Genomic DNA, 142,283 nt, shown 5'->3' with positions numbered 1-142,283 from the left:
CCACCACCAGCACACACATACACACTATTACCTCATTCACACCAACGCAACTCCGGTTCAAGCTCCGTGCTAGAGCTTTTCAGGTTCAGAACCGGTTCTTCGGTTTAGCTCCGGCTCTTTTCACAACGCCATGAGTCCGACTGGTGCTGCGTCATTGCGTCATCGTTTGCGTCATGACGTAACCGTTTGCGTGCCTGCTTCCTAAAGCCAAACCGAGCGGAAACCCCTCACAGCTGACACCGACAACAACAACAATGGCCGATTGTGCTCCAGCTTCCTCTGTACCTCTTCAGAAGACCAGATTCCCCGTAGGTAGCTGGTCTCTTCAGTGGACCACTGCTGCTTGTTAAGTTTCTTCATTGTTGTGTACAAACTGGATAAAAGGCCGGCTTTTTGTTGTTGTTCAGGAGTTGATCCCGCCCCTGCCCCTGCCCCCGCCTCGACGTAAGCGTGACGTATGCGGTGCTTTTGCTCTGGCCGGACAATTTTTTGGTGCTCGAAATGAACCGGATTCCGGAACTAAGAAGGCTGCTCCGCTGCGGTGTGAAGAGGAAAACCCGGTGCTTTTCCAGCTCCAGCTCCGAACCGGCCCTGAAACACCGTTGGTGTGAATGAGGTATATGGCAGATGCAAGTATCAGCGAGAGCAGCAGCGCATTTACAACTTGGAGATAACCACTATTTTCTCAATTTGTGGGGATAAAGGACGCAAAAAATATTACGGTCAAATGTAAACTGCGAGCAGGACAGAAAGCATTGTCCACATCGAATAACAGCAATGCCAATCTCCTGAAGCACCTAACTAATGTAGCTACATGTGGGAATTTTCTTTTATCTTACTGTGCCACAGAACAACACAAAAACTTGTATTTGTTTGTTCTTATTTTTAAAAGTAAAGTAAAGTAACTTGTTACTAGTTACTTTTATAATTTAGTAACTAATTAAGTAACTAGTTACTTTTTGAGAGCAGTAACTATAACTATGACTAGTTACTTTTTTTAAGTAACTTGCCCCAACACTGAGTATGAGGCATGGCTACAATGGGTGAACTGTTTGGTATTTTAAGCAAAAAATGTCACAGACATGTTTTCTATAGGTATGGCCCTACAATATATTTTTCCAATATAGCATAATAGGTCCACTTTAAGATAGACCATTGCCTCACTAACTACTAAGGTCTTTGACCACAATCTGAAACAGAAACAATTGTCCTCTATGCTCCGCAGGATAATGATATTACATGTTACCGTATTTATCATGAGCTTTTATAGGCGCTCAAAGAAACTTTACAAAGATAAAGGTCAAAATAAAATAAAATGATTGTCAAGCCCCTTGATGCAAATGCGTTATTTGTGATATTGGGCTATATGAATAGTATGTGATCAATTGGCATTTATTAGTTATTATTTTTGCAATGTCTGATTAAAGTATATGGCTGGTTAAAATAATGTTCTTGTATATTGTTCTTGCTGTTATAGACATGTGCAGAACAAAAACAACAATAACTGCATCTTCTTAGTTTTGTGTATATTTCAAAGCATGTTACAACATGTCCACTGAGCCATAGAGCTAAATTGTCATCCTATTTAACAATTAAAAGCTATTGAAAAAGCATCAAGGGCCACATTGTTACGCTGTTTGAGTCTGAGTTTAACTCTCTATATTAAAATCCTTATTAACTTTGGTTTCCATCTTTCCCTTTGTAAATTAAATTGTACTTATTGTATGTCTGGTGTCACGTAAAGTCAAGCACTGTTGTAATAAGCCATTGTTACCTCTAGCTTGCAAACCCAACAAGTCCTCCAACTCATACGACCAAATGGGCCGATTGTTCAGGCCCTTATTACGACCAAATATGTAATTTGTTTAAGCGCTTAATACATCCTATAATTACGTTTTAAAGTTTTTATCCCTCTAGTGCGCCCGTTGAATGCTAACGTTACAGATGGTCGTTTATTCACAAATAACCCTCTCTGTAAAATCCTAAATTGTAGGATAGTTTGGCCATTAAAAATGCTTTTTGATTAGATTTCTAGCGAGAAGTGTATATTGTACTTTTAGAATCCACATCCAGTCGATATGTAGGATCTATAGTTTGATAGATATTACGAAGATGATTTGAGGTATGCGGCAGCCTCCATGTAAAGTTACGGGTTGAAAACAGTATTTCCGGTCTCGACGTTTTCATAATAAAATCAATGATCAAATGATTTAACAGATATCTGCAGTACTCATCAACAAAAAAGCATCAGTTTATCCTTGTTAATTATATGACATTTACTGGTTTAAATTGTGTACAATGCTTTTGTGTTTTTCCCATAGGTTTTTCTCTTTCGATTTTGAGAGACACCTTTCTTTTTTCAGAGGTTTTGATAGGCTAAAAAATTGATTTTTTTAGCCGCAATGCATGTCGGGATATGTTGTTTATGGGATATGAAATCGGAATACATTTTCTTTTAAATAAAATAATACTTTATTCCGAGTGTTCTTGCTTTTCTCTTTGGAAGTCATCACATAACGGCATTGTAATACAACTTTCGGCTGCCATAGATATTTATTTATGGAGCCCTGATCAGAAGACCTTTTGACAAACTGTAAGAAATGCCATCAAAACTGAATATATGACGTGGACCATAAATATATTAGCAATTAAACAACATCTTCCATTTATTTTCACACAATACGTCTCCTTGCAGTATCAACACTAATTCGGCTGACTTTTATATTTCATCCAATTGGTAGATAGGCTATATTTACACCATAACGGTTTAAAGATATTATTTACTACCTAACTCCAACTCCTCATGCAGTTGACTGTTACAGGTTTATACAGGTTCATGGTACAATGCTTAAGCTTCAAATTGAGAGACTAAAACTGTATTTTCCTTTCCCGTTCTGTTTTAATTTCACAATAAAGTTCATAGTCATATTATGTTTGATACTATTATGTTTTATTAACTACACCACTGGTTTGTTAACCTGCACCGCCTAGTGGTTAAAGCACCTTATTGAATTTTGTTGTTGAATAAGTTTTATTAGCCTACATACAAAATTGGGGGGAAGTAGAAGGCATAATAGAAATATAAAATATAAAATATCAAGAAGATACTGTAGTGATCTCTACAATAAAACAGTTTAGTGCAGGACGTCCAAAGATATTAACAGGAGGATGTGCAAAACAGACAAACTAATAAGGCTTTATTTAAACATTAAAGAATACTTTAAGTTAAGGTCTTCTTTTGAATAAGAAAAAAACATCGGGGTTATCGACAGATAAATATGAAGTCTGACAAAGTACTTAACGTCTAATATATTGTATAGTTTATTTTGGCAATTGACACCTTCCCTGAATTTGACTCATGTCTAACTAAAGTCTGATTTAAGGGTTGTTTATATTACACATCATTAATCAGAATCTGCAAAGTAACTAAAATAAATGTAGTGGAGTAAAAATACCAGGTTAACCTCTGAATTGTAGTGGAGTAGAACAAAGTAGTACATGCTGCTGTAACAAAATGTTTTGCCAACTTGGGATCAATAAAGTATATCTTATCTTATCTTATCTTAAGATGATCTATGGCTACTGCCATATTTGCAAAATTTGCCTCTGAACCTTGACAAGTGCATGTTTCAGGCTTATCAATGAACAACAGGAGGGGTCACAGACATAAGACCAGCTGTTCAATAAAGCTCTTCTGACCTTAGCTGTCATGTGGGTATATTAATTCACCCATTTATTAATTATATGTTTTAAACTTGATAACACCACTGTGTTTCGTATCTCCTAAACCTCCAGGGTGTACACAGTTTAATACTGGCAACTCCTAATTGTGGGAAATATGAAAACGTCTTATAAAGAGACGTGCCATAGAACATGTTGCGAAACACACAATAGCTAGCATGTGTAGTTCTGAGTGGGGGGGGGGGGCTGGACCCAGGGGCTGGAACTGGGGGCTGGACCCGTCGAAGTCCAGTTTTGGAAAGTCTGCCGTGGTTCCATTCCATTTCATAGAGCTGTTTGACGCTCAGCATAACCTTGTCGCACTGCCACTCCATATCACTGTGTAATCATTTGACAGTGAGGGGAATATATCCGGTTTTATTATGAAAACTTCGAGACCGGAAAAGCTGTTTTCACCCACGCTAACTTTACATGGAAGCTGCATACACGTTATCCTGGCGAGACCTCAAATCATCTTCATAGTAGCCTATCTATCAAGCTATAGATCCTACACATCGACTGGACGTGGATTCTAAGAGTACAATATACACTTCTCGCTAGAGATCGAATCAAAAAGCATTTTAATGGCTTAACTATTCCACAATTTAGGATTTCCCAGAGAGGGTTATTTGTGAATAAACGTCCCTCCGGAGCATTTGCAATGAACGGGCCAGGAGCATGTGTTTCTTACACGACCACTAGAGCACCTACACAACATACACTTAAAACGTGTCTCTGGGTCGTAATAAGGGCATGAACAATCGGCCCATATGCTCGTTTTTTGTAGGAGGACAGGCTGTGCAAACCATAACTCACCGACAGTGTAGACTCTACACTGTAGAGTTACGCCAAATAGAACTTAAGCAGTGTTAGAGCTTTGGCAAGCTGCAATGCAATGTTTAAATAAAGCTGCATTGGCAGCGTTTGTTTTTTGGGAAGAAGTGCTGCAAAGATATGAGCTACTCTAGTTAACTTTTGCAGGCTAATTGCGACCAGATAATATGTCATAAGGTATTGCAATAAGTGTACATCTTTCACTCAAGTTAGAATTTTTTTTTAACATTTTTCAGTTTCTCCTTCCTAAAATTCTGCTTCTGTTCTCGTCCACTGCACTTTAATCCCATTCAAATACCTATTCTGTGTCAGTTAATAGTGACATCCCAACTACTGGAATAGTGACATTTTCAACCTTGTATCTAGACATTGAGCTGCTGTCAAACACAGACAGCAGACAGGAGAAGGAAGAAACCAATAATAATGATGATGATGGTAATAGCATAGGCAAATAAAAGAGCTCCTGAACATTGTTTGATGTGTGTGTGTAAGCATCAAACAGAGCTGCTGATGAGTGGGTTGATATGAGGCTGAGGCTTTTTCCCTCTGTAGTTCAGAGGCTGCTGCAGTATGCCAACCCCCCAGTAGAACACCGCCTAATTACAAGCACTATCAAGGCAGACCGTGCGCCTGTGTGTGTACGTACATGTTGGTCTTTAAGTGTCTGTGTATGAGTGTGTGTGTGTCAACAGCAGAGAGTCGGTGTGTGCAAGTAATTACTCCCCACCAATAAAACAGGTCGTCTAGAGGCTTCATTAAAGGAGAAGGGTAGACTAATGGGGTGGTGTGAGGAACACCCACCACTTTAAACAGGACTGCTACTGAAGCCTTGGTACTGAACATGTGTGTTTCTCTGCTGTGTATCATGACTAGCTATTGTAGCTAGTTTAGCTTCTCTTCTTTTGCTTTTGTGTTATCTTTTGTGTTATCTCGATGTTGTATTTTAGTGTTGCCTCTGTGTTTAGTGTCCTGTCTGTCTGTAACTTTGTGTGGTAGTGTTACTACTGAACATGTCTCTCTTGAAAATGAGACCTTGTGTCTCAATGAGATTTTACACTTGTATAAATAAAGGCTAAAAAAAAAAAAAAATCTTCTGATGGGTTGGTTAGCATAGATTTTACATCCAAATCGACATTGCTGATATTTAAAAACATATCATTCATTTGATGCTTTCCCCCTTAGCATATTTGTTCAATTTTCCCTATTCACCAAAAGGCCAAAACCAGTATACTGTATCAGAACAGAAGCACTTGCCCAGGGCCGGCCCGTAGCACTGGCGTTATAGATGTTCGCCTAGGGCAGGGGTCGGCAACCCGCGGCCCTCGGGCCGCATGCGGCCCTTTAAGCCCTCTGCTCTGGCTCCCTTGAGTTTAGACAAAAATAAGAAGGAAATAAAATAAAAGTATTTGTAGGACTATTTATATTTTGTTGCATGGTTGAAAATGTTTCGTATCTTGTATTTTGAGGTGATACTGTGACACATAAATAACCTGACCCCCGGCTCGATGAGCGAACTATGGATAAATCAAAGAAAAGTACCGGATGAACACAGGATTTAATTCTGTGCGGACAGAGTTATATGCTTTCACAGCAAACGATGCTGGTTTACCGGTATGTTTGATATGTGGAGAGAAGTTGTCAAAGGTGCTGCAGCCTTTACGTGTCGAGGAACAACACGGGAGAGGAAGACAGCTGACGATCTTCAGTCATAATTCAATGGGGTATGTCATTTATTTCAGAAAACAGTTTTTGTTATATTCCATGGAATGCTCTTAACGTCCCGATAGCAATGAATATATTAAATGCTTTGACAATAAATACATAAACAAATTAATCTGTGGAAGCCGTAGCGCTGTAAAAAGCACGAGGGCTAAAATGATTGGATGGCCTACCTGCCTGTCAGCCTTCCATCTGTGCACAAACTTATCTCGTGCCCTCATTGGTCATGTGTGCGTTCGTGTGTGTTGGAGGAGGGACTCTGTGAGAAAGTCTGAAGGAAGAGGCATATTTGTTCCGGTTGTGTATTTTCAAATTCTAGCGCACTCGAGCTGGTTTCTCCATTCTTACCTACCTTTAACTTTTTTTAGGGTGCAGCTATATGTTTTATTTATTTCAAAGTGGGCCCATTTTAATAATATTTTTTTTCCCTTCAAATGTGCAGATGACTCCTCAAGTGCTGTGTTTAATTTATTTTAAAGTAGGCCTGTGTATTATTTCTAATTCTCCTTATAGGAGTTCTTTTTTCCTTATTAGAGGTTAACAGTTTTATATAATGTAATAAATAGCCTAATAAATGCACAAAAAAAATAGTTTTGTCTGATATAACAATAAATACAACTTTATTAGCTATCAAGCTATGAAATATGTTTTGCGGCTCCAGACAAAAAAATGTTTGGGAAAAAGGAGCAAAATGGCTCTTTTGGTCAAAAAGGTTGCAGACCCCTGGCCTAGGGCGTCAGATCTGGGGAGGCGCTGCGCTGGTAGAAAAACATTTTTGACCGTTGGTGCTCATCCTAATTTTCGGCCTTGATGGAACAACATTCATAATTAAGTAAATGTAACACCCTTTTTTGACCCCGGTTACACTTTTCATTTGCCCTGTACGATGGGCGCTGTAAGTGATGAAAATGGGGGATGTTGGCTTATCTGGCGCCCGCAGCTCACAGCCAAAGTGCGAGTGAGCTTCGGAGCGAATGAGGGAGAGAGGGAGGGTGCACCGGTACCGGCGCTGTTGTTATTAGAATCTGGTGCTAGCTGCTCTAAAGGATATTAGAAGAAGACGTTTCTACAATAATGTGGAGGGAGAGTCCTCTCCAGTTAGACTGAGAGGCTGATAACTACAGCTCAGTGAGGTAAAGGACTCTGAGTGTTTAGATAGTTAACTTTAGTTTAAGTTATGTCAGTGGGTCTCAAACGGTTTGGTCACAATTTATGTAAACAAATATTTCCAAGGCACTCCTTTATAATTATTGGGATCAAAAAGGTTTGAAATCATTTCAATGTACACTATAGGACAGTAAACCAAAAATATTGTTTTAAACTGGAGAGATTAAAAAAAATGCATGAATAAATAAATGTTAATTGGTCAAATAAGATATGAATGAACAACAAAAATAAAATAAGTTACATTTATTTGTTATTGGCTATGGTAGGTTATTGGTTATGTTCACATACTTATTTGATTAATAAAATGTAAACCAATCTTTTTCATATGGGTGTTTAGAGTTGTACCCCCTAGATCTAGTAGTAATTCTGCTTAAAGTGCACCAGATTGAAGCATTTTACTTTAAAGGTCACATGTCATGGCCATTTCCACTGATCATAATTCCATTGTTGAGGTATACTAAAATAGAAAAATACTGTGCAATTTTCCAAACTCACATTGGTTTCGCATACAGCATCTCTGTAAAGTATGTCGTCGTCGTCCCCCCCCCCCCCCCCCCCCCCCCCCCCCCCCCCCTCCGTGATTTCCTTGTTTAGCGATACACAGCCAAACACAGCCAAACTCAACCTGGACACACACAAAGTCACAGCCGAAATAAAAACAATAAGTGTGGCTTGATATTGACATGTGACCTTTAAAATGTTAAAAAAATCTTCCCGGGGGGGCATACCTCCGGACCCCCCTAGAGGATGTGACGTCCACCCCCCATTCTATTGTGTATTCCTACACAATAGAATACTCTATTGATCTTTATCTTTTCTATTGTACGATTCTCTGGCTGGGGCGCCAACTCAAATCTCGCCTAGGGCTGCAAATTGTCTAGAGCCGGCCCTGCACTTGCCTATTGTACAACTCGAACCGAAACCCACCCCCCTTACAAATGTCCAACTCTGAAATTGGGAAGCAGACTCTACCATCAAGCTCTGTGTTTTTATTCTAAACAAAACAATTAATTTGAAAGTGTTTGTGTACAATCATGTGCAACACGATGTATAGTATTCCTTGCAGCAGAGACTAATTTGGTCTTGTCCCTTGCTATGCTTCTTGGCTAGCAAGCTTCCCCCCAATCTGCCAATGGTGCTCTATGAAACAGCTATAAACACTTTTCCCTTATTGGACGATGTTATAGGAGCTAACAAATGCACATATACTTACATACAGTACAGTGCAAACCGACCATGGAGAACTGGCACTATCTCAAAGCAGTAATGTTGATATTGAAAAGCCCTCTTACCATAAACCTCTTCTTTGGAGATCTTTACCTTTATGAGTTTAATAATTGGTATAGGCTTTCCAAGGTGTCATGATCAATTACTATAACAAACTAAAATATACTGACTGACAGAGAGAGAGTTTATTTTTATATTAGTAATTTATTTGGATTAATGTATATTATTTAACAGTTCTAGCATTAAATGTCAGGTATGATTTGGGGGAAAAGATTAATAATTATGTTTGTTGAAGAAACACAATGTAATAAATGCAATATTGATGATCCATATGGAGAGATTACAGCCAAAAGTCTACCAGACTCCCTGAATTTCCTTACGCGTATCGCGGTCACGACACCATATTTGTGTAAAGACTATTGACTTTGTTGAACAACTGAGAAGTGATCATGTGTCCGTTGTCTGAAATTGTACAGCAATATACCTTTATATTTGTTCTATTTTGTTCATTAACTTTGAAATAGAAAAAGTATCCCAGTCTACATCCAGGTTTGGTGAAAAAATTGTAGTTTTCCATGTATCATGTCACCTTGAACCCCCAGAATAAAAACTATTTACACCACAGACACACATCTCAGTGTGTATACAGACAGCTCCAAGACACAGAGGCACCATACACCACAACATTCCCTTACCTTCCTTTTCTTATTTCTGTGCAGATTAAACAAACACAGACATACAACCACCTCATAACACAATGATGTGGTGCCTCCAAGACCCACAAGCATTGCAGCCATGCATGCTTTCCTTTTTGTCTCAACTTAGACAAACAAAGACCGACCCAACTGGTATTTCCAGTGTCTGGTGACTTACCGTTCAGCAGTGCCCTGTTACTACCCACCATTATAATACAAAACCAAAAACATGCAATTACAGTATTGTATAAGACTATCTGTCAACGAGTATAAGGCTTCTATGTTAGTGCACATGGGTATGTGCTATGTTCAGCAAGTGTGCGTGTGTTTGTGTGTGTGTCTATGTGTGTTAGAACGACCTAACTGCAATTTTGTCTGATGTGTTTGGACTGTAGGGAAAAGACCACCCTCTCTCTCTCTCTTCTAACCAATATATTATTTCCTAACATGTGCACTTGAGTCGCAGTTCTTTATCCACCAGGCACTTAATTACACTTTAAATATCTGTTAGGGACGTCTGTGAGCTCTCAGTGCTATATTTCTTGCTGAAGCGCTCTGAGAGGAACTCAGCTGTGTGTGGTTTTCCGCAGATCTGCCATAATGCTTCTACCACTACGACGACCATAATAGAGTGGTGCAGAGATGATGCATTTTGTAGGCTGGATCGGAAGTTAGAATCGCTCGGGCCCCATTAGATTTAGAAATATTGAAAATAAGATATGTGACAAACACACATTTATGATACACATTTTGTTCAGCAGGATAATCTCCACATTTGAACACCACCTTCACGATTTTTGAAGCTTAAATACAATTGCCAGAGGTAAATAGTTAACGTTAGCCTATAAATAAGCATAGCTGCGCATTACCACCGCTAAGCTAAAAGCGACTAATATTTGGCTTAATGACGTTTGGTAGTCTCAATTAGTCACTTCTTAACAAACTATGTTTTTCTGACAAATAGAAGCTTTTGACATTCATGGGTTAGGTATTTACTGACATATTTTATGTTGTAGAATTAAACCTGAAAATCTCTTCAGCTTGAGTTAACCACATACCTTATTTCAGGCCTCTAAACACAACCATGTTTAAAAAACATATGATTCAGAGACGTTAGAACCGGAAGTGCCAAAAAGCGAACTCATTTGGACTCATCCCGCCACCACTCTATAGGGAGATATATTAAATATCTACTTACAAACTGTCATGATGGAAAACTCAGATGAAAATTAGCAACCAAGCTGGGCACTTCACAGTCATACTTATTATACTATATAAATGAATACATTTCAACTTCAAAATGACATTTTAGCAAATTTCCTGCAGAATACAATCCAACAGTCACCTGAAATCATTTTAAACTCATGAGGATGGTTGTGTGTACATTTAAACTGAATATAGCTAAGGGCAATTGGCTTGAATGAAACAGTACCTATGGGAGGCTAATCAAACAAGGCCTGCAAAAAAAACAATTCTACTTATCTAAAAACCAAAAAGCTTCCCTTATTTCTTCTAGTCAGAGCGGAGCACGACTCCTGACATTTCCCTGTGTGTGATTTTTTATTTGTGCTGTTGTATTTGTTGTAAAGTGTTTTTATTGTAAAGTGTTTTTATTGTATGTACAGCACCTTGGCTCGACCAAAAATCGTTTTTAAAATGTGATATATAAATAAAACTTGATTTGATTTATTTTATCTGTATCAGCTCACTCCAGCTGTCTTCCTATAAAATTGTGGTGGCAACTCTCAGACACCACCCTCAAGAAGACAAAAAGCGGGAAATGGTAGGTGCATAAGCTAGAGGACCTATTCGTGTTGCTTGTACACCTACAGCTATGAATCCACCGACATGTGACTGACGTTGTGAAGGCTAGTAGATTCGCCAGGCTTTCAATCTTTGTGCTAAGCTAGGCTAACCACCAGGCATATTTCTTTACAGGGCATTCATCCTCTCATTTAACATTGCAAAACTTGTGTGGTTGTTCAGGGAAAATGTTTTTGTCTTCATGGATGGTGTGTGTTGCAGAACATTGGTGTCAACCAGAATTAACAAAGAAGAGATAAGAGTGTGATCAAACCTCTCCTGTGGTTAGAGACCACATATCCTGCTGCAGCGGAGCTAATTAAACCTGCATGTGGTCTCGCACACAAATTCTCTGAAATGAGTGTAGAAACTTGAAATGTAATACCTAAATGCACATGTGCAAAGACACACACATATGGGGCCTTTCTCTCTTCCGCTTAACCAAAATCATTCTGGTGAGGTGTGAATATTCACTGTGAAGCCTGAGCCCTAACTACGATCGGTACCCGACCGCAAGCTCACCACCATACAGAGTGAAATACACAGGTTTTAAACAAGCTTCGGAAAGAATAACGGCAATCTGAAATACCTACCAGTAACTGCCACATGACAGCTAACGAAGAACCATGAGCTGCATGCCTGGCGTACAATTGGAGTAAAAATTCTAATCAAATCCCTCTTCTAAAGATTTCGACTTATAGTTAAGACTAAATCCTGGTTAAGAAACTAAGTAATTAATGAAGCATCTATGAACTCCTTTAGTAAAAAGTGTCAGGAATGATGAGGATGGCTATTAAAAGGTTTATGAGTTTGCAGAGAGGTATTCTCTAAATGCTGAATGAATGTGTGAGAGTGAAACACTACAGATCAGATGGTGCATCAAGAGGAGGATGTTTTGAAGAGGCCCTATTGTGCTTTTCTCTTTCATGTAGTGAACACAAATAAAGACCTTTGTGAACATTAAAGCATGGAAACATGTCACAGTGAGGCACAAAATATGAACCTGAAAATTAGCAGAATAAGGCCCCTTTAATGTTTGTGGTCCATCTTATAACTCTAACGTGAAGCTATAACACTCTAACACCAGAAACGGATGTGATTAGAACACTGACATACATGTATTTGGCTACTTGAAAAATGTGACAGTGTTTGCTGGTTTACAGGTTTACAGGTTTGCATACCAACCACTACTTAAAGCAAATACAGACATTGCTGAAATCTGAACCTTTTCCCACTAAATAGATTAAGTATTAAAATAACCAGCATGTTATAAAATCAACGTAAGCAAATAAATAAAATAATACTTTTTTTTTTTTTTTCAATCAGCCAGCTTCTATAAGAATCGATCAGGTATCATGAGAACTGAGAAGGTTAGAGAACGTTTGGATTCAACCCAATGAACCCAATGAGCATATGTTCAACAGAAGTGTGTGTGCATGCAATGGGGCATTTCAAGTTATTTATGTGGTGTGTGTGGTTTGTGCGTGCGTGCGTGCGTGGGTGCGTGCGTGCGTGCGTGCGTGCGTGCGTGCGTGCGTGCGTGCGTGCGTGGAGCCATGCTGACATTGCTGACTGGAGAAAGAGTGATAACAAAGACTGCGCAGCAGCAGCAGCAGCAGCAGCAGCAGCAGCAGCAGCAGCAGCAGCAGCAGCAGCAGCAGCAGCAGCAGCAGCAGCAGCAGCAGCAGCAGCAGCAGCAGCAGCAGCAGCAGTTCAGTCCATATAGGAACTTGGCTTGGGAACCGGTTCAAGTCCTGGTACGACCAAGCCGAGGTGCTCCTGAGCAAGGCACCGAAACCTACATTCTCCCCGGGAGCTGAACATAATAGGTGCCCAATGCTCCTAATACTCGGATGGGTTAAATGCAGAGGATCTCAGAAGCTATCAGAATATTTAACTCCTTAACAATAAGAGTCTGAGCACTCAAACTGGCACTTATCTTCTTTTTTTAATATTATAATGTATTATCATTTTTGTATTTAACTTGATCTTTTACGGATATGTTAACTTTAACTTCTTATGTTTCGATAGCATCTAATTATATATTTTGGTATCTGTTAATTAATTGTTTCTTTTATTTCATTCCTAAACTGTCACAAACCCAATTTTCCTGGGGATAAATAACACTTCCTGATTCTGGAACTTCCTTTATTTGGGACCTGTAGCTTTATATTCAGAAATGCTGCTTTGGTGCCAGTAAAACTGCAGAAAACTCTCTTTTTATAATTGCAAAATATCAATGTTGTAGATAATGGCATGAATGATCCTGAAAGTTCACTCACTGAAGACTCCGGCCCAGGAATGCTTCAGTAGTGTGTGGTGAAAAATATAAATATTCCAGGTCTGAGAATGCCGGAGAGAAGTAAGGACAATGTTGGTGCAACAGGGATTTCAGAGTGGGAGTACAGTGGCCAACCTGTTCTGCAGCCAGGACAGACTATTTGGACAGCTGGCACAGTTTAAGGAGAGATGTTAGAGTGTGACTGAGTTTGTGGTTCAGAGTTGCACATGAAAATCCTGAGCCTAGCAATCTCAGTCTGTGTCTGTCCGGATCTGCATTTGTTTGTAGCTCCTCATTCTGTCTCTTTCCCATTCTCCTGTCTTTTCCATGCACTCTCCCCTTATCTTTGCCAATAAAAACACTGCGATGTAAGCATTCACTCTGCAACTCCTGTCCCTCAATAAAAAGGGAGCCTGAGTTTCTGGCAGGCCATTCCAACAGCAATCCTGTGGCTTTGGCATTTTCAGAAAGAGAGAGTGAACGATGGTGGGAAAGAAGGATGGGGAGAAACAGTCTAGGATCTTAGAGTTTATCCAAATGCTTCCAAGTGAGGTTCAGCTCCAGAACATTTCAACTCAACCTCATAATCACCTCTTTAACAGACTCTGGACAGTCTTCCACAATGCTCTCCAACTCCCCTGGCCGGCCTGGTATGATTGAAAGCAGGCTCAGAAACTCTGTGTGTGTTTACTTTGTGTTTACTGCCAGCACCAGGATTCTCAAGAGTTCTGTAGAAGTCTATCTGTCTGTCTTATTGTTGATCAAATAAAACAGAGTGATGAACTGATTAACACCCTCATGATCAGACTTCAAGCTTAATGCAGTTATGTTGCTAGAAACCAGAGGTGGAAAAAATACACATCATGTACGAGTGACTACAGAGTAAAATTAGCAATACTACAGTGTACAAATACTCTGTTGCACGTAAAAGTCCTGCATTTAATATCTTAATTATGAAAGACGTTCAAGTATTAGCATCAACATATACTTAAAGGACCAAAAGTAAATGCTTTTGGCCCATTTTGAAATCATATATATTAAATTACTGGATTATGATTAGTCGTGTCCCTGACAATTTAGCTTTGCAGATAGGATACTCGCATCAAAATACGTATGCACGTGTTTAGGGAATCAAACACAAACCACAACGTTCCTGTTTCAAATCTGGCCTGGCAGTGTGTTGCATCTCTTCTGATTTCCTGTCATCTTTTCATAATCTCTTTCTAAGAAAAGGCATAGAAATGACCTCCATAACGTTCATTTAAATAAACTGGACAATTGGTAGAAAAAGAGGTTGTACAATATTGATCTTTGCTGTTGATTCATTAACCATTGTAATTTGAAGTCTTCTAACAGAACAAAACTGGTCAGTTGTCTCCCAAAAAACCCATAATAAAGCCAACCAAAAATATTTCATTAATGTTAGGATAGGATCGTGTTCAAAAGAAACCAACGTAACTGTTTGGGAACGTGTTTCTTTTTTTGTCCATCTGAGCTTATCTGAACCGCTGTCGTTTTTTTCTTTTCTTTTCTGGTCTCTCCACAAATGGAAGTTGAAGATTTTGACATGACAAAAAACAACAACTTAAAAAATGTCCAAAGTCATTTGGAAGGCAACAAATAGATCAAAATTGTTGATTTTGACAGAATAACATGAGAATAAACTCCAGCGCCATAGGATCAAAGAACTGTAAAAAGAAAACCACTGTCTACTACAACAAACTTCCATACAGACTGCCAACCATCACTCGCCCTCACATCATTGTGAGATTCTTGGACTAAAGAACAAAAGGGGGGGATTCCAAAAGACCCTGCGTATCTAAGTTGTTGAATAAACTTTTTTTCAATGAAAATCTACAATGATTCAACCTAACAGTTAGAGGTGGATTTCCCGTGTACAAATGTAAGTGAGATCAGGTGTATAAATGTTTTATTTTAACCTTTTTGTGGTGATAGTTCTTTCTAACGGTTTTCTACGTTTTCTTTGTGGAATAGTTGGTGTTTTTATCTATTTGTTTTGTTTCAGTGGATGACTAACAGGAGGAACAGTCATTTCCTTTTTGGTTTGGATGAATCAATGGAACCTTTAAAAAAATGTGTACAAATGTGTTCTTTGTAAGATCACTTTACCTCAGTAAACCATCTTCCTTAACTCTATAATCCCAAATCTCTAACTAGGCATTTTGATTAATGGGGCTAGTTGGGAGAGCTTCCCAGCCTGGAAGTAAGATGTTCCAGAAAGCTGCTCTCCTTGGCTTTCTGCCTTTATTAACTTGCAGCACTCACATATAATTCTCTACCCAAGGAACATTTTCATCAGAACATTATAGTAGTATTCTTGTTGGCAACTTCCTTAAGCAATGGTTACAATAGTCATAACTGGTGGCAGTGTCAGATTAGTTTTCAGCATTCAGTTAAGACGCTCTCCAATACGATGCCTCTGTGTTTCTCTATGTTGAACTGTGCTGTATTTTCCAGATTCCATGTCAGCCTCCACTGTAACAGAGGTGCATCTCCAGCCAAACAGGCCCACAGCTATGCGTGGAATCCTCCCCCTCTTTCCAAACTCGGATTCCTGTTTTCCCCTCCATTCCCTATTCAGCTTACACTCACACATCACTTGACATTCTGCTCACTTAATGTGTTATAATCCTCCCTAATTACCTGGTTGAATATGTAAAATATGTCAAACAATCCTGATAACAACATAATCTTATATTTATTATAGCGCTTTTTCAATGACTCTCAAAGCGCTTTACAAATACACATTACAGATCATACATTATATTACATTACATTGCATTTAGCTGACACTTTTATCCAAAGCGACTTACAGGACAGGAAGACAACAGGTTACAGGCAACAGCTTACAGGTTACAGGGTTAAAGGTAACAGGGTGACATGTAACAGGGTTACAGGTAACAGGCAACAGGTTACAGTTTACAGATAACAGGGTTACAACCAACAGGCAACAGGGTTACAGGCAATAGGGTTACAGGCAACAGGTTACAGGGTTAAAGGTAACAGGGTTACAACCATCAGGTTACAAACAGGGCCGCCCTCCCTACACACAGAACAAGCACAGCGCGCGGCGCAATGATGCGCGCCACAGTTTCCCCACCGCGAGGGTCCAGCGCTAACAGTTCACAAGAGTGCTCTACTACCACTAGCACCCCGTCAATGCTCGCGACACGGGAGTGACGACTTGTGTAAAGACCCGGGGGCCTCATTACACAATTTTGCGTAGGGCCCCAAGTTGGCCAGGGGCAGCCCTGGTTACAGGCAACAGGCAAAAAAGGGTAAGCGTTAACAAGGCAACATGTAACAGGGTTACAGGCAACAGGGTTACAGGTAACAGGGTTACAGGGTTACAGGCAACAGGGTTACAGGGTTACAGGGTTACAGGCAACAGGGTGACAGGTAACAGGGTTACAGGCAACAGGGTTACAGGTAACAGGGTTACAGGGTTACAGGCAACAGGGTTACAGGGTTACAGGTAACAGGGTGACATGTAACAGGGTGACAGGTAACAGGGTGACATGTGACAGGTAACAGGGTGACAGGTAACAGGGTTACAGGTAACAAGGTGACAGGTAACAGGGTGACAGGTAACAGGGTGAAAGGTAACAGGGTGACAGGTAACAGGGTGACAGGTAACAAGGTGACAGGTAACAGGGTGACAGGTAACAGGGTTACAGGTAACAAGGTGACAGGTAACAGGGTGACAGGTAACAGGGTGACAGGTAACAGGGTGACAGGTAACAGGGTTACAGGTAACAGGGTAACAGGGTTACAGGTAACAAGGTAACAGGGTGACAGGTAACAGGGTTACAGGTAACAGGGTTACAGTTAACAATGTGAAAGGTAACAGGGTTACAGGTAACAGGGTAACAGGTAACAGGGTTACAGGTAACAGGGTTACAGGTAACAGGGTGACAGGTAACAAGGTAACAGGTAACAGGGTGACAGGTAACAGGGTGACAGGTAACAAGGTGACAGGTAACAGGGTGACAGGTAACAGGGTGACAGGTAACAAGGTGACAGGTAACAGGGTTACAGGTAACAGGGTGACAGGTAACAAGGTAACAGGGTGACAGGTAACAGGGTGACAGGTAACAAGGTGACAGGTAACAGGGTTACAGGTAACAGGGTGACAGGTAACAGGGTGACAGGTAACAGGGTTACAGGTAACAGGGCGACAGGTAACAAGGTGACAGGTAACAGGGTGACAGGCAACAGGGTGACATGTAACAGGGCTAGGACCAGAAGGCACATGGGGGAAGTGGAAACAGGTGAGGAAGGGGAGATAGTCATAATGTAGCCTGGTGACTGGGGCAGATGGAAAAGTGTGAGCACCTGCTGGACGGGCACAGAATGGCAGTGAAGGGGTTTGGGGAAGTCTCTCTCTCTCTGAGGTATTCCACAGGGAAACTTTCACAAGGGCTGGAAGAGGCCCAGGCCTTTACATGTCAGATTCTGAACAAATGCCAGCTTCCCCCTCCCCCCTTTCTCTCCCTCTCTCTCTCTTTCCCTCTGTTTCTCCGTCTCTCGCCCCCAGAGCCTGAAACTCTCTCTCCACTATCACTCCCTCGGTCCGCTCCAAGTCGGCACGGCGTGCCGGCAGGATGCTCAGCCAAGTGGGCTTCCTGAGTGAACGAGAGAGGAAGTACAGTAATAAGAATAAGGAAGGGGGTGTGGGTTTATAAATAACCCGCCTATATAAGCTGAGGCAGGAGCCCACTCTCCGTCTCAAACTCTCACTCTCTGTTCCAACACAGATCTGCAGCGGCCAGAAAGCGGCCTCCTCTTTCTCTTTCTCTTTCTTTCACACAGAGAACATCACAGCTTTTATGCCATGCACAGGAACATTGAGAAGGTTTTTCTAAGAACTTTAACAAAGAAATAAACCATGTGAGCTGAGAAGAGACACTTTATCCCAGAACAGCCTGCAATAATTTTGACAGAGGGAGAAAGTCCCGTCTGTTTCCAATAAGTAATCAAGGCTCCTAGCAGAGAGGCATTACTCCGATGAGGCCCGGACAGCTGATACTCTCTCACTGTAAGCCAGGCTGAGTTGATTGCACGCTGATATTAGATACAGCGCTGAACACTGTTCAGTATGAAGGCCTGTGTGTTTGAGGTGTTTTAGACAGGCGTAAAGACACTCAGATGTTGTAACAGAGTATGACTGCTTTCAGCATGTTTTGAACTCTTGGTCTAAGACTGGCATTGTATTTCATAGAAGAAAATTTGTTGTCTCGTTTTTGTTTGACATTAAACCCAAAACACAAGAGCCTTGTACTGTTTGCTCTTGTGATTATCTTATGTGACACAAGCCATGAGGTTTGTATTTGTTATGGAAGAACGTTCCCAGAGAACCTGACCCAGCACCATCACACCTAAAGGAGCCAATCCTGCACCTGTTGACATATCAAAGTATTTTAATCCCAAATCATTTAGCATGGTGAGAGACAATACAGTCCACTATGTAAATCTGACATGATGATAGGCTAAGATTTTAGAGAAGGGAGGTATACTTTTTTTAGTTGTAACTTACTGAGTCTAAAGTAACAAATCTGGACATGTTAAACATCAACTTAACATTCGAACTACTCAAAATAAACAGATAAACAGATAAGAATACTTTAATAAGCAAATGGTATAGGGCTTACATAACCAAATACCTTATTGTGTTTACTTTTATTTTTCCCTTTTATTGTGTTCCCTTAGCATACATTGCCCATTTACGTATAGGTTTGAGAGAATTTCAAATGAAATTGAAATTAAAACAAAAAAATTACTTTAAACCTGGGTAATACTTACACTTCAGGAATGGTAACATGTTGAATTTAAAGAATATATTCAGTACATTGCAGCGCACAGTATTTGAGGCAATCCTTAACAAGGATTCCCCTTAAAAAAATGACAAACCTCAATTGATGGACCTACTTCAGTCTTTCAAGAATCTCTATCTCTGCATGCTCTTTTTAAAGTAGGTTTTCTACTTTTGGGAGTGAGAGGGTGTTTCTCAATGTCGAGGAAGGCTCCTCCAGAGCCACTATTTCAAGGATGCTACGTCATCGAGTCCAGCCAAAGGACTGTTCCAATGTCCAGGATCCTTGGAATTCTACCGAGGCCGGCGCCCTTCGTTGCGGGAAATTTCGAGGCTGCACATGTGTATCCTCCGCGGTCTTAAAATCCCCACAATGCTTTGCGCACGGACCAATTTCCAAAATCGTTGGTGGAAATCGCACTCCATTTAAGGCGGGGCCTCGCTTATGACGCTCACCTGCACACCTGTTAGCCTGTTCCACCATTCTTCGTTTTCCGAGGCTAGGAAGGATTATTGCCTCGCTTCTGAAGGACCTGACTCGGAAGACATGTCCTACCAAGGAAGAGTCCTTGACATTGAGAAACCCCCAGAGAGTTTGTCTGGCATGCTTTGTGCGCAGGGAGTAAAGTTTGGATTCCTCTTAAGGTCACGTGTTTGCAGCCTTGTTTTGCCGTGATATGAATCTCAGCCTCAGTGACACAGAGCCAGATGAGCACATGTAGGAAGCTCTGAGGCTCGCCCAGCCAGGACTCACTTCCACATGGAAATGCACAGCATCATAATGTGACAACAGGCCAAAGCACACAGAATCACTCTCTCAAACACAGATGTACATGCATTTCCATAATACTTTCAGCATGTGGAGTACAGCTTTCTTCGCTAGCTTGGAGAGAACAAGACACAAACAGAGCAGGTCCTCTGTCTGCTGCTTACGTCTCAATTTCAGGATCAGATCGCCTTAATGTAGTGTGAGAAGTAACTGGGGGTGACGGAATAAACAGTACCGCCCAATGTGCTTTCAATTATAGCTGCAGCGCCATCGGCAAGGACGCAGGTGACTCCCAGCACACATGGGTGATTACTGAGCCATGAATCAGTGTGTTTGGAGAAGGAGAAGACAAGATGGAGATGCAATGGATGAATCTTTGGAGACGGCGGAGGAAATAGAGGAAGAAGACAAAGTTTCAGCGGAGAGCAGAGTGCCAGAGCTGGAGAGATGCTGCGCTTCATCTGGTGAACAACTGTAGAAGCATGCTGTCTTTATCAAAGTGAGAGTGGAGCGCTGGCAGGCAGTGGCAAGGAATTCTGGGAACAAGTGGCAGTTTCTGTTCTGAAAACTGAGAAATACACACAGGGAATCTCACTTTGTCCTGCCAAAGCTGTAACAACTGCTGGAAAGTAAAGAAAGACACATTGGGAGTATTATTTATCTGAAATAAAGATATCATCTCTGAATATGTGTTTTTTCTCTTATTTGATTGAAATTCAAAGTTAAAGTCAGCTTTAATGTCAATCTTACTCAGTTTGTGTTTACAGACAGAGAGATCGAAATGACGTTTCCAACAATCGCAAATGTAAAATTATACAGTATACAGATATGTATAACATAGGTATATCCTATATACACAATTAACACACACATTTTTACATGCACACATTAAGATAAAAAAAAAAACACAACAATCAATACAAAATAACAAAATAACAGTCACTTCAATATCAATATCTTTGGTGCAGAGAAATTGAACATAACATGAAGATCAGGACATGAGACACAACTCTGTGGTGGAGTTAACAAAATACATGTAGATGAATGGCTGTTAAGGGAAATACATTTAACCACACAGGAGGATGATAGCAGCATAATCTCTGCAAGTACAGAGATAAGCCTGGAGGAGAATTCAAAATACATCCTGACCCCTAAAAACATGCTTCCAGTATTTGTTCGTACTCTCATTGGGTTCATTTGGCAATTGCTACTTCTAATGAAGATATTGGAGTCCTGCATACTCGTTGCCCCATAACTGTAAAGTGTCTCCTCTTCCATAACCCATGCAATTTGCACAACAGCTATTTTGCACAATTATGATAATGATGTTCAATCAAATGCCATTATGTGTCTATATTATAGTTATATGTATTCCTGTAGCCTAGTGAGACTGTATATTGTACTCAATTTATTCAATATTTCGTTATGCTGTGTATTATTTAGATACTCTAGGAATACATTTATTTTCTATGGTAAAGTGTGTATATTTTTGCCCCTAATGTTTATTCTTTTGTATTATATTTGTATCTTATTGTATCTTTTAAACCTTTTTAACTTGTGTAATGCTTGACACTGCTGCTGGAAGAAAATACCTTCCCAATTTTGGGATAAATAAAGTATATATCTATCTATACCTAAGAATGTAAGATAAAAGCAGTAGACATGTCTTCAATCTCTGTGAATACATTTTAGTTTGATAGAAATCATCAGCACTGGTCTCTGAGATTTCTGAAAGTTGAGATTTCGAAAACGTGACCATACAGCTAATGCAGATGTTGCTGGTGCCAGGCTGCAGGCATGTAAGTTAATAACAAAACTAAAAAAACTAAACTCTTAATATGTCATAGTTTAAGCAAATATCCTCACATTCTTAAATGTACTTTCTTTTCAGCGACGTATACGATATTTCATCTTGTGCTGTTTCTGCATAGACACTGAGTGCTGATTGTTTTTCGGGGTTAAATGTTTGGCACAGGAACCCACAGTAATCATGCAGAATTTCAAACAGTGGTCGAGCATTCATTAATTCTCTCACAGAGAATAGACAAATAATAGCTGAGTGTATGAATTGCATGTAAATGTACACATAAACACAATCACAGACCTTAGTGTAAATAGCTTTTATAAGTAGGACTCCTAGAGGCAGTGGTGGTTCCGTTAAAAACTAAGTTGTATTTGGGTGAAATGACACTTTAAACAGTCCATATCAAGAACGTTGCGTTTCCAGACTTGTGCTTAATCCGTGCTAATGGCTGTGACAGAGTGTATTGGTTGATACCTGCTGTACATCGTCACACGCTTCATATTGTTACACAACTTAATTGGAATACATCCAAATCCCTTAATAACTGGCTTACAATCAGAAGCCATTCACCCTTTAATCAACATTTCAAATCAGTGTTCACCAGAGGGCAAAACAATGTAAAAGTACAGAATGTACACGACACACCTGGTCTTTTCTCTATGCCTGCTGGCTGTACATGTTCCATCATTCACAGAGGAACACCGCCAAACTGGTAATGTAGATTGCCCATTAAATGCTTGACATATTTCTGTTCATGAGTTATTATGGGATTAAGAGCAGCTAGTCACACACTGAAGACACTTGTTTTGAAGGACGAGACAGATAATGAAGACAGTGAGAGATTTGCAGGTCAGATGAGGTAAAAGTTTGTATTATCTGTGGATACTTGTATTGTTTGTCATGTATGTAAACTTTAATAATGATCAGGAGATAGGGCGGGTCGTACATCAGTCTCAATGTCTGCGGTTTAATCCCAAACTGCTCCATTTGCATGTCAAAGAGTCCTTGTGCAAGACTCTCATTTGGAACCTTGTGGTCTAAGGACTAGAAAGACGCTATATCAATACAAATAAAAAGTGTATTTACAATTGTGCAGTCAATTACAACCCCTCTGATACTATATGATGTGCACTCACTGGCAGGTCTTGATCACCAGCTGGACAAGCTTATGAAATAATAAGGGCCTCATAGTTAGTCCTGAAAAAGAGTTTATGTGCATCTCAGTATCATACAGCCAAAAAAGAAATGCAACTATTTTTTGAAAAGGCACCGGTACATCAAAAACATGCCCAAAAAAACGTAATGATACAGTATTATGTCTTCATCGGGTAATACTCAGTATGGGACCAAAAGGTCAATGATCACATAATGTGTGGAAATAATTGTATTTACTTACAAACCTCTGATAAATCAATTAATAGGATCCAATCTTATAACATATCCTTTGAAGATTGTTACATAATATATTATACAGACGATGAACCCATAAAGAGGGTCATAAAAAAGACAAAAGTATCAACAAGAGGAGGAAAGATCATAAAAAGTTAAAGTCCTTGATATGAGAGACATGCTGTTATTTGCACTTCTGTGACAGCTGTCCAGTAATAAAGCATTGTTTTCCAAAGCTGCACAACTATTTGTTTATCAAATCACAATAAGGCATAATGCAATATCAGTGTAGCCAGTTTGATGAGAATGTGTTCATCCAACCCTCTGATGTGGTTTTGAGATTTCTGGGCACAGTCCGCTGATTGGTCATGGGCACAGTAACAGCTAACAGCAACTCTCTGTTCACAGGTTCCACAGTGCCGGGCGTGTGCATGACATATGAATGGTGGACTGGGGGGGGGGAGGGGGGTATTATCATCTGGGTGATGCTCCAAGGAACTTTGAGAAGTAGATAGAGAAGAGGAAAGCCGTGGTGAAGCTGGCGCCTAGCGGCTGAAGACTGCAGCAGATTATACCCCTCCTCCTCCTCTTGTTGTTTTCACAATATGAAATGTTTTTTTCAACAACATTATGTTTGTTGTCATATGGTGCTTGATAATGAAGCCAAATGTTTTAGAACACGATATTATCGTAAAGACTGCGCGTAAAAGTGTGCGTACCTGTAGCATCTCTATTCCACTTTATGGAGAGCCTGAGCGTCCTTTTAGTATCGGTTTCGTTGCTCTTTTTCAACAAGGTGTTAATTGCCTGAGACTAATGTCTTTGGGTGCTGGAGCAGGGGCGGAATCTCTCTCTCTGCCCTGCCAGTTGTTGGGCAAGTTTGGCGGAGGGGCGGGTTCCCTGAGAAGGTTAAGTAGCTGCCCGCAGCGGAGTAGAGAGAGCATTCCGTATCAGTCCTCCTCTGACTCTCTCACCGCTCTCTGTCTCTGACTCGCAGGGAAACTCGGACTTTTATACCGAGGCTAAATTTAGGGGGCTGTCCGGTGCGCAGCGTCCCCATCCTGGACGCGCTTCCTTCCCCTCGCCTCGCATTGGTCTGATTTGTCTTGCGAACATTATTTATAAGAAAAGCTGCTGCTTCAAGACGCACCGCTGCACATGAGTGGAGAGCAGCTCACCGGACCGCAGGAGAAGCAACGAAGACGCGTTTACTGGAGACTCAGCGGACTCTGCTGATTTCTTTGAACAACAAAAAAATTAATATATAACGATTATTGACTTTCTACTTTTTTCAAACAACGTATGGAAATGGCCTTGCATGGGACCATTCTACCATCAATCTCCACATTTGCCAACCAAAAGGAGAAATGTTGGGAAGATGTAAGTTGCATTATTTATTTACACTTGTTTTCAGAAGAGATGAGAGATTATTTGAATACATAATTTAACACCATCATTGCATCACATCACAAATACATTCGTGGTGTTTGCTGGTGATTAAACATTTTTTAACTTTGGAATGCTGCTAAGTTTTAAGTCACTGCAAAGTTATGTTTTGATGTGTTTTGGTAGTACGCCTTCTTTCAGTGTGCATGTTGTGCTTCGTTTGAGCTATTTTATCAAGGTGACTTGTTTTATTATTTACTGATAAAAAGTTGTACATCCTGAAACAAACTAATACTCTCTTATTCTCGCTCCAGAGGTGGAAGAGTGACATGAGCGGAGTTTCGCTCAACATGGACAACAGCTGCCTCAGCATAAAAGACGAAGAGGACCTGGATAAATTCTTGGATATTGAGTTTATTCTGGCTAACACAGCAGAGTCCGGGCTGTCTGTATATCAGCAGCAGCAGCACACCGGGATGCCCCAGCAGCAGAACACCTACACCTCTGCCCCAGACATGAGCAGCCCTCCTCCTCCATACAACAGCCTGATGGCGGAGCTCCTTCGCTCCGATGTAGACACCAGCTTCCTCCCCGGGGACAGCCCCAGCATCCAGGGCAGATTCCTGATCAGCTCTGCGCCTTTCCCCAACACTCAGGACTTATTCCCCGAGCATCTGAACATTAAAGTGGAGCCCGACTCCATGGACACGTACGGACCTGCCATGGGTATGGTGCCTCAGAGCTGCACCAAAGTCAAGCTCGAGGGGAACGCCTCCTGCATGATGTCCTACGAGCAGCAGCCGCGGCTAGCCACCTCTCCGCAGGCCGCGCTGGGCAGCATGACGCCGCCTCTGAGCCCGGACGACCTGATGAGCTCCGAGAGCCACCAGACCCACATGTGCAACTCCACCTTCCCGCAGAGCTTCCACCCGCACCACCGCTGCGCGTCAGGGGGATTCCCTCACCCGCACAGAGGGATGCAGCTCCCTTTCCCCGTGGCGCACCACCACCCCCAGTTCCCCGGCATGTTCTGTGAGGACGCAGCTTTGGGCATGCAGCAGCAGCCGGCGGCCGGTCAGCGTGTCCTGCTCACTCCTCCGTCCTCCCCGTTGGAGATGATGGACACCAAGCCGAAGAGGGGTCGTCGGTCCTGGCCGAGGAAACGGACCGCGACACACACCTGCACTTTCGTCGGGTGTGGGAAGACCTACACCAAGAGCTCCCACCTGAAGGCGCACCTTAGGACGCACACAGGTAAGAGTGGCATGCTGGATCAGGTGGACCATTTATGTATCTATCCTCAATGTGAAGTCACTCATGATTTTCTTGCTTTTTGTGTTTAAAGGGGAGAAACCATATCACTGCAGCTGGGAGGGTTGCGGCTGGAAGTTCGCTCGTTCCGATGAGCTCACGCGTCACTTCCGGAAGCACACCGGACACCGCCCCTTCCAGTGTCACTTGTGTGAACGCGCATTCTCCAGGTCCGACCACCTCGCGCTGCACATGAAGAGGCACATGTGAGGAAACATATCACAGACAAGGACATCACCGCATCGAGACAGAGAAAATGAACTATGATGATCCTACAGAAGGATGATGTGCAAATATATCAACTATAGTGAAACCATGACAGCATTAACTGCCATACAGTACGATGAGGCCACTATTGACTACACTGTAACACCTATATGTATATTATAGGACTATTATAGTGATTTTTCTTAGGGGCAAAGGAACATAGAGATGCTCTCAAATTATATTTTGTGAAAAGATTTATTTAAATGTTATTTTTTGAGAGAAATGACTTACAAACCTCAAACCAAAGAGGAAATACAGCCAGATATGACAGAAACAGGTGCATTCTGCTTCTTTTTTTCTCCCTTTAAACTAGGTAGCTGGTACTACTTTTTTCTATGTTTATACAGACACATGTCAGGAACATGCCACTGAAGCAACTGGAAGCAGACAATCTTTCAAAGAGCAATAATCTTTTTTAGATTTCTACCTTAAGTGCCTTTATTACACTTCTCACGAGTGCCAGATTCTCCACTGGCTAAACGATGATTACAGTTTTATCATGGAAAAAGCCTCAAATGAATTAATGAAATGTAACTGTAGGTGTAAACAGCACTTGAATACGCCTTGAGACAATGTTTTTTTCTAAAACTGCCTTCCATGTTGTCCTCCTCCCAAAGGCCTGACTTCCTGTCTGTGATTGTGTCTGTTGTCTACTAGCTTTAAGATTCCTACAGAAGTGCATGACATCTCAACGCCACCTCACTGACAAAGGACAACACAGTCTCTGGCAAAGAGACCTGTTTGTTTGTGTCTTGAAGAACTGTTCAGAACTGAACTGCCTTGTAAATTGAATTTTTTACATTGTGTAAATAGTTTATTTTAATGTACAAATTAAACTAAATGAACATTCTTTCCGACTCCTTAGTTTGATTTGAAGAATAAAACATGATGTGATATAAATATACACATACGTTCGCAGTTTAAAGTGGACATATTATGCTAATTTTCAGGTTCATATTTGTATTTTGTGCCTCGACATGTTAACATGCTTTAATGCTGAGAAAGTTATTTATTTGTCTGATACTGCCTCTTTCCCCCCCTCGGTGTGTGATGTCATTACATCACAGAAGTAAACAAAGGAGTCCAATGGAGCCGTTTCAGGCAGACGGGGGTGTCGGAGAGAAACTCCTTCTGGAGGGAATTGTAGCCTTTGCAGACCATTGACATGCACAAAAACCTACATAACACACTACAGGAAAGGGACAACCCAAAAAACGCATAATAGACTACTGAAAATATACATTCCTCAAATATGTTCTATATAGCTGCCCATGGAAGAAAAAGTATGCATTAATTCACTGGGAAAATGTCTGTAAAAACCAGACTATAATTTTAGGGAGGATTACCTAAAGTGCCTCTGCCTTGGCATACCAGTCAAAGTATGAGGACCCACGATGAGAGCAGTTCAACCATTTATTTGCTTTGCAGTTGACAGGTTAAAGCAGGGTGATGTTGATGATGAGGATGCTTTTAAGGCTAGAATATAAACAACTATGGAAATCAAGAAGAGCTACAACACTCTGTTACAAACAAATCAAATATTGCTTTCGCAGGGTAAGCCTAAACCTGCTTTCTTAGCTTGGATTAAAGATTTATGAAATTATTTTCAATGTAAAATATGCCAAAATATTAAACTACCTTAGCATGCACAAGAAATATATCGCTACAAGACGAATATATATCGATTGCAATGCTGAAGGTATTTAGAAGCTGGCTAGTTCCGGCCCTGAGTCATTACATTTGCATAATTAAAAAAGTCTGCATATTGCATGAGAGTGCATCGGGGCCTACATGCACACCATAATGAGTGGGAGGGATGGCGAGGTGAAAAAAAGAATAATCATGAAGTATTTTTCAGACAGCTTAGTGATGACAGATATTAGTGTCATTGTTTTGAGAGCTACGGATTAAGAGATGTAACTTTGTAGTGGCCAACTTTCTGTCGGCTCCGCAATGTATTATTTCCCATGCCATCTTTTATTCCAAAGAGACATAAAACATACTGATTACTGTGAGCCAGCTAGTTTTTATTTACAGAGATAGCATCAGGGATGTGGGTTGAATTAGTGATAGAGAGCCACATTTGGAAATGATTGATGAAAATGACTGTTGCTTTTATTAGAGCACGAACAGAAGCAATGAAGGAGGGAAGAGTTTGATCAGGGCGGATTATCACCTCCATTTCTAACGTGGCTGCAGAGACTTCCATTAGTGATGACAACAGTGACATCAAAAGAAAGTCAGGTGGGTCAAGGAACATGACTGGCATGTTGTTCAGTTTGTAAATCAGATTTTCAGCAAATGTATTATCCCACACGGGGACATTCATTTGGTCCAGCGCTCCACATGTGAAGAAACCAAAAACTCCACAGTTAAAACAATAGAATAACACAACATAGAAACACAATGTATTCATAAAAAACAATCCAATTGGGAGTGAGGATAAATAAAGTAAAATAAAAAGTCAGTCAGTGAGCTAAGAGACTTGTAGATACAGCTTCATATTAAGAAGACCCTGATTATAATAAACTCCAAATAACCTTTTACAGAGGAGTTTACATTGTCCAGCTATCATTAGTATATTACTGTTGATTAACAAAATCAAAGGGCAATGTTAGTTCATGTATTTATGTTGCACACTTAAGAGTCAAGGCAATTGAAAGTGCTTTACATAAGCATTTGCATACAAGAATTAAATAAATCAAATAAACAAAACCAAAATGAAGACAATTCAAAAAAGGGATAGAAGGTAGTCAGACATTAACATTGTAAATACAGCTGATGCTGCGAGTGTTGAAGAAGTATAATCAGAAAATGTTAAACGACCTCTGGAAAACCATTTATTCCAGATCTACGGAGAGAAAAAAAAGTAAAGATGAACCGGATGATCTGAGAGCTCTGGGGGGCTTGGACAGGTCAGACAAGTATTTGTGTCCCAAACCATTTATAGCTTAGTATGTTTAAAGACACATATTTGTGATACTAGGAGCAATTGCAGAGCTCTGAGAATTAGGGTGGTGTCATTTCTTTGTCAGGACTCAGGCAGCAGCGCTCTGAATTACTTTCAATTCAATTCAATTCAAAGGCTTTATTCTCTTATATATGCACAGTAGATACAGTGTAGAAATGGCAATGGAAATGTTAGGTTCCAAATGCCTCCAACATTGGAAGCTAAAGAGAACAACAAACAATGAAACAAATAACAAAACAAATAATGTTTCAAACTACAATGCTTCAAGTTGACATCACTGACATCTTTTTTTTTTTTTTCTCCTTATTTAATTGGAGGACATGTTGACACATAGAGTTTCTGAAAGGAAATAGCTTATCATGAACCGCAGCACAGCCTCTCTGTTTGCCCTGTGCAGCAGCCAGAGGCCACACGTGTGGCCTCTGCTGAATGGTACTGTGCCAGCCCTGAGAAAATAGGAACACTCACCTCTAACTTTAGCACAATTACTCAAGTGAGAAATTAAACACTTTCATTTCACTTTTTCAGCTAGGTACAGGGTGGCTGAGGCGGAGGAGCGTGGGAAACTTTTTCACACGTTCTGTCTTTGACACTCCTTTGCACTCTGCTCTGATTGAATGACCTCCTGTTGTGGAGGTCCAAACGTTTCTGAACATACCAAATATGTAATACAAAAGTTGGAGGTAAAGTTTATAAACATTAAAATATTTAAGCATATTTATTGTTTTTGGGTTAGGGTTAGGCTTTTGGGTATTGTTCCTTTCTGTAGTGTGTAATATAAGTTTTTTTGCATGTAAATGATCTGTAAAGGCTAAAATAAAAAAAAATTCTAGATATACTGTATCTCTCTGGAATTTCTACCTTGAGATTGAGATAAAATAAAAAAAATGATTAAGACGTTATTATTTGGCTCACTTATTGCACTTGAACTCTTCCATTCACACTTCCACTGAAGTGTCCACTAGAGCTGAGCTCATAAACTCCCCCACCTTAAATCTATCTTAAACTCAATTCCCCGGAGTGAAACATTCTTCCCAACATGATGCATGAACACGTATCCACCCCCTCCTTCCTCAAAGCTAACATGTTCAGTTAGCGAGAAGCTGTAAACATGCTTACACACTCTTGTGCAACGGAATATCTCAGAGGAACTCCCCTCCAGAGTGTTTCAAAGAATATTCCTCTCCAACTCCAACACAACACACTAATAGAGCCAAGTGTGTGGAAAACAGATAACAGAGTGGAGGAGACTCGTGGTGTTCCTGTTAGAAGGGTCATAAGGCCACAGAGGATTTAGGCACTCCAAAGTTCTCTTTTTGAAACCAACTGATAGGCATTTTAGGACTCAAGCTGATCTTCCATAGGTTTTATAGATGGAATCCTATCTTGATTATTCTATGATGATAAGAATAACAAAGAGCTCAGTGATACTGTATCATGGCTGCTTATTCTATCACCGAATAGTAATTAAGGAGACTTGAAGTGGACATAGTGAAAACATTTATTAGAGAAATGTAAGCAAACATTAAACATTGAACAAAAATCTGAATTGATTTCCAGAGATTGCCCAGCGCTCTCTGAAAAGAAGTGGGAGTTATGGGAATTATATTCTAGGAAGAGGATGCCATCTACTGGGAAAGTAGCATCACTGTGAACCGCAGAACACCACTTCCTCACAAATACACCGATACAGCAATCTCTCAGTTAGGCAGTTGGTTTAAAAATAATTTCTTACAATTAAACAGTTTTCAATCTCATCTACTTATTTAAAATGCATTTTATAACAAAAATATACATTACAAATTTGATGCCAAAAAGCAAGCTAAAAAGGTTGTCTGCTGTATAACATAAATGTTTATTGTTAGACAACTCATTGTATAGATGTAAAACAATTGAACCCTACAGAAACAAAGCACTGCCTCAAAAAGTTGAGTCATGAATCTTAATCACCTTAATGCTTATTTAGCTATTATTTCAGACCAGGTGATTGGTTCGCAGAGTCTTGGACAATAATAAAAATCGAGATTGTGTTTCAATCATCTAACATAAAGGTTTGCGATTTTCTTGGTATTTTGATTGAGGCAGAGATCCTTTGAGGTCACTCCAATGCACATTAATTAAAAAAAAATTAACATTCAATTGGAGTTTCACAAACCCCTGTCAAGAAACATTATATTAAACGCCAGAAATGAGTTTATTTGGAGCGAGAGCAGATCAGGACATGTGGAAATAATGATTCAGCTGAGATTCAAGGCCGAACACATATTTTACTTAATTTCTACATCTGTTTGTCAGATCATCTATACTCCTCTGATTCTGTCATGCCTCCCTCTAAACTGATCTTATGCACCAGGTTCAGAACACCCTGTGTATGTGTATGGGTTTAGACCAAGTTTTTGGGCCAATTATGAGGATTAAATGAGTTTGCAGCCAAGGTTGTAATCTTGCGTGAAAGGTTTTTATCTGCACTCTTGGAACAAAACAATGTGATTCCCGGCCAACGAGGTGCTGGATGAAACGGATGAAATGTTGAAACTCAAATTTGCATGTTTCCTGTATCTCAAACAGATCTGTTATTTGGAAAGCCGATTTCTGTTTGGACAGCCTTATCACTTATCAGTCTTTCACAGACTTTGCAGAGAAAGGCAGGACTAAGAATCACCCTAGATGCTGCGTGAGGCTAAATGCTAACGTCCAATTGCTAACTCACAATGACTGAAAACAAAAAAAGGAGGCTATAATTACATATAAATAAATATCTATTTTTAAATCATATACAAGATTGTTTTCTGTATCCACAACTCAACATGACCTCTTGGTTGAATGTTATATAGATTGTTTGCTTAATTGTGTACAACTCTCCCTAAGTTGCTCAATTCTCTACAGCTAGCTTGAACAAGATTTAGACCCGATGAATTTCTAGCCAGCATTTTAGAAATACTGCGGTCATGGTCAACATCTCTGAAATTTCATTTATTTTATGTAAGTTTATGGAGTAGTTCTTTCAAAGAACATCCTCTGGATATTAGCGATGGCTTCTGAATCCAAAAAAAGAATACGGCCTACACGCATGTTTTTAGAGGATGAAAATGGTGAAGTACGATTGCTGATGAAGGTGAAAGGGAAAGAACATTTATTAGAGGAGCGAGAAAGAGAGATACAGAACTATTGTGAGGGCAAACCAACATTTATCCTGCAATTCTCTGTGACCCACATTCCTAGTTAAAAGCCAATAGGCTTTTCATTTCCTCTTCTCCATTACCATAGGGTAAACACAAACCTAGCAAGGAATTTCCTGTTATTCCATACGGAGACAGTTAGCATTCGCTAACATAGCAGATTGCTTAGGTTTCAGCTAATACGTCCAGAAATGGCCGCTGTGTTTGCACAGCATTCATTTCACACTACACAGCTGTGTCCATGAAATGTAGCTGAGTGTAATACACTGCACATGGGGCTGGGGGGGGGGGGGGGGGGGGGGGGGGTTATTACTGCAGGTTGTCTAAGCTCTTTGGAAGGCCTTGTCAGCGTCAGAGAAACAGCTTGTCTTGTTATATGTTAAAATCATAGAATGTTTGCTACTTTGAAGGTTATTTCAGTTTTTTTACAAGGTGCATTGATATGTTCAATCAATAAATTTTTATTTATATATCCCAATATCACAAATGTTACATTTGTCTCAGTGGACTTCACAGTTTGTACAGAATATCAGTATGACAATACGACACCCCTTAGACCCTCACATCGTACAATGAAAAACTTCCAGAGAAAAACCCACAGTTTAAAGGGGAAAATGGGAGAAACCTCAGGGAGAACAACAGAGGAGGTTGTTGTTGCTTTGAATCAGGCCCGGTTCCAGAAGAAAATGACTCAGGGTGCATCTGAGATTAGAGAGGGTGCAGTGGTAAAGTGCTATTTTTATAAGTGGGGAGTGGATTTTCTTTTTAATATTGAAGTTAAAATCATCAATCTGATGCACTTTGAGAGCAAAATTAAGAGATCTATGGATCTATGTGCTCTTTGCTTGGTTCATGCCTTCCCAGTCCCTTATCACGTACAAGAGCATGGCGCCAGTTGTTGTAGCCAGTTGTGGTGAAGGCATCTGATTTACTTGAACCGAAATGTCTACATGCATAGCAGACGATGGCATCTTTTTTACATGAATATTCCAGCCAATCTCTGTTTTGAAACCATGAGCTGCAAAATGAGCGACTTAACCCACTGTACAGGCGAGTTGGGTGCCTTTTTTATTGTACCTGGGCAGGCTCTGTTTTGCCGAGGTCCTCTGGCACTTGCAGGTCACTGAGGGGTGGCGGTGTTTGGGGCAAAGAAAGACGGCTGCTCCGCCTCCGTGGGCGAGGCGGTTAAAGCCGGCGAGTCGGGCGTTAGTGTCCACGACAGTGGCCGCATAATGTCGCCATGATCTGAACTGTTATTACCTGCAGTAGATGCAGTGTTACTGCTGGCGATAAGGGCTGGTTGTTTTAACCATTTTCTGATGTCCATCATTGACAGCTGTGTAAGCACCTTGCAGATGATGAACGTGCAGCGGCACAGGTCCCGCGCACCTGACATAATAACGTTACTTAACGTTTAAATTGACCAAATAAATGCAGCAGACAATGTTATTTAACCACAATTACAATGTATTTTATTCCAACTATATACTTCTTCTTCTGATTATTACAATTACTACTAATATTATTATTGTTATTATATATGTAATATTTTTGACTTTTCATTTTTCAAATGAGGGTGCATAACTACTGAACTGAGGGTACAATGGGTGCACCCTTATGCACCCCCGTAGAACCGGGCCTGCTTTGAATATACTTTCTTCAGGTAAAAAAAGTATGTACTTAAGCTGAGACATAGGAACATTGCTTGCATTTGGCTACCATTGGTCATGTTCTCAGAATTGTTCCTGGTTTGTTGGTGGTTTTAATGACATAAGAGTTTACATTCTAAATCTCTAATTTAGGGCAAGTTACACATGGGTTTCTTTGCAGAATTAAGCCTTGGAAACCAGTTCTGATGGTGTGGGAGTCTAATAATTGTTTCCTTAGCTGTTTCTTGTCAGGCAGGAAGTCTGTGATCCACCTGGGTGATATTGTTGTTCAGTAATGCATAGTCCCAAACAGACGCTCATTTAAATAAGAACAATCTGAGCTTCCGGGGCGCATGGAGCGCTGTGACTGAGCTGTTAGTATTGCCTGGCCGCTTATCCAGCCTTTTTGATTGGTCAACGCTTTGACAGACAGTCTGGGTATAATATGAACATGTCTACTCTTTTTAATCATTCTTGGCTACTCTGGAGGTTTGTTTCCAACCTTCTGATAATCTCGCTTGTGATTCTTTACCTGTCAATCATCCTTATATTGATATCCCTGTATTCAGATATTATCTTTGTGAGAACAACGTTATTATTACTCAGAGAAATGATGAAGAAAACTGCGAAGAAAAGACTCAAGTTGCAATAAACCGGAATTATCCTTTAAATGTGCTACTTTCTTTTAGCGTAGCTATCATCAGGACTGTGGTCAAGATCAAGTAAGGTCCCAGAAGGAAGTGCTGAGCAGGGAAAAGGCTGACTGAAGGTAGGAAACCTGTTTGACTGCACAGAGCAGAAAGACCAAAAGCTCTGTGTTCCTTGGAAAGCAAATACAGGGTGGGGAGTATAAACTTTACTAAAGAAAATAGGTCAACTGTGGGACACCACCACAAGTATGAAACAGCCTCTCTGACTGATGTGTTACTCCTCCGAACACTCTTTGTTTTTTGATATTTTTGTGCTGCAACATGGCAAAAATGTCAGTTGTATTAAATATGTCCTTCAACAGTTTTGAGGAGCCTTTTCCTTCAGGACAGTGGTGGAGCATGCACACTAGGAGGAATGTGAAACCAAAGCACCTAAAAAGTTTTTTTTGTACCGTTACATCTTACTGCCACAGTTAAGGCCTTTTGATGTGAAAAGTGACACTAATTTTATACAAAATTGGTCACCGTTACTATACTCACCCACTGAAATCAGTTACAGTATGTATTGTCTTTCCCCCTGTAAATGTCAGAGTGATGTCATGTGGTTTATCTCAGTTTGTGCTGTATGTCAGAAAGCCTGTGGTACAAACAAGGGGGTGAAGAGACAGCATTGTAGAAAACTCAAAATAATGAAATATTTTTTTTGTTGCTTTTTGAAGTTGTTTTTACAATTGCAGGATCTGAATCAAAATGATAGGGTTGCAGCCTTTGTGATAAATATCATATTCTCATGGTGATTGTGTTATTTGCATCCCTAAATGGAACCACACGCTGACGGACTTACACTTTGTAAACTCAACAGCTGTCTCTTGCGTCACAAAACAAAGCTCACATTTTAAATGTTAAATCATCAACTTGTTTTCTGTCAAAATAAAATAGTGGCATTTTGGGAAATGCATGATTCAGTCCTTTTTGGAGTTTAAGCAACACTAAAAGGATATTTAACCCTTGGCTGACTTGATATTTTTTCTCTTTTTTTATTAGCTTTTTGTAACTTCCAAAACGTTATGGATGTGCAATATTATAATATAATAGCACTCAACTGAAAATCCTTCTTGTCTCTTTAAAGATGAGCTCCACAAATCAAGCAGCAGTTCGTTCTCCTTTAACTGAAATGTTTATTCTAGTAAACAGCACAGACCATGTAGAGGGGATCACTGTTCAAAATATCTGTTTGCTCCTCCAAATGGTTCCTCATCAAGTTTACTTTTTCTTCTTCATCTTCACTTTTTACAGGACAAATATAACAGACATGGTACTATACAGACTGTATACACATCGTATGTATCTTAATAAAGACAGCCTTAAAGTAGTTTGCCTACACGGGAGGAAGGGCAGTTGAAGGCAAAGAAAACAAAATCCAACAAGCCTCAGAAAGAAGAAAACTTAAGTGAATCAAAGAGGTTCCCCCAAACGCATCAGTATGTCAGTAAGAGAGATTGAAAGGTTTCATTCCAAAAAGAAAATCCACCATTGATAAAGAAATAAAGTGAATCTTAAAAATGATTAAGATTGTATCCTTTTGTATTGACCTTGCTCTACAGAGCTGGGAGTGAGTGGTTGCTGGTGCATAAATAATCACATCAAAAACAAGTTTCACAGGATATACAAAAACAACAGTAAAAATAAACATTATCTATTGCACAATGGAGGTAACGGATGACATTAAAAGATGGTACAGGTGTGGAGTTCAGCTCTCTAAGCAGTACACTGCAGACAAGCCGGGGACAGGCCCCGGGGGGGGGGGGGGGGGGCACGGGGTCAAGTATCTATACGTCTTGGTACCCACTTATCTGTCTATAGCAGCAAACGGGGGAACTGTCATACTATTATCTGACTTCACATTTCTGGTGATAAGACTGTAACTTACTTTTTTTATCTAATACTACATTTCCTTTCACTCAATTTAAACATATTTTACATTTGTATATACTTTTCAGACCGTCCAGCACTTGGTCTGAGCGGGATTAACATCATGTATGACCTTGGAAACAGTCGTTTTTGGAGCCTTCAAATGTCTCAATGTGACTATAAGGACTAGACACACCAAGTCCAACTTTAAGGGGACATTTTGAACAAAAGTCTTGTTCTTTTCGAATGGGGCAAGCTGCATGTCACGTTGTTGTGAACATGTTAACCGAAAATGGAGAACTGACAATAAGCTAGCTTGGTAGCTAGCTACATTTTCTCTGAATTCACATTAAAAGTATTTGTTCCCAGAGAAAGTCAGTTCCACACATGTAGCTACCAAGCTAGCAGCACGTTACAGAACAAACGGACATGTTCTCAGAAGAGCTAGACAACAAGCTAGATTGGTTAGCTACCCGCTACTAGCACCTTTGCTTCAATGAGGACTGAACAGGTGGAAAGATGTTTGACATCGTATCGTAACATCTTCAACACAGTGTGACAAGGGCAAGGCAAAGATTTAAGATGTCAATCTGGAGGTGTACAGCTTAGAGAAGCTCCATGTACCATGAACACTGCTGTAACAGCTACAGTAAACTAAATATGTATGATATGTAAACAGGAAAAAACATGACATGGGAGAAGCAGTTCACATTTCCATCATGTCATCTTTTCTGTGAATTCACATTAGAAGCATTTTGAACCCCAGAAAGGCAGCTCTACACATGTAAAATATCTGGGGGACAGAAACAGTTTGATACTTCAGTCTCATGCTATTGTTCAGTGTGGTGACTGAGAAATGTAAGAAATGTCATATTCTCAATGCAAAGCCCCGCACCAACACAAAGTAAACTTCCATTTGAGTCGTTTTCATCACAATATGATTGTCCAATTATTATTTTTTGTTCTGGAGTTTCATCCCAAAATGAGCTTGTTAGCATTTTTGACCTAGCCCAAAGTAATATCGCATTGTGTCACAGTGCTGGATGGTGATCAGACAGAACCAACATTTAAAGTAAAATAAAATAATTTAGATGGGTCAAACATCTAAACAATAAACTGCAAGGGAAAGAAGTAATAAAAACAGGGTAAAATCAATCTTCATCCTTTGTGATGAATTCTTAAGGGTAAGTGGATAATTACTGAGAAGCACTATGCTCACTGCTGCCTCTGGTGGCAGGGGGCTTATTAAAACAAAAGTTAAAGACTTAAATGTTCGTATTTTGCCATTAATGATCAGACTTCCTGAGATTTTACAAAATATTTGTTTCATTTCCACCTTAAAAGTTGTTAAGGGGAGTTTCAAAATGCCTCCATTCCTCGTAACACATGTATTTGACATCAGACTGAAGTGTTTGAATTCCCTCAAAAGACATCCAGCACTGTATTTAAATATGATGAAAAGGGCCATAGGTTTAACCTGGGCTCAAAAAGGAACATTAAGAATGTCACCAGGCTATGCTATATCTAAGCAAAGAGAAACTCCAAAAGTAATGTTCAGACGGTATCGTCAGAATTTGACTGCAGGCGAAACACTGACTGAAGCTTATGATTGAGAATGACACACCAATACAGAATTGCATTTCTAAACATGATATTAGAAACACAGGGGCTCGAAGTGAAACAGAAAATAACTTCTGCTTTAAAGTCCACATGAAATCAAACGTACACAAACATCACTCACTACTTCAAGTAAAAGGGACAACTCATAGAAAAACAGTGGTTCAGTCCATGAGAAAAACATCAAACGATGACACATAAGAAATAGCACTTTTCAAATATTTAAAATTCCCAGCATTACGACACCTGATACTCCAACCCTTTCCAAACACTCTCCAGCTTCTGCTCACTGTCTGTAGAGCACTACAATATTCATTTAAGATGTTCCTTTAAAACAAAAACATGTCAAATAAAAGCCAGCTCCAAAAAACGGTTAAAATCCTCCTCCTATAAAAAGAAAAGAAACGTAGAAAAACGATTTGCCTCATCTCGCCTGTCATTAGTTGAATGTGTGACATCACAGCTGTGGAGGAGAGGCAGAGTTAGCTCAGTTTGTCTAAACACGCGGTACAACCTCACACTCGTGGATAAGGAAATATATCTGTACAAATGTGTTGCTGTCACTCAAAGGATGCTGACGTCTAAAGTTGTTTTCACAAGTCAGGTGTTTGTCACATTAGAGGGAGCCAGTGATTGATCTTTATCAGTTGTTTTTTCTTTTTCCTTTCATAATGTGAAATATATTGAACCTGAACTGGACCCGGGGCCACATTGACCCGCCCACTTTTTTGTTCTTTATGTATAGTCTATATTAGTTTATAGTAATTATATTAGGTGGTGGTTATTTTGTTAATTAAGCACAAATATGTTCTGGAATATGCACAATGTTAAACCAATGTGAAATAATAAGACTGAACACAAAGGCTGAGCAAAATGAGTAAAATCATATATCACGTGATGTTAGAACGATTATCTTAATATTTTCTTTGAGTTGACCAAACATTTTAACACTATGAGAATCCCAATAAATAAAAAGCCTAAGCGGGGAAATGCAAATGAAGAGGAGCTACTTAGTCTGCTAAATTCAGAAATTAAATTATTTACTGTAATATATTTTTTAAAACATTGACCCTAATTAAATGTATCATGTCAACAGTTTACACATCATTGTCTTAGGTTAGTTGGAAGTAATAATATTGAGTTTAAATAAGAAAGACTTTCAACTTAATGATTGCTATACTTAAATAATACATTATAGGTAATCTTTGAAATAATATATTTAATTGAAGTCAACTTTTCAATTCTTTAAATATCCAATATCTAACATATGACCCAACCCTACCTAACTACACCTTTTTACACATCATGGCAAGTGAATCCTTTAAAGGGCAAGTTTCATAATAGCTTCTCAAATTTTATAAATAATGAACCCTTAAAATATCACAGTGACATCATCGGGTTTTAGGGGGCTAAACATGAAGAAGTACCCATTGTAACTTGGGCGCCTTTACAGCACATTACCTCATAATGAGGTACAAACCAAAGTAGTGCTGTGAAATCACATGTGTATTTTGTTCCTCAGTGGGTGTGGCATATTCTTGAACATATATGTGATTAAATAAATAAAGCACAAACTAAGTGCCACACAGTGAACCTGGAGTCTTTGGGCCCTGAGGGACCTGCCTGCTTAGCCTGATGTTAATCCAACCTTGTCTGGAGGTCAAATCTTAGCAAAACGCAGTGGGGAGGAGTAAAAAAAACTCAACCAGTATCAACTTTTTCATCTCTTCACTGAGTATGGATTTGTGACAGCATTTCCTGAGAAAGAAAATTGGAGAATAGAGATTTGAGAATCTCTGAGGAGCGATAAATCCAGTCTTCTCTATAAACAAATACTTAAGCAACGCCTCATCCTGTAGCATTTTCCTACCACCAAAACACTTACGGACACAGGTAATACCATCAGTAGTGTGTGATATATCCATGTCGGCCCTTATATATCAGTAAAAAAAATCCCTTTGAAGAAATACCTGGGCGGTTTGAATTCAACTATTATTTTCGTCACAGCTGCTCATTGCTAGCAGCGTTGTTAGCATGTGAGTGGAGCTGGAAAACAACGCGTGGAATTCAAACAGTCGAGGTGCTCAGCCTGGATCCAGCCACTATAGTGCATAAACACAGTGCATCCGTTTGTTTCCTTCAGGCCACACCTTCCTCTTCCTCTCTTTCTTCTTCCTTTGTCTCTTCATGGCATTACAATATGGAGTTGTCGGCCCTCAGTTTTGTTGTCTTGGTTTTTAAATGTTAACGGCCTTTAAGTTCTCTGTTTAATTGGTTGAGTCATTGCGCATGGGGGAATGTAACTAGTGGAGATGCAGGACCTGTGTGTGTGTGTGTGTGTGTGTGTGTGTGTGTGTGTGTGTGTGTGTGTGTGTGTGTGTGTGTGTGTGTGTGTGTGTGTGTGTGTGTGTGTGTGTGTGTGTGTGTGTGGACCAGAGTTCGTATGAACATGAGTTATACCGGTGGTGTGCTTTGTGTCTGAGTATTTCGATATCAGTCATGTTTTTCTGCATGTCTCTTCACTATGTGTGTTTGGGGGGGGGGAGTTTGGGGGGGTTCCCAGGTCATGCATTGGACATCTCGGCCTTGCTGAGGGCGATGGCCAGCTCCAAGTCCTCCTGCTCCTGCAGCCTGAGCCTCTTCAGCCGCTCTCGCTCTGCCCGCTCACTCTCTCGCTTCGCCCACTCCAACTGCTGAGCCTCGTTCCCAAACTACACACAGGAAGACAAACCGTTTGAAAACGAGACAAACCTTAAAATAAGAAATATACATTTGTGAAAACGGCTAACCAGGTTGGCTAACAACAACTCAGAGAAAGCTACCTAGCATACAACAAAGGAACAAAGATAGAAAGACTGTCCTCCTATTTCTGAAAGTGAAATATATGGATGGATAGAGACATACAAATGTAATTTCCTTTTTCAGCTACACATGATAACATCCATAATATCACGTACTGCTCTTTAGATTATGTAGATTAATTGTCATCATGTTTAAGTACATTGTAATGTGTGTTCAGTCTCTTACCTTGGCTTTGTCAGGTCCTGTCAGAGAAGTGGATTACAGAACAGAGACATTATGTATTAGAATTCAAAGCACAACACACCAAGATTGTGAAGGGATTCCTGCGCAGTTTCTCTGTCTCTGTGTGTACTTACTTGGTTTTCTTGGGGGCAAAGGGATTAGGATTTTTTTATTTAACATAAATAATGATTTAGTTTAGTCAGTTTGTATCAGATGGTGAAGCAGATGCCTGCGCTGATATCAGGCAGCACAACAAATATGTAGAAGTATGCTTAAGAGGTGATAAAAAGCCAAACTTCACAAACATAAGACGTGCATATCGAGAAGTGACATCAGAGTTCATGAAGTAAACATCTAGCAACACAGATAGTGAATTTAGTAACATAAAGCAAGGCAGACAGACTCCAGAGCTGACAGTTGAGAGGGGATACTGCCGTCTCAGATTCATCCGAGTAGCACCATTCAGCCAGAATGCACTACCTTTATAGAGCTCTGCTTAATCCATCCTCACAAGTCTTTAGGAGCATGTTAAAGTCCCTACAGTATCAGACTATAAAATGTTCTTGTGTCTGTGCATAGCTGTGCGGCCATCTCTACTCAGTGACAGTTAAACAGCATCAACCATCTCAACGTACACAACTGGAGTTTGCAAAACCTGATGTTGAGTCTTTAGGGACATTACTTGTTGCCGAGGGTGCGGCGAAAGGGTCTTTGCCGCTGAACGGGTCTCCCACGCCCTTTTTCGTCTGAAACGGGTCGATGGCGTCACTGCCAAATGGCTGGAAAGGGTCACATGGTTTGGAAGGGTCAACTGCTCCAGACGTGCTCACTGGAGTACTTTTACCTGAAGACAAGAAGGACAATCATTGATACAATCAAAAAGAGAGCAGAGAGATTTCAGATAGGCACGGTTCTATATGTTTCCATCATCTCCACTCATGCTTTCAGAGTTAAACGGGCATATACAACAGCGTTGATGAAAACTCTTAAATGCTAAGGCTTTAACGATAATAACCAGAATTTGTATGCTTCCGCCAACAACTCAAGTTGCAGTTTACGTTAAACCCCCAGGAAGTGTGCCAGGCATTGAAGCAAATTTGCATAGTGGCCAAACGCTGGTACTACAGTTTCCATGTCAGTCTGACGTTTTCAGCTAAATTGAATACCCAGTACGTGCCAGGTACAAACACTGTAATAGTCCCTATTGGAATGATTACGTCTTGAAAGTAGCAAAATTCACTAAAAGCCAAATACCGGGTTTTTTCTCCTCTCCTTTCATTTGACTGTCCAGAGGCGGGGCTTAAGGAAACCGCAAGTGCTCGTGCTCAATGAGTCCAACTGCCCTGTAATCCACAATTCTTTCCTCGAGTCAAGCCATTTTGGCTTCATGCGCCACTGAGCAACTTTCATAGGAATGAGAAGCTCCTCCAACTCTGATTCCAGTTCCCTTTACACATCAAAGTCATTACTTGACATTAGTTTTTTGGCCAAAAATGTGTTTTGTGAGGTCACAGAGATAATGATCTTTGTTATCCAAATTCATATATATTAATCCAACACAGAAAGCCTTGTCATGGCAGTCGCCTGCGAAGAGGCATACAAAAAGGGAATAAGGAAAAACCGAAAAAGAAAGTTCTCTGATTGCAAATAAATATCTGCAGTGTGGTGAGGAAGACAAGAGAGCTGCAAAGAAAAACACTGAAGCAGACATGTCAAAGGCTTCAGGTCTCACGTATCTCAGGGGAAGATGTTCACTGCAGATTGCATGGGAAATTCTCTTAGTGAACTATGTTGATAACACAGGATCTGATTTGATCATTCAGGATTGAAACTCACAAAACTAAATGATGTAGTTCTCATGGGTCTGCCCACGCCCTGCAATAAATCCGCTGTCACCTCAGAGATAGCTACCAGCTCTGAAAGTTGTGTGAGTTTCACCTCCACACCACAGCAGTTCATAGCAAGTGCCAATACAAATCTTTCTGCAAGTTACCACATACAGTGCTACATCCTCCGCTGGTATGGGAAAAACTGAGCGAAAGACAACACCCGAGGACAAAAACAAACGTGATAACCCGTTACCCACGCAACCGTGCTCAACGGTTTCCTGGTAAGACTCTCGGTTGGGTTTCTGCCCACATTACAAACTGTTGGTTCACCAAAGTACCAACTACGCAAATAACATGTTCATCTTCAAAGACCACACACATTCATTGTCCTCAAGGATAACTCAATACCATATTTTACACATACATTGACAAAGTCAGGATTTATGGACACATAATATCGCCCTGCAATTAAAAGATCATTTCACTATCTTTTGATATTTTGGTGATTAATGAAACCATATCAAATATATATTTTCTATATTAAAAAGAAAAACAATATACAGTTGTAGTGATAAAAGACCATCAGAATACCCCACAGTGGCAACTTGTTTGGTTTGACTAACAGTTAACACAAAGAATTATACAAAACAAGAAAAATCCTGACAGGGCCAAAAATGTTGATATGATGATATTGATGATGAAACTTCTGTGTATAATGTTTCTGTGCTTTTTCTGTGTCAAGTCGTAAAAAATGTGTAGAAAATAATAAAAACATATCTGTACATCTTGTAATGGAGCTATATGTTAGCCTTTGCGATCAGTGAAACATTAATACTTTCATAGAATTTAGCCACTAGCAAAAATGTGGCATATAGCTTTTTTTTTTCTCTTTCTGAGATGAATGTATTCTATGCATGGTCCTTGTTCAATGAAGATATAGAATAAAAAGGTCTAATCAGTAGCATTTTTCTTGACCTGAAATCTCTTTAATGTCTTAAAAGCTTCTTATAGAGGCCCTTTAATTTACACCAGTATATTTGAAACACTTATATAGATATGCTATAAAAAGTCATTCTTATTTATCACACATGCTGAAGAACCACAGGGGGTCTGTCTACAAATAAGAAATAATTTAGCAACAATAATTATAGTAATGGCAGTTTCTGCTTAAAAAAGCAGCTGTGCATGGCAGAGGGCCGTGGGAACATAAAAAAGTGCACCATGTTGCTTTTATGGGTGTTAAACCACAGGAGCAGTCAAAGTGTTCACACACGTGTTTGGCTCTATTATCAAGATAACTGGGCTGTTCGGGGTCAGCTGTTCAGTTCACACCATGCTGAGCAAAGCTCAATGCCTGCCAATCATTTCTTTCCTCTTTCAGTAAACTGCGCACACAGACACACAAACGAGAAACCACAACCATGGGCTCCACCCAATTTTAAAATAACCCACTACATTAGTGTCATCTGATTTTAAAGTCTATCACACAATTGCACATGCAGTAGTTAATCTACTGAAAACACTACAAGTAAAGCAACTGAAGACAGAAAACAAATATTATAACTTTATTATATGAAGAGGAAGACAATCGTTATATTGCCTAAAACAGTCACACACACACACACACACACACACACACACACACACACACACACACACACACACACACACACACACACACACACACACACACACACACACACACACACACACACACACACACACACACACACACACACACACACACACACACACACACACACACACACACACACACACACACACACACACACACACACACACACACACACACACACACACACACACACACACACACACACACACACACACAAAAACTAAAGAGGGGAAGTAGGTTAGGGTGTGTCTGCAAACAACAAGCCAAGCTAACCACAGATCATCTCTCTTATACCTTCATGTGCCTATACAAACATCAGAACTGCACTGTGTTAACAATCCTAATAGAAAATATCTATGAAATATTGAAAAGCAATAACGTGAATGTTTGCATTAGTAGTTGCAGAGTTAACAATGGAGATGAAGCTGTCTGCTGCCTCTTCTTAAAACAAATACTAAACTGTAACACGTCTCTCTTTAGTACCATTCTACAACCCCTGAGTCAGAAAGCATGCAGGGTAGTGTAATAGCACCAAGTGTGGCCACAGTTGAGGCTGAACACAGAGGGGTATTCTGGGTAATCGTGATTCACATTATCAACACTGATTCCCACGGGACAGTGTTGTGCCACCCCCAAGCTACCTTTACTTGTCATTTTCCTCCAACATATCTTTAATTATCGATCATTATTCATTTTCAATATCTGCAACCAGACACCATGCGTCTCCTGTGTTATGGGCATAAAGTAGGAAGTGAGAGAATCCTTGTACAGTGTTCTACAACTACTTATATTTTATTTTTAGGCTGAGTTTCAGTGTAGCATGTTTACACTTGTATTTTAGGGTAAACTATTGTCCGACGGTTTACAAACTGAACTGCTTTATAAGTTAAGGGTGCAGTATGGAATTGGAAGACCATGTTAGTGATGGACAGTATCTCAATCATAATAATCTGACATAATTGGGTTCATGTTCCAGTAACGGATGCATCGATGTCAAGCAGACTTCTATAATCTCAACTACATCCTAAGAGTGCCTGTGATTTCCGGGAACTGAAAATGGTTTATTTCCTGTACATTCAGGTGAAGTTTGACTGACATGTTGACACATTAAGTCAAAAAGGTCAGCAGGAAATATCTGCACATTGTTCAGAGCAGGAGGTCCTATTTTTATAGCAAATGTAAACTGCTTTACATTAAAAATAAATGCAGCAAAAGGTGGCACATAGAAGAATATGAAGGAAAAGCATTACAAACAAGCCTACAGACCCCAACCACAAACACACACAGGAAGGAACAGCAATACATGACTTTGCAAATGCAGAAGCATATTTAAGACTTTTGGGATATCTTGCACAAAGTTCTTCTGGAGTCTTCCCTCCATTTGTACCAAACAGTCTAACCTTCTAGGTTTCTTTTAGGTTTCTATTTTTAATTGAAACCTTCAACAAAGAAGCCATTTCCCCTCCTGCCAGTTCCTGAGAGCTTTGATCTCTGGTGATCTGAACACTGTGAGTCGGGTAGCCCTTAGAAGCCTCTGTTGCACTAGAAAGACTGTCTTTAACAAGTTGAGCTTGTTGGGCCTTGTTGGTAATGTCAGTGTCTTGATCTTGATTGAATGGACAATGGAATTGGCTGAAGCCAAGCTCTCAATCTATGTAAGCCACACCAGGGTGGTGATATGGGCATGGTGGAGATATGGTTATCACATTAAACCATCAAACTTAATCGGTGTTTCGATAAAGTCCCACTTCCTTCTTAAGCTCACCTTTGTTGCACTAGCCTGGGACAGATCATGTATGTATTCAAAGATGCTTCTTCATTGTTCATCTTTCTAACACGGTCAAATTATCCTAGTGGAGTTCTCTGAGAGACGTTTAAGGTAATGAGTCCCAATATCTCCAACACCCTATAATTTAAAAAAAGGTATCACACTCACCACTGGGGGGTTTGGGCCTTGGCGGGACACTTTTCTTCGGTGGCAGAGCTGGCGTGTCACTCTTCCTGCTGAATGGATCATCCACAAACACGGACTGGAAAGAGTCAGAGAGGATATGTGGTTCTATTCAAAATAGATGTAATTTATTAAAATGTGCATAAAAGAGTGAAGTGAGCAACAGGGAGTTGAGCCAGGTGAGGTTGAAACTGCAATAAAACCTTCACCAGTAATAATCCAACACTGTATAATTTCACATGAAGAAAAGGAATAGTTCAAAGTGTCTCACACACGCTATATTTACACAAGCACACACACTAGCTCAGCTAATAGCAAACTGATAGAAACAGCTACAACAGAAGCTGTTTCTAAATAGAGGAACTGATTCTCCTTCTTTATTCTTGAAACTATTGTGATGAGTCCAGCTCCATCGAACGCCACACTGATTCACCGTGCTGCGTTTTAAGAGATGGAGGAAAATGGGAACATCTGGACTTGGACGTGTGTGTACACACTTTTTGTTAAATAAATATAATCGTTCACAATCTCTTGATTACACAAAATACATTTACCAACAATAGACTCTTTACAGAAACATTAACTGATGAAAAAGATAATGTTTTAATAAATTCTAAAACTTCTCACATTTTTCCTTTTTATGATTAAGAAAAAAATTGAATTGAATCGAAGTAATGCAAAGTAAAAAATGTAAGAGCATTGATGAAGAACACTAAATAAAGAATAAGCATGTATCTGGTACCTTCTGGTAGTCCGGCAGCCAGCCGGCCCGGCCCTCAAAAGGCTCTCTGGGCTTCGACATGAGGCTGAAGTCTGCAAAGCCAGCCGAGCTGTTACTGCTGCTGCTGAACGAACCGCTGCCAAACGGGTCCAACGTGCCAAACAGATCTGAAGAAAAATATGATATCAGTAAGCATATTTACAGCTAGTCTATTACATTGATTACAGTCAGTCAGTCTGCTATGTCGGTCCAAACTGAAACATCCATTTATGTGTACATTTTGTACACATAAATGCTTCCCAGTCAATACATGTACTAACTTTGACCATCCCTTGACTTTTCTTCCAGGGACATCATGGGGTTGAGATCTATAGTTATGGGGAAACATGTCTCGGTAAATTATTGGATAGATTACAGACACACACAAGAATTAGCAATGACAATTAGCAATGTTAGCATGGGAACAGACATAAACAAGAAGGTGAACATTGTAAACATTAAAGCTGGTAAATGCTAAGTTTGCTAGCATTGCCATAGTGAGCATTAATGTGACGTTGGAATTCTTCCATTGCTTCAGAATATACTTTTGTTTCCAATTATTAGTTGTAAGAACATTTTTGCATAGGACTATGATGACAGGATCTTAGAGTTGAACATTCATCCATTTTTATGACAGTTGTCCAAAGCAGCTTCAGGCCTGCCTACATATTGTACTAAATGATACATAAGAATATTGATTCCATAAATGTGAAAGGGCCTTTCAGGTAAAGAACATTTAGGTTTATGGTCATAAATGCCAGGCCTAACTTGAGCCAGTGTTGATGTTAAGTAGCTGTTTTTGAAATACTATCAACAATCTGAGTATGGAAATGAATAAGCTAATTTGACAGCTATCCTCAGCTGCCATGGTTTAAATAGGCAAGCCACCATGGTGACCTCAGCCTGCGTCAACATGACCTCAGTGTGGTGACAGGCTCAAGTTCCTCCAACCTCTAAGGCAGGGGTGGGGAACCTTTTTCCTCTCAAGGGCCATTTCAATTTTTTCAACATCCTCCGAGGGCCGTACAAATTATTGACCTCTGCTTAAAAATACTAAAATCACAGCCCATTCATTTCGCCTTTCTTTCATGCTGTGCAAAGAAACAGCAACCTCTGAATCCTGATATCTCACCATGACTCGTGCATGCATGCACGTGCACGGTTGTGGCATGACCACCAAAACAGAAAGCATATTGTACACAAGATGTGTGCAAAAGTATTTAGTTTCCTATCCATGTGGACTGATTTAAGTGGGGGGGACCTAACCTCCTCTAGGGGGGTCCTCACCTCCTCCAGTGGGGTCCGGGGGGCATGCTCCCCCGAGATTTTTTTAAATGTTGAAGTTAAAAGCATCAATCTGGTGCACTTTGAGAGCAACATTAGGAGATCTATGGATAGATCTCTCAACATCAATATGAAACAGAACTGTAAGCAGATTTATTTTTCTTTATGGATATTTTACAAATCACTCCCCTTTCAAACTGTATTCTTGTTTATTAATAAAACAAAATATTTACTGTTATATAGTATTTTATACCTGTTTACTTTATTATCTTGTTCTTTTATAACTATAATGATCATATAAAGATGTGCCTTTACCTCACTGGTTGTAGAAAAAGCTTCTTATATTCGTTAGCATAGCTAGCTAACCAGATGCTAATAACAAGAAAGTTATTGACTGTATGATCAGTATGACAGATGAACAGATCGCCACTGGGATTAGAACTAAAGACACAGCCACGAAAATACTGCGGCATGTGTCCGGCTCCTTATGGGTACGACGCTCTGGTGCTCTCCGTCAGAAGAACTGCATCCCTGTCAGACGAGACATATACCACGTGATGACACGTTAGGCTCGTGTTGTGTTCAAGGACCCTGACCTTGGCCAGGAAAAACAGGCACTCGCTTGTTTAATTTTTTTGCGGTCTAGATTTCTTTAATTTTTTTCTTTTTTGAGTGTGTTTATAAATTACCTCGAGGGCCGTAGCAAATGGTCTCGCGGGCCGTATACGGCCCGGGGGCCGGAGGTTCCCCACCCCTGCTCTAAGGCATTCAAGCTAATCCACATTGTGTACGTGTTTGTATGGGCTATATTAATATCATGAAGGAAATTAAAGTCATTTTCTTCTGCTGGAGTGAACCAACAACTGACTGAAAGAGCTGCAGAGATATACATACATTCATGAGTGTTATGCCATCACAAAAACAACTCAAGCAATGACAGACAGTAAGAGGATAGTACAACTGATTGAGACTATTTATGGCAATATTTGGCACAAAGACTGAGAGATTCCATTCATTTTAATTCAAAAATAAATACATTAAGTTCACAGAAACTGCAGATGTTGGAAATTAAAATAAACCGTACCTGGTACTTTGGGTTTTGGGTTGCCTGAAGAGAATGGGTCATTGCTTGTGAAGTGACTGGTTGGCTGCCGCAAGCAAAACAAGAGTGAAAGCATTTATATTTTCAAAGTATTGAATATTGTAAAGAAAACTCATTAAAAAAAGTCTTGATTTTATTTAAAAAAGGGGATTTTATTTAATGATGATAAGTTAATTCCATGTTTCTTGCTTTTGGTCTTAAACAAGTACCTTGGAAGGTAATGTGGCACTTTTACTGAAGGGGTCTGGTGTGGAGAAGGGATCCATCTTTGTGGTCTTCTTAAAGAAATCTTCAGACGAAGACTTGAACGGATCAGTCTCTTTGAACGGGTCTCCTCCAAAAGGATCTGCAGCAGAAATGATGGATAACTTTAACTTTTCCAATTGTTCAGCCATTTCAAGTTCCCCAAAACGTTACCGTGTTAGCCTTTCAGTTTGATTATGAAACCAGATAGGCAATAAACCCAGGCCCCACATCCAGCAGCACATTCCAATGCGGTTAGACAGAACTTTTCTATTATCTCTGTTATATGCTTTGGGTTAGGCGTCACACTAAACGATCAACAACAATATATAAAAATGTGTGGGAAAATGGTGAAATCTATCACTGATCTTCATCTACCTCACAGAGAAGTGAAACCTCACAATATTGCTGAAGAGGGAAGTGTGACAGAGGTCACAGAAACACATACTGCTGTTTCACATATGTGGGGGAACAGCTACAAACACAAGGCTGCCACCAAAAGCACAGGCAGGACGTGTATGAGTTTCATCTGAGGGTTAAGACACCATTCACCAGGGAATCATACTGGTTATGTATATATAATAATACATAGGATATATGATGTGTATGAATGACTTTTATTCTATGCACAATTACAATCATGTGAGCTATAAAAAGAAAAACTCAAAGGGCAGGTGGGATGCTTTATAAGCCATATTTTAGCAACCACATTGATATTTAGATAATAATACATTGAGGGTATCTGATGGGGGGACTTATGTAGATGCACCAGACTAATAATATTTTACATCAAATATTGATTCTTGAAATGCTTAAATTGTACATGCAGTTCAAGGAGGTGTGTATAGCGTTCAACAATTCCATTAAGAGGGACAGATTCTCTTGTGAATTGAACTATATCGAAATCTGAGTCTTAAGGCAATACCTGTGACAGTCGATGGCTGCTTTGCAAAAGGGTCATTTTGGAAAGGGTCACCTACAGGAGAAAGCGAAGAGCAGGCGGAAAACAAAGACACAGTCAGAAAGCAACTCAAGGTAAAAAAACTAGAAGGAACCTGGAGGAAAGAGAAAAGATAAACGGCAGTACAAACATAATCAGATGAGAACAAGAGGCAGAAGGAGCAGCAGGGACAATGACTAGAGCACAAAGTGACAAAAAAGCATAATTATTCCCGAGTGAAGCAGCTACCTATCCCATCATTCCTTGTAAATGTCAACTTGTGGCCTCTGAAAACCTACAAAATGACCATTCTCGGTCTAAATCAAGACAGAATCAGCAATTGCATAGATTATTTTCTGCCTTAAATGTTTTCAGAAATATCTTCGTATAAAGACAGTTTCCAAAAGAGCCGCCATATTGGTCTGGGATGAAACTCATGAACATCGAGACGACACAGTTGATGTGTTCTACATTATTGCTAACAATCAAATAATGAGCTCTATGATAGAGGAGGAGTGAGAGAAGATGAGTGGAAGTAAAGTAGAGGGCGATGCTAACCTTTGAAGGGGTCTGTTTTGAAGGGGTCTTCAGAGTGGAAGGGGTCAGTGTGGAGCTCCTGAGGCTGGCTGTTGAACACAGATGGCTTCACTTTGAATGGATCCTCCTGTGTAAGGACAGAGACGAGAATAGTACACAGTCTTAGCACACACACACACTTACATACACACCACATGTCAGTAATGATAACATTGCGTACACAGGGTCAGATTCCCTAAGGTCTCTGTGCCTTGTGTCTTCTATTCAGGCAGAAGACACAAGGCACACTCGCACAGCAGGAGTCACAGTTTGAATGTCCTAACAGTGACTATGTGGTCCTTACTGTATATGCGTGCACATTTAAAATATACAGTTGATCAACAACTCATGCATTAGTTTAAGCAAGGTGTACAAATAATAACCAATAGCAATCAACTGGATGAGGGTTTATAACTACAAACAGATTGAGAAATTGAGCGGTAAATATTTTTGAAAACAACATAATGTAATATAAAATAAACAGGGGTGTTGTGGTTTGTGAATTAAATTGAATTTACAATAATTAAACTTTCAATGAACTGTCAGCCATTGTGTAATACTTAATTAGACAATATCAACGTTTGGCTTCATATCAATATTTGGCAGATCAATACCATCTCCACCGCCACCTGCTGCATTGTGAACACCTGGACAGGCAGAGCCTATTTTCTCTCAACCAGTTGAAGTGGATTATAGATATTTTCTGCAATTTATTCCATTTCTTTTTAATTTCCTATTCAGGGTTTCTCTAGTTCTCTTCCCTCGTCCTAAAAATGGAAGCATTGTCATTTTTATTTCTCATTTGGAGTTTAACTTTGGTAAAATATTGGGATGTACCATTTGAAATCTGGTACAGCGCTTTAGGCCCCGGCCACACGAGGTCGACATGGAAACGCAGAAAACGATAACGGGTCCCAAGGTGGGTAGATCTGCAAACGAAACGCTCTGGGGGGCCAAACGGCTCTGTGTTTAGGCCTATACGACCATTTCCTGATAACGTTGAAGCCATAGCCCCGCCTCTCCCCACCTCTCCTGCTCAGAGATCAGCTGCTGGGCTCTCAGAAGTGGGGGGGGACAGGCTCCGTTTTTTATTCTTATATTATTATATAGAGTCGTTATTCATTTGTTTTAAAGCGCAATACATAACCAAGAAGACCTTTGACCGGCACTTTTCTAATTTTGTCCGGAAGATTTAAACTTTAACGGACATGTTGACCAGCGAAAAAAGATCTAACTGAAACTCTGCCTCACGGTCTGCTGGTGGACTACCGGAGAGATTTACAACAGGAGCAAGCACAGGCCTCGGGGAGGGAGAAAAAGAGCCAGAGCGTCCACAGCGGGAATAAGAGAAGGGCAACCATGGCAACCATGCACGGGAAGTCTTCTTCGCTGCTTTTGTGGCAGGACTACAGCGCCACTTACAGGCCTGGCATATGTACTACAGCGTCTCCAGCGCTTTTGAGCGGTCTCTTGTGAACGGACACGTTTCTGGTGCCTGTTGCGTGTGGACTGAAGACTTTTTTGATAACGATTGCGGTCCGTTTGCGTTATCGTCCTCGTGTGCCTCCAGCCTTAGTCCACTGAGAGATTGTTAGCAACATGCTACAAGGTATCATTTTCAGTTGGACCTCTCCAACCTTATCCTTTCTGATAATCCAAATAAACTGTTGGATATTTGTAATGTTAGAAGAAAGAAGTTGACTTAGTCACCATGACGTCACCTATAGGTCTGTGGAATTTCTTTTTGACTTGCAAGTTTGGGGTTTGGGCAGTTGCCATCTTTGTTTTGGAACCATAAGTGACTAGAGAGAAAGGGCCAAAATAAACCTTTACCTTTCATGAACTGAAAGAACATTGTGTAAGGTTTCAAGTTTTAAGACAAACACACGGAGAGGTCTTTTTTATAGGTTAATTTTTTCATACACTTCCATCAAATCAGTCTCTTTGAAACCAGTTGACCCGGGCTGGATATCATTTTTTGAATGGAAGTTTGTCGCCGTCTAATCCTCTGAGTGCTGTTGTTTTCTGCCCATTTGACATTATTGTAGAAATGCTCTTCTTCTTGCTGGTCTTAGCGATCATTTGTAGACACAATGTAATCAGAAATGGTAGAAAAGATAGACAAAAGCTAACCCTAACCTTAACACCTACCTTAAGTTGTAACAAACCTATAATATATGATGTCATTTATTGTTTTATGTTTCATGTCGAACCTATAGGCTGCAGGTCTCCCTTGAAAAAGAGATCTATGATCTCAAGGGACCAATCTGATTAAATAAAGGTTTGAAATGAAATGAAACCACATCTATCCTTCAATCTTTTAAAGAAGAGCAAACTCTTTCCTAATTGAACCGCACACATAACCACACATCATCCATATTCCCCTTTCTCTGTATGCACTCTGCTACTAGCGTTGAAGAGAGGAAGCCAATGCGTTGAATGTAACATTCTTCTAAGTCTGCAATTACTTAGAGGTGTCTTAAAATGCCAGCCTGACTCTGTGCTGAGCTCCATCTTGTTATGATCCACTTCAGGATCTGCACTTTCATAGAAAACCCAGAGTGTTATCCTGCTGTTGATCCCAAGAGCTGTGGGCCAGACGTGAGAGGGACTGAGCCAAAGTCATTATGGGATTTTGAGTAAAGTGAATAGAAGCCAAGCTAAAGTGAGGAATTAGATGAGTACAGTGCCCAGGGGAACACAATGGAGAATCAGGAGGAAAAACAATAACCTAGGTTTTATCGATGGTCGGTTTAACAGAGCTAAGAGTGTGGCATGCTGTAGAATGCAGACTGGTGCTAATCCCTTGTCTAGATAATTTAAGGGAACATGAGATGATGATAGAAGGTTCACAAAGCCTGTTTCTATTTCTATTCTGTGCATTCTTAGCATTAGAATGTAATTAAAATAATATGTTGGCTGATAAATGGCTTTAGAGAGTACTTTTTGCATCTAAAATAATATTTAGCTGCCAGAAAATAATTAAAAATACAAATTGGGTTTGACCCCCTGAAGAAGGTTAGACAGAAAATACACAATGTCCCACTAATGCTGACCAACTCTGGTCCACTTTCTAGCAATTATGTCTTTTTACAAAGGAAAATCCGGCTGACAGTGAGAAAATAGAGAAAGGGAAAAGAGCCCATGAGTTAGAAAAATTAATATTTCTTCTTAGTTTGTCGTAAATATAAGAATCCACAAATATATCGTCTAACTCCTCGCCACTGCAACAGAAAGTTGCTCTGTTCTAGTTCTGAAGTGGTGAAAAACAAGCACTTTGTATGTGGGTCTTTATCATCACTAACAAAAAATAGGCCATTTAAATACACTATTCATTTTTAGAAGAGAATGTTAACAGCGTTAAGAAAAATGAAACGTGTGCATGAGAGGCAGTTTTCTATCAGCTAGCCTAAATGCTTGACTTGATAATGCTCCTCGGTTTTAAAGAATTCCAGCCGATTGAATGTTCTTCAGGTAGAACCCTTCTATCTAGAAATGAAATATGTCTACAGCCACCTTGGGAGGTAAGAGTTCTGATGGCATCCTGACCTGCGGGGCTCTCACCATGGACGGGAACCCTCCGCTCTCTCTGTCGCTGTAGCCTTCACTCATATCGGCCAGGTTGGTCATGCTGCCTCCGTGGGTTCCATTCAAGGTGCTGTTGTACTGCTCGATGCTTTTAGACACTTCCTGTTGGCTGTCCTGGATCTGGGACAACTTGCTGCGAGCCTGCAGGACACACACACACACACACACACACACACACACACACACACACACACACACACACACACACACACACACACACACACACACACACACACACACACACACACACACACACACACACACACACACACACACACACACACACACACACACACACACACACACACACACACACACACACACACACACACACACACACACACACACACACACACACACACACACACACACACACACACACACACACACACACACACACACACACACACACAGTTCAGTGCTCTTCTTGCTTTCCTAAACTCTTTGTCGATGTCTTTGATTTGTGCAGCCTCCTGCTGGAGTTCCTGAGCACACAAACACTCACAACTGTTTTCACAGCAGTGTTTACATCATGAGAACAGGGTTGAAGCACAGACACTGGGGACAAAACATAATAAAACGGAAACAGACATCAACTTAAAATAGATTTGAGAATCAGGTAATGGTATCTAGCCATGTCAATACATCTGGTTTTATTTATCCAGGTTCATCGATTTCTTCCTCCACTCTAATAAAAAGCAGGAATTCTTTTAGTGGTGCTCATTAACAAAACATTTTTACATTAAGCATGTAAAGGTTTATCCTGAATATTCAATTCAAGTCTTATGTACACTATATGTTCTATATACATCTAAACTTCTCTACATAGAATGTAAACACTAGGTGAAGTTCTTTTTTGGTAATTGGGGAAAACCATAGCTTTAACTTAACAGTGTTCGACTTTAGTAAATTTTTCAAAATAAAAACCTTAAAGCACATCATTCATAAAGAAAATTCAAAACATTTACAACTGCACGGAACCTTTTGCCTTAATATCTAAGAAGACAAACAATATTGACTTTTTACAGCCACTTTTGAAAAGAAATAATACTTAGTAAATGGATTTTAGGTATCACTTTGAGAATCTTTGAGATAGAATATCAATAGAGACCTTTTGTTTGGATGGTATATGGCATGTTTTTTAGTTGCCTGAACTGCTGGAAACCCGCTGCAGGAGGGAGAATTTATGAATAATCAAAAGGTCTAGGGTCAGTATGTCATTAGAATCAACATGAAAGTCCCTGGAAGCAATAAGACTGGATATTATTACAGGTGAACATGAGGAAATGATTAGCTGCTGAGACCTAAAGCCTCAGTGTGACCTTCTAACTCGAAGGAAGGAGCAAATAAAAACTGTATTGGTTTTCAAATTCAGGAGAAAATAATCTTATCTGGGCTCAACCATACGGCCAACATGATGGATGTTAAACAGAGAGAATGAAGAAACGCTATGCAACAACCACAGTGCATGTATCTGAAGTCAAGCTGTGGATATAAGTCGGTGTGGTGAAGTTATGTGTGAGAAATGAGTGGCTCTTTGGAAACAGACACAACACAATATTAAACACACAGAGACACACAAAGAGTAGATAATGAAGTGCACTGGTGCCCCCTGTTGACAGTTTTCTGTAACACACAAACAGGCCGTGTTCCTACCTGGTTGATCTCATCCTGTGTTGCCTTCAGGGACTTGATGATGGTCTCCAGTTGGATCTTGCCAGCAGCCAGGCTCTGCTCCAGCTGGTTCTCCTCCTGCTGCAGCCGGCCCAGGTCGGCCTTGGCCCGGATCAGCTCTTCCTCCTGGCACTGCAGATCGGTCTCCTGGGAGTGGATCTGATTCTGGAGCGTCGAGATCTGGAGTCAGAGAAGAGAATGAGATGAACACCGGCCAAGCGACAACAGCTCATGTTTACATCGGGTGAATTATTCAAATCATATGCTGCCATCAAATGATTAAGACATTATCTGTAGCTCTGTGTGAGGCATCATACTGTATTGAGCGTTATGAGTATACAGTTACTTTTGCCAAACAGAAAAATAAAGGAGAGATAACTACAGATGATGAAACGTCAACAACAGCAGGCTGACTTCACAAATGAGACATTGTTTGGATATCTGAAAACTCATCAAAACTCTAGCAAAGCTATTGATGTGGAAACTGAGGTGGCTGTTTCTCAGTCTGAACAGGTTGAAGAGGCACTCTTCCTGGGTGATAACAAAGCAGGCCAGCCGGTCGCATCACAGATTTCAGAGCGCTGGGCTCTGCCTGTTATTCGTCCTCCCACATCCAATGGAAATGATTTACCTGTTGTAAATTCTGTAAATGTTTTCATTATCATTTTTTTGATGCATGCTTCTTAGGTAACATTAAGCTCTCTTTGGCTCTTTTCTGCTGCAACGGCCCCTACACACGGCGGCGTGCGTTGCCGCTTCAACGCTTCTGCCCATTCACTTTGAATGGGGAGACGTCACGATTCGCCGAATTGCATTGTGGGAGTAAAGCGTAGCTTCTCTCGCGGTGCTCGCTGCAAAAGTAGAGCAATGTTCTACTTTTGACGCCTCGACGGAGGCGTCAGCCAATCGAATCATATGCCAGTGCAAGCTCTAGCCAATCAAACCACGTGCTTGTGTGTCTGGGGCGGGAGATTCAGGTGATTGGTCGAGTTTCAGCCCCCCCCGCCGGCAAGCGACAATGTACGCCGCCGTGTGTAGGGGCCGTAACAATGTACATTTACCCTCTGTGGGACTAATAAAGGTATTCTGATTCTGATTACCCAGTACACAGCCCTCCTGTTCCTTGTAATGCTTGTAGCTGCTAACTAGCTGTGAGTTAGCATGCCCTTGTGCATTATTTTTGCAACACTGGTAAAGTGGTGTCATTCCCACATAGTCCATTAATTTCCACGTTAACTTCCAACCGCATTTTCATTTCCAACATGGCCATCTTCTGTAAAATCTTCTGTAATAAAGGAAGCAGAGGCAAGAGCAAGCAGAAAAGCTTCTGCACTGTAAGAAAGCAGGAAGTGCATGCTCACTGTTACGTGCTCCCCTCCTGTTTGTCTCTCTGTCTCCCTGCTGCACAGACACACCTGGTTCGCCCCTGGCTCCGCCTCCTCCAGGTGTCCTAATTACGTTCCGCTGGGGACTTGAAAAGGAGAAGCTGGAGGAGAAGAGGTCTCTTCCCCGATCTTAACGCCGGAAGATGTTGTCCGTGGACTACCTCCTTCTACTGCTGCTTTAGGATCTGTAGATTCCTAGTGTTTTTGTGTCTTTATGTACTCTGGAGGAACAGGTAGTTTAGGTTTTCGCGGCTTTGTTTTCTCCCGCAGGGATTTGTTAGGTCTCTGGGTAGCGGAGGGAAGCTCTGGGTCCTACGGCCCGTGGGTTGGCTGGCCCAGGCCCCCTTCGTCTTTTTGTTTGTTTCCTGTCCTCCAGCGCCATTGTTCATTTGCCGGTTGGCCATGTGAGTACGGATGTATCTGAATAAATGAACACCGTTAAATGCTGCGTGTTTGCTGTGTTTTATTTTATGTTGCGGGTCTCCCCAACGAGTCTCTACCACCAAGTAGAGGGCGGGACGTAACATATGGGGGCTCGTCCTAATGCTGCCTCGGGCAGGTGCCAGTGCGGTGGATAGTGCTTCTTGTGTAGAATAGCCCTTGACAGCTGTGTGTTTTGTTGATGTTGTTTGTATACAGTGTAGAGCTGCTTGTCCTAACTGGTATAGTGTTGTTTTTGTTTTTTTTAGTGAGGTTTAACTTGAAGAATTACGTTATGGATTTTGATTTAGAGGGGTTTGTTGCTGGTCCAACACGGGGGAAGTTGGACGCATGTAGTAAGCAACAACTTGAGTTAGTCGCAGTCAGGTTTGAAATTCAGATTAGTAAACAGAGCAGAAAGCAGGTAATTAAGGAACAGCTGTTGGCTGCACTAATAGAGCAGGAAGTGTTATCGGAGGAAGCGGGCGTTGGTTGTTTATCCAAAGACGAGGAAACAGAGGTCGCTCCGACAATGAGCTAGCTTCAGCTTCAGCTGGAGCTACGAAAGCTGATGATTAGAGAGAAGGAGATTGATAACAAACTGAGAGAGAAGGAGATCGACTGTAATCTCGAAATCAGGAAACTAGAGGAGGAGTGTAATCGGATGTGTCGTTTGAAGGAGCTGGAGTTAGCGACATTAACGCACCAAACTCAGCAGTTGGGGCATGCACAATCACAGGAATTTGATGTGGGTAAATACACTCGATTTATCCCAGTATTCCATGAGAGGGACATTGATAATTACTTTATTCTTTTTGAATGGGTTGCGACGTATCTTTTTTGCCCTGGTTCTCAAAGGAGCACCTGGAGATGTTGCTTGGTGCTCATCCTTAAAATGAAATAAACCGTAACTTTTGAGGGGGTCTTGACTTTATTTGCCAGACACACGGCACTGAACACACATGCAGAGGTGAACACAGAACACACATGAAGAGGTGAACACAGAACACACATGAAGAGGTGAACACAAGACAACATTAGCACGACCAGTAATCCTACAAGCTGTCATCACTACCCTCCTGACTGATCTCCTCACTGTCTTCCTCTCTGTCAGACATGGTAGCTGATGATGTAGGCCTACTACTTTCTCTCTGGTTGATTCTGCGATTAGCTGCTTGCATCCACAAGTCAACAGCTGGTTTTGGGTCGAAAGTCTCTCTTGTCATCTTAGACAAGTGGATGTAATCAAATAAGTATGTGAACATAACCAATAAACTACCATAGCCAATAACAAATGAATGTAACTTATTTTATTTATGTTGTTCATTCATATCTTATTTTACCTTAACATTTATTTATGCATTTTTTTTGTATCTCTCCAGTTTTAAAGTATATCTTTTGGTTACTGTCCTATAGTATACATTAAAATAATTTCAAACCTGTTTATCCCAATAATTATAAAGGAGTGCCTTGGGAATATGTGTTTACATAAATTGTGACCAAACCGTTTGACCTTAGACTAAAGTTAACTATCTAAACACTCAGAGTCCTTTACCTCACTGAGCTGTAATTATCAGCCGCTCAGTCTGACTGGAGAGGACTCTCCCTCCACATTATTGTAGAAACATCTTCTTCTTATATCCGTTAGAGCAGCTACCACCAGATTCTAATAACAACAGCGCCGGTACCGGTGCACCCTCCCTCTCTCCCTTGCACTTTGGCTGTGAGCTGCGGGCGCCAGATAAGCCAACATCCCCCATTTTCATCACTTACAGCAGCTATCGTACAGGGCAAATGAAACGTGTAACCGGGATGAAAAGGGTGTTATATTTACTTAATTATGAATCACTGATGCAAACACAGGTATGGTGAAAAAAGAGAGAACTATTCGAAGCAGGAAAAAAACAGCGTAATATACCATCTGACAAAGGCCTGTGCTAGAAGGCTTCAAAGAACTGCTATTCTTTATAATATACTCAGATCAATAGAGACAGAGATGTTAAGTTATAAATCAAGGGTTTTTATTATTATTTACAGCAGGGGTGGGGAACCTTTTTCCTTTCAATTTTTACAACATCCTCCGAGGGCCGTACAAATGATTGAACTCAACCTCTGCTTAAAAAAACTAAAATCACAGCCAGTTAATTTGGCCTTTCTTTCATGCTGTGCAAAGAAAAAGCAACCTCTTAATCCAGATATCTCACCATGACTCGCACATGCATGCATGTGCACGGTGTGGCATGACCACCAAAACAGAAAGATATGGACACAAGATGTGTGCAAATGTATTTAGTATCCATGTGAACATGATTTAAGTGGGGGGGACCTAACCTCCTCTAGGGGGGTCCGGGGGCATGCTCCCCCGGGAAGATTTTTTTTTTAAATATTTAAGTTAAAAGCATCAATCTGGTGCACTTTGAGATCAACATGAGGAGATCTATGGATACATCTCTCAATACCCAGTTGAAACAGAACTGTAAGCAGATTTTTCTTTTTGGATATTTTACAAATCACTTAGTTTTAACAACCTTTTTGTTACTGTCATATAGTATTTTATACCTGTTTTTCATTTAATCTCTAATGTCTCATTAATAACTATAATGATCATATCAAGGTGTGCCTTAACCTCACTGAGCTGAGGTTATTTGAGCCTCTCAGGAGAGAGCTCTCTTCCACCTGGTTGTAGAAAAGCTCTTTAAATTCGTTAGCATAGCTAGCTAACCAGATGCTAATAACAACAGATCGCCACTGTGCTTACAACTAAAGATACAGCCACGCAAACACTGCAGCATGTGTACGGCTCCTTATGGGTACTGCAATATTTGAAGAGCTGGAGCGGCGTTCCGGTGCTCTCCGTAAGCACTCTAGTCTACACTCCTTTCAGACGAGACATAACCACGTGAAGACACGTTACGCTCGTGTTGTGTTCAAGGAACCTGTCCTTGGCCAGGAAAAACAGGCACTCGCTTGTTTAATTATTTTGCGATCTAGATTTCTTCTTCTTTTTTGAAGTGAGAAGTTGTCCGTCAGTCGGACGGACTAACGGACGGACTGACGGACCCCCTCCCCCCCAAAACGAAAACTCTTCGGTTCTCCACGAATTACACAAGTCACCCAAAGCAGCGTTAAAAAAACGGGAGGCGCCGAAAAGCGACTAATTTGCATCACTGATGAATATTGTTACATCAAGACCGAAAATTAGGATGAGCCCCAACGGTCAAAAAAATGTTTTCCCTCCCAGAACTGCTAGCGCAGCGCCTCCACAGATCTGGCGCCTTAAGCGAAAAAGTTATAACGCCAGTGCTCCGTCCATCCGTCTGTCACCTGCGCACCAGTTATGTGCAGCCCTGAATATGTGGGCGGTTATGCTGCAGTGCGTTCTCACAGGAAAAGCACAGGGGGTTTATGCTGCATTGCCTGACAAAGCTAGTCTGGATTATGAGCAGGTCAAAGCTGCAATTTTGCCTGCCTATGAACTAGTGCCAGAGGCCTATCGTCAGAGGTTTCGTAATTTTAAAAAAAATGACTCAGGCGTATGTGGAATTCGCCCATGAGAAAGAGGTTTTGTTTGATCGATGGTGCTCGTCGACGGGGGTAAAAACTCTAGAGGATCTAAGAACGTTGATGCTCATGGAAGAGTTTAAAAGCTGTTTGCCAGACAGAGTAGCCACATACCTTAACGAGCAAAAGCCCGTTAAACTGTCTGACGCGGCGGTTTTGGCTGACGAGTTTGCTCTCACTCACAAATCTGTCCTCAGTGAGGGGGGTAGGGGGCAGACCCGGTTTGGTGACAACAAAGTCAGGGAAAGCACATCCTCCGCTAACTTGCCGTTACAGGCCAGCGGGTCAGGGAATGTTGAGGAAAAACCAGGGGAGGGGAATTGGGGACCTAGAGATAGTCCAGTGTGCTACTTCTGCAAGAAAAGAGATCATATTGTTGCGAATTGTTTTGCTTTACGGGATGAGAAAAAACCTATAAAGCCAGTCGTTCTTGTTAATACTTCTAAACCGGAACCTCCTAAATCAGAACTTGAGGTATTTGCAGGGTATGGTATCTTTACTTGGGAAGAACAAAAGTGTTCCAGTGACCATCTTGAGGGATACAGCGGCATCACAATCCTTTATCGTGAGTGGTGTGTTGCCCCTCTCGGAGGAGTCTGCTGTGGATTCCGGCGTTCTTGTGAGAGGGTTTGGGATGCAGTATGTGGACTCCCCTTTGCATCACATTCATCTTAAATCAGATCTAGTCACAGGTCCGGTGGTTGTCCGGGTTCGGTCATGTTTTCCCATTGACGGAGTTGATTTGATCTTGGGGAATGATTTGGCCAGTGGCAAAGTACTCGTTAAACCGGAGGTGACTGCGGTTCCTGTGGAGGAATGTCCAGATAGAGTGGTTTCTGCCTGTGCCGTCACCCGCGCGCAGTCCAAATGTAGAGTTGAGAGTAGCGACGATGTGGACCTTTCGGACAGTTTTATGGCTACAGAGTTGGACATGCCAATCGGTTTAACTCCCCTGCGGCGTTAGGGTGGGACAACCGATACGATAGATATCGGGGCTGTGCCTGTGGCACGTCAGCAATTGGTGTGTGACCAAAGAGCGGATGCAGAATTAGCATTACTGTTGGAGGATGCGGTATCAGAAGGTGTCACGGGCTCTTGGGGGTACTTTATTAAAGACGGGGTGCTTATTCGTAAGCAGTGTTGGGCAAGTTACTTCCAAAATGTAATATATTACATATTACTTATTACTCTCTTTTGAAAGTAATAAGTTACATTACAATATGACTGTCTCTGAAATGTAATGAGTTACACTACTTTAGTTACTTTTTAGTTACTTTCACCAACATAACCGCAAAAGAATAGCTAGGTATTTTAAATGCTAAAATGTAGTTTAGTGCAGCTCATTATGCATCCAGTGAAGGGCAATGTGGTATAGCATAACAACTGTGAAGGCCCTTAAGGCTACTAACAACTTGTATTACACGGCTTAGTTGAATACTCCATTCTGATTGTAAATTCTTAACATGTGACACGTTGTTAATACAGCAGTACAGACCGCTGTCAAGGACTATAATGAAGGTTAACATATTGTAAATCAAGGCAAATATTATTTAAACCATGCTCATGGTTTGAAATGGCAAACATTGAAAGGCAAAAGTATTATTAAAACCATGTAGCCTACTACATCATCACCTTGGTCCCATCATATACGCTGGGAAGAGAATATTTACTGTGCTTGAAAACTGGTATCACATCGTCATGTGAGGTTGACTTTGTGACCTGGAGAACATTTCAGCTGCAACATCAGCTCGTTGATAATAAGCTTGGGATATGAGATATTTTTGTAGCGATTCGTGGTGAAGGCATCTGTGCTATTGTATGCATTATTTTTGACCCAACATTTCTACAGGCATGTCAGAATATGGTACTATTTTCACATGAATATTCTAGCCATTGTCTATTTTTATACCACAAGCTGCAAAATGACCGCCTTACCCCACTGTACAGGCGGGTAGTTATTTAGATATACCTGGCACCTGCGGGCCGCAGAGGGGCGGCGTAGTTTCGGGCGACGAAGACTGCTGCTCCGGGGCCGGCGAGTCAGGCGGGAGTAAGCTAGTGTCCACAACGGAGGGTAACGTGATGTCCGCATCTGACCTGTTGCTACTGTCTGCAGTAGATGCAGTGTTGCTGGCGTTTAGTGATGGTTGCTTTAACCATTTTCGTATAAATGATTATCCACAGATCAGATGTGTGTCACTGCTGTGGAAGCACTTTGGAAATGATGCACGCGCAGCGGAGCAGGTCAAGCGCACCTGACACAATTTGTTGTTTGTATTTTTCGCTACGTTCTCTTTTTTGAATGGTTGCATAACGTTCAACTTCCCCGAAGATCTCGACGCGAAGCCTGAAGGGTAAACACCAGGTTTACTAATCTACCCGCACAATTTGTCCGGTGTCGGAATGTCTCGCTATGTTAGTACATTCTTAAAAAACAAAACACCATTTAATTTCGGGTTAAAATCTGTTGTAACTGCGTTACTGAGCATTGTAATGGGTAATATATTACCCACATTTCATTAGTAATGCGTTACATTACTTCGTTACAGCAAAAAGTAATATATTACTGTAACTCCGTTACTTTTGTAACGCGTTACACCCAACACTGTTCGTAAGTGGACCCCGCTCTCTGCTTCGCCAGGAGATGATTGGAGGGTGATAAAACAAGTGGTGGTCCCGTCGAAATATCGCTGTGAAATCCTAAATTTGGCTCATGATCATCAGCTTGCTGGCCACCTGGGTATTAATAAAACCTACGACCGGGTAATGCGCCACTTCTTCTGGCCTGGTCTGAAGAGTGATGTGGTGCAGTATTGTAAAACTTGCCATGTGTGCCAGGTTGCAGGGAAGCCTAATCAAACAATCCCACCTGCGCCTTTGTATCCCATCCAGGCTGTATGTGAGCCTTTTGAGCGGGTGATCGTGGACTGTGTTGGCCCCTTTCCACATAGGCCCCTTTTCCCCTTTCCCTTTAATCCGGTCATAAGTTTCTGCTTACATTACATTGCATTTAGCTGACGCTTTTATCCAAAGCGACTTACAATAAGTGCATTCGACCAGGAAGATACAACCTTTAAGAAAACAGAATCATATAAGTCCATCAGGTTTCATAGAGCCAAACATTTCAAGTGCTACTCAACTGGCATTTAGAAAGCCAGCCCTTTATTAGTATATAAGTGCTTTGTTAGTAATTCTATCGCTCGAAGTGGAGTCTAAAGAGATGAGTTTTCAGTTTGCGTCGGAAGATGTGTAAGCTATCTGCTATCCTGATTTCAATGGGGAGCTCATTCCACCATTTTGGAGCCAGGATAGCAAACCCACGTGTTTTTGCTGACGGGAACTTGGGTCCCCCTCGCAGTGCGGGTGCAGCGAGCTGTTTGGCTGATGCAGAGCGGAGTGCACATGCTGGGGTGTACGGTTTAACCATGTCCTGGATGTAGGAAGGGCCAGATCCATTCACAGCATGGTACGCAAGTACCAGTGTCTTGAAGTGGATTCTAGCAGTTACTGGAAGCCAGTGAAGGGAGCGGAGGAGCGGTGTGGTGTGGGAGAATTTGGGAAGGTTGAAGACCAGACGAGCCGCTGCATTCTGGATGAGCTGCAGAGGTCGGATGGCACATGCAGGTAGACCAGCCAGGAGGGAGTTGCAGTTGTCTAGGCGTGAGATGACGAGAGCCTGGACCAGAATCTGCGCTGATGTCTGGGTCAGCTGGGGACGTATCCTCCTGATGTTGTAAAGCGTGTATCTGCAGCAGCGGGTTGTAGCAGCGATGTTTGCAGTGAAGGACAATTTGTTATCTAGGACCACACCCAGATTCCTTGCAGTCTGAGTCGGGGAAACAACAGAGGTGCCGATGTTGATTGTTAGGTCAAGAGTGGGACAATCTTTTCCCGGAAGGAAGAGCAGTTCAGTCTTGTCAAGGTTGAGCTTGAGGTGATGAGCAGACATCCACCGAGAGATGTCTGCTAGGCAAGCAGAGATGCGTGCGACGACCTGGGTCTCTGAGCGGGGAAAGGACAGAATTAGTTGGGTGTCGTCAGCGTAGCAGTGGTATGAAAAACCATGCGGGCTAATGACAGACCCGAGCGAGTTTGTGTACAGGGAGAAGAGGAGGGGACCAAGAACCGAGCCCTGAGGGACCCCTGTAGTTAATTGACAAGGGTCGGACTCGGACCCTCTCCAAGTAACCCTGTAGGTGCGGTCGTTGAGGTATGAGGTGAGGAGGGAAAGTGCAGTGCCTGAAACTCCAAGTTCTTGGAGAGTGCGAAGGAGGATCCGATGGTTCACCGTGTCGAATGCAGCAGACAGGTCCAGAAGGATGATGACAGAGGAGAGGGAGGCTGCTTTAGCAGTGTGCAGTTCGTCAGAGACAGCAAGGAGAGCAGTTTCTGTTGAGTGACCTGCCTTGAAACCAGACTGGTGCGGATCCAGAAGGTTGTTCTGATGGAGATAACAGGAGAGTTGTTTAAAGACAGCGCGTTCAAGTGTTTTAGACAGGAACGGGAGGAGAGAGACGGGCCTGTAGTTAATAACATCAGACGGATTGAGAGTGGGTTTCTTAAGGAGAGGGTTTACTCTTGCCTCCTTGAGACTGTTTGGAAAGTGACCAGAAGTTAGAGAAGTGTTGATGAAATGGGTGAGAAATGGTAGAATATCAGGAGCGATAGTCTGAAGGAGGTTTGAGGGGATAGGGTCCAGAGAACAGGTGGTAGGACGGGCAGAGGTAACGAGGGTAAGAACCTCACTTGGAGAGAGAGGGGAGAAGGAGGTCAGTGTGTGGGTGAAGGGAGGGTCTGGTGACCCAGCGGTGAGTAAAGGTGAGTCAGAAAAAGAAGAGCGAATATCATCAACCTTTTTTTCAAAGTGGTTAACAAAGTCGCTTGACAGAAGGGAGGAGGGGGGAGGTGCTTTGGGGGGGTCCAAGAGGGTGGAGAAGATAGAAAATAGTTTTTTGGGATTGGAATAGGAAGATTGGATCTTATCTTGAAAGAAAGTGCTTTTTGCCTGAGAGATGGAAGCAGAGAAAGAGGAGAGGAGAGCCTGATAGGTTAGGAGGTCGTCATGGTGTTTGGATTTCCACCATTTCCGCTCTGCTGCCCGAAGGATGGTTCTATTAGCACGCAGTGCGTCATTTAGCCAGGGAGCAGGAGGGGACTGACGAGCCGGCCGCGATGTGAGAGGACAGAGAGAGTCCAGAGAGGATGAGAGAGTAGAGAGGAGAGTTTTTGCAGCAGCGTTTGGAGGCAGGAGTTGGAACGAGTCAGAGGAAGGGAGGGCTGAGAGCACCGATGAGGCAAAGGTAGAGGGGGAGAGGGAACGGAGGTTACGGCGGACAGGAGCAGAGTTAGAAGAGATTAGGTTGTTATGTTTGGAAAGGGGTAGAGAGAATGAAATGAAGAAGTGATCGGATGTGTGGAGCGGGTTTACAGAGAGGTTAGAAGTAGAGCAGTTCCTTGAGAATATGAGATCAAGGACATTGCCAGCTTTATGAGTTGGTGGGGATGGAGACAGTGAGAAAGCAAAGGTGGTTAACAGAGATGTTAGTTCAGATATCTTCCCTGTCTGGAGGTTGAAATCTCCGAGAAGTACAGCGGGAGGGCCAGTTTCAGGGATGTGTGAGAGGAGATTATCTAATTCCTCCAAGAAGTCCCCCAAGGCGCCTGGTGGACGGTAGAGAACAACAATGGTTAATTGTATAGGATGGGTTACTGTGACGGCATGGAATTCAAAGGTAGAAGGAGTGAAATTAGGTAGCTTGAAGAGGGAAAAGCTCCATTTGGGAGAGAGCAGGAGACCAGTGCCACCTCCTCTGCCAGAGGGTCTGGGTGTATGGGAGAAGGAATATGCTGTGGAGAGAGCTGCTGGGGTGGATGTGTTGGATGGAGTGATCCAGGTCTCCGTGAGAGCAAGGAAATCCAGAGACTGCAGGGAAGCGTAGCCAGAGATGAAGTCAGCCTTAGGGACAGCTGACTGGCAGTTCCACAGGCCCCCTGAAACGAGATGTTGGATCTCAGTGGAGCATGTGGGATAGACGAGAGCAGGCCGGTGAAATCGATTAGGAGAAACACGGGGCCAGTGATAATTGCGAGAAGACACATGAACAGGAATGCAGAAAATACACATGATTATAGCATGAGGGGCTAGAGAACCCAAGAGAATTGAATAAAACTAAATAACACCAGCGATACTTGGCGCAATCAGAGTAGGATTTGCCTCCTCTTTGCCTCCCACGTGACTCCCACAGGACTCTTAATGTCTTTGTCAGTCTTCGTCTGGCTGACGCTGAAGCTGACGCTCCAGGAAAATGCAACCTAAGATGGATACCTGATTGCTCAGTTCTCACAGCTTTGGGGGCACGCCGCTGTAATTAGTTAACTATTTTCTGCTGATGGGCGACAGCAGAGTCTTCCTACCTCTTGGAATGCACACTTGAGGGGCGTGACTCACTGAGACCTGAGTTACAGCTGCTGGGCTTGAGCAGATCTGAGATTTTAAAATCTCTCAGAAATCGCCGTTTTAGCTACAATAACTACAGAACAATTATACAGAGTAGAATAAATGAAACAGAGAAGTCTATTTAAACAAGAATATAACTTACAGTGATTGCTGAGTCAGTATCGATAGTGTCCTCACCGAGTCTGGATGCACACTCAGTTATTCTGATTTGAAATGCGCTATTTAAAATGTTTTTCGGCTGGGAAGCGTTTTGCACTTCACGCAATCAGCAAAGTCTTCCTACCTCTTGGAATGCACACTTGAGGGGCGTGACTCACTGAGACCTGAGTTACAGCTGCTGGACTTGAGCAGATCTGAGATTTTAAAATCTCTCAGAAATCGCCGTTTTAGCTACAATAACTACAGAACAATTATACAGAGTAGAATAAATGAAACAGAGAAGTCTATTTAAACAAGAATATAACTTACAGTGATTGCTGAGTCAGTATCGATAGTGTCCTCACCGAGTCTGGATGCACACTCAGTTATTCTGATTTGAAATGCGCTATTTAAAATGTTTTTCGGCTGGGAAGCGTTTTGCACTTCACGCAATCAGCAGAGTCTTCCTACCTCTTGGAATGCACACTTGAGGGGCGTGACTCACTGAGACCTGAGTTACAGCTGCTGGACTTGAGCAGATCTGAGATTTTAAAATCTCTCAGAAATCGCCGTTTTAGCTACAATAACTACAGAACAATTATACAGAGTAGAATAAATGAAACAGAGAAGTCTATTTAAACAAGAATATAACTTACAGTGATTGCTGAGTCAGTATCGATAGTGTCCTCACCGAGTCTGGATGCACACTCAGTTATTCTGATTTGAAATGCGCTATTTAAAATGTTTTTCGGCTGGGAAGCGTTTTGCACTTCACGCAATCAGCAGAGTCTTCCTACCTCTTGGAATGCACACTTGAGGGGCGTGACTCACTGAGACCTGAGTTACAGCTGCTGGGCTTGAGCAGATCTGAGATTTTAAAATCTCTCAGAAATCGCCGTTTTAGCTACAATAACTACAGAACAATTATACAGAGTAGAATAAATGAAACAGAGAATTCTATTTAAACAAGAATATAACTTACAGTGATTGCTGAGTCAGTATCGATAGTGTCCTCACCGAGTCTGGATGCACACTCAGTTATTCTGATTTGAAATGCGCTATTTAAAATGTTTTTCGGCTGGGAAGCGTTTTGCACTTCACGCAATCAGCAGAGTCTTCCTACCTCTTGGAATGCACACTTGAGGGGCGTGACTCACTGAGACCTGAGTTACAGCTGCTGGACTTGAGCAGATCTGAGATTTTAAAATCTCTCAGAAATCGCCGTTTTAGCTACAATAACTACAGAACAATTGTACAGAGTAGAATAAATGAAACAGAGAAGTCTATTTAAACAAGAATATAACTTACAGTGATTGCTGAGTCAGTATCGATAGTGTCCTCACCGAGTCTGGATGCACACTCAGTTATTCTGATTTGAAATGCGCTATTTAAAATGTTTTTCGGCTGGGAAGCGTTTTGCACTTCACGCAATCAGCAGAGTCTTCCTACCTCTTGGAATGCACACTTGAGGGGCGTGACTCACTGAGACCTGAGTTACAGCTGCTGGACTTGAGCAGATCTGAGATTTTAAAATCTCTCAGAAATCGCCGTTTTAGCTACAATAACTACAGAACAATTATACAGAGTAGAATAAATGAAACAGAGAAGTCTATTTAAACAAGAATATAACTTACAGTGATTGCTGAGTCAGTATCGATAGTGTCCTCACCGAGTCTGGATGCACACTCAGTTATTCTGATTTGAAATGCGCTATTTAAAATGTTTTTCGGCTGGGAAGCGTTTTGCACTTCACGTAATCAGCAGAGTCTTCCTACCTCTTGGAATGCACACTTGAGGGGCGTGACTCACTGAGACCTGAGTTACAGCTGCTGGACTTGAGCAGATCTGAGATTTTAAAATCTCTCAGAAATCGCCGTTTTAGCTACAATAACTACAGAACAATTATACAGAGTAGAATAAATGAAACAGAGAAGTCTATTTAAACAAGAATATAACTTACAGTGATTGCTGAGTCAGTATCGATAGTGTCCTCACCGAGTCTGGATGCACACTCAGTTATTCTGATTTGAAATGCGCTATTTAAAATGTTTTTCGGCTGGGAAGCGTTTTGCACTTCACGCAATCAGCAGAGTCTTCCTACCTCTTGGAATGCACACTTGAGGGGCGTGACTCACTGAGACCTGAGTTACAGCTGCTGGACTTGAGCAGATCTGAGATTTTAAAATCTCTCAGAAATCGCCGTTTTAGCTACAATAACTACAGAACAATTATACAGAGTAGAATAAATGAAACAGAGAAGTCTATTTAAACAAGAATATAACTTACAGTGATTGCTGAGTCAGTATCGATAGTGTCCTCACCGAGTCTGGATGCACACTCAGTTATTCTGATTTGAAATGCGCTATTTAAAATGTTTTTCGGCTGGGAAGCGTTTTGCACTTCACGCAATCAGCAGAGTCTTCCTACCTCTTGGAATGCACACTTGAGGGGCGTGACTCACTGAGACCTGAGTTACAGCTGCTGGACTTGAGCAGATCTGAGATTTTAAAATCTCTCAGAAATCGCCGTTTTAGCTACAATAACTACAGAACAATTATACAGAGTAGAATAAATGAAACAGAGAAGTCTATTTAAACAAGAATATAACTTACAGTGATTGCTGAGTCAGTATCGATAGTGTCCTCACCGAGTCTGGATGCACACTCAGTTATTCTGATTTGAAATGCGCTATTTAAAATGTTTTTCGGCTGGGAAGCGTTTTGCACTTCACGCAATCAGCAGAGTCTTCCTACCTCTTGGAATGCACACTTGAGGGGCGTGACTCACTGAGACCTGAGTTACAGCTGCTGGACTTGAGCAGATCTGAGATTTTAAAATCTCTCAGAAATCGCCGTTTTAGCTACAATAACTACAGAACAATTATACAGAGTAGAATAAATGAAACAGAGAAGTCTATTTAAACAAGAATATAACTTACAGTGATTGCTGAGTCAGTATCGATAGTGTCCTCACCGAGTCTGGATGCACACTCAGTTATTCTGATTTGAAATGCGCTATTTAAAATGTTTTTCGGCTGGGAAGCGTTTTGCACTTCACGCAATCAGCAGAGTCTTCCTACCTCTTGGAATGCACACTTGAGGGGCGTGACTCACTGAGACCTGAGTTACAGCTGCTGGACTTGAGCAGATCTGAGATTTTAAAATCTCTCAGAAATCGCCGTTTTAGCTACAATAACTACAGAACAATTATACAGAGTAGAATAAATGAAACAGAGAAGTCTATTTAAACAAGAATATAACTTACAGTGATTGCTGAGTCAGTATCGATAGTGTCCTCACCGAGTCTGGATGCACACTCAGTTATTCTGATTTGAAATGCGCTATTTAAAATGTTTTTCGGCTGGGAAGCGTTTTGCACTTCACGCAATCAGCAGAGTCTTCCTACCTCTTGGAATGCACACTTGAGGGGCGTGACTCACTGAGACCTGAGTTACAGCTGCTGGACTTGAGCAGATCTGAGATTTTAAAATCTCTCAGAAATCGCCGTTTTAGCTACAATAACTACAGAACAATTATACAGAGTAGAATAAATGAAACAGAGAAGTCTATTTAAACAAGAATATAACTTACAGTGATTGCTGAGTCAGTATCGATAGTGTCCTCACCGAGTCTGGATGCACACTCAGTTATTCTGATTTGAAATGCGCTATTTAAAATGTTTTTCGGCTGGGAAGCGTTTTGCACTTCACGCAATCAGCAGAGTCTTCCTACCTCTTGGAATGCACACTTGAGGGGCGTGACTCACTGAGACCTGAGTTACAGCTGCTGGACTTGAGCAGATCTGAGATTTTAAAATCTCTCAGAAATCGCCGTTTTAGCTACAATAACTACAGAACAATTATACAGAGTAGAATAAATGAAACAGAGAAGTCTATTTAAACAAGAATATAACTTACAGTGATTGCTGAGTCAGTATCGATAGTGTCCTCACCGAGTCTGGATGCACACTCAGTTATTCTGATTTGAAATGCGCTATTTAAAATGTTTTTCGGCTGGGAAGCGTTTTGCACTTCACGCAATCAGCAGAGTCTTCCTACCTCTTGGAATGCACACTTGAGGGGCGTGACTCACTGAGACCTGAGTTACAGCTGCTGGACTTGAGCAGATCTGAGATTTTAAAATCTCTCAGAAATCGCCGTTTTAGCTACAATAACTACAGAACAATTATACAGAGTAGAATAAATGAAACAGAGAAGTCTATTTAAACAAGAATATAACTTACAGTGATTGCTGAGTCAGTATCGATAGTGTCCTCACCGAGTCTGGATGCACACTCAGTTATTCTGATTTGAAATGCGCTATTTAAAATGTTTTTCGGCTGGGAAGCGTTTTGCACTTCACGCAATCAGCAGAGTCTTCCTACCTCTTGGAATGCACACTTGAGGGGCGTGACTCACTGAGACCTGAGTTACAGCTGCTGGACTTGAGCAGATCTGAGATTTTAAAATCTCTCAGAAATCGCCGTTTTAGCTACAATAACTACAGAACAATTATACAGAGTAGAATAAATGAAACAGAGAAGTCTATTTAAACAAGAATATAACTTACAGTGATTGCTGAGTCAGTATCGATAGTGTCCTCACCGAGTCTGGATGCACACTCAGTTATTCTGATTTGAAATGCGCTATTTAAAATGTTTTTCGGCTGGGAAGCGTTTTGCACTTCACGCAATCAGCAGAGTCTTCCTACCTCTTGGAATGCACACTTGAGGGGCGTGACTCACTGAGACCTGAGTTACAGCTGCTGGACTTGAGCAGATCTGAGATTTTAAAATCTCTCAGAAATCGCCGTTTTAGCTACAATAACTACAGAACAATTATACAGAGTAGAATAAATGAAACAGAGAAGTCTATTTAAACAAGAATATAACTTACAGTGATTGCTGAGTCAGTATCGATAGTGTCCTCACCGAGTCTGGATGCACACTCAGTTATTCTGATTTGAAATGCGCTATTTAAAATGTTTTTCGGCTGGGAAGCGTTTTGCACTTCACGCAATCAGCAGAGTCTTCCTACCTCTTGGAATGCACACTTGAGGGGCGTGACTCACTGAGACCTGAGTTACAGCTGCTGGACTTGAGCAGATCTGAGATTTTAAAATCTCTCAGAAATCGCCGTTTTAGCTACAATAACTACAGAACAATTATACAGAGTAGAATAAATGAAACAGAGAAGTCTATTTAAACAAGAATATAACTTACAGTGATTGCTGAGTCAGTATCGATAGTGTCCTCACCGAGTCTGGATGCACACTCAGTTATTCTGATTTGAAATGCGCTATTTAAAATGTTTTTCGGCTGGGAAGCGTTTTGCACTTCACGCAATCAGCAGAGTCTTCCTACCTCTTGGAATGCACACTTGAGGGGCGTGACTCACTGAGACCTGAGTTACAGCTGCTGGACTTGAGCAGATCTGAGATTTTAAAATCTCTCAGAAATCGCCGTTTTAGCTACAATAACTACAGAACAATTATACAGAGTAGAATAAATGAAACAGAGAAGTCTATTTAAACAAGAATATAACTTACAGTGATTGCTGAGTCAGTATCGATAGTGTCCTCACCGAGTCTGGATGCACACTCAGTTATTCTGATTTGAAATGCGCTATTTAAAATGTTTTTCGGCTGGGAAGCGTTTTGCACTTCACGCAATCAGCAGAGTCTTCCTACCTCTTGGAATGCACACTTGAGGGGCGTGACTCACTGAGACCTGAGTTACAGCTGCTGGACTTGAGCAGATCTGAGATTTTAAAATCTCTCAGAAATCGCCGTTTTAGCTACAATAACTACAGAACAATTATACAGAGTAGAATAAATGAAACAGAGAAGTCTATTTAAACAAGAATATAACTTACAGTGATTGCTGAGTCAGTATCGATAGTGTCCTCACCGAGTCTGGATGCACACTCAGTTATTCTGATTTGAAATGCGCTATTTAAAATGTTTTTCGGCTGGGAAGCGTTTTGCACTTCACGCAATCAGCAGAGTCTTCCTACCTCTTGGAATGCACACTTGAGGGGCGTGACTCACTGAGACCTGAGTTACAGCTGCTGGACTTGAGCAGATCTGAGATTTTAAAATCTCTCAGAAATCGCCGTTTTAGCTACAATAACTACAGAACAATTATACAGAGTAGAATAAATGAAACAGAGAAGTCTATTTAAACAAGAATATAACTTACAGTGATTGCTGAGTCAGTATCGATAGTGTCCTCACCGAGTCTGGATGCACACTCAGTTATTCTGATTTGAAATGCGCTATTTAAAATGTTTTTCGGCTGGGAAGCGTTTTGCACTTCACGCAATCAGCAGAGTCTTCCTACCTCTTGGAATGCACACTTGAGGGGCGTGACTCACTGAGACCTGAGTTACAGCTGCTGGACTTGAGCAGATCTGAGATTTTAAAATCTCTCAGAAATCGCCGTTTTAGCTACAATAACTACAGAACAATTATACAGAGTAGAATAAATGAAACAGAGAAGTCTATTTAAACAAGAATATAACTTACAGTGATTGCTGAGTCAGTATCGATAGTGTCCTCACCGAGTCTGGATGCACACTCAGTTATTCTGATTTGAAATGCGCTATTTAAAATGTTTTTCGGCTGGGAAGCGTTTTGCACTTCACGCAATCAGCAGAGTCTTCCTACCTCTTGGAATGCACACTTGAGGGGCGTGACTCACTGAGACCTGAGTTACAGCTGCTGGACTTGAGCAGATCTGAGATTTTAAAATCTCTCAGAAATCGCCGTTTTAGCTACAATAACTACAGAACAATTATACAGAGTAGAATAAATGAAACAGAGAAGTCTATTTAAACAAGAATATAACTTACAGTGATTGCTGAGTCAGTATCGATAGTGTCCTCACCGAGTCTGGATGCACACTCAGTTATTCTGATTTGAAATGCGCTATTTAAAATGTTTTTCGGCTGGGAAGCGTTTTGCACTTCACGCAATCAGCAGAGTCTTCCCACCTCTTGGAATGCACACTTGAGGGGCGTGACTCACTGAGACCTGAGTTACAGCTGCTGGACTTGAGCAGATCTGAGATTTTAAAATCTCTCAGAAATCGCCGTTTTAGCTACAATAACTACAGAACAATTATACAGAGTAGAATAAATGAAACAGAGAAGTCTATTTAAACAAGAATATAACTTACAGTGATTGCTGAGTCAGTATCGATAGTGTCCTCACCGAGTCTGGATGCACACTCAGTTATTCTGATTTGAAATGCGCTATTTAAAATGTTTTTCGGCTGGGAAGCGTTTTGCACTTCACGCAATCAGCAGAGTCTTCCTACCTCTTGGAATGCACACTTGAGGGGCGTGACTCACTGAGACCTGAGTTACAGCTGCTGGACTTGAGCAGATCTGAGATTTTAAAATCTCTCAGAAATCGCCGTTTTAGCTACAATAACTACAGAACAATTATACAGAGTAGAATAAATGAAACAGAGAAGTCTATTTAAACAAGAATATAACTTGCTTACAATTATGTGTGCAACAACACGGTTTCCTGAAGCAATACCGCTGCGTAACATCACTGCTCCGACTGTCGTCAAAGCCCTGGTTAAAAAATGTTCTGTGTTTGGGTTGCCGAAGGTTATTCAAACAGACCAAGGGTCGAATTTCAAGTCGCGGGTATTCGCTCAAACTCTGAAACAGCTCACCATCAGTCATGTCCACTCGAGAGCCTATCACCCTGAGTCGCAGGGGGCGCTTGAGCGGTTTCACCAAACGCTCAAGTCATGTTACGCGCGTACTGCTTGAAGTTTGACAAGGACTGGGATGAGGGAGTGCATTTAATGTTGTTTGCAGTGAGAGAGGTGGTACAGGAGTCACTAGGGTTTAGCCCCTCTGAACTGGTTTTCGCTCATACTGTACGGGGTCCCTTGAAGCTGTTGAAGGAAAAGTGGCTAGGTGTGGCTGAGCCGCTAAATTTGCTGGATTATGTGAGTGGTTTTTGTTTCAAGCTGCGCCGTGCATGTGAGCTGGCAAACGAGAATCTGGGGGTTGCTCAGAGAAAGATGAAAAGCTGGTATGACAGACGGGCTAAAGACAGAGTATTTGCTCCAGGGGATAGAGTGCTAGCTCTGTTGCCGCTCCCTGGTTCCAGTTTGCAAGCCCAGTTCAGCGGCCCTTACGCTATTACGAAGAAAGTTGGTTACCGTGACTAGTTTAGGTTTTCGCGGCTTTGTTTTCTCCCGCAGGGATTTGTTAGGTCTCTGGGTAGCGGAGGGAAGCTCTGGGTCCTACGGCCCGTGGTGTGGCTGGCCCAGGCCCCCTTCGTCTTTTTGTTTGTTTCCTGTCCTCCAGCGCCATTGTTCATTTGCCGGTTGGCCATGTGAGTACGGATGTATCTGAATAAATGAACACCGTTAAATGCTGCGTGTTTGCTGTGTTTTATTTTATGTTGCGGGTCTCCCCAACGAGTCTCTACCACTAAGTAGAGGGCGGGTTGTAACACTCACCATGTGAGACTCCTCCTGGCACTTGACCCGGACCTCGTTCAGCATGTCCTCCAGCTTGTGCTTCTGCTGGTCCATCTCTTCCAGGCGGTCCTGGGCGTCTTGTTTCTGAGCCTCCAGCTCCTGCAGGCTGGCCGTCTCTCTGTCCAGGTCATTCTGCATCTCCTGAGGGAACGTGTAACAAAAAGACACATTAGTACAAATCAAGTATCATGTGCCAAATCTAGGTGTTCATACACAAATTGAGTGAGTTTGTATAAGAAGGCAAGGAGAGCACAATATTTCTCTGTGAACAAGTTCCCTTACCTGCACCTCTGCACTCTTGTGTCTGATGGCCTCCTCCGCGTCCCTAATGTCCTGCTCCAGTGTGTACTTCTCCCTGACACATACACACAAAAACATATACACACAAGGGCACTCGTGAACACATACAAGCTGAAATATAACAGATAAAGAATCCAAGAACCACCAACCCCCTGCTGTGTGCACAAATCAACAAGACAGAGTAACACGACACTGGACTGGGTTTCTGTCAAATGCACTGACACAGATTTATGAAAACTGACAGGGAAAGTAGAGCTGGGTGTGTCTGTGTGTGCCCCTATGAAGAAAGGAGTGTGCCTTGGAAATGTATTCTTTTAGATCCTACATCATTTCCTCAGTTTGGAACATTGTGTAGGTTGGTGGGAGAAAACAACTTTGTGAGAACAGCATGAATGTGTTTTTTTTTGGCAATGAACCAAAATGTCCTAGTATTTTGTTATCCTCAAAATAACAAAATACAGGTTTTTGTTCATGTTATGGGAAGATATGTGCATTAACATGACCATCGGTAAAAAAAAACTGACGTTGCTGTTGTGTCTCTATGGATAAAGCGGAACTTTTGGAGGTCTCAAAGTACAAATTATTCCAACTTTGACCCCATCTACAACTGACCTGTTGACGTGCAACCAATCAGATGCCAACTGTATGTAGTGACGCAAACTAGCAGGGGACGTAACCATAGAAACAAAACGTAACTAGCTGTTTTTACCCATATAGTCCACGGTTTCACTGCACCCAACCTCACGGTGAGCAAATCACGTTTTACTGTATGTGAATGTAGCTTAAGGAAAATCCTGTTTTATTACATTAAAAACATTGGAAAATTTCCAAATTATTTGACTGACCCCAACCCTAACATTTTGAATGTAGTAAAGGGACTGTCAATTCTGTTCCCCAATCACTTTATCTGAAATGGACTTGGGAACTGCTATCTTCAATAGTATGAACATTTTTATAATATCCATTTGGGCACATCACAATCATTGAAAAACTGTAAACCTATCCTGCATCTTGAAATAGGGCACCAAGGGGATATGAAATAAGCACATTTGAATTGGAAGGCCACTTATAACCACTATGAAAGAACAGCAGATGTCAGAACCACTGCTCATGTTGTGTGTGTCGCAGTAGATTAGACAGAATGCCAGTCCATAGATGTACAGTAGCTGGTTTGGTTACCTGATAGTATTCCACTGGGTAAAGGCAAGTGTGCTGACGCAGCATGGAGAATAAGTAGTGGACAAACAAAATTTGATAAAATACACACATCAAAAGAAGATTTGGCTGGGTGGCTGGATGAAGCGATGGAAGGAAGAAGGAAGCGATGGGATGAGAGAAAGCCGAGATGTGAAGTGAAGCTCGTCCAGGTTTGAAAGTGCATGTTTGCTTTTCAAGTGTGCATTTTATCAGGGAAACAGGACCAAAGATGAACAGTTTATTTATACAGAGATGAGGGTGATGCAGGGCACTGAGACAAACGACATGACTCTCTGATTCTTTCTTTCTTTTTAGTATATATTTCAAGATGTGAATCCAGGGACTGGAGATCTCACATAGAATTGAATCTCCAATAACCACTTGCATGATTAAATGAACTGTCGTTCTCAGGTGGTGGTGGAAGTTGTGTATGCTATGTTTTGCACCGAAGAAAATAAAAAAGGAAAAATGGATGGAGGCATGTCTGATGAGATGAAAACAGCATGGCGGATACATTTTGCAGTGTGAGCTTTTCCTGTTCTACACAAGTATGCAGCATCAGGTTGGTGACACTACAACAAGAACATGTGGAAATAGAATCGGATCAGAGCAGCTTGGAATTAAAGAGGCCCTATTATCACTGATGCAAACACAGGTATGGTGAAAAAAGAGAGAACTATTCGAAGCAGGAAAAAAACAGCGTAATATACCATCTGACAAAGGCCTGTGCTAGAAGGCTTCAAAGAACTGCTATTCTTTATAATATACTCAGATCAATAGAGACAGAGATGTTAAGTTATAAATCAAGGGTTTTTATTATTATTTACAGCAGGGGTGGGGAACCTTTTTCCTTTCAATTTTTACAACATCCTCCGAGGGCCGTACAAATGATTGAACTCAACCTCTGCTTAAAAAAACTAAAATCACAGCCAGTTAATTTGGCCTTTCTTTCATGCTGTGCAAAGAAAAAGCAACCTCTTAATCCAGATATCTCACCATGACTCGCACATGCATGCATGTGCACGGTGTGGCATGACCACCAAAACAGAAAGATATGGACACAAGATGTGTGCAAATGTATTTAGTATCCATGTGAACATGATTTAAGTGGGGGGGACCTAACCTCCTCTAGGGGGGTCCGGGGGCATGCTCCCCCGGGAAGATTTTTTTTTTAAATATTTAAGTTAAAAGCATCAATCTGGTGCACTTTGAGATCAACATGAGGAGATCTATGGATACATCTCTCAATACCCAGTTGAAACAGAACTGTAAGCAGATTTTTCTTTTTGGATATTTTACAAATCACTTAGTTTTAACAACCTTTTTGTTACTGTCATATAGTATTTTATACCTGTTTTTCATTTAATCTCTAATGTCTCATTAATAACTATAATGATCATATCAAGGTGTGCCTTAACCTCACTGAGCTGAGGTTATTTGAGCCTCTCAGGAGAGAGCTCTCTTCCACCTGGTTGTAGAAAAGCTCTTTAAATTCGTTAGCATAGCTAGCTAACCAGATGCTAATAACAACAGATCGCCACTGTGCTTACAACTAAAGATACAGCCACGCAAACACTGCAGCATGTGTACGGCTCCTTATGGGTACTGCAATATTTGAAGAGCTGGAGCGGCGTTCCGGTGCTCTCCGTAAGCACTCTAGTCTACACTCCTTTCAGACGAGACATAACCACGTGAAGACACGTTACGCTCGTGTTGTGTTCAAGGAACCTGTCCTTGGCCAGGAAAAACAGGCACTCGCTTGTTTAATTATTTTGCGATCTAGATTTCTTCTTCTTTTTTGAAGTGAGAAGTTGTCCGTCAGTCGGACGGACTAACGGACGGACTGACGGACCCCCTCCCCCCCAAAACGAAAACTCTTCGGTTCTCCACGAATTACACAAGTCACCCAAAGCAGCGTTAAAAAAACGGGAGGCGCCGAAAAGCGACTAATTTGCATCACTGTATTATGCTTTTGCCCTTCCTGTAGTGTGTTATATAGGTTGATGTGCATGTAAACGGTCTGCAAAGGCTAACATTCAAAAGTTCTTTCGAGAGGGAGATTCCCTCCCACACATCCCCCCGTTTGCTGTTGTTATTACTGCATTACGTTTTGGCTAAATACAATGTGCTATACTACAGGGTATATGCAGGAATCCTGAAGTCAAATTTAATACCTTTTAAGACCTTATTTAAGACCCTTTCCATACATTTTAAGACCTCATCGCAACTTTGAATTCTAACCGGTTACATTGGCAACACACTTTACCTCACATTTACTATATTGATTGTAAGATAGCAAAACTAAACAGAGTGAAGACAGACTACTGAAGCCTTCTCTCCACATGAACTTCAACCTCTCTGTGTAGGTCAGGTTTAATGCAGTATGCTGCTTTGTTGCTTCTGTAGACTCTGTGCTCTTTCATTCCAGTAAAACTCCTCAGAAAACATTAGAAACCAGTATTTGACCAATAAACAAAACAATTGACAAAACTTTGAACTATGAAATATGTTAAACTTTGGTGAGCTTCAGCGGGGTAATGCCATATAGGAGCTCCCTCACAAATACCCAGGGGTTAAATTGGGCTGGGGCTGTCCGGGGCTAAGCCCTGGCACATAAGACGATGCTCTGACGTCATCACCCTCACACATTTGTCATATGTTTACAAAAAAGGATATATATGTCAAGACTTTTCTCGTTCTTAATATAGACTATATTTAGGGTCTATATGTGTTGACTTTACTTTAAAATAGCAGATCTCTGTGACCGGATATAGTTTGGCTTAGACCCCGGCCCCACACGGTAAAACGCATACGCAAGCGCAAAAAAGGCTTCCGTTCACACGCATTCGATTCATTAACGTGTCCGTTCACACTAGACCGCTGCAAATGCTGGAAACGATGTAGTACATATGTCATGCCTGTAAGTGGCGCTGCTGCCGCCCGAAATACACCAAAAGCAGCGAAGAAGACCCCGGAGCATGGTTGCCATGGTTGCCCTTCTGTTTATTCTCCGCGGTGGACGGCGTGTTCTCCTGCTGTATCTCTCAGGTAGTCCACCAGCAGATGAAAAACACCCACCTCTCCGCCTCTTCCAAGGAAGGAGGGGACCGTGCGGCAGTTTCCGTAAAAAAAATGTTCCGCCGGTCAACATGTCCGTTAAAGTTTAAATCTTCCGTACAAAATTAGGAAAGTGCCGGTCAGAGGTCTTCTTTGTTATTTATTGAGCTTTAAAACAAATTGATAACGACTCTGTTCTCTGTATAATAATATTTAATAAACGGTGACTGCCTCTCTTTTCCTCCCCCTCTTCTGACAGCCCAGCAGCAGCAGGAGACGTGGGGAGAGGGAGGCGGGCTCTTTCATCGTCATCAGTAAATGATCATATAGGGCACACACGGAGCCGTTGGACCCCCAGAGCGTTGCGTATGCCGGTCTTCCCACCTTGGGACCCGTTACCGTAGTCGTTTATTTCCCCCCCCCCCACACACACAGAGCGGAGCAAGGCAACGAAACTTAAAATAATAAGCAGCATTTTACGGCGCGCTATGCATGGGGCCGCCTTGTGGGGTTTCCCGACATGTCGTTTCAGTAAATTAAAGGGTGTTTCATGTTGTCGTTGCTGTGGGACTTCTTAATACCTTGGAAAATGCCGTTTAATACTTTTTAATACTTTTTAAAAGCCTTAATTTTCGCTAAATTGATTTATCAACTTTTAATACTTTTTAAGACCCCGCGGACACCCTGTACTAACAGATAAGCTGTTACCAATGCTGCGATGCTTAAAATAAAACAGTTTGGATGTATTCATTTTGTTTGCCGCTTTGAAAATTCAGTTGCCGTGTCAGTGGTGCCATGTCATTGAGCCGTGCCACTGATAGAATTTGTTACCTCTGCAACTGTGCTATTTCCTGGCTGATGTCATCCAGATCCTTGACTCCGGTGAACTCGCCTGAACCCACTGAACTGGAGCTGTCCTGTACAGAGCCAGAGGCAGACCGAGAGAGGGAGAGAGAGAGAGGGAGAGAGAAAATAAAGAACACGCAAATTAAATCATATTTGTCGAAGAAGTGGGATTATGAATTGGTACCAACTGAACCATGGCAGACCAGGCCAAAGGAAGGAGAAGGAGGAAAAGAGAGGACAGGAGATAAATGCTCGGTGAGAGGAGCAGCACAGAAGGTGGGGCTGGGTCAACACGTAGGGAGTGTCAACACCACTGACAAACTGCAGAGGGAGGAAAGATTCAGGATTTTGCAATTGTATGAATATAACTAAAGCCTCTTTCATAACAATTGTTCTCAAAAAGGTTCCAATGTTTTGTACACCAGCTTTTTTTGGGTGAGGTAGGATACATTTCTTGCATAAACAAACCAAAACAATTCTTTAGACCCTGCTGGGTACACTTCTACAGTACATTATCATAGCACTTATAAAACGTAATTAATTCCTACATTTATTTTTTTCAGATCCCTGGAGGCACATTCTGTGTACTACAAAACAATTCGATTTATTATACCTCGAAAATGCCCCAAACTATTTTTTCACCTCCATTTAAAACAACCACAAGCTCACGCCGCCTAACAAACAGTCAGTGACTGATACTTCCTATGCAATCAGTTTTTAGTTTATTTTTATTTATCCATTGACTGTTTAAAAAATAAATGATTTATACGGGATGCTATAGATTTGATTAATTTAAGTATTTAATACCACTGTATAATGATTTAAAAAGAATCCAGAATCTTTCCTTGGTCAGCAGCTGGTTGACAGGGTGAGACGTCACATGGTATGTCATGCTTTCTAGTAATCTGTTGGAAAGGCCAGGCAGCCACTGAAAGCATTTATATGTTCATACAGGTCCATGTTACCTACCCACAACTTCAACATTATAGCCTGAGAGAGGAGGAAGAGGGGACGTTAGACACTTCAGCAGTGAAAGACTTACAGTACAACAGTGGGGAGTAAATATCTAGATTTACCTCATCTTATGTTTACCATTACTGTGGGTTACATTTGTAACTTTTTTCGAGGGATTTTGCAGATAAAAACACAGTATCTAGCAGACAAATGTGTACACCTTTAAGCCCAAATATGCTCAGGGAAGAACAAATATGAGAGAAGAGAAAAGGACTCACCCTTCTCATTTCAGACAGAGCAGCCATCTCCGATCCCACTGGGGTCATGTATCCTGACATACTCTGCACACAGAGAGACAATACTTAGTTTATGATTTTGTATCATCAGCAACAGGTTTAACTCATCCAATGTCAAAAGAGACCTTTGGAAATACATTAGCACTAGGTTTCCTGTTCTTTTTTGTAACATAATGTTATCATGATGTCATGCTGTAAAGGTACAAAGTTAACGATACTTGGAGTAACCAGCTAATGTTAAAACAATCACAGAAAGGAACAAGTACAATGAACATTACTATAGAGCCCTGGATGGACAGAGGGTGAAATTAAGAAATTAAGTATCTTGCTGTATTCGTTTAACTTCTTATTATTTAACACAAGGAACATAAAAAAGAAATACGTAAATCCAGGATTGTCTGAAATAAAGACATTTCCCTTGCTACAATCCTAAAAAGGTAATGAGAGCCGGGGACTGCCCCAATATGTCATGACAACGCCCCTTGTTTGGTGAAAACATATGCGGTCATTTGACTGGCAGTAAATGCAGATTCTGAGGTAAGGCAGCAGGCCTCAGGCCAACATTGAATCTGGGATTTCCTTGGCATCATACTTCAGCTGTGACGAATTGTTTCCCACCAACGTACAAGTATTGACTGACCATTCATTTTTGTTGTTTGACGTGCAAAACACAACAAAGAAAAATAAAAAGGCATGAGAAAATGTTTTCACCGGAGAGTGGGCAGGGCCATTTCGCCAGGTAGTGACATAGAGTTGCTCTCATCTATAGGGCTACACAATAAATGGAATCTTTGGTTTATCATTTGTTGGGCTTCCCACAATTAAATGAACCAGTAATCGAACCACCAACCTGCTTTACCTCCTGTACCCTATGAATTACATAGATACAGTATACTGTGTGTGTATGTGTATGTGTATGTGTGTGTGTGTGTGTGTGTGTGTGTGTGTGTGTGTGTGTGTGTGTGTGTGTGACCTACTGGTACAGGGGTCCCTCTCTCTGAGGGGGGTAACATGTCGGCAGTCAGGGCCTGTGGAGGATCGATGCCCTTGCTGACCTTCTGCTGGATGAGATACATGGCGAGGGCAAACTGCTCCCTGGTCAGCTTGCCTAGCTGCCTGGTGTCTGCCAGAGCCCTGCAGGGAGGAGCAGACGTTCAACAGAATTACATTCAGCTAACTCAATTATACTGAGCACACTGACCCCAGTGTGCGAGTCTCTCAGGGTCCCTACCATATGTGGGCCAGAAGGTTCTGAGAGAGTCCAGAGTGCATGAAGATGTCTTTTACTTCATGCCCGCTGACAAAACCGTCCAGATCGGCGTCAGTCTTCAGAAAGATGTCGTCATAGCGACCACGGTCTGACACTGGGACCACCCAGTTCAATGAATGCTGAAACCGAGATAGAGGAGATGCTCACATTGAAATTCTTTGTGTCTTTGACTCAAAACAAGTCTTGAATTAAACAAATTTATGTTATATATGTTTTAATTAAACATAAATCTATTCAGAACAAGTCAATATGGCTCTTCTTCAGAGAGCGTTATTCAGGTGGTTATGGCAGATATGGCAGGGTAGAACTTTGTGAAAGGTTCTTCCCAAGAAACTATTTTCAAGGACATTTTCAATCATTGGGTTTTTACTGTGATAGTCATAAAGTCCGGAAGAGTGCTACATACAGCCATCAGTACAAAAGACCAATCTAATATATGTTTATTAATGTACATTTTTGTAAACTGTGTCCCAAACAGTGCACCACTAAAGTGTTTATTTAGAACAAAGTATGCATTGATGTAAAGAATAATGCAATTTAAATATACTTAGTAGGATCAAAATAAAAACTTGTTTTATTGTGCCTGCTTTTCATTAATGTTTTGGCTTTGTAATGAGTGGTTTTATGGAGAGCCACAGAGTATTAAGATAGCTGTTATGTAAAGCCAAAGCAAATAAATAAAGGATTTCAAATGCAAATAAAGGTTTTAACCATAACGATTCCTCCAGTTTGAGTTATATTATGGATTATAGTGTCTGATTAATAGAGTGTACATAGTGTGTATTACCTGTCCAGACTTGAGTGTGTGTTTGGGCGACAGGCTGCCGGTGCTGTTGAGTGAGTTCATGCTGCCATGAGAGGGTGTGGAGCGTAACGAGTCTTTTGGTGGGGGGGGGCTTGCAGGTAGTCCAGTGGCAGAGCCAGCCACTGAGCCCAGACTCTTCTTCCTCTTGGACGGCGGGATGAGGGAGGAGGGGAGGAGGGAGGGGACCGGCTCCTTCTCCAAGGCCCGGTACACCAGGTGCATGGCCTAGGGTGAGCAGATACTGCTGTTAATGCATTCTAACTGGCGGCAAATAAAGCTTTTAGAAAACTCATTTGGACCAAAACCTGGTATTTCCCCCCAGTCCAGACACACATTCTAATACCGAGTAAAGAAATCGATCTAGTATTTATTAGAGTTAAAGCACAACAACAGGATGAATTATCATAATGTAATTGGAGGAATTATCTCGTTTTTTTATCAAATAATTGCATTGTTGTGGGCCTAAAACTGTTCAGAAACACAATTTTATTTGGCCCAAAACGTGTACATAGTGTATATTTACATAAAATAGGATTCTTTAACATAGGGGTGTGGAAATGACTTAACAGCGCCACCTAGAACGCAACGCCCGTATGTGTGTTTGTCCTACTTGTGTTAAATTAGGTAGGTACATGTAACATGTGGCGACAGTGTCTTTACTGAAGTGACGGTATTAGCCGCGTTCACACCGCAGTACTTTTCCCACTTTAGTTCCGATATAGCTCCGAAATGTCGCGTTCGCACCAAAAAGAGCCGGAACTAAAATGAGTTCTTCAGAACCTTTTTATCCCCTTTTCCGTCCCTACTAGAGAGCAGGGACTTTCGTGGGAGAAAATGTTTCCTATTTCTGATTGGCTGGGCGGAATGCAAACCACGCCCCGTAAAACTCCCAAAAAGTTTTGTGAAGCCGCCATTTTATTATCCTCGCATTAGCATCATTAGCCTGCCAGTAAACCCAAAGCAGAAGAACAAGAAGTGACGTCAGCGGCTTCATTTGCCTAATCCTCCAGGGACTTATTCCAGTGTGAACGCGATCTAGAACTAAAGAGTTCTGATGAACCTTTGTGGGAAAAGTACTGCGGTGTGAATGCGCCTATAGGACAGGGGAGACGGAGGGGATGAAATGCGGAAAATGGTCCCAGGCCGAAATAGAACCCGGTCCCCAGTACGTGTACTGCCAGTTTTTTTTACATTAGGATGCCGTACTATACAAAAACTCCCCTTACAGATGTCATGTGATTGACTGATTTTGTCAGTACCATATAAAGATATTTGTCTCTTAATCATTGAATAATCCTGACGATAACACTGATCTTAATACTGATCTAAATAATAGTAATTATCCACAGACCACCTTCTTCGGCTGTTTTGGGGGCACAGTTGTGTCAGGCTATAGAGAATCAGACCTAAAACAGTACAAATGTAAAAACTCACCACTGCAAACTCATCTCTGTCCAGGTGGCCATCTTTATCAATGTCACTCAGGTCCCAAACCTGACAGCAGGAAGTAAACATGATGAGATCATTCAGCGCGATGAAAGGAGTAACTGATCTCTAACATATGTTATTTCATTAATATGAATCCATGTTGGAAGAAAAGCAAGTTATTTGACAAAGTTACATACAACAGTTTTGTTAGCCACGATGATATTCATGCTACTTCATATTTGTCGGGGAAACAGATCACATTTATGTTCTGGTTAAGTATTTTAACCATCTGTCATAGAATCGACAAGCTTAAGTCAATACCTTCCCAAGGACGTCCAGAGGTAGCTTGGAGTTGATTAAGACTGGTTTCACCTTGTCTCCTGACAGCAGGCCATTGACTGGAGCCAAACTCTCAAAGATCCCATCAAATGTATTCTTTTCCTCGGGCTACAAAGAAACACACAGGTTATCTTCAAAGGCTGATCTTTACATGTTATACTGACCAAGCCTCACTCTGTCTTTTGACTTAATAAAGAGCTCCAGATTATTCTTCAACTGTATGGTTTACTACTGAGAGTTAGAGCATGAACAATATAATACTATTAATGCTGTCAAAATTATCGCGTTAACGGCGGTAATTAATTTTTTGAATTAATTGCGTTAAAATATTTAACGCATTTAACGCATGTGCAGAAAGGCCCGCCCCATACATCCCACCAGTGGCAGCGCCAAGGTATGGCTGGGGTAGGCTACATCCATACCAAGAAATGGCTTAGCCCCACCATGAAAAATGATGTTAAAGTAAGCAAAATAAAGTCCGTCAACTCGCGCCGAGAATTGCACAGACAGCAATTAGTAAGACTGATTTCAGTAGCCACTTGTCTGGAAATACCGAAGACCAGAAACGGTTTTGAAAACTTTTGTCACGTAGTGATCTTCTTCTCAATAGAACATCTTTGATAATGTCTTCTGGCCAATCAGAATCAAGATAACTGCGTGGGGTTGTTGCAGGAAGTCCCGACGGAGAATACTTTTGCTGTAGTACAGGGGTGCACATAACTGGTACGCAGGTTATGTGCGTAATCTGAAATGCGTACCGTCACTTGTGTCACAAAGCGCATTTGCGTACCGACGTACTTGTGAAGCTTTTCCATAAGGCAGTTAGATCACCGGATGACAGAGTCGGTCTCCGTGTGCACAGACAGGGCTGCTGTTAACGTCGGTCTGAAATGGAATTGTGCCAAAACTACGCCAACCAGCTGCGGAGGGAAACTCCCCCCCTTCAATGGAGAACTGCGCTAAAACAGCTGATCACAACGTTCACGCTCTGTGGTCACAAAGTACTCCACTAGCCCCCCCCCCCCCCCCCCGTGTTTTTTTAGAAACCAACACGTAATGAAATAAGACCCCACGGTTTGATGATTGATAGGTGTGTGGGCTGTCTTTCATTTTGACACACAGTACAATGTTATAATAAACATAAATACATACTGTATGTTAAATGGATATATCCGCCTTCTTTCATTTATCTTTCCATTCCCACAACAATATACATAAAGAAATTGAATATTTTGAACATAGTTCGAATTGTGATTAATCATGATTAATTAATTTTTAAGCTGTGATTAATCTGATTAAAAATTGTAATAGTTTGACAGCCCTAAATACTATGTGAGTTATTTTTGTTGGAACTAATGAAAGAAAAACAAGTGACATTTTACAGTGTGAAAAATGAACAATACCGATATATCTGCAAACTTATTTCTTGTAAATGCCAATGTTTGATTTGTAAAGTCTTTATTGAGAGGCTGAGGGCTAGATAAAATATCTCTTTTCACAAATATGCTTTCTTCGGACTTAAAAAGGGGGATCAAATGTGTTCATATTTTAATAAATAATGGATAATAATGGTTGATGCCATATCATATCCCTTCCCTAACCCTAATATTATTCAAAACTTAAACATGTCTTTAGTATAATCAAAAATAAATACTTGGGAAATAGAATTGTACACATCTCTAAGGTCTTCTTTATGCTACTGTGTGTGTGTGTGTGTGTGTGTGTGTGTGTGTGTGTGTGTGTGTGTGTGTGTGTGTGTGTGTGTGTGTGTGTGTGTGTGTGTGTGTGTGTGTGTGTGTGTGTGTGTGTGTGTGTGTGTGTGTGTGTGTGTGTGTGTGTGTGTGTGTGTGTGCATTTCAACACACCCTGACAGCCCAGTGTAATTCGCTGGAGGGAGGAGCTGTGCTGCTTAGAGACGGACTGCTGGTGTCCTTCTGAAATAAGACAAACAAAGATGGCCGTCACATAAATGTCAAATAATCATCACTAGCTGGATGGATTAAAAACCCATCTTCTTCTCTGATATTGAGAATTTCATACAAGTTTTAAATGATACATATAATTAATTTAGAGTGTTGTAAAAATGTCAAAAGGTTTGCTGTTATTTACATATTGATGCAAAATACCAGAAAATAACTGTTGTAACTTGTTTGATTGTAAAGAATGAATGGGATTCAGTTAAGTGATGAAGTCCTACTCACAAACTTGGGTGGGGGGATTGTGAGGTTGAGGCTGGAGAGACTGACTTCATGACCATTCTGAGCGCAGGCCACCAAACGCAGAGCTACGTAAAACCCCTGAGACAGAAAACACACATTATTATCCATTAATCTTATTCTCTAACTCAGGGAACAAACACTGATGTAGCATGATGTATCAAAACTGTTATTGAGAAATGAAATAAACAAAACATAATTGAACAATATTTAAACATTAGAACAATTCAAATGTTCTCTTTGCCTTTTCAGATAAATGTTTGCTGAACAAGCATTAAAGGATTTGGGGTTGTATCTACAAATGTGGTCGTCTGAGATCAGGTATTTAAGCATAATGGCATCTATGGTGCTTTAATATTTCTCTGTTAAGCACATTCTCAAAGTCAGAGCACTGGATGAGAAGTCATCTGTTCCCTACCTGTTTGTCAAGATATCCTTTGCCATCGGGATCGGCCAAATCCCAAATCTGAAACACAAGACGCAAACACGCAAAAGTGAAGAAAGTATATCTAATCCAGTTATATATATTTATGGATTATAGAAGTGTTTTCATTTCAAAATACTCTTTACTCTTCCTGTAAAACAAAAGCATTTTTGTTGAGTCATCTTGAACTCAGGGGCAGATTCATTAATGCTCAAACATGAGGGCGATGCCATCACTCCGTGGAAGCTTTCTGAAGTTGTCAAATGATGAGGAACAACTAATCACACAAGGCAGATATCCTTACTCCCATAAATATCAGTTTTCTGTAAATATGGAGGAGAAGTGATCATTGTATTGCAGGGCTACCATTATCCAAAGCTTAGGATCTGTCCATAACTTCCTATATATCTGAGTAGCATTGCTTCTAAAACACACATGCACACAGTGACTAAAGCAGAGACAAAAAACATGTTTTGGGAATACACTGTTGTCCCAAAGACTATATTAAAATGAATAATTTAAAAACAATGATTTGAAGAAGACTAGATGTTACAAGGAGCTAGTTCTGAGGGTTTAGCAACATCCTGCGCAACCTGCTTTAGTGCCCTTGAAAAGTCAGCACGAGAGTAGGCACCAAGCAGGTGACTGATGCACATCTTGTCCTCCAGGCGATAAAAGACGCTGCGTGTGTACAACCCCTAGATTTGGTATTTTGAAGGAATCTTTGATCATTTTTATCAATTCTTGCATGGTCAATAATGTTTAAATCTGTGTGGCAAATGTGATCAAGAAAAAAACTGCTGCAACAACTTGAGACTTGAAAAGGTACATAAAACAGCATGGGGATCGCTATTATATTCTTTGATTGTAATGTTGCAAGCCCTTATACCCTTATATATAGGTACCTAGTAGGCGGTGGTGGCGAAGTCCATAGGGACTTGGCTTGGCAGCTGGAAGGTCACCAGTTCAAGTCCCGGAAAGACCAAGTGCTATCGAGGTGTCCCTGAGCAAGGCACCGTTCCCTACACTGCTCCCCGGGCGCCGTACATAATGGCAGCCCACTGCTCCTAACACTAGGATGGGTCAAATGCAGAGAAACCGTTTCATTACATAGTACTACCTGTACTAAGTAATGACAATGAGTTGAATCTTCTTAACAACTAAGTTCCAGATTATGTAAATCCCTTTTATTTGGCCTGTACTGTTGACCTGCAATCTTCCTCTAAAGATCCCCTTTCGCCTCCAAAAAAGAAAACAATGTTTCTTTGTGGATCTTTAAGGGTTCAAATCAATTATGATCCACCAGCAACTGCTAACAGCTGATGTATGAGACACTCATACCTCTCCAGCTCTATAACAAGTTACATTGACACCCTCCTCCAGTACACAGAAACACGGTAATCAACAACCTACCTTTCCCAATGTAATGTCAGGGAGTCCAGACTTCTTTAGGAACAAGGCAGCTTCTGTTGGTCCAACTCTACCCGTATTCCCAGGGTCCACCTTGGAGCAAACGTTAACATTTTGAGTGATTGAATTAAATACATTTTAATGACAAATGTCATGCTTCCATATCCTAATGAACTCTCACTTAAAACATGTGATCTGCCATTCATGTGTGTTTAACATAAACTACGATAAAAGCGTATTTGTATCAAAAATATTGATACACCTGAGTGTGGCAATATTATGTTTTTGCGATACTGTATCCGTCTTAAAAAAAATAGTACTAATGATTTGTGAAGATGGTTTACATGGTGGCAGACAGTGGCTCAGATTGCACAAAAAGCTGGGCTACGATGCTGAATACCACAAGAACTGCGATAAAGGCAATTACACTACTCTTATTGTATAAATATATAGTTTATTAATATTTGGCTCATCATCTTACCTGTCTGTAAAAGTTCTCATATACAGGGTTCCCACTAGATAACTGCGGCAGAGAGAAAAAATGTTAAAGCACTATAAACAACCCAATTCCCTTCTCTCTCTATATAAGTGAGGTTCCTTCAGCTAGATGTTCTGAGAGCCTGTTAGCACTATATTCTTATATTTACTACAACCTCAGAATGACCTTGCCACAATAAGCCATGTCAACTATACCAACTCAAATGCCTAGCTGCGCCTGAGTATCAATTCAGCTGAAATATCACCCAAGCACTGCAGCGCACAATCAATAACAAAATGAAATATTCCAAAATAACTACATTTCCAGTTATGACTGCTGCACAAGCACAGCAGGCTTGATGAATAACAGAAAACATGTAAGGGGATCAGATAAGCAGGATACTGTATTCCCTTACAGTTACGGAAGAAAGATTTGATCAAATGATAAAAATGTTAAGACCAATATCAAGACAACAATGTAACAATATATTTTAGGAGGCACATGCTTAAACCACAGCTTATCTACCAGTTCATTATCACAGCCTCCACTTCAAAGAAAGCTTTCGCAGGGTGGAAATGATCCCATTATTTTGGGTTCAAATGGGAACAGGGAAATAACATCACATCAAATCAGTGCAAGCTGTGCCTTTCAGATGTGGATATACACTGTCATATCAAGGAATCAACCATCATCAAAAACTTGGAATTGTTTCCTTCACCTTTTTTTTTTTTTTTTTTATAAATGCAGTTGACAAATACTGTGTTTCCTTGATGAGATTTATTTTCTCAAGTCAATATTTGCCTTGTATTTAATACAAAAGTAACAGGTTACATTACTTTATATGGTGATACTTAGATTAGATTACTGTTTACATGTAAATTGTATTTTTAACGGAATACATTTTTTAAGAAACACTTTCACCCCCAGTAGACTAGAGAGCCAACTCACATCAGCATCATTAGCCAAAGCTAAGCCCAGGTTAGCTGAGGTTAGCCTAGCCTGACTCTTGTATAGCCTGCATACTATTTAGCATTCCTCCTGTTTAGCCTGCCTCCTTTGCCTCCTGTTTAGCCTGCCTCCTGTCCCTCCTTTTTAGCCTGCCTCCTGTGCCTCCTTTTTAGCCTGCCTCCAGTTTAGCCTGCCTCCTAGCCTCCCTAGCATGTTTATCACCATCCTCACTCTACTGGACATCAGCGCTAGGCTAGCTAAGGTTTGCTAGCTGAAGGACTGGACGGTATCATAGTTTAAGATGCTATGTTAAGTTAACGTGCGCATGCCAGCATGTACCCAAATGTGTACAGTGTACGATATGCTTATTGTCTTTAAATGTGTAATTAGTCAGTTATTCGTAATTTTTTGTCGTAGGTAAATGGCAGCACGGCAACAGCTGATGCTAACAAGCCCGCTACATAACGGTACTGAAATAGGCCTGAACCGACCAGCTGACGGGTTTATTTGTAGCTGCATTTCAAAGCGAGTTCATGTTTAGTTCAAGTCAGTTTAAATTACAATGTCATGAACCGAACATACTGTGTCATGCTATAAATGATATTATCCTTAAGATGAAGTGTAGAGTCGTAAATTGCTGCATCTTTACCTGGGTGAGAGATGTGAGAGCTGCCATTTTCCCTGTTGCTGCGGGAACGCACCCACCCTCCTCTCCAGGGAAACGCTCCCCTTAGCGGACAAATCCATGCCCGACACCCGGCAGCAGCAAGCTGCCAACTCCATTCAATGATGCTCTTTTACCTTGCCAACTTTATGACATTTCTTCAAACAAATTGGACTAAAAAGTGCTTGCCATACTTGCTGGAGTTGTTTGCCCCATACAGTCATACAGGGTGTGCAGACTGTAAAAGCATGGCAATAAAAAACATAGCATTTAAGACACAATCAAAGTTATTTTTCAGCTGCTCTAAAGGAAACACTATATTTGTTTAGCTTTCAAGTGTAATTTATGAATTAAATGTGGAACAACTCATTACTTAATGAAAACTGCATTATTTAATATCCTGACCAAATGGATTTTCATTTATAAAAAATCGTTATAACAAATGTTTTGCTGCATTCAGCCTGGAATCACTGATTTAAAATTCCTTTTAAAAGATACATGATTTCAGTAGATTTACTATCTTTCAGTGACTAAAACGAAATCAAGCATGAGACTATTCCTCAGCCTTCCTAAAAATATAAGTGGGACTAACTTGTTAAAATGAAAGGCAATAAAGCAAATGGCTGTGTCATGGGACGATTACACTGTCCAAATATAATTCAACTTAAAATGTTCATGGTCAAATATGAGTGTAGATAACTGTCCAAAAACCATTGATAAGTTCAGTGGTCGCAGGTGTCCCACTGCTGCACTCTGCTGTCCCACAGCTCTGTGGACTGGACTTGCAGCTGGCTGTTGTTCCATGAGAGTGTACATCAGTAATGTGTTTGTTTACTGATGTATGCACGCAAGCAAACACAACATCAGTTTTTGAATTAGTTGTTAAGAGTGTTACCTTCCGAGGGTGGAATCCACATGGTGCCTTGCTGCACTTGGCCAAACAAGGATTTCTGTCCATGTGCCTGCATTGGACACTCAATCTGAAAATAGTTGCTATGCCTTTGATGGAGTAAAAAACTGGTTGAATCATTTCATTTGGTGTAGGAAATACAAATTATTAAAATACATTGTGCCATAAATAATTGTACCTTTTGATACAGCTCGAACCATTTCTTCTGCCTGGGTGCCGGCCTGTTTCCATCAGGCTGGACATCCACTCTGAGTCAGACATGGCCTTGTTTGGTTTTGCTTTTGATTGTGCCTTTTAAGACACATTCGTTAACATTTTTAAATGCATAAAAACCACAAGGGTTCAGAAACATTAAAGCAAGACAAGAGTTCTTATAATATATAATGTTATAATATATAGAGGTTCTTTTAATATACTGTATATCAGGTGTTTTAAGCACTGTTGAGAGGAGTTAACTGTCAGGTTTTCATGACAGAAATTGTGTTAGGTTTGGCCAACAAAACTAGCCGGTTTGTTGAGGAAAGCCTCTCCAATGTGTTTGAAACATAGCTCAGAATAAGCCTTAATCATAAATACATATTTTTGTAAGAAAACATATAGAGGCATTTAACACAGTGTACATTTACAATTCTAATTATTGGGGGGAAATAACCTAACTTTAACAATTGTAATCAAATAAAACAAACGTATTAGGCAGGTCAGCTGTGAATTTTTACACACACACACACACACACTTAATGTGAGATCAGTGTCCCTGAAATGTGTGAGGATCACATTCATTCTTGCACCAAGTACAATCAATAATAAAACAATCCACTTGTCACAGCCGCTTTGTAAAAGCCATTTATTTTTACACAATGCTTTAACAAAGGTTTTCCACAACTATTTAGCAATACATTAGATTGTGTATTTAAAGTTGTATTTTTTAAACCTAAAAGAAAAAACAACACACAAAATGGGTAAAACAACAGAGAAACTGAGATCAGAGCTTCACCACCCTGGTGCTTTCATCATTCCAACCCACTGCCATGCTATACATAACTGCAACAATCTCATGCAACAACCCCTTGCAGTTTAAGAACAGCATATGTCACAGTAAAGTGCTTTCCCCCCCCAAAGTGTATATAACCCATTTACCATATAATACAAAACTTCCAGTAATGTCCAGTTCAAACATAATAAGGAGAACTAAAAGGAGAGACATCAAAATACATGCTCAAAGATTAAAAAACAATGGTGTTGGCATCTAGCACTTATTTGAATTCCCTTTAGCCCACTTCTGAAACAATGACTTAATAATTAAAACTGTATTTATGATCCCCAATCCTACAACACTTGTCCATCCAATACATTTGATTGTAAACTATATAACTCCATTACAAAAATAAAACACGTTGAAGTCTTCAAAAACCAAAAGGAGCAATGCTTCAAACTCTTACAGCTTTGGGATGCATAAGGGGACTATTTTATCATTCCAACAAATAAAATGTTAAGGAAGAAAAACACTTTTTTTCTTCAAATATTCAGCTCACAAAAACATGCTATATTGCACATCATGACCAATCTTCAAATTCCTTCATCTTCAAAAAAAACAAACCCAAGAAAAACAAACCCTCCACACAAGAAAACCATACTGACAAATCGAGCTGAGTGTTTTCTTCTCTGACCAAATATTATAGCACACATAATCTGGACGACAAGCAATAATAATACAATGTGACTTCACTGAACAATTCATTTATTATCTTTTAAAATCGAGTGCAAGGAGACAGATTATACCAAGCTTTAAATGTCTTTGTTTTTCTAAGCCAAATTTCTTCCAAAATAAATATAAAAAGTCAAGATCAACAAAAGAATAAATAGTATAGCATTTCAAAATCAAATCTGATGAACAAGGTAAACATTATTAAAGAGGCCCTATTGTGCTCCTTTTCAGGTTCGTATTTGTATGTAGTGTCTCTACTGTGACATGTTTACATGCTTTAATGATCAAACATTTCCTTATTTTTCTCATACTGCCTGTGCTGCAGCACCTCTTTTCACCCTCTGTCTGAAACCAGAGCCCAGTCTGCTCTGATTGGTTAGCTGCTCAGTTGTGTGTGTTTGGGAGAGAAAACTCCCTTTTACCCCTTTGAGGGGTTTCAGCTTTTGCAGACCATTTACATGCAATAGGACCACTTTAAGTATTATCTGAAAATGTGTTAAATACCATATAAATAAATCAGATCTTATTTTGACTTACTAATGGTAAGTCAACATTTTGAGTTATTGTCTAAACATTTAGAACATCCAATCAACTTGCAGGTATCCTTTTCTTAATAGAACCGCAGAACAACGTCTGACTGTTACTGAAAGATCAATACTACAATGGAAATGGTGCTGTTTGGAGTCTGAGATATTTGAACTGTATAGGATATTTAACCAAGTATTAAAGAAGCACAGTAAATGGTGATAAAACGATCAGACCTGAACTTTAATATAAAGCAATGCTAGCTCTCAAACAGTTAACAGTTTGCATCACATTTCTAGTTAAACCCAACATGGAGGGTTTGCAAATTCCCATTGAAGTCATGAATATATTCACAACAGATGCACCCTGTGGTGTGCACTGTATATGTACAGTAGAGTAAGTTTAACATGTTCTACAGGCGACTCTTGTGAAGGTGATGCAGACTGTTCTCTCAGTGTGGTCACTGGGCACAAGCAGCAGCGGTAATGATAGCAGCAGTGAGGCACAGTTTCAGCATGTCATCATCATCACATTCACCCCCCTTCATCCTCAGTCCCATGGCGTGAACAGCAATGTCCCCCTCCTCCCCTGCTCCTGCCCTCTCCCTGATGGACCTTGTGTTTGACTGTCATGGACTCTGCTGCCCTCTGTTGGTGAAGTGTCAGGTGTGTGGGGCTACTCGTCATCCCATGTCTGCTGTAGCAGGAAGTTAGCAGCTAGATTCTCGTTCTTCTCACAGGCGAAGTAAGCCTGGATGACTAAGCCTTCAGGAAAGCCCAGCGCTTTTAACTGGAACAGAACACACATTTATATTACACACACATAACAGAAAGGCTCTCTGAAACAGTTACTGGTAAGCAGGCTTGCAGAGTAATGGATTACATGTAACGGTATAATTAGGATGTAAAAAGGTTAACTGTATAAGCCCACAGTTAAAAAAATATATATATATATTGGGAAATACATTTGCACAAGTGAAAACACTTCATGAGTCTCAAAGTGAGATGAGTCATGCCATGAGTGAGGTCATCACCTGATTTGTTTAAAAGTACTGTGGGCGCGTTTCAGGCATATACTGTAGGTAATACTAGGTATCCTTGTAAAACAAGCAGTTTTTATTTCTCTCTTTATAAGTTATAATGTTCTGTACTTTAAGTTGGAATCCATACGCCTACTACCTAAATTTGATTTATGATTTTCCCTTTATGTGTGTTAACTGTATGTATTGACTAAAACAGAGCATTTTCTTTTAGCTCAGACTCTATTTCTGCTTTTTTAAACGGCAGTATGTGCTCATGTGTTTCATGGTTGCTCTATACGATACTGCCTGAGAATGCTTCATGAATGGCAGGTTTTCCGATATATAAAAACTCTGAGCAGAAGACCTATTTTGATACTAAATAATAATAAGGTTACATTGTTCTGTTGTCTTACAGAATACACTGAAGTATATATATTTATTTTCTCTTGTATTCATTTGCATTGCATATGATATTGACGTCACCCAAAAGTAACGGAAAGTAACATTGGAAAGTTACCTTACTTTCAATTGTGATATATAAGGTTACGGATTACTTTGTTTTAAAGGTAACTAGTAATTGTATTAGAAGACGTTTTTATAATAATCCTCCCAACCCTGCTGGTAAGGCTACACTCACTTACAGATAAACACATCACAACAGGATCCATTATAACAGTATCATCTTCAATCATTGAAGCACTATGATGTGTACACCATACACCAGGATTCAAATACATGTAGCAATATTCATCTTCAGTGTATACAATACTACGCGTTGAAAAGAAAAATAAATACTTTCGCATAGCTTTTATTACTGGAGCAAACCATTAAGAAGCAGAATTTGTTTTAACCCATTTGATCATGTTGCTGAATTTTCCAGAGAAGATCAATTCAATAGGACTGAACACAGAGTGGTAACTGACCCTCTCGATGGCCTCCTTCTCCTGGGGGGTGACCTGAATGTAGTTGGGCTGTGGCGGCCCCTGGCCCTCGGCCCCCTCCCCCTCCCCTTCCGTGTCTCCAGGTCTTGGTTCATTCAACATCTGCACAAAACGTTCCTGGTGCTGCGTGATTTGCTGTAAGCGATAAATACAGACAATATCAATACGACAGTGCAGCTAATAGACAGGTTCCTCCCCAGCAAAAATAACTACAAACCAGATGATTCTAAGAATTTGAAGTAGACATAGTAAAATGAAATTGATGATTTTGTAAGATTATGGTTAGTTTGTAAAACACAGGGTTGCATACAGTATGCAGCTGTGGTCCTTTTATGCTTAATGAGAAAGCAACACATTGAAACATTATGGTGGAGGGTCAATTAAGAGTTGAGTAGTCAGACTTTTCTTACATAACTCCATTATTCACTTTTGCTAAATAGTATTTGAATATATACTTATTTGGATTAAAAAGATATATCATGCAGAATTTCACTTCAAATAGCTTCTGATGTAGCAATAAAGCAGTTTAAAGAAGACTTCTTCTATTATTAATAATGTTGTACACAATTGTATTTAAAAATGTGTTTGTGTGTACATCAAAAAGAAAACAGCGAGCAGAAATGTCCTCTGAATTGTCAATGTCGAGACAGTGCCTGTAGTTTATTCCCAGATCGGCACTGAATGACTTCCTTTACGTCTTGGTTGAATACTCGGTTCTGATTGGTCAATTTGCACATTGCAGCAGCCTGCTCTTTTTCGATAGCAGAGCGTTGCTAAGGATGCTCTGAATCAAGGACTAGGTTTATTCGCAGTAGAAAATACTATTTTTTGTAACTGAAGCAATACAATAGTTTGTAAATCAATTAAATCATCTTTAAATCACTGTTTAGAGTCAAGTAGTTTCATTTAGTAAGTAGCTGTGTAATAAGCAGGATAATGTGTAGTGATCAGAGGTGGGAAGTAACTAAGTACATTTACTCAAGTACTGTACTAAAGTACAATGTTGAGATACTTGTACTTTACTTGAGTATTTCATTGTATGCTACTTTGTACTTCTACTCCACTACAATTCAGAGTTAAATGGTGTACTTTCACTCCATTAAATGTATTTAATACCTTTAGTTACTTTACAGAATTGGATGAATGATGTGAAATATAATCAACCCTTAAATCAGACTTTAGTTCCACCTGGAGTAAATTCACAAGCTACCCTGCAGTATACAAAGTCATTCAAACTAGCTGCACCTTTACCAGCTTTGAGAACACTTTAATTATCAATAATTATAAAACATATCATATATATTATTCTGAAATGGACTAATCTGCATAAGAGTACTTAAGTATATTTTGATGCTAATGCTTTTGTACTTTTACTTGACTAACATTTGGAATGCAGGACTTTTACTTGTAACAGAGTATTCCTACACTCTGGTACTTCTACTTTTACTCAAGTTCAAGATCTTGGTACTTCTCCCGTCTCTGGTAGTGATCAGAAATGAGAGAAAAGAACACCTTCGGGTTGGGATCCTGCTCACCCTGTCGGGGTTATTTTCATTAATGACCGGCTTACTGCACATAATCCCTTACTTGACAGATCGTACTGTAAGAAGATCAGACACACTTGAATCCCCATTATTGGTGTGAATGTGAGTGTGAATGTGAATGTGAATGTGAATGTGAGACTGTGTGTGTGTGTGTGTGTGTGTGTGTGTGTGTGTGTGTGTGTGTGTGTGTGTGTGTGTGTGTGTGTGTGTGTGTGTGTGTGTGTGTGTGTGTGTGTGTGTGTGTGTGTGTGTGTGTGTGTGTGTGTGTGTGTGTGTGTGTGTGTGTGTGTGTGTGTGCACTACCTGCAGCAGCTGCGGGTTGTCTCGGCCCAGCTGCTGCAGCAGAGCTGGAAGCAGGGCCGGGTTCTGCTGGATGATCTGTCTCATCTGCTGGAACTGAGGCTGGTTCCTCAGGAACTCCAGGGGGTTCCCTGTGGGGGGGGTTCCCCCCCCAGCAGAGGGGGGCTGGCTGCCAGACACTGGCCCTGCTGGGGAGGCGAAGGGCTTTTTAGAGGGTGAGAGTACATTTTCTGGAAGATGTTTTATAGACAAAACAACCAGATATGAAAGTCTGTTTCTGAATAGTTTAGCATAAAAAAGACCTCACAAATCATGACACCTCTTCAAACTGAAGCTGAAATATAAAAAACTGTTAGCATGGAGCAGCCAGGCTTACAAATTTGCAACAAACGCCCACAGTTTGTCAGGAAATTAGCATTTTATTGCATGAAATAAATTAACACTTCTATCATGGTTTTTTTCCGTGTACATTAGCATTGCTGTTTTTGTTGTTATAGCTGTATATAACCAAATCTAAATAAAAAACACAAACACATAAAACGATTCTGCAAAAATAGAGTTGATAAACGTGCAATCTCACTGGTTGAGGCTGGTGGGGGTGGTTGTGGTTCTTGTGCAGCCGGGGCGGGGGGGTTGGTGGGAGCACTCTGTCTCACTGGCTCCTGAGGGGGCAGATCAGTGGCATCGGCTGGGATACCCTGCAGATCAAAGATATTTACTAAACACAGGGGTGGGCAGTAGGTTTAAGGACATCCAACACACTGTCTGGCTGAACCCTCACCATGAGGAGATACTCCACGGCCCGGTCGGGGTTGTTGTAGCTGGCTCTTAGAGCAGCCACCACCTGCTCCCGCTCATAGCCCATACACATGATCTCTGACACCAGGTTCTCATAGGCTGGACCTGTCACTGTGGAAACATAAGGAAAGGAACACCAGAGGAAAAAAAGGTCACATTTGTTCTATAAAACACATTCCCCATCAAGCTTTGCAAACATTTGAGTTAGCGGTGAGTCACACCTGTGCCCTGCATTCATTTGCAGACATCTGTGTGTTAGTGTGTTTTTTTGTCAAAACAGACTGTGGGAGGAATGAGAGCTTTTCACAGTGCATCAGTGCCTGGATTTCACAAATAGTCATCTTTCAGCTGTAGACCTCTTTCGGACACTTTGAATTGGTTTTAATTAGAGTTTGATTTGAATAGAATTGTTTCAAAGAGATTACAATATTGTAAATATAACGACACATGCAGCATATTTCTCTTTATGCAGATGCACTACTACTCTAATACTTGTCCTGTCTATCCTGCACATGCTCACATGGCTGAGTCGTTACCAAACAGCCACAGGTTCAAATGTGACCAGTAGCTCTTTGCTCCATGTAATCAATAATTTCCCTTTCCTTGCTATCTTCAGCTGTACTTTATATTTCAGTCAAAAAGCCCAAAATAATTCAGGCACTATGAAATCAGTACAGTAGAAATGTTTCCTTTATCACAGAGGGAATGACAATCACAAATGTATTACCAAGTATTGAGGCTGCTTCTTCAAGGAGATCCAGTTCATCTACAAGGCTTTGAGAGAAATAAAGAAGAACAAAAAACATGAGTACGGTACATCGACATTCTAAGGGGAAAAGACAAGAAGTCTACATAGCTCTCTGAGACTGCTGATGCTAAGATGCTCACAGAGACAATGCCTACATGTGTGATGTGTACTATCTTCATTTATCATGTGTGCATTCAAATGAAAAACATAGTACAGCTGGCTATTAACCAAAGTGTTTGGGAAATAAATGCTTGGACATGATAATGGAATAAGAGGAGAAGTTACGGGATCACCATAGTTATTCAATGTTGCCTTGAGGGGAACAGAAGAAAATGATATTGCAATTCCTGATGGGACGTTTCAGTCTGGTCACTACGCCTGATGTAGGTGAGGAATGTCTTTAAAAGATTATAAATATGTTGTTTATGTAAACATTGGTTCTTTCCAACCTGGAAGAGACTGGTGCAGTGGCGGACGGTTCATCCCCAGGGTCTTCTCTTGGCTTTTCTTCTGGCTTGGCAGAAGGGGGGGGTTGATCTGCAGGGGCCGAGGCCTCTGGAGCTGGAGGAGGGGCTGGAGTAGAGTCTGGTGTAGGGGCTGGAGCTGTACTGGAGTCTGGAGCTTCAACAGGAGCCAGGGGAGGGGTTTCTGGGACTGGGGGCTTTGATTCAGAGGGCGGCGCAGACTGTGGGGCAGGTGTGGCTGCAGACACTGAGTGTGTGGGTGTGGGGGGCACCGATGTTGAGGCGGAGGATGGTGCTGGAGCTGCAGCTGGCTGGGGAGTTGGTTGAGGGGCTGCCTTTGGTGGGGGGGCTGGTTTAGGCTAAAAAGACATAAGAATGTATGAATGTTTTGTGGATATAATGATCAGAGATAGAGGCAATCCATTCTCCATTTCACTCTACTAGACCAGGATGTACATTCCACAGTTACATTCCCCTATTCGTGTCATTATTTATATCAGAGGTGAACCCAGTGCAAACACACCACAAAAGGCATCCAAGTAAAACCCATAGGGAGAACATCTGTTTACAGCTCAACATGTTCATACACATTCCACGTCACATATTTGATGCGTGGTTCACAGTTTTGGTAATCCTGTCCTGAAAAGAGAATGTTAGTAAAAATGTAAAACAAGGTCTACTGATTTTGAATTACTAAAGTTGTCATTAGTCAGGAACAGACATGTTTTTATTTATGAGCTGTTTAGATATTTATAGTAAAAAGCCTGATTCTCTTTCACAAGAATTTACTACATGTTTACAATGGGGTAGGGAGTCCTGATGAAAGGAAAAGATATGACCATTTTAAAATGTTCTATAATGGTTAAAACATAAATACACTTCGCACCAGATCCGGGTAGCAAATGTAATCAACCCCAAAACGTACCAGACAATATTATAGAGCATGGGAATGGCCGTCATATACTTGCTTCACGTTAGGCCCCATGTTCTTTGTTCAATAATGACCACCTCACTGCACATTATCCCTTACGTACACTCTAGTGTTTGAAATTTCAATAGTTGCCGAACCAAATCACAATGTTTACAACTCATTGATTACTCACCTTCGTTACCATGACCACTACAAAGTTCTTCTCATCAATTTTGTATTCTTCCAGCAGGGTGTCATCATTAAGGATTTTGCCTGTGACAGAAATAGCAAGTGAGAAAATATTTGTGACACAGTTGAGAATAGGACAGCTTCCCTTAAACTAAACAAACAAGGGTGTCACTTTTTGCCCACAATTTGCTTCAAAGTTCAGTTTTATGTCAATAATTTTCCTAGATACAGTATGTGTTGTCAGGCTCACCGGCATAGATGAGTTTTTGTCCTGCAGCAGGAAACGCATCTTTTCCTCGGTCCTTCTCTATTTTCTCCTTCAGGGCTTTCACCTAAAAACATTGCCAGAATAATCTAGGATATTAGTGGGAGGGTTACCTCCAAATGTCACGCTATGTCACCGAGTGTTGGTTGTTGATGGTAATGTCATACCATCATATGTTGTGAAGTTTGTTACTTTTCAAAAGGTGGATGTTCTCCAGAGAATAAGTGTGGTGACTAAAACCTGTATTAAACCACACCTGGTTCTTTGTATATTGGGGTTTCTGTCTAGAATGTCTAATCTACATACAACACAATATCATTTTGTTCCCTTGTACAACCATAATTCACCCATCTGTATAGTGTCCCAGAGATGGAGTACTCAAGTCCTGGACCCGGACTAGACTACGACTCTCCCTAGGTGACTCGGACTTGGACTCGGAGAGTGGTGACTCGAGAGTGACTTGGACTCGTGAATTGTTAAAATTCAATTTCTTGCACACTTAATGTAAATAATATCCTACATTTAAATTTGGTTGGCTGTAAGTTGGACCTTAATAGTTTATATTTGACAAATAGTCTATAGATCAGGGGTCTCAAACTCAAGGCCCGGGGGCCAAATCCGGCCCGCGACTTCATTTTATGTGGCCCCGCAAGAGTTTGCAAAGAATATAATACGTTTATTATACGGTTACATGCCACTTTACAGAAGCAGGTTGCCCATAAACTAACTGTCCCACAATGCATCTCGTTTTGTGACATGCGCACTGAAGAGACTTGCAATTATTTGCCCGGGACTTCTGCTTTCAGACGTAGTTATTTACTAAGATATTATCCTATCCGATAATAATCCAATTCAGAGGCAATAATGTAATATAATACATTATTTTATAAATATATATATAATATATTTATATAGTTACAACCGGCCCTTTGCGTGCAACCTTTATGCGAATTTGGCCCACGATGAAATTGAGTTTGACACCCCTGCTATAGATATTTATCTTTCACTGTCAGTGTCAATATGTATATATTTTACTTTTAGTTTTATTTTCTAATTTTTAAGATGTTTATTTTTGACATCATGTGCAATGCCTTGTTTACATCCTGGTATGACGAAAATATTTCCAAAATTGGGATCAATAAAGTAAATCTTAGGCTATCTATCTTTCATTAGAAGCTGCCAGCTGGCTAGACTTGTTGTATTCTGTAAATGGAGAGGGAAGACTTAGATTTAGTTTTGGTAATCAGTTTGTCTGCGTACTGTGTCTGAGTGTGTTTTTGTATATCCATGCCATTGGTTGCCTGACACAAAAAGGAATCAGTGTGTTTGGAAGAAATACACTTAGAAAAACAAATTGGAAGAATTAAATACTGGCGCAGTTAGTACGATATTCTTTCTTTTACTGTCACAAAGGCTGTAAGGGTAACTTCTGTGTAGCAATGCAGTGGGAGTCACCGACTCATGAAGGAGACACGGGAAGAGCAGGAGCTTTGATGTCAAACACTGATGGTTTATTTAGGAAGTTCGGCCGGAGGATTCACATCACAAGTCACAGCAGTCACGGTGTGACTGCACGGGAGAGTTGCCACGTCAATTCTGGAGCGCCTCTCTCTCGTTAGCCCATTTAACTGGTTTCACAGAGAGTAATCAACATATTTGAGAAGATAGCCTAAACAGTTGGGAACACTGAGTCACTTGCGTCTGACACTTATGGCCTCGAAGATTGCACACCTTGGAGTCCACAAACACCGAGAAGGAAGTGTCCCAGTGTACCCACAACAATAAACCATCTGTGACCTAGGGTTGCCCGGTCATAGAATGGGAACAACAACATTATGGCTGAAGCAGCCTATCTCCTTAAAGGAGATAACAGACGTCAGGGTTGGTCATGCACCGTGCATGTCATATCTAGGAGTATAGGATCATTATTTCCCTAACAAAAACTAATAAGCAATAAACCTGATTCTGAGTCATAAACTGAGATGTTTGACAAGAAATATTTTGGTCATCAAGGATCGGCATCAAAACAATATTTACAGTTGTTTTGTAAGCCAAACATGTCATCCTATTAATTTACAGAAGTGTAATGCTACATGCACATGTCTAATTTGTTGTTGTCATGATCACACTTCATAGGAATTAATTAAATACACCCAATACAAAACTATGATTACAACTATTCGAAAATACATTTTTCTTATATAAAAATGTAAAAATAAACCTTCCCTTTACAATATTAACAGAAAGGAATTGTGAAATATTGCTTCGTCATTCATGGTGAGCCACTGTAACAAGTCAAACACTGTCAAGCTCCAGAACGCACAGAAAAGATATCCGGTCAGAGTTTTCAGAATAAAACCTCCGTATCGTGTCAAGAAGAAGCAACGTCAAGATATACAAACTAGAGACTATTTGACTGTATTGTGGAGTAAATCAAAAACATCAGTTCAGTTACAATGTTATCTTTAGAGAGTGCAAAGTGTGCTTTGATATTCTTGTAAATCATGCTACACTTTTACTTTGAAGGGACACTTGCTTAATATCCGCCTTGCCCTGGCAGCTTCTAGCTACATTACCTTACATGAACTCAGGTTCTGCATGTTTGCTAACTTGTTTGACTGCATATTTGTCCCAGTGACGTGACGTTACTTTTTCAAACCAACACACGAGTAATCTCCTTTAAATAGTTGAGCAGCCTTTAACGTGGTTAGCGTTACATTACATTAGCTAACATTCCCCTATACCAGTCTAAGTGCTGGCCTGACCGTGTTTACTTCAGCCCCGTTAACTTCTACCGTTACTCACCGTCAGTTCTGGGTCTATTTCTATTTTGAACGTCTGCTGTTGGAGGGTCTTCAGTGTTATTATCAGCATCTTGCGACGCGGTGTCAGAGGCAGCTGGTGGTTCAAAGTCAGTGTACACACAACGGAAATTTCTCCAGAGTAGCCCCTCGTTTCGCACAGTTTCAATTTATCTGGCTCTGGCTAATGTATGTGACTCAGCGGTCTCAGAGCCGTGTAAGGAGGGGGGCGGGGCAAGGACGCCATCTGCTGCCGAGGCAGGGCACGACACGCTGCCGCCTTCAAGGGCTATCGGAAATATCGCGAGAGCGGAGATAAATTAGGCAGTACAATCAGTGGTGGAAAAAGTACTCTGATCCTTTACTTTAGTAAAAGTGCTAATACCACATTCTAAACTTACTCCATTTCAAGTAAACGTCCTGTGTTGAACATGTTACTTAATTAAAAGTAGAGAAGTAGTATCAGCTAATGTACCACTCAAGTATCAAAAACAGCTTACTCGCTGGGCAGAATGCCTCTTATAAATTTGTTGTATTATTTCAGAATATTATATTATTCTGTTTTTACTATTAGAAAATACATAAGGGTTTTTTAATGTTGTAATTCGTCAATATAGAGCAAAAAGTACTGAGTAAATTAGTAGTTAATATATATCATACTGTGTTAATTGTATTTATGTTAAAAGTAACTACAAGTGTCAAATAAATGTAGTGCAGTTAAAGTACAACATGTCCCTCTAGTGAAGTGGAAGTACAAGTAGCAGAAAATGGAAATAATAAAGTAAAGTTAAAAGTACCCTAAAACTTTACTTCAGTACATTACTTGATTAAATGTACTGGATAAAATAGTGTCATCGTATTTTAACCTGGGTCATCTTAACCGGGCCATTCTTCGTTTCTCACCTAGGGCATTTTTAGATTGAAAATTTGGAATTCATTCATATTCCACATTTAAGAGGCTGGAACTGTAATATATTTGGAACAAAAAACAATAATAAATGTTCTGCTAAACAACTCATGGTTTTAGTTATTTAAAAAGTTACTAAATATAATGTTGGAAAGCTTAATCTACACCAAATAATCCTATTTTACAAGTTTCTCCTACGTAGTGTGTCAGAATCTGAATCTAAAATAAAAGTAGGAGTGAAAAGCACAATATTTGCTTCCAAAATGTAGACAAGTAGAAACTAGTATAAAATGAAAAATCTGTACTATTTACTACATTACTTGAGTAAATGTACTTAGTTGCTTTCCACCACTGGTTATAATACCATTACCTATATACTACATATTGGTATACAAAATGGGACAAGGGTGTCACAAGAAGACATTGTATGTATTGGGCCTTCACATTGCCTCATCGTATTTAGAAAATCCTCTACATTTTTGGGGAGAACGTTTTTGCATATATACATCAGAGGTTTGGAAAGATAGGGGAAGACATTTTCATCCAAAACGTTGGTATCATGTTTGCACAGATACTGAAAATGTTAAAACACCCGAGTAAAAACAAGGGTGGATGCTTGCTGTCCGATTGTGTTGGCCACCATCTATGAAACATCTCCTTCACACCATACTGAAATTAGAATGACCCCTACCACTGAAAACACGCGTGAGCTGGTAGAGAGGGCTTTCATTTATTCACTGTAACTGAACAGTGTGCATCCACAGGACAGTCATTCAGAACAATGAGAACATTTTGATTGCACACATCACAGCTCATCTAATGCAGTCTCACTCTCAAACACACATCACACACTCATGGAGAAAGCAGGTATGCCCAAAATCAGAGCTTTGGAGACTTAGGGAAATTAATGTAATGATTAAATAAATAATGAAGGAGTCATTTAAGAAATAAACAACGAGGCATCATAAAGGAGAAACAAAAGTGCAGAACGTAAAACATCAGACCCTCAATTTACTAGGCAACCCGATAAAGGAAATACAAAAAGTGAATTGGCTCCGAGTGCACACACACACACCATGTAAATCACATTCGATTTCTCAACCAAAGAAGACACAAACTGGAAAACAACATGTAAACCCTCACCCCTGCTCTAATTTGAATGCTAAAAAAAGCAACAAGGGAATCAATAAAAAAGAAATCTGACCTGACCCCACCTGACCCCTCCCCCACCCCAAACCTGAATAAAAGACTGCTTGTATGAAAGGCCAGAGTCTATCCTTTATAACTCGTCCTTGTCTTTGACGTCTTCCTCTTCCGTCCCTGCGTCCTCATCCTGCTCGCCCTCGTCTTCCTCGTCCTCTTCCTCCTCGCCGTCTTCCTCATCCTCTTCCTCCTCGTCTCCAGCGTCTTTCTTCTTGCTCTTCTCTCCCTCCTCCTTCAGTTTCGTCTCCATGTCCTCCTGCTCGTCCTTCATCTTCTTCTCTGGTCCCTGTTGGGAAAACAAGACGAGTTGTTGGGATGCGTTGGGAACACAGGTGTGTCATTACCTAGCACACGGACTTCCCTGATTCTATAACAACACCTGCATTATGTGCTTCACCAGGCAAGCTACAAACAACAACAGGTACTCAAAAGCACCCAATCAAGGGCGTAGTGCTCCTGGAATAGATGTTTCCTGGGTTGCGGTCCGATAGTCATTTTAGCTTCCTAATGAAGTGAAACGACTTAAAAGAACTTGTGTGGCATACATCCTAAAATACGTTTACATTTTCTAGATAATAGAAAAGGACCTTAACACTTCCCGTGGGGTCCCCTTTAGACAAGAAATACACGTTGTTTACAAAAGAAAAGGAGATAATGCCGTCCCACAATTCCTTGTGTTCTCAACATTTAAAGTGACGCTCCATTCAGCCGTTTACAGAAACACCCCATCTTGACCAACGAACATGGATCATGTACATTACGGTGCTTATTAAGCATGTTTCATCTCATGCCATAACTTGCTAAAGTGCTTATGAGTTTTGAATTATAATCAATACATTAAACCAAAAGGCGAACAATTTAAATTACATTGATTACTTTAAAATCATAAAATAAAATCTAAAGTTCACTGTGTCAACTGAGTTGGGTGGCCTTTCTTAAGCTATTCTTTTTCATTCAACATTTGTAAATGTTAAGCAGTAGTTGCAGTCAATGTGGAGGGCTAACATCTAATGCATGTATTGCATAAAGTATTGTTTATTCGAATATTTTCATACAATCTTATACAATTGATCTGGATGCGCTTTTAGTAGTCCATTCATGGAAATTGTACTTTTTCTGCTGCCGCATAATACATATGTCACCTATAGCTTGCGATGCTAGATCTAGTCAGCCGCTATCCTGCTATTCTTTTATATTATAGCTGGTTAGCAAAACAAAACTGTTGTGAGACAATTAGATAATAGCTTTTGTTGCAATTTAATTTGTGTCATGCTTCAGAGAAATGTGAGGGTATAAGTGAATTACATTACATTTATCCAAAGCGACTTACAATAAGTGCGTTCGAACAACAAAATGAATGAAGAGGTAATTAAATATTAATGGAGTGCTATCATTACACTAACTATAATTCAGGTCAGAAGTGTTTTAGTAGTCTGGTCCAAGCAAGAAATATGTTTAATTGGTTTTACATGCATTTGTCACAATTGTCTTACTTAAAAAAAAAAACTAAGCACCTAAGTAAATCGATGAAACGTTAACACATATATTGTTTTGTTTAGAACACAAAGTAACTACTAGGTTCTTCCTAAAGCAGTGAAGTCATCCTACCTTAGTAGCTCCCCAGGTGTCCTTCCCAAACTCCTCTGCTTCTTTGATGTCGTCAGTAATCAGGAAGTTGTCAAAGATGGTGCCAGATTTCACCTGAACAAAAACACAAAACAAATAAGTATTGTTTACTCAAGGAATCTCTGTTATCTTCGACCAAACAAGTCTTCTTGTATACTTAGGCTTGATAATTAATTGTGACAACTCTCTCTGAGGGTGCGACAGTCATTACCTGCCACAGATCCAGGCCCAGAACTGCAATCTTTTCAAACTTGTACATGTTGGCATCAGCAGTGTACTCCGGGTTGTCGATCTCAGGGTGGACCCAGGCTCCCTTGAAGTCGGGATTTTCGATCTGCTTGGGCTTCCACTCGCCCTGCAAAGACAAAATGAGATAGATATTACCCCTGACACTGCCCTTACTCTTCTCTCGACACTGATAGGATTTACAGTGCTGAACAAATCATTTAGTCTGTATATTCCTTACCTTATATTCTGGGTTACTGATCATGGCGGGCTCCCACTCTCCGTCCATGTCCACGTCCCAGTCGTCAGGCTTCTTGGCATCGGGGTCAGGGATGGTCTCTGGCTTTTCCCAATCCTGAGAGACAGCAGAATTAGAGCTTCCACTCATGTCTTATTGTATCAACACAATGTAATAACATGATGCACGGCGCATAGACGTATTCTATGGGAACTATTATCAGCCCTACGATAATGTGATTGATAAATCCCGTTTTGACTTTTTTTCTCTAGTTCCCTGTTTCATAACAGTTCACAAGACCAGTTCATCAACGATGCCTTTGTTAGCCGGTCCAACTGGGACCACAGCTAACATATTGCACATATAGTAGGCCTAATTTAAAAGAAATGTATCGAAGCATGACACTTCCTGTTCTGTCAACGGCATGTTTAACACTTTTTATGACTGTCTGATTTCACTTTGGATGAGCCATTCTACTGACCATCTCTGACTGTGCTCATACATGACCATTCTTCCAGATGCTATGGTGAGATTAGCTATGCAGAATTAAATTACACACAGCAGCTCAGGTTAGCAACTGTTCCTCACATGCGACTCTACTAGCATCTCCAATGTGGCATTTCTGGCACAAATCTGTCTAACCAAGAGGTCAGCTCAGAATTGCTCATAATAAACTTTGACACCTTGTTCAAATGTAATTAAGCAGACTTTAACACTATGCTACTTTTTTTCTGTCAGTTTAGTTTTCAATAAACTCTTTCTTTCTGCCCTAACATGTTAGCTGGGTGATTAGAGGAAAAAACCAAGGAATCATAAAACAAATTCATCTTGCACAAATACACAATTTTGTCATATATCAATCAATTGAACACATTTAACTTGTGTCTAATCTATATATTGTGCATGTACTTTGGGTGTGCACATAAGCATGTCCTCAAGCATGACACGGACTGATAATGACATAGATATAGTATACAACATCCAAATAGCAGACATGGCCTTTTTAAAAACTTAGAGGCCGCAGGGTTTGTCCAATGTGATTTTAGAGGCACCTCAATTAGAAAAACAATTTCTCTACTCTGGGAACATGTTGAGTGAAAAAAAAGTACCCAAATATTAACAGTCCTTTTAACAGAGAGTTCAAGGACTCGTTTTATGGGGGCTCTGTCCCCCCTCACCCTCCTAAGGAACTCCAGTAGATAAGCTGTGATTGAGGGTCTGAAATCTTTGTTAGTCTATAACAAAACTTGTTATTTGATCAGGTTGTCACCCTCATAATGTTCAACAGACAGCAGGTATGATTAGGCTAACTCATTTTTAAGCTAGTAGCATAGAGGACGAATACTATTCTAGAATGAGTTTAAGCTGCTCAGATGATAGTTGGTGTGGGGTGTGCATTTCCCCAAGGATACACACTGCCTGTAGTAATGCAAGATCCCACTCTCCAGTACCCTTCATTGTTTGGGCCTGTCATTCATCTTGACTTCCCTCCTGCCTTTCAGCTTGAAGACGTATTCATTTTCAAAATATGGAGATGACAGTGTCATATTCTGAAAGCAAATACTTTGAGATGACATCCGGCACATTTTGATATAATGTGTCACAATGGACATGAATCTGGATTTTTCAGTTTTTTTAAAGTTGGCTTCTGTGTTTTAAATTAGCTTCAAGCCATCCACACCGGGCCCTGACGTCCTACCTCAGACATGGTGTCCTCGGGGTCGTCGATCTTGGCCCTGTCGTCCCAGTCGCTGGGCTTCTTGGCCTCTGGGTCCTTGATGTTCTTGGCGGGCAGCATGTCCCAGTCTTCCTCCATGGAGCCGGACTCCACCTTCTCACCGTCGATCTTCACCTCGTACGTCTGGTCTGGGTTCAGGATCAGTGTGTACATGTGGGTCAGCTCGTCATCCTGGAGATAAAAGGAGTTTAGAGTGAGTACAAATCTTTAAACCCATGTTATAATCTTACAATTTCAACAGACATCATGCCGTAGTTACCTTGCATTTGATGTCTTTCTTGATGAGGTGGTTCTGGCCCTTGTAGTTGAAGATCACGTGGACCTTCTTTGTGCTGTATCCACAGATGTCGGGCCCTGGAGACAAAGGTCATGTTTTGTTTATGAATTTAGCAATACCAAAGGGCTCTCTCTTAAAAACAGCCATGTTCTGTAGTCAGGCCTCAGTTACTCAGGTCCAGCATGACTCACCAAACATGATGTAATACTCGGAGTCGCCATGCATGTTGCTCTGGTCGAGGTCAGAGGGGAAGACCTTGACGTAGCCGCCTCCGCAGTCGATCTTCTGCTCGTGCTTGATGGTGAACTGGATGACCAGGGGCGTTCCCTCGTTGCTGAAAGGCTCAAAGCGGGCCGACATTGAGTAAAAGCGGGCATCCTGGCTGGTCTGGAGACCTAGGGTAGGTACAGTGAAGAAAGTCAACTGTTAGCAACAGACGTGTTCTTATTACTTCTTAAGCAAGTTTCCCTTTTAAAAATGGCTTTATTCACTTAAAATGTGGATTTTATTGTGTGCCGGTTACTCTGAGTTACTGTAGAGTTTAGGGATATACATAAGCCTGCATCACCTCAGCACACTGGCCCCAGGATGTCAGGAGCCCTAAAGGTTCTAGCATAACTCAGTAAAAACTGGGTTGTGCTAATTCCATTGTCCCTAATCATTAAAGTTAGGCATCACATTCCACAGAGTAAACCTGTCAAGCATAGAAAAGTGTATCAAATGCATGAAAATGTGGTGGTGTTAGGGTGGTGGTGTTAGGGAGGGGGTACCCCCCCCCCCCCCCTTGGCAGGTTTGTTGAGTTTTCAACACCTGCAGACCAATATAGGTCAGAGCAGCTTATATAGACACACCTCTTTTACCTACATTTGCATGTTAAGACGGCTTTGTCTTGGTGACAGAGGAATTACCTTTATCAGCTTCGGCATCTCCATAGAACTTCCCAGCACTCAGTTTCAACTGGCCGTAGTCTGACTTGTGCTTGGACTCGGCCCAGCGGCTCTGCCATGCATCTGAAACACAAATATATAATTTAGTTTGGTAATAATGTATATACTAACAGGAGATGCTAATATATTACTTGTTGTAGGCATACAAGTACTGAAAATTGCTGCACTGAATTTGTAGACAACTTCCTTAAACGTCTGAGTATTTAAGGATGACTGCGCAATGACAAGGGGGATAGGTGTGAACGAAGTCTCGTTTGCATTTTTTTCAGCACTAATACTGATTTAGTCCACAATTTTAACAGTTTATAGAGCTCATATCTTATCTGGATAGTTCCCAAAGGTTCTGTCCCCTTTTTTTTGGTACCCTTTTCATCGAACTTCTGCTTTTATTCGAACAGTTTCTGCACAGTACAGTTACGTTACGTAGTTTGAACAACAAGTAACGTAACAGCAGTATGGAAGCCATCAATATCAAAAGTGAAAGAATATTTGGGCTCGTGTACAAGGGTGTCACTGTCAACTCGAAATTGAGTATTACTGGTGGATTTTAAAAATAATATCAGAACTTCAATTTTTAAGGTTACTGTAATGCAGTACTTTAGCCATTTATGAGTGTCTCTCAGTTGATTAATACACATAATAATAAGGTGGCCTAGCCTATTCTAATGGGTTGAATTAATGCAGCAAGGAATTTTCAAATTAGCATTTTCTTAAAAAGACGAAAGATAAAGTTACCAACAGTTAAAAGCAGTCAGTCTCACAGCACAACTATTCAAACATAGGACAAGAACACGTGAATTGGCTCAAAGTTACTGTACCTCCATCCAGAAACTGTTCCTTGAAGTACACGGTGGCGTCAATAGTGACAGCTATCGATGCAAAAACTGCGAGGATGGCTACAGCTAGCTTCATGTTGGCAGCTTCTTCTCACCGGGGCCAGGGAGGAGAAAATAGCAGATTTGAGGTGAAACGAGCTAATAAAGCCTGGAGGAAATGTAACCTGAGTATTTTAACAGCGGCAAGCCCTGCACAGATGGCTGCGGCTCATTGGACGAGCGTCCCACCAATCAAATGAGACCACGAGTTACTTTTCGGAAACACTCGGCCTGCCTCGGACGTAGATCGGAGAGGAGCCGAGATAAACAACTGCTGTGTTCAGGGACTGTGGGCAAAGTGTCATGTGAGTGGTTTTAAAGGTGAGGTGAGGTTGCTCAAATGTTACACACAGTGATTAAGAATATTTTCAAACATTTCAGGCGTTCATTTAATCCCCTTTCAGATCCACTAATGCATTTATGATTGGTCTTAGTTGACCTATTGAATTTAAATTGTATTTAATTACTGGCTGGTTGCTTTCATCTTCAACAACGTCTCCAATGCAACAGTAGTTTCGCAATCCGTTGTAGTTTTCAGTATTTCTACACCACTGGTGTGTCCGTGAGCACACAGTGTGTACTTTGTGGCACGAGCAGGTCCGGTTCTAAGGGGGGGAATAAGGGTGCATTGCCCACTCAGCCGAGTCGTTATGCACCCTCATTTGAAAAATGAAAAGTGAAGAAAAATAAATTGTGAAAAATATGACATATATAATAACAATAATAATAATAGTAGTAATAATAATGATAAGAAGAAGAATATTGTTGAAATAAAATAAATTGTAATTGTGGTTAAATAACATTGTCTTCTGCATTTATTTGGTCAATTTAAACGGTGTAACGTTATGTCAGGTGCGCGCCCACCCTGCACGTTCGTCATCTGCAAAGTGCTTACACAGCAGTCAATGATGGACATCAGAAAATGGTTAAAACAACCAGCCCTTATCTCCAGCAGTAACACTGCATCTAGTGCAGGTAATAACAGTTCAGATCATGGGGACATTACGTTACCCGCGGCCAGTGTCGTGGACAGTCCTCCCGCCTCACCCACGGAGGCGGAGCAGCCGCAGCCATCTTCGTTGCCCCAAACACCGCCACCCCTCGGCGGCCCGCAAGTGCCAGAGGACCTCGGCAAAACAGAGCCTACCCAGGTATATTTGAAAAAGTACCCAACTCGCCTGTAGAGTGGGGTAAGGCGCTCATTTTGCAGCTCATGGTTGCAAAACAGAGATTAGCTGGAATATTCATGTAAAAAAGAGGCCATCTTCTGGTATGCATGTAGACATTTCAGTCTTAAAAGGGGAGTGATTTGTAAAATATCCATAAAGAAAAAGTAAATCTGTTTAAAGTTCTGTTTCATATGGGTGTTCAAATCAAATCAAAGTGTATTTATAAAGCACATTTAAAAGCGATTTTTGGTCGGGCCAAAGCTGTACATGCAATAAATACTACAATCACTTAAAAACACATTACTACATTCATAATAAAAGACAATAAATTACAACAGGTATATAGAAAACACAGGGAAAAGTCAGGAGTCGTGCTCCGCTCTGACTAAAAGGCCAGGGAGAAGAAGTGTGTTTTAAGTGTTGATTTAAAAACCCCAGGGTCTGGGCCGACCTCACATGGAGGGGCAGAGTGTTCCAGAGCCTAGGGACAGCTGCTGCGAAGGCTCGGTGCCCTCGGGTTTTGAGCCTGGTCTTAGGCACTATCAGCAGCAGCTGGTCAGCAGACCTTCAAGCTCTGGCTGGGGTGTAGCGCTGGAGGAGTTCAGCTATATAGGATGGAGCCAGCCCATTTAGTGCTTTAAAAACAAATAAAAGGAGTTTAAAATCTATTCTGAACCGAATTGGAAGCCAGTGCAGTGAGGCCAGAATTGGGGTGATGTGGTCACGCTTTTTGTGGCCAGTGAGTAGACGTGCAGCTGTGCTCTGCAATAGCTGCAGGCGTTTAATTGACGCCTGGACCATACCCACGTAAAGAGCGTTGCAGTAGTCCAACCTCGAGTTAACAAAGGCGTTAATAACCCTCTCCAGGTCTTTAAAAGATAAAAACGACTTGGTCTTGGCCAATAGTCGTATTTTAAAAAAGTAGGTTTTGACTACGCTGCTGACCTGCTTATCGAATTTAAAAGCGCTATTGAAGGTCACTCCAAGGTTCGTGACAGAGGGGAGGATATTATTTTTGAGGGAGCCCAGAATATCAACCTGGGAGGCTGGAGGTTGGGGTCCAAAAAAGATGACCTCACTCTTGCTCTCATTGAGGTTGAGGACATTTTGGCTCAACCAGGATTTCATCTCTGCTAAGCAGTCCATCAATAGCTGTAAGGAGTTGTCATTTGAATTGAGTGGCAGATAGATCTGTACATCGTCGGCGTAGCAGTGGAAGATGTCGTTGTGTTTAGTGAGAATTGAACCTAGGGGCAGTATTTACATTAGAAAAAGGATGGGGCCCAGAATTGAGCCTTGGGGAATCCCACAGGTAAGAGGGGCTTTAGCAGAGGAGAAGGCACATAGCTGCACAGAGAAGCTACGGTCTGTCAGGTAGGACCTGAACCATGCAAGGGCAGAGACTGTGATACCAGCGGACTGCTCGAGCTGTGACAACAGGATGCTATGGTCCACAGTGTCGAAGGTAGCTGTCAGGTCTAACAGCACCAGGGCAGCTAGGCTACCTGAGTCGGCGGCTAGGAGCAGATCATTAAAAACTCTTAAACGGGCTGTTTCAGTGCTGTGCATGGGTTTGAAGCCAGACTGAAACTTTTCATGGATGCCATGCATGGTTAAAAAAGACTGCAGCTGGGCGCAGACTACTCGCTCCAGGGCTTTAGATAAAAAAGGTAGCTGGGAGATGGGCCTAAAATTTGCGAGAATGGAAGGGTCGAGATTTTTCTTTTTAAGTAGTGGCTTGACCACGGCATGTTTGAAGGCAGCTGGGACACATCCTGAGCTAAGAGAGGTATTTATAAGTAATAAAATACTTGCTCCAACTGATTTGAAAACATCTCTGAGAAGGCAAGAGGGAGTGCTGTCTGAGGTGTGGTTTGTCGGCCGCAGGTGCATGACTGCATCCGAGAGAGAGGAGAGGGATACAGGCTTAAAGTGGTCGAGGACAGCAGGGCACAGAAAAGGAGCAGGATCTGGGATAGCACTAGTGTGGGCTAGCCTAAGAGCAAATACTTTTTCAATAACAAATGTAAGAAACTTATCACAGAAAGTAGTTGATGGCACAATTGGAGAAACATCACAAGGATTAATGATCGAGTTGAGGACATTAAAAAGAACCTGAGGTTTATGGCTGTTTTTGGAGATTAACAGAGAAATGTGCTCTGTTTTGGCTGCTTTGACTGCCGTCTGGTAGTCGGAAAGGCAAGCACGAAGGATTTCTAAGGAGACATGGAGTTTATCCTTTTACCATTTTCTCTCTGCACAGGACAGTCATTGAGTCACGGCTCTGAGAGAACTTTGGTGCGTCTAAGCGTAAAAGGAGCAACAGAATCCAGTATTAGGGTACATGTTGAGTCAAACATGGAGATAAGCTCATCAGCACTAAAAACACAGTTCACCTCTAATTTACAGATCGGAGAAGCATTAAAAACATCAGAGAACTGTGAGGCAGTCAAGGGGTTAATTGAACGCAGACGACGCGCAGGGGCACGTGATTCGACTCCTGCGGAAGGGATCGAGTGTTGAGATGTATCCATAGATCTCTTAATGTTGCTCTCAAAGTGCACTAGATTGATGCTTTTAACTTCAATATTTAAAAAAAAAAATCTTCCCCCAGACCCTCCTAGAGGAGGTTAGGTCCACCCTAGAGGAGGTGAGGACCTCCCTAGAGGGTGTTAAGGCCGCTACATACCAACCTGAGACCAAAGAACGCGTACCGAAGGCGTCCCGAATTTTACGTCCGCTAAGTCGCCTGCGTCGGCTACGCCAATCTCAGATGCACCCTGACTCATTTTGTTCTGGAACCGGGCCTGGGCACGAGTAACACTTTTGAAATGGTCGATATTATTTTGTGTTTATAAAATAATAATTTGATGTTTACACATCTAATATTAGCATACTTGAGTTACTTTTCGGAAACACTCGGCCTGCCTCGGACGTAGGCTAGATCGGAGAGGACCCGAGATAAACAACTGCTGTGTTCACTGTTCAGGGACTGTGGGCAAAGTGTCATGTGAGTGATTTTATAAAATAATAATTTGATGTTTACACATCTAATAGCATAGCATACATTAACAGGTTTGAGGAGTAACGGATTACATGTAACAGGTTAACACAATCAGGATACAGAAATTACATTAAAAAAGTATTCAATGATACTGGCAGTAGGCTACTATCAGGATTATATGGAAGCCCATTTCCGCCACTTGAAAAAAATAAAATCCCCATGAAAAGTCATAATTATGAGATATAAAGTCGAAATTATGAGATAAAAAGTCGAAATAATGAGATAAAAAGTCATAATTATGAGATAAAAAGTCAAAATAATGAGATAAAAATTCATAATTATGAGATAAGAAGTGCGCATGCGCTGCAGTGGCGCTGTCTTCAAAGGTCCCTTCATCACCTTGCTGCTCTCCACCATGCAAACGGCATCTTGTCCTAATTATGACTTTTTATCTCATTATTTCGACTTTTTATCTCATAATTATGACTTTTTATCTCATTATTTCGATATTTCGACATTTTATTTTTTTCAAGTGGCGGAAATGGGCTTCCATAGAATTACAATGTTAGAGAACATTTACAAAAATATATTACGAAGCACATGCTTACATGGACGCAGTGAAATCATACATCTGTGCGGGTCACTAATACATTACCATACAACAACCATTATTTTAATCACAAATAATGCATGTTTCAATGTAATGAATATTATTTACGTTAACGAGGTAAATAGGCTCAAATAAAAACAATGCATCTCTTGAATGACAATATGCAGTGGCGGTGCCAGGGTATGGCTGGGGTAGGCTACAGCCATACCAAGAAATGGCTTAACCCCACCTTAGCCCCACCGTGAAAAATTGTGTTAAAGTAAGCATGTTGAGAACACGGATCGCGAAAATATACCGGTCGTGTCCACAACACACAAACTGATCCTGCTGTAACAACAAGTGCACGTTACTGATGGTTAAGACCATTCTGGTTTATGCTAGAAGAGGGGTGCAAGGAATAGTCTAAGTCAGGGTTTCCCAAACTTTATTGTGCCAAGGACCGGCAGATACATTATAACAAATTTGCGGACCGGTTGTCAATTGTAACTGATTTGAATATTTACTCACCAGCAGGTGGCAACATAGGCTAATTGTATTTAACAGCCCGAAGAAATACCAATATGCATCCAAAACATATTACAGTTTTTCTCGATTGCTAACACACTAAAATTATACATAAAGCACAATTATTTTAACTGACACTCAAAGAGCAAAACATCGGCTCAAATCTCCAAAACTCTAAACACGTTTTCAGCTTTTCACACAATTTGTAAATCAACATGGTACTTTTTGCAAACCACTGCACACGTTTCTCCACGTAAGACACAGGAATCTGACATAAAGTCACGTGTTAGCAGGTTTAAAACCATAGACTGTATATATAAATGGACGTAGTGTCCGTTACGTCACCCAAAGGATTCTGCAGAGTTGCCGAGAAGCCCTTAGTAGGCGGAGTCGGCCACTAACGGCTCGACAGCGACGTCAGAGTCTAATGCCGCCTGCTCCAAATAAGGGCAAAGAGGCGGAGCCGAGGCGGGACCTGCTGCCTCCGAACTGGAAGTAAACAGAGCTAGCTCAGGCTAAGAAGCTAAACTAACATGAAATACATGCATACCAAGTTACTGCTAACAAGGTAGTTCCCATATATAAACGTTACATTCATAATCAAATGAGACAATCTGCAAGAGAACTAGCTATATTTTGTTATTCTTAATGCTTGTCATTCACACATAAAGAAAATAAATACCGATACATAGCAGAACAATTGTGGCGATGTTCAGCTTAATAAGCCTTGTTCAACATAATTTATTTAGCTAATACTACAGCGGGCGAACCAAGTCTGCGTTTCGCTGCATTCCTTGATCTCCAGTTATAATGACGGACTCCATCACCCGGACCTAACGGAGCCGCAGTGGGCTAGCTCCGGGACGCCGGCTGGAGCTAGCCCCCTGCGGCTCTGTTAGCTCCGGCGGCCACCACTGGGATAATTGGGTCCCCTATTAACATTTGCTCCCGTTTAGCATTATGGGCGTCATAGCCATAGACTATAAAAGTCTTACCCAAGGCTGAATCATAAACTAAAATGTATATGTATGTATAAAGGGTTAGGTCCTTAGCTGGCTAATAAGTAACAAGCTAAGCTACCAAGCACACAAACACCTGCGAACGGGATTAACATGTATAATATTATCATTTTAGACTTCTTGGAAGTTCTGTTAGTACATTCAAGCGCACAGCGCGATATTTTAATTGTCTGGTATTTGTAACAATATTCCCTAAAAGGCACAATCACCACGAACACGGCTAAAACTAAAGGGTCAAGTACAGTAATATGACTAACTAACGTTGTAGCCTCTATGGTTGTAGCCTAGCAGAGTGGACAAGTTGCTGTTAGCTGACAGTGAGGCATGTAAATGTCCATCAAAGTGACCACGCCCTAAATTATGCAAACGGTACAAGAGGCGCGTCAATCAGAGGAGGTAAAAGCTCAAGTTAACCAGCAAGGGGAGCGGGCTTACGCCGTGCAGGAAGTAGCACAACGGCATAGCAGAGGTGCAACACAGAAGTGGCGGCACCCACAGAGAGAGAGGCGCCAGGAGAGAGAGAGTGAGAATGACCACAGGAAGTGCTGGCGGTGCGGCAAATGCCACACAGCCAGCAGGATGACTGCCCAGCAAGGAGGTCTACTTGCAATAATTGTGGGAAAAGTGGACACTGGGAAAGGGTGTGCAAGAGCAAGCAGGTGAGAGAAGTGACTGAGGGTGAGGGATCAGAAGATGAACAGTATTATTATCTGGGCTCAGTTAATAGCATGCCTCACAATTATAACGAATGGACAGTCACATTAGAGATTGGCAGCTCACCTGTAGAATTCAAAATAGATACTGGAGCCGATTTAGTATCATAAGTGAAACTGTGTACAAAACACTGGAGCCAAAAAGGGCTCTACAGAGGCCAAAGAAGTTGCTGAGTGGTCCAGGGGGTGGATTGAACTGTTTAGGGCAGTTTATAACTCAGACCAGCTACAAGGGAAAAACATACACATGCAGGCTCTATGTCATTAGAGGGCAGAGTGTGAATAACCTACTCAGCAGGCCAGTAGCTGTAGCTATGGGGTTAGTAAAGCGAGTGGGCGAGGTCAACACCAGTGAACAGGAGTTTGGCCTACTGAAAACACAGCCTGTGAAGATAGCTCTAAAGGACAATACCCAGCCCTATGCAGTATGCACAGCACGCCGGGTCCCCATACCGCTCCTGGGTGCAGTGAAAGAGGAATTGGAGAGGATGGAAGCCAACGAAATCATTGAAGCCATGACTGACCCAACAGAGTGGTGCGCACCCATGGTGCCAGTCCAGAAAAAGTCTGGAAAAGCATGCATCTGTGTGGACTTAAAGAAGGTTAATAAGGCTGTCAAAAGGGAGAGATTCATCTTGCCGACATCAGAGGGGATGATAGCTCAGCTCAGCGGCTCCACAGTCTTCTCATCACTTGACGCAGCGTCAGGGTTCTGGCAGATCCCACTGGACAAAGACAGCCAGAGGTTGACCACCTTCATCACGCCGTACGGAAGGTACTGTTTTAAACGTCTTCCCTTTGGGATAAGCAGTGCACCTGAGATATTTCAGAGGAAGATGGTGGAGACGCTGGAAGGGCTGGATGGCGTTGCCGTCTACATGGACGACATCATCATCCATGGCAGCAACACCAGCGAACATGATGAGCTGCTGCAGAAGGTTCTGGATCGGCTGGAGTCTGCAGGCCTGAAGCTGAACAATGAGAAGTGTGTGCTGAGAAAGGAGGAGCTGCACTTCCTGGGTCAGGTGATCAACAAAGATGGTGTACGACCCGACCCAGCCAAAGTGTCTGCAGTCAGCAAACTTGAACCATCAGAAAACGTGCAGGAACTAAAGAGAGTACTCGGCATGATCAACTACCTGGGGAAATATATTCCAGACCTCGCCACAGTGGGCCAGCCACTATATGCATTGTTAAAAGCAGACTCAGTGTGGATGTGGGGTCCGGCGCAACAAGCAGCCTTTGAGCAAGTTAAAGAGCTCCTCACAACGTCACCTACCCTGGTGTACTATGATGTTAACAGGAGCACAGTGGTCTCAGCAGACGCAAGCAGTTATGGGATAGGGATATGGGATATATTATGGGATGTCCTGCTGCAGCTCCATGGCGAGGACTGGAGACCGGTAGCATACTGCTCAAGGCGACTGAGCGACGCTGAAACCAGGTATGCTCAGATAGAGAAGGAGTGCCTGGCGAGCGTGTGGGCGTGGGAGAGGTTTCAGATGTATCTCTACGGCCTACCAGCATTCAAACTGATTACGGATCACAAACCCCTCATCCCACTGATGAACTCCAGGGATCTCGACAATGTGCCACTCCGCTGCCAGCGACTCCTCATGCGGTTGATGAGGTTCAACCCAGAGGCTGAGTATGCGCCGGGGAAAACCCTGGTGGTGGCAGACACACTGTCCAGGAGCCCACAGGAAGACAAGGGGCTCAGTAGAGACACAGACGTGGAGTGTTACGTAGCAGCTGTGATGAGCAGCATTCCAGCATCGCCGAAAAAGATAGACAGCATCCGCGCGGAGACGGCGGCGGACGAACAGCTCCAAGAAGTGATCAGGTACATACAAGAGGGGTGGCCTGAACACCTAGCACACATAAACACCTGTGTTAGGGAGTACTTGCCCGTTAGGAACGAACTGTCTATGCATGATGGGGTAGTGACCAGAGGGAGTAGAATAGTGATATCAGGGAGATTGAGGTCAGAGATACTAGAACGCATACATGAGGGCCATCAAGGTCTTAACAAGTGCAGAGACAGGGCCAACACTTCGGTGTGGTGGCCTGGCATAGCCACACAGATCACACACAAAGTCGAGAACTGCATGTACTGTCGTGAGCAAAGGAGAGCACAGAACAGAGAGCCTCTCCTGTCAACACCTCTCCCAGACAGGCCGTGGAAGAGAATTGGCATAGATTTATGTGAACATGAGAGAGAGAGTTACCTAGTCATAGCTGACTACTACTCTAGATACCTGGAGATACTCCACATGCCTACCACGACGAGTGCACATGTGATCTTGAAGCTGAGAGCCACGTTTGCCCGGCACGAAATACCGGAGGAGGTTGTCAGTGACAACAGACCGCAGTTCAGCAGCGATTTCTTCAGAGGCTTTGCCTGTGACATGGACTTTAAGCACACAACCTCTAGTCCCCACAACCCACAAGGAAACGGTTATGCTGAACGTGCAGTTCAAACGGCAAAGGGGATTCTGAGACAAAAGGACCCCCTACTTGCTTTAATGGTTTACCGTTCTTCTCCACACAGCAGTACGGGTGTCAATCCGGCAGAGCTCCTCATGGGCAGGAAAATCAGGACGACGCTGCCCACTCTGGCCAAGAACCTGCAACCAAGGTGGCCGAGCAGACATCACATCAGAGCTTGAGATGCTGCGGAGAAGAGCAAACAGGCCTTCTACTTTAACAAGCGCCATGGCGTGAGAGAGCTCACACCACTGCAGCGAGAAGACCATGTTCTCACCAGACTGGACAATCAAAAGACCTGGTCCACACCTGCAGTAGTGAGAGTGTTACACAGAGGTCTTATCTCATCGAGACGGAGCAGGGTGCTCTGTACAGACGTAACCGTCGACATCTCCAAGCGGTGCCCGTAGCGGGGCCTCCAGCGAACGACGACACAAATCCCAGAAATAACACACCAGACATTCAGATGAGCCCAGAACATGGCTCGCCTGGTCCAACAAGGAACACTGATGGACTGATCCAAACCAGGTCTGGTAGACCTGTTAAACCTGTCCAGAGACTTGACCTATGAGGGGACAGTTCAATAATAAAAAAAAAGGGTGTTGATATTGAAAAAGAAAGAGGGGAAAAGGGGATATGTCATAGTTATTGATGTGTTGATATTGTTAAAGAAAAGATATTTAAGTTATTGATATGTGTTGATATTGTTAAAAGGAAAAAGGGAGATGTCATAGTATTGTTAACTGACTACAAGGGGAGTTGTCATATACGTTACGGCATGTTTACGACAGTTACAGTAAGTGGGAGTGGCGCGAGAGGTAGTCTAGGTTGGGATTGATGAACCACCGGAGGAGGCAATAAAGCGTGCTGTTAAATAACCAACTGTTCTGTTGTCTGTTAATATCCAAGATATTACACATCCATGGGTAGAAACATGTTTTTTTCTGCTGTAAAGTTGGGCATTTTAACATGGGGGTCTATGGAAATTGCTCCTTTCTGCAGTCAGTCCCTAGCGGCCCATGCATGAACTGCAGTGTGTTGCACTTCCGTTTTGGCGTCCCGGCTGTTCCCCAGAGTTTGACGCTTGTTTAAAACACTGATATTCAAAATGCCTCACACATTGACCAAAGATTAAGAAACACGTTCCACCTGACCAAACACCTGATAGCATAATTGTTGGCTCATCAATCAGGATGTTAGCACTCTAAAAAGACCACAGGTGAGTACTTTCTTACAGCAACAATGGAAGCCAACATGGAAGCAAGAGCAAGAGCAAGAGCTGGGCTGAGAGTGAGAGGAGGAGGTAGAGGTAGAGCTGGAGGGAGAAGACGTGGACAAAGAAGAATAATCTCTAATGAAATTAAATGTTGTCAACCATGGTTTGACGATGAGAGAGGCTGGACAGGGTTCAGCCTAATCTAAGCCGATTTACTGTCGCATCTGTAATCCAAACACTTAGACTTGAAAACAGGTTAGTTACCAGTTTTTAGCTCTGCATAATTCATGATATATCAGTGCTTATATCTGTTGTGTGAAACGTATTTACTTCATTACTGTAATTGAATTGTTGGCATGTTGCATACTATAACTGCACAAATCCTGCACAATTGACTGTGGTAAACTTACTGTTATGCAACACAGACACTGACCAACCACTATATCTTTGTTGTTTATCTGAAGGACTGAGAAAAAAAGAGCCGGTGGAAGGTTAAGGATTTTCAATGAGGCACAGGAAGCAGCAGTTACAAACTTGGTTTTGGCAAACAATGCCATCACACTTAGAGAGACCCGAAGCATAGTAACTATGTGCTGAGATGCATGTTGCACAATGTTATATTTTCAACAACTCATTTGTATTTCTTCATTTACTGTATTTCTGTATACTAAAGCAATCTTTCTCTGCAGAAACCTCTATGTACAGAGCACAGCCCATAAAAGATAAAAGTGCTTTAGATTATGCTCAGCAGTGTGTAGTTGGGTGGTCAAACAATCTAGTATTATAAATGAAGTGTGTTATATTTGGTGCAAAAGTTTGCATTTGGTAAGTTTTTATGTAGTTTTGAGTGCAGTTCTTCATTTAGCAGGAGAAATTAGGTGTTTTGCACTTTGGGTGTGGGGTTTTGTGAATTGTGTTTAGTGTTCTGAGAAACTGAGCAATTTAAAAAAAATGTGTGTTAGCAATCGATAAAAACTGTAACAACGTTTAAAACCAGGATACAATCAAAACAAAAAAATTAGGAACGCTTTACACATATTGATATAACTGAAATGTGAGTGAGACCCCTGGGCTTGTTTGCCAGCCATAATAACCTATGGAGTTGGCCAGATGTGTGTAAATGACTGTTCATGGTCATTTGAAAACAAATGCCGTTGTTGGACACACACAAACACACCGAACATACCAACACATTCTCACTCCCTAAGCGTCCAGGAGCGACGCTTGGTCAGGGTCCCGTGGCGTCCAGTTGTGACGCGCCGAGGCTCCTTCAGCTTCATAAATGGACTGAGATGACTTTCAATTGATTGCAATGTATTCCCATCGGCGGCGGTATTTGACGCTTAGGGAAGCACCGCATCCATTTATGTCGGCAGCTCTTAAAGGCAATGTGAGCGTGACCGTCCATTCCCATTGGATAACGGAGAATTGTACACCCGGAAGTATTCTCCTTACTGTCGATTGATTTGACAGTGATATCTCCACTATTCATCAACTCAAAAACATCAGATTACCTTTGTTAATTAAACGCCATTGATAGGTTCAAATTGTGTAATGCTTTTGTGCTTTTCCCATTCAATTCTGAGAAAAAACTTGTTTTCTCTGAAATGTGGAGCGCCAAAGAGACTACACTACCCGCAATCCCCAGCTATTGTTGTGACGACGCCTGTCCGCTTTGCGACAAACCCCGTGATTAATCATAAATTACATAAATAAAGCAGCGACTGTATTCGCCATGACATAGACAGTCTGTGGTTTATACATGTTTAACTTTTGTCCAGTTTCTGAAAAGATATGAGGAGCTGTGAGCTCTGAGTGTGTGCTAACAGCTAACAGCTGATGTGTTGGGACATATTGCGGATGGTCACCAATCACGAAGCGTCATGAAGCGACTGGCAGCAAAAACAACCAATCACAGCAGTGCTTCTCTGGCTGGCTCTGTCCAATCACAAACAAGAAGTGTTCTCCCTAAAGCAGGGCTATTCAACTTCATTAGCAAGTGGGCCAAATAGGAAAATCACAGGGGGTTTGTGGGCCACACAATACTTTGTCAAGGAATCACTACAAATAACTCTTGCTTACATAGCGTTAATAGATACTAATACATTAAATGAACTAGTCAAGTGCATCCCTTTTTTTTTTTACTTTAATTGTATCAACATAAATCATTACAGAAAGCAACCAGTCCATAAAAAAGTAGGAAAGCTTCGGGTTACAAGGCTTGACACAAAAGTGCAAAATGTTGCATCTTTAAAACTAAGGAGACATGAGGTTTTTTCCCCCACAGTTCCATGTCCACTAATGTACAAAACAAGATGAATATAATAAAACAGTATTCATCACATTAACAGTAAGTAGCCCTGTGTATAATATCCTCAACACTTCCAAGCATACATAAGGTGCATTGAAGACAACACAAGTCCATAAAATTAAAATTGAATACTAAATGCAAATAGAATATAGTAAAACAATAGCCATCAGACTCACAATAACATTCATATCTTGGATTTTTTTTTACAATTTTCGAAACAGTAAGTAGGCTATTTGAATGACCATAAAATGAATGACCATAAAAACAGATCTGCATACATACCATGCATCAGACTTCTGTCATGTTTAGCCTGTTTGAGTCAGTGAGATAAATTACATTGCCTTGATTTAGCTATTTCAGCATAGTTTGGCTCATAAGTGGTAAGAGCAATCCTGAGACACTCATGCAACTTTTCATTGGTCATGGAGCAACGTGCCCTTGTTTTGATGGCATTCATATGAGAAAAGCTAGACTCACAAGTATAGGTAGATCCAAACATTGTCAGTATAAGCAAGGCCACCTTCCTCATTGTGGGGTACTGATACTGGCTAACATGGTTAGACCAAAAGTCCACTACACGCTCAGACTGCAGGAGCTGTTTTAAAGCAAAGGAAGACTGCACATCAACCAGCTCCATCTGAAAGAGGCTCTCATCAATACAAGATATGACCTCTTTTACTTTTACACAGAAGTCTGCATCAGGCTTGATGGAAAACGGGTCACGGGCAAACTGCAATACCTCAATTGGAATGCTGAAGCCTTGGAATCTGTCAGTAAAGTTATCAGTCAATTTTGTCATGAAGTCTGTCATGACTGGCGTTATGTTTGCTCCAGGTGATGTGGTCATAAATGCACAGAGTTTTGGGAAGTGCAGCAGTTTCGTTGTCATTAGGTCTGTTTTGAAGATCGTTAGCTTTGTCTTGAAGGCACAAAGTCTTTCAACCTAATCAGCGATAGACTTTTCGCGCCCCTGCAGTTCGCAATTCAAAGTGTTCAAGTGTCCAAAAATGTCACACAGAAAGTAAACATCTGCCATAAACTGTTCATCTAACATGCGCTCCAAGAGGTTTGAAGCTCGTTTGTAGCTCGTTTGTGCTTACTCGTGCGAAGGAAAGACACAATCTCCTGGCGGAGTCAACAGAAACGATCCAGGACCTTTCCTTTGCTGAGCCATCGGACATCGTTATGGACGAGTAAGTCCGTGTGTTCAGCAAACGTGTCAGCAAGCAGCTGACGGAACAGGCGGTGTTGTAGGCTGGAGGTTGAGCGAATGAAATTCACAATGTTCATGACAGTGTCCATGGTGTTTTTCAAATCACCACTGAGCTTTGCACACAACACAGATTGATGAATAATACAGTGTAAATACTGCATGTGTGGGGCTATGGCAGACAGACGTGCCACCAGCCCCTGCACTCTGCCGATCATAGCTGGAGCGCCATCAGGGACCAACAGGCACACTTTTTTAAAATCCAGTTGACGTTCGTTAAAAAACGAGACTATCTTTTGAAAGATAACCTCACCTGTAGTGTGTCCCTCCAACGGAATAAGCCCCAGAAGTTCTTCCCTAAAGCGAACTCCATCGAAAAACCTCACATAGATGCACAGCTGGGCCATGTCAGTACAGTCAGTTGATTCGTCCACAGCGATTGATATAAACTCTGCTTTTCGAAGGTTTTCCAAAAGCTTCCCCGACACATCCTTTGCAAGTAGTTCCGCTCTGCGAAGTGTTGTTGTGTCTGAGAGAGGTACTTTTTTAATGGCTGAAGTGACGCTGTCTTTTACTTTTTGGTCAATAACCACTTCATCGATGACAGCAAGCATGCATTCTTCAACGGTCTCCGCGTCGGTAAAGGGCCTCTTCTGTCTGGCTAGTGTCCAGGCTACTCGAAGGGATGCTATCGTAGCTCTCTCTTGTTCCGTGCAAAAGTGACTAAAAGCCACTTGAATCCGTTCAAATGATGCTAGCAGTCCCTGTACTTTCCTTCTCCGTTCCTCTGAGCCCACGGGAAAACTGGCAGAAAACGAGCCGTGATTTGAATTGTAGTGTCGCTTTACGTTGTATTCTTTCATCACGGATATACTTTCGTTGCACAATAAACACACCGGTTTATTACTTGTTGCGGCTGGTAAAGTAAATACATATTTGTCAGTCCATTCATTCTGGAATTGGCGATTTTCCGAATCAACTTTACGTTTCTTGGGCTTGGAGAGAGACATCTTGAAGCTGTTACTCGCTGTTACTCGCTGGACCGCGAACCTAATGTGTAACATGAGTTTGACTGAGCCAATGACAAGTGCGGACACAGTGCGGGTTTTTTTTTTTTGTATGAACAGAGCGCGGCAGGCAAAATAACGGATTCAAAATAATTCAAATTAATGGAAAAACCAGCGTTTTCGCCACATCGTCGGATTTACTGTGATCAGACATTAGTTTTATTTATGCTATTACACATATGCCATTTCGATTTGCAGGCAACCTCTTGTGGGCCAGAAAAAAGTTCTGAAGGGCCTGATTCGGCCCGTGGGCCGCTAGTTGAATAGGCCTGCCCTAAAGGAATACCCTTCCGTCCAATGTGAAATGCTGTGGTGTTTTCTGAAATGCTGTGGTGTTTTCTGAAATGCTGTAGCGTTTTCTGAAATGCTGTGGCGTTTTCTGAAATGCTGCGGCGTTTTCTGAAATGCTGTTGTGTTTTCTGAAATGCTGTATTGTTTTCTGAAATGCTATAGTGTTTTGTAAAATGCTGCGGCGTTTTGTGAAATGCTGCGGCGTTTTGTGAAATGCTGTAGTTGTCTCAGTCTGCAGCTTTATTTCCGTAACTCACAACTCCATCACATGTATAATTCCCGCGCTTGCGGATATACTACATCACAGTGTAAGCCTTTGTCAGCATGCAGTTTACTAAAGCGCCAACAGTCGTCACTATATAACAGGCATTAACAGATGCCCATATCTGTAACATCTCCTTTCCTTTAGCTGTAAACAACATCAGCATGTCACTTTAAAGTGCAGGTAAGTGCTACAGTATGTAAAGCTAACACCTTAACATTGTCAACCTCCAAGACATGAAAACAATTACAATACTGTTTAACCATGCAAGTACCGATACAAAACTATAATAATATCCAACAATACTATCCAACATTTCTTTTTTTTTTTCTTTTTCTTAACAGTCCAACAGACTTAGTGACAATCTTCCCAGTTGTATCACAGGTTCAGTCTCTGCGGCGGCCGTAACAGGCGACCACACCGCGAGTATACAGCTTGGCTCTCTGTTCTCACTGGCTTCCCTGGTGTCAAACCCCGCCCTTGCGCCGGGACCCCTGGAGAGTGAGGAGGCTCCCCCAAACCTGTGTCATCCTGGACCGGGTCGGTTCTGGCTCCACCTGCAGCCCTCTCTGCGTTGACATGGCCCCGGTCCCTGTGGCTGCACTGCTCCGGCGCTACCAGCTGTCTCATCCGGGCTGAGCGCTCCGTAACCCGCAAATCCCCCCGGTTTCTCCTGTAGAGCGTGCCGTCCACCTCCACTACGAATGAGCGAGGAGCGACTTTCTGGAGGCATTGACCCAGTTGCCAACGGCCTGTGCGATATCCTGGAAGAGGCTTCATCCTTATGTGTTCCCCAACATTCAGTTCTGGTAAGTCCCTTGCCGATATGTCGTAGGCGGATTTTGCAAGCCGCCGTTTCAACCGCAGCTTCTCCGTCACTCCAGTCACTAACCACGGTTGCAGCAAGCTGTCCGCAACCGGCAGCAAAGTCTTCAGCCTTCGTGACATTAAGCGTTGGGCTGGACTGCTGTCCAACCCCTCTGTGGGCGTGTTGCGCCAATGGAGAATGGCCTGCCATTTATCCGTGCCATCCAACTTTGCCCGCTTGCAGAGTGATTTCACTATCTTGACAGCTGACTCAGCTTTGCCGTTTGATTTTGGATATCTGGGTGAGGATGTGACATGGTTAGATCCCCACTTTGCTGCAAACGTCCTGAACTGTTCACAGGCAAACTGTGGGCCCTTATCTGTGAGCACTTTGTCTGGCTGTCCGTAGCGTGCAAATTGAGATTTACAGCGTGTGATGAGAGTGTCAGCTGATAGATCCGGCAGAAGATCAATCTCCCAGAAGTCTGAATAGTGGTCCACTAGGACGATGAAATCTTGGCCAGCGTAAGAGAAGATATCCATACTCACTGTTTGCCATGGACGTGTTGGGATTTCATGCGACATCAATGATTCCTTCTGCTGGGCTCGTGCATATTCATTGCATGCAGAGCAGTTCGACACATAGTCTTTTATCTCTGCTCTCATGTTTGACCAGAATAGCGTATCCCTGGCGCGTCTGTAACATGCCTCCTCCCCGATGTGGCTGGTGTGTATGCGTTTTAACAACTCTGCCCTCAAGGCCTTAGGGATAACAACGCACTGCCCTCTGTATAGCACACTGTTTTGCACGTTGAGCTCATCCCTGAAGGGCTAGTATTCTCGCACCAAAAGGAGGGTGTCCTCTTTGAAATCAGGCCATCCCCTGAGGATTACTGATGTCAAAGCTTGTAATACATTGTCCATCTCTGTGTGCTGGGCAATTTGGCGAAACCTGAAGTCAGTAACATGCAGATGCTGTGCCTGATCCAGCTCTGAGTCCTCCGCCTGAAAGCTGTCCATGGAACACACCGCCTGTCGTACATAGGGGGTGTCGGAACCACGACACGGTGGAGTGGCCCTGCTTAGAGTGTCACTGACATACATGTCCGTGCCTGGTTTGCAAACAACATCCAGATTGTACCCCTGGAGCTGCAGTAACATGCCCTGAAGGCGTTTAGGCGCACTCATTAGGGGTTTCTTAAAGATGGTGATCAGTGGTCTGTTTCTGCAGTGATTGTGTCCCTGCCGTATAGGTACTGGTGAAATCTCTGGCATGCAAAAACTATGCTTAAGCACTCTTTCTCTATTTGAGCGTAGTTTTGCTCAGTCTGTGTCAGTGCGCGTGAGGCAAAGGCTATGGGCTGCCCCTTTTGCAGCAAGCAGCACCCCAGTCCATTCATGCTGGCATCACTCTGGATCGTTACAGGCTTTGTGACGTCATAATATTTGAGAACTGGCGTGTTGGTGACCATCCGCTTTATCTTGTGTATTGCATCATCGTGTTTTGGCAGCCAGTGCCATGCCGTGTCCTTATCCAGGAGTCTCCGAAGAGGCTCACAGATCTCCGATAGCCTTGGCAAGAACTTAGCCAGATATGTCACAAACCCAATCATGCGTTGCACTGCCTTAGCATCCGTGGGCGTCGGCATGTCCAACACTGCTTGAGTTTTCTCTGGGTCGATTTTCAGTCCTTCTGTAGACAGTACATGGCCGTGGAAATGTACAGTTTTGAGCTTGAACTGCAGCTTGTGTTCACTCAATCTGAGCTTCACAGCCCTGCACCGTCGCATGAGAGCTCTTAAGTTGGTGTTGTGGTCCTCTTCAGCCTCTGCGTCCGTATCGCCACACCCGACCACTAGGATGTCATCCGCAATAGGCTCGATGCCAGCCAGGCCTGATAGCAGCTCATGTTGCTTGCACTGATAGATCCCTGGCGCCACTGAGACTCCAAACGGGAGTTTGAGCCATCTCATCCGACCCCATGGGGTCCAGAATGTCGTCAAGCGGCTGCTTTCCTCATCAAGCTTGCACTGTAGAAAGGCATCACGAGCATCAACCAGTGTGAAGACACGAGCCTTGGGCAGTTTGTACAAGACGTCTTCTAGCGTTGGCATGTGGTAATGGGACCTGAGAAGTGCCTGATTGAGAGGCTTTGGGTCAATGCAGATTCTTATCTTGTCCGGTTTAGCTACTTTCACCATGTTGCTTATCCACGCTGTTGGCTCTGTCACTGGCGTAAGGTTGCCTGCTTTCACATGTTTATCCAGCTCTTCCTTAACCCGGGCTTTTAGCGCTACAGGGACATTTCGTGGTGAGCACTGGACTGGTGTCACTTCAGGGTTCAGATCGAAATGAATGTTACCTGGGACTGACTCGATCGGGTCATGGAAAAAATCATGAAAGTCTTTCAGTAGCATTTTTTTTCTGAGTGGCATAGACTGGCTTGCATCAATAGTGTTCACCTCCGCTGGCAGTAGTTCTCTTGGAATAGTGAATTTCACAAGGCCCAGATCAGTGCATGCAGCACCACCTAGCAGGGGCTTTTGTTTGGTGTTCACTATCTCAAACACAAGTCTGTGTGTTTTCCCCCTGACCACACAGTCAGTGTGAAATTTCCCCAGGGATGGCATGTATGTGTCAGAGTACAGCTTTAGCCTTGTTCTGGTCGGCTGTAAGGCTCTTTTTGGTGACAGTTTCTCTTTAAACTGGCGGCCCATAACATTGCAAGTGGCCCCTGTATCTAGCTGGCATAACTGTCTTCTCTTATTCAGGTGTAGGTGCACAAACCATTTGCGTCCAGGTGCTTTCACATTCCCCACATATTCAGTGACATTGTATAGGTTTTCACTTGTATCTGAGTCCCCTTCAGTTTACTGGACATCGTCAACAACATTAACTTTTCTTGTTTTCTCTGCTCTGCTGCTGGCCTGACATACTTTTGCAAAGTGATTTGAAACGCCACATGCTCGGCAGGTCTTACCATAGGCTGGGCACTGCTCTCTGCCCCGTTTGTGTCCATTTCCACAGTATTTGCAGGTCCACTGCTGCTCTCTCTCAGCCGCTGTGTTTCTTTCCCCTGTTTTCCACTGTGTTTTGCGTTGTCCGCCTTGCCTGTCCACCATAGCATTAATACTGTCCGCCTGTGCCTGCGGGCTCTCAATAAGCCTCATGCGTGACTCCGTCAATTCTGCAAGGCGGTAAATCTCCACAGCTGTTGGCAGCGTTAGGTCCCGTTCACGCAGCAGTCGCCGTCTGGTGCTCTCGCTGGCAATACCGAGTACCAGCCTGTCCCTAATCAGTTCATCTTTCAGGTCACGGTACTCACATGATGATGCTTTTTCCCTCAGCTTTGTTATAAAGCTATCGATCGGCTCGTCCGGTCCTTGTTTGCAGCATCCGAACGTGTATCTCTCATAAATCACATTTTTTGCCGGCTTGAAATAATCCCCCAACGCATCCAAAATTGTTTTGGGTTCTTTCTTTTGTTCCTCGGTCAGCGTGACGTTGTGCATATATATATGCCGGCACTCGTTCCCCATAAGCCGTCTCAGTGTGGCTGCCTGCACCGCATCCGTTTTTTCGGTCAGACCTGTAGCGAGCAAAAAGTCCTCAAATTCCACTCTAAAAACCTCCCAGTTTTTTGCTATATCACCAGACATATGCATGCCCTCGGGTGCCGGAATACTGTTTGTCGTCATGACGTGAGTTTTCTTGAGCTTTTAGTCCAAGAAGACTGCTTCTGACACCATATTTCAGTCTGCAGCTTTATTTCCGTAACTCACAACTCCATCACATGTATAATTCCCGCGCTTGCGGATATAGTACATCACAGTGTAAGCCTTTGTCAGCATGCAGTTTACTAAAGCGCCAACAGGCGTCACTATATAACAGGCATTAACAGATGCCCATATCTGTAACAGTAGTGTTTTGTGAAATGCTGTGGCGTTTTGTGAAATGCTGTTGTGTTTTGTGAAATGCTGTAGTGTTGTGAAATGCTATAGTATTTTGTGAAATGCAGCGGCGTTTTGTGAAATGCTGTAGCGTTTTCTGAAATGCTGTAGTATTTTCTGAGTGGCGAAGTCCGTCCCCTTCCGGTGGACCTCCATGGGACCTTATTTCGGAAAAATTATGTATTGAAGTCAATGGAGAGAGAAAGATTATCTTTCGATCCCGTTTGAGTTGTGCCACGAATTACACATAGCCTATGATGTTTGTCAATTTAAAAGATAATTTTGCCAGTAAAAAAAAACACATTTTTTTGTGTGAAACGTCAATGAACTACATCTCTGGTTTTGCACAACAACAAACGTCACCAAGATGGCCGTCACTACTGTCTTACTAAACAAGGGATTGACTAACCTCACTATCACCACAATGAAACACGTCCAGAAGAATGTCATGCAAAGCTGCCTGCCTGCCTGCCTTCCTTCCTTTGATTGTCTCTGAACTGCCTGATCTTTTTAATGTTTAATGTCAACTATTTGTGCAGATAGCATGAAGTAAAAAAGGTCGCCAATGCTAATGTAGCGTTAGCGTTAGCATTTCTCCCCCGGGCTTAAATGGTATATTATAGAATGATCACACCGGTGTGACAGTACTCTTCAAAGGGTTCACGAAATATGACTACTACTCTTACTGTTTAACATTTTGGGTTACTTAATGTTACTTCATGTTACGGCTAATAAAAATGACAAGGCTAAGGCTGTAATGCTAACTAACGTGCTTGCTACTAGCTAGGTAGGTAACTTGATCCAGCCACTCCTGGTCCTTTCATCAGACGGGAAGCGAAAGAACGAGTAAGACCCTTTGCTGGTATGATATCAACCTGGTACTACACACAGGCATCTTGTTAAAGTTATCTTATCTTAGCTATCTCTTATATTTAGTGGAGGAAAACAATTGTGACAACAGTCATGACATCACTTACGCGACTCTGGGATTTGTAGTCCTATGACTATGAAAAATACTTTCAGTCTTATATTTCAACAGTTTTACAACAAACTGTGACTTTTTTGACATGGAAATGATTTTTTAAGATTGACAAACATCATATGTGTAATTCGTGGCACAATTCAATAATAATACAATAAAACTGTTGAAATATAAGACTATGACAAATACGCAACTAGAAAGACTACAAATCCCAGATCCCATTCTGGATCGCGTAAGTGATGTCATAGGCGATAATGCTCCAAGTGGTTGCGACTCGCAATTAAAGCAAAGAAGAAGATGTCATAACTGATTTATTGATTGATTGCTAAAATAACAGTAATCATACCTCTTGCTCATTACATTACCTTGCATTTAGCTGACGCTTTTATCCAAAGCGACTTACAATAAGTGCGTTCGACCAACAAAATACAAACTTGAAGAAAACAGAATCATATAAGTACACCAGGTTTCATAGAGCTAAAACACTTCAATTGCTACTCAACTGGCTTTAGATAAGCCAGTCCTTTATTAGTATATAAGTGCTTTGTTAATAGTTCTATCGCTCGAAGTGGAGTCGAAAGAGATGAGTTTTCAGTCTGCGCCGGAAGATGTGTAAGCTTTCTGCTGTCCTGATGTCAATGGGGAGCTCATTCCACCATTTTGGAGCCAGGATAGCAAACCAACGTGTTTTTGCTGATGGGAACTTGCAGAGCAGATTGCAAGTGCTGGGGTGTACGGTTTAACCATGTCCTGGAAGTAGGAAGGGCCAGATCCATTCGCAGCATGGTACGCAATTACCATTCTTGAAGTGGATTCTAGCAGTTACTGGAAGCCAGTGAAGGGAGCGGAGGAGCGGTGTGGTGTGGGAGAATTTAGGAAGGTTGAAGACTAGACGACCATCTGCATTCTGGGTGAGCTGCAGAGGTCGGATGGCACATGCAGGTAGGCCAGCCAGGAGGGAGTTGCAGTAGTCTAGGCGTGAGATGACAAGAGTTTGGACCAGAACCTGCGTCGCTTTCTGGGTCAGCTGGGGACGTATTCTCCTGATGTTGTAAAGAGTGTATCTGCAGCAGCGGGTTGTAGCAGCTATGTTTGCAGTGAAGGAGGTTTGTTATCTAGGGTCACACCCAGATTCCTTGCAGTCTGAGTCGGGGAAACAATAGAGGTGCCGATGTTGATTGTTAGGTCAAGAGTGGGACAATCTTTTCCGGGAAGGAAAAGCAGTTCAGTCTTGTCAAGGTTGAGCTTGAGGTGGTGAGCAGACATCCACTGAGAGATGTCAACTAGACAAGCAGAGATGCGTGCGACGACCTGGGTTTCTGAGCGGGGAAAGGACAGAATTAATTGGGTGGCGTCAGCGTAGCAGTGGTATGAAAAACCATGCGGGCTAATGACTGATCCGTGTGAGTTTGTGTGCAAGGAGAAGAGGAGGGGACCAAGAACAGAGCCCTGAGGGACCCCTGTAGTTAATTGACAAGGGTCGGACTCCGACCCTCTCCAAGTTACCCTGTAGGGTCTTTGAGGTATGAGGTGAGGAGGGAAAGTGCAGAGCTTGAAACTCCAAGTTCTTGGAGAGTGCGAAGGAGGATCTGATGATTCACCGCATCGTTCTATCGCTTCCCGTCTGATGAAACGACCAGGAGTCGCTGGATAAAACATATCAGGTAATATACATATTGTGCATGGAACAAAGTCAAGTTAGCTACTGTTGGGTTCAGATTTCCAGAAAAGACAGACAACTTCTAAGTTGAACTATTTATTGTAAAGAGAGCAAAATATATATTTTACTTGGCCAAGGACTCATCACGTCTTTGGGAATCACAGGCAGCAAAACTGTAATCTGTAACCACCAAATCCGTCAAGAGCCTCGAACCTCGTGCGAAAATACATTTTATTACACAGGGCGTTGCCCGTACATTTATGATTGGTCAAGACTAGCTGAAGAGATACCGCGGTTTAGACTTGGTTCTCTTTGGTTGGTGCGCAGACTCAGATAGAGTCTCTTGGCAACACGATCCTCCAATCAGCATTCGGCTGGCCTGTGGAAGTCCCTCCCTACTCTGGCACCATCATACTAATTTGTTTTCTCTAACGTTTCTTCAGATATAGTGGGAAACCATAATGTTGCTTCCTAGCTTTGTGGGGGAGCGCGGCTCCCATACAAAGTGAAGGCCGGTGCGATGTGCTGTTCTGACTACCTCTTTGTGTTCGCTCAGTCTCTGCACTCGACCTTGCTACTTTCAATATTGCAAGCTAAACACTTTCTCATGTAACTTTTCCCTTCGTTCCTGTCCGCCCCATCAAAACTTGGGGGGGGGGGGGGGGGGTGATTGGGTCCATTTATTCCAAAGTCACAGCACATACAATGAGCACAACAAGCAAATAATGTAATAATAAGAATCAGTCTTGTAATGTTATATAAAAATAGACTCCACAAATCCCTCCTTTCACACCTTTTAAGGTGTGAATCTAATCTACGTCTATTTTCTTTTTACTGCGTTTCTGGTGTAATTTATGAATCTCTGCTGGTTATAGTATATTTCGGTCACCCCATCCACATCCTTGTTGATTGTGGGACAGAGGAATATTAATTCAAAACCTGCTGATATTTGGTTTCTATCTTTAAACTCATCAGGAGGCACCCTAATGCTGTCTTTAGTTAAAAACTCCCTCCTGGGACCATTTAGTTCTGCTGTCTGTGGGGTGTTCTGCCAGTATGGTAAATGTAAGATTGAGTTACAGCCCTTTGATTGTTCATAAGATATCCTAGTACCATTTCATACTTTCACATCTCAAACACATGCTCTTTCATTTACACTTTTCGCTTTAAATCTCACATTCTCTTCATCTTAATTTTTTGTTTAAACCACGTCTTTTCTTATCTCTTTAAATTATAAATGGTGTGCTTAGTATTTCTAATGTTAATGTTTTCTAAATAAATTATACCTCTTAATTGTCCAGTGCAGCTTCAGAATCTTAATACTTGGACTGTGCCAACAAAATTAAACTTCAACATCTTTAGGTGAACTAAATCACATATTTCAATATCTCTGAATTTCTGATGAGCATCTGTGTTATTCTTAAATCAGATCCTTGAAATCCTATTTAAAATCTAAATATAATAATGAACTGCTAATGTTTCTGGTAAAAAAACACACTCATGTTATGGATTCAAAAACAACTAAAATCATGATACTGTCAAAGTGAATGATTTCCTGGCAATACTGCTTCTACCTGTCACTGCTTGGATATTATCAAGCTGAGAAAATGAATACAGAATTCCAACATACTGTCATCAAATGTCTTTCTATTATGAATTTAAATTGCCCTTGTGAAACTAGTCTTGTGTTCATTGCTATCCATAATGACCTAAACAATGAAGTCTATGGCTTTTACTTCTAATTATTTACCAGGCTAGAGAAAGAATGTTGTCTAAATTAAATTCTGTCTCATTACATTACCATGTTTTAGCTTAACTTAACTGTAATATGTTGGTTCTACATTTCAAACCCCACTTACTCTAATATCTGTTAAAACATCCACATTACAAAATTGTTTCATTATCACATGTCAACTTCTTTGGTATTCCCATTCTGGACTTACATCTCTCACAGTAGCCCCTTGGCCACTGCTTCTGCATCCGCGTTACAATTCAATCAATATTTTGAAACATGTCAACATTCATCAAACAGTATCCTATAGACATGGAGCAGGTTCATTCTAAAACTGTCAATCAATGGTCAGATTGAACATCCAAGTTGGGGCGGCAGGTTTCTTTCAATCCCTAAATGAAAAATGTAGATTGGGAATTTGACAGCCATGTTGATATAATACATTATACACACACTCCACCTTTTTACACATGAACTCATGTGTAACAAAATCCTGTATGGGAAGAAAACCTTCAGGTAATAATTGATTATAAGAAAATACCAAACATTATTCACAAAAGTGCATCCATTATTTTCCACAGTAAACACTCCAGTGAAAATAAGTGTTTCTCTCCATCTTTCAGTCCTAAAAGAAACAGAACCTTCATTTTTTTGTTTGAGCTTCACATTTTGCAAACCGCCACTGCCTGTGGGACCACAATAGCATCAAGTAGATTAGAAACGGGTCACATGTGCGGTTTTCCAATTTTGTGGAATTTTAGGAAACCTCTCATTTCCCACAGAGCCCCAGAATAATGTGTTAGTCCAAAAACATGCTTGTTAGTTATTGTTTTAAATCATGCAGTTGCACTGATCACATGCAGACATACATTCACACTCACACTGTCTGGTTGTAAAGTCAAGTTTGGTCAGGTTCACCCCAGAGTCAGTCATTGACAGTGCTTTTCTCAAGTAACACTGTCAGTCAGGGTCAAAGGTCATTTGGTCTCAGTCTTTTGGGCCATGTGTCGTGCTCTGCAGAGACTTTGATATTTCAGCATAGGCCAGTATCCTTTGTCTACAAAAATATGTCATATATCGAGCGCCATCATTTATTAATTCACGATTACAACTATCATTTTCAAGATATCTCTAACTTTTCATTGGGACAGCCGTTTCCCACATTTCCTGAAATTTGTTAGCCAAAAAAGTTCAAAAAAGTTCCTTATAGTACTACTACTGCAGTTTATTAACACCTAATCTATATTAAAATGTCTAATAGATCTATTTCAGAAACTTGTGCATATAATTATTTTCTTGAGTCAAAACATTATTAGGATCTTTAAAGCTCTGCCATGTATTTCATAACTCATTATATTAATTTATCTTCAATTCTGCTCTACTTAAAGAAAAACGTTTAACCTCCCTAACAGTGCGTGGAACCTTGGGTGTATCAACATATAACAATCACTCCCTCCTTTATCAAGGATTTAAAAACAGAAGTAATTTCATCAATGGTTTGTAGTTGAATTTAGGAATTATCACTTATGGTAGGTATGTTTTTACTTTTTAACATCTATAAATGTCAGGTCATTACTAATTAAATGGATGATCATTAGGAGGTGGTGACGCTTGTCTTTTAAGCTCATAATCTTGTGCCGTGCGCTCCCTGTGAAACTGCAAGTAAGATTTAAAAACCACTGCAGGGTGGGTTGAGTGACCCCTTCTCCCTATTGGTTGTCAATAATATGCACCTTTACAATGGGTGATCCAAGGCCCACATTTCTTTACTCCCAATTATATTGCTTTTTCAAAATAAAATTAGCTGTTTTTAATTTTTATTTAATTTTAAACTCTACATTTTGGACGACAAACAACAGTTATTTCCCCATAAAAAGTTCTCCTGTAGTAATATATGCTACAATGGTGAAACCAATAACTCAAATTGAAATACTATTATTTTGCTTAGAGGTAGCTTTCACTTCAACATGACCTATATAAATAAATATTTGTCTGATTTTATAGAGTGGTTACTAAAACTCTCCCTTTAAACTGTAGATTAATACTGTAACAAATTAAATCTCTACCAAATTCACACATGAATAAAAACTCTAAAAGAATAATTTGTAAACATGATGAAAAGATTGAAGAATCTTTTCTACTCTGTACTCTTGACTCAAACACCCACTGCTTAAAGTGTAGTGAATATTTCCATCATGTCTCCCCCTTTATCCCACAGTACCTTCAGTGTGTTTTAGGATT

The 142,283-nt window shown here is 41.4% G+C and overlaps 4 protein-coding genes and 1 long non-coding RNA gene across 16 annotated transcripts in view; 1 reads left to right on the top strand and 4 right to left on the bottom strand.

Annotated features, from left to right (window-relative positions):
• The first annotated feature begins 23,020 nt into the window (after nt 1-23,020).
• On the top strand, nt 23,021-27,055 carry LOC307044436 (Krueppel-like factor 2). The gene is made up of 3 exons (XM_079689662.1): nt 23,021-24,621; nt 24,942-25,881; nt 25,973-27,055. The coding sequence occupies exons 1-3, from the start codon at nt 24,544-24,546 to the stop codon at nt 26,146-26,148; spliced, it is 1,194 nt and encodes a 397-aa protein (XP_079545788.1). The 5' UTR covers nt 23,021-24,543; the 3' UTR covers nt 26,149-27,055.
• Nucleotides 27,056-35,812: 8,757 nt separating this feature from the next.
• Nucleotides 35,813-94,003, bottom strand: LOC307033789 (epidermal growth factor receptor substrate 15-like 1). 11 transcript variants are annotated; one of them, XM_079672401.1, is made up of 28 exons: nt 93,876-94,000; nt 92,282-92,323; nt 91,804-91,893; nt 90,385-90,432; nt 89,952-90,047; nt 89,616-89,684; nt 87,733-87,858; nt 87,418-87,477; nt 85,966-86,208; nt 85,140-85,297; nt 84,886-85,042; nt 83,891-83,953; nt 82,644-82,729; nt 78,738-78,770; nt 77,541-77,613; nt 77,238-77,399; nt 56,772-56,969; nt 55,077-55,256; nt 51,510-51,615; nt 50,937-50,987; nt 49,978-50,114; nt 49,751-49,814; nt 47,664-47,711; nt 47,365-47,510; nt 46,608-46,701; nt 41,889-42,050; nt 41,210-41,226; nt 35,813-40,893 (listed from the first exon to the last, which is right to left on the bottom strand). In XM_079672401.1, exons 1-28 carry the CDS (start codon nt 93,900-93,902, stop codon nt 40,747-40,749), a joined length of 2,883 nt encoding a protein of 960 aa, XP_079528527.1. In that variant the 5' UTR covers nt 93,903-94,000; the 3' UTR covers nt 35,813-40,746. The 11 variants fall into 11 exon arrangements, with proteins under 11 accessions (XP_079528527.1, XP_079528530.1, XP_079528534.1 ...); XM_079672404.1 differs by having other exon boundaries at nt 55,092-55,256; nt 93,876-93,999; XM_079672408.1 differs by lacking the exon at nt 47,664-47,711 and having other exon boundaries at nt 93,876-94,003.
• A 1,624-nt stretch (nt 94,004-95,627) lies between these two features.
• rad23ab (RAD23 homolog A, nucleotide excision repair protein b) lies at nt 95,628-107,229 on the bottom strand. Of its 2 annotated transcripts, none has more exons than XM_079665879.1 (10): nt 107,016-107,229; nt 104,196-104,277; nt 103,950-104,029; nt 102,832-103,205; nt 102,362-102,408; nt 101,618-101,745; nt 101,417-101,534; nt 100,840-101,021; nt 98,975-99,127; nt 95,628-97,819 (listed from the first exon to the last, which is right to left on the bottom strand). In XM_079665879.1, the coding sequence occupies exons 1-10, from the start codon at nt 107,082-107,084 to the stop codon at nt 97,706-97,708; spliced, it is 1,347 nt and encodes a 448-aa protein (XP_079522005.1). In that variant the 5' UTR covers nt 107,085-107,229; the 3' UTR covers nt 95,628-97,705. The 2 variants fall into 2 exon arrangements, with proteins under 2 accessions (XP_079522005.1, XP_079522004.1); XM_079665878.1 differs by having other exon boundaries at nt 100,840-101,024; nt 107,016-107,228.
• A 1,400-nt stretch (nt 107,230-108,629) lies between these two features.
• On the bottom strand, nt 108,630-115,211 carry LOC307044230 (calreticulin-like). The gene is made up of 9 exons (XM_079689313.1): nt 114,992-115,211; nt 114,135-114,236; nt 113,417-113,620; nt 113,208-113,302; nt 112,910-113,119; nt 111,214-111,327; nt 110,959-111,102; nt 110,730-110,822; nt 108,630-109,407 (listed from the first exon to the last, which is right to left on the bottom strand). Exons 1-9 carry the CDS (start codon nt 115,083-115,085, stop codon nt 109,198-109,200), a joined length of 1,266 nt encoding a protein of 421 aa, XP_079545439.1. The 5' UTR covers nt 115,086-115,211; the 3' UTR covers nt 108,630-109,197.
• A 23,179-nt stretch (nt 115,212-138,390) lies between these two features.
• The window catches only part of LOC307038786, a 6,604-nt gene continuing 2,711 nt past the window's right edge, over nt 138,391-142,283 (bottom strand). The window contains exon 2 of the long non-coding RNA XR_013808096.1: nt 138,391-142,283. This exon is cut by the window's right edge and continues 400 nt beyond it. This is a non-coding gene — a long non-coding RNA (uncharacterized lncRNA).

The sequence above is a fragment of the Notothenia rossii genome, assembly GCF_949606895.1.
Source record: "Notothenia rossii genome assembly, chromosome: 1".
NCBI classification, from domain to species: Eukaryota; Metazoa; Chordata; class Actinopteri; order Perciformes; family Nototheniidae; genus Notothenia; species Notothenia rossii.
The sequence above is the reverse complement of the archived record's forward strand: the minus strand, read 5'-3'. Positions and strand labels throughout refer to the sequence as shown.

What these genes read in the sequence shown, in the direction of transcription:
- LOC307044230 (XM_079689313.1), bottom strand. Translation starts at nt 115,085, where the DNA reads ATGAAGCTAGCTGTAGCCATCCTCGCAGTTTTTGCATCGATAGCTGTC. An exon ending in GGAACAGTTTCTGGATGGAG is followed by an intron (nt 114,237 to 114,991) that starts GTACAGTAACTT and finishes TTTGTGTTTCAG; the next exon opens with ATGCATGGCAGAGCCGCTGG. An exon ending in AGATGCCGAAGCTGATAAAG is followed by an intron (nt 113,621 to 114,134) that starts GTAATTCCTCTG and finishes TACCTACCCTAG; the next exon opens with GTCTCCAGACCAGCCAGGAT.
- rad23ab (XM_079665878.1), bottom strand. Translation starts at nt 107,084, where the DNA reads ATGCTGATAATAACACTGAAGACCCTCCAACAGCAGACGTTCAAAATA. An exon ending in AAATAGACCCAGAACTGACG is followed by an intron (nt 104,278 to 107,015) that starts GTGAGTAACGGT and finishes CAATGTTTTTAG; the next exon opens with GTGAAAGCCCTGAAGGAGAA. An exon ending in ACCCCCACCAGCCTCAACCA is followed by an intron (nt 101,025 to 101,416) that starts GTGAGATTGCAC and finishes TCGCCTCCCCAG; the next exon opens with CAGGGCCAGTGTCTGGCAGC.
- LOC307033789 (XM_079672401.1), bottom strand. Translation starts at nt 93,902, where the DNA reads ATGGCAGCTCTCACATCTCTCACCCAG. An exon ending in ACAAGAGTGCAGAGGTGCAG is followed by an intron (nt 77,400 to 77,540) that starts GTAAGGGAACTT and finishes ACGTTCCCTCAG; the next exon opens with GAGATGCAGAATGACCTGGA. An exon ending in CAAAACAGACCCCTTCAAAG is followed by an intron (nt 50,988 to 51,509) that starts GTTAGCATCGCC and finishes TTTCTCCTGTAG; the next exon opens with GTGACCCTTTCCAAAATGAC.
- LOC307044436 (XM_079689662.1), top strand. Translation starts at nt 24,544, where the DNA reads ATGGAAATGGCCTTGCATGGGACCATTCTACCATCAATCTCCACATTT. An exon ending in AGGAGAAATGTTGGGAAGAT is followed by an intron (nt 24,622 to 24,941) that starts GTAAGTTGCATT and finishes TTCTCGCTCCAG; the next exon opens with AGGTGGAAGAGTGACATGAG. An exon ending in GCACCTTAGGACGCACACAG is followed by an intron (nt 25,882 to 25,972) that starts GTAAGAGTGGCA and finishes TTGTGTTTAAAG; the next exon opens with GGGAGAAACCATATCACTGC.